Source organism: Oxyura jamaicensis, chromosome 1, assembly GCF_011077185.1.
Source record: "Oxyura jamaicensis isolate SHBP4307 breed ruddy duck chromosome 1, BPBGC_Ojam_1.0, whole genome shotgun sequence".
In the NCBI taxonomy this organism is placed as follows: Eukaryota; Metazoa; Chordata; class Aves; order Anseriformes; family Anatidae; genus Oxyura; species Oxyura jamaicensis.
This window is the reverse complement of record NC_048893.1, coordinates 125578759-125684259: the sequence shown is the minus strand read 5'-3', so window position 1 is coordinate 125684259 and position 105501 is coordinate 125578759. Positions and strand designations below refer to the sequence as shown.

The following is a 105501-nucleotide window of genomic DNA, read 5'->3' as shown; positions in this document are numbered from 1 at the left end:
CCCCCCCTCAAGAAAAGCCTATCTGTTGGTAACTTCCATTTAAGGGATGCCTTCCCCAGATTTAACTGGCAGGACCTGTCTGACAGTGTCTCTGGTGTGGTCTAGGTGAAATCATGCACACTAAACACTGTCCCTCCCAGAGAGACTGAAATGCCATTTAAGTCAAAAGCAGGGGAACAAAAGGAGAAGGGAGGAAAAAAAAAAAAGGGACGAAAAACACCAGAGAGAATACGATGGTGCTTGTTGAGGCTTGTTAAGCCCTTCACAGATTTCTCTCTCATATTCAGATACACACACACACACACACACACACACACTACTTCATACTTTGGCATAATCTGCTGGAGGTGTTTTCAGGCCTGAGCTGATTCTGAAGGCTAATTATTATCATCTTAATCTAATTAATATCCTTCCTTCACCTACGTATGTTTACAAAAGCCACCTAGGTACATTAAAAAAAGACATAAGCTTTACCTCACTTTCATATGTGTTAGTTAACAGGATATTGTGACGAAAATATCAGAAGTTTTTTATGGAGTTTTGATTTGGCAACAGAAGGATCTAATTTTCATTAGGGGCAAACTTCAAAATAATATTACTGTGCATGCAAAACATTGTCACTGGGACACAACTGCTGGAACTAAGTCTCTGAAGTTTCCATGGTAATAATGAATTTACAGTAAATTAATTATTACTGTGGAATTTCTTAGTATGACTACCTTCAAATGTCATTTTCGTCTTAGGAAAGAAAAGGTATGTTTTGTTCAGTATTTAATTTTTTTAAATAGGTCTCAAAAATCACAGTAAATATCAGGAATTGACAGGGACTACTGTAAACTAATGTAATTTGTGTTTTGCTTTTCCAAATATCACATAAGTTTACACTCACTGTCTGTACTATTCAACTTCTAGAGAAAAATCTAATATTTTTGTCTCAAAGACTCTTGACTTGTAAAAATCCACGTTCTCCCCCCAGCTTTAAGTGCAAAAGAGATGTCCATATACTTTTAAGAATCCAAAACTAAATTAAAACATAATCCTAAATTGAGGTAGCACATTTAACCAAGTTTCTTTCAAAGAACTTCAGAAAGAAACTGTAGAATTTGAAAAGTAATGTCTTCAACAGCAAGCTTTAAAACCGTTAGGAACTGATGCATTTTTTCTCTCCATTGGAGCATTCTAAGAGATCGGAGGCTCTTCTTTAATTCTTCCTTTCTTCCCAGAAAAATACTGTTTAGTCCATGCACCTTTAGGACCTGTGGCATCTATTGCAACATCAATAATGGAATCTGGAGTCATCCACCTCAGAAACACCAAGAAGAGGAAGTTCAGAACAGCTAAAAGAGCGAAAATATACCCGGTCACTGGGCCACAGTGAGATATTAGTCTGTCAAGTCGCTCATTCATTGGTAACACCTTTTCACCTGCAACCCTCTCGTATACCTAAAAGGAGAAAAGAGAGTGAAATCTTATGAGTGATGCTGCTTCTACCTCAAAAATCAAGCTTTGTTGTCAGTGTACAAAATACAGTATCTATTCCTAACAACTAGACATGACAGATATTACACCAAAAAACTTTGCAAGTTTAAAATGATTTATGAGGATTCCAGAAATTTAGATTTATGAGTATTCCAGAAATTTAAAGAATTTATGCAATGGCTAAGGAGAAAAATGAAAAGAAATCTTATATTTTATGACAGCCCTTGAGAGTATTTCACAAGATAGAAGGACAGCATAATTTGCCTCTAATCTAATGTTACAGAGAGTTTTTTGAATTAATGGAATGGATTCTAATCTCTTAGACACACCAGTCAAACACTGAGTCTGAACACGCAGTTATGAGATTTTCAACACAAAGATGGATGAACACATCGGTGGGTGGGCAATCTTCCAATATCTGTATTTGAACAGTCTAGCAAATCAGAATAGGATTCTGATTTTTATTTAAAGAAACGCTAGTATGATAAAATTCAATGAATGTGGAAAGCAAATACATGGTATTAGTGACAACATGCACATTAACTACAACCACTGGTCCAGTGTGTCATAGAACAGAAAACTACTATACGCAACTCAAGACTAAAATCGTTCAAAAGAGTTTTGTCCTTGAGAACATTACAGAATTCATCCTACATATACATCAGCAGTAAGCTAACAAACAACTCTCCTTTGTACAACATAAGTTCTATGCATCCTTCTTGCAGTTATGCTAGCATTTCCCTTCACCAAGTTTGGTTTCATTTCTTAGAAAAGGGCTCTAAAAGAAATGGGAACATAAGCTAACTTCTATAACAACTTTGCATCTAAAACATTGTTTGCAGTTTAAAGGATCGTAAGATGACTTGTACTGACAGTACTTAAAAAAGATAAACTGCATATGACACTTCTTCAAGTAGACTAGTAGGAGAGATATGTGTCTGAGTAACAGTACAAGGTAATTAAGATGTATCTGTTTCAACTACTCTCTTGTCTAAAACATAGGGGCTGAAGTCAAAAGTGACCTATCTCCACAGGAGTTAATAAATTATTGCAGTTAATATTCCTCGCTAATGACAGAGTTTTCACACCAAAGCACAGTTCTAATTCTGAAATATGATTTCAAAAGCATGATAATTTATTTTCATTACATCCATAGCTCATGTATATTCAGCTCTGTCTGGTAGCATTACGCTACCTCACATCATTTTAAACCACTCATTAGCATGCCACAGACAAAACTGTGTCATGAACTCTATCTTTTCATACATCTTATATAGCATGCTTTCCAGCTATGCCAGAAGAGCTACTTACTGTGAAGACTCTGGGGAGAAAAAATGTGAGTAGAAATGTAACTAAAGGTCTAGGCTGATCTTCAGAATACTTACCAGTAGTTATGTAATAGAAAAAATACAAATAGGGGAAAAACAACAACAAAAACATGAGAAGTATTTGGGAAAAGGGAAGTATTTTGTGAACCTGTTTAAGCCATGTGTTTGATGGAAAACATTCAGAAGTTAAACTGAAGTTAAAAAGAATGCACACGGTAATGTTTCAAAGAAATCACCTTTCAGAAATGTACTTTAAAATAATTAAAAAAAAAAAAGTGATTATACATACTTTTTCAGTTCTCTCTGCTACATCCCTCCATGTATAGAATGTCTTTACTTTATTATGAACAGCTTCTGGAGACGGTAGTGTTCCCGATCTGAGCTGGGCAATAGCCCTTTCTAGACCATCACACAATGATTTCACAGAGGGTTCACATAAAATAATGAGGTTTTCTGGAAGCACCTCAGGAATTCCACCAACTTTTGTACTCACAACCTTTGAAAGAAAAAAAATAAATACTACATATGCTGCATAGCAATAAAGTCCAGAGATGATACTGCTATTACACTGTTTAGATTGTTTAGATTCAGCACTGAAGATGAAGAGAGGAAAAAAAATCCAATGACTGGTTGCCACGAAGGCAAAGACTGCCATTAAGCTTTGGGAGTTTTGCCTGTGAACAGAAGGTCTAGGCCCTAGAAAGGACCTCACACAGCAGAATATTTAACGATGTTCAGAGTGACTCTTTGGTAGCGTAAGACTGAAGGACTTGCCTAGTGTGTGTTTAATGAGACATCTTTCCTAAAGGTGTTTGTCACAATACACAGCTAGATCCGTGTAACTAGATTTTGGATCTTCTCTCCATAGTTCCTCACGAAAACTGTTACCTATACTTGGAGAGGACAATTTTACCACATCAACTTCAGTTTATGATTTCTAAGATACTGAACATTTACAAGAATTTCTTCAGAAGTTCAGTAATTACTGTTTTTAAAGGGAAACCAAAAACTACTAAGATTCCTATTCTTTAATCATCTCTAAACAGCAGCCAACAGTAGGAAGACCACTGAATTTTCCCAGCACCTAGAGAAGAAAACAAATGACCGGACAATGAATGCCACAGATGCGTAGTAACTACTCTGAAAAAATGCTGGAGGGGAAAAAAGTCCCTCACGTTTTCTATACTTCTTGTTTATAAGTGTCCTGGTTTCACCCCAAATTATCTCCCCTATCCCCATCATTGACCGTATTGTCTTTCAAAAAAAAAAAAAAAAAAAAAAGTTCTTTAGACTTAAATGTGAGAATCTCAGTTCTTTACGGCTGTTGATTTCTTTCTGCTTTTAGCTGTCACTCTGTAAATTGAGCTGGATATTAGCCAGAAAGAGCTTTTAATGTGATTACTCTAGTGTCTTCTTTCTCTCTCTAATCCTCTTCTCCCATCTTGAATTCCTGCATTCAGTGCAAAATATGTAAAATGTACGTCAGATCTTGGTTCGTGAAGAAAATGGGTGTTAAACACTGGTTTAGTCTGGTAATTTAGTATGTCTGACTGACCCATGTCCTCATTAAGCAGCATCAAAGTTAGCCTTCATGAACACCAAGCACTCTTTACTCTGCAGAGGAATACATACAAAATAGCACTTTGGAGAGGCAGTCTGGTTTGTTCAGAGATCTGAGAATTAGCAGATCTACATGTATTCCCGACTCTGTACAAGCTTCTCCTGGGAGCTTAAGCAGGTTTGATAAACCATTCTGTCTCAGCTTCCAGGTTATCTATAAATTCGGGTAATATTTGCTCACCTTTGTAAAGAGGGAGCCTCAGATGAAATGAAATAAAATGTTACAAGCACATATTAAATTTATTTTAAATGGATACATGCATTCTAGAGAGTTAAGATCATCTCTCTTCTTTTTTACCTGTAAGCCACAGCTTGCTGCTTCCACAATTGCCATACAAAAGGCTTCAGTGAGGGAAGTGTTGAGAAAAATGTGTCCCTGGACTAGAACATTTCTAACATCCTGGTGTTCCAAGGCTCCTAGGAGACGCACCCTACATATAAGAAAAATATAAGATAAACACTAGATTTGTACTGTAATAATGCCATATAACGTTAAGCATATACTGAAAAACGAGTTCCAGTAGTACACGCTTATTTATATAGAGAAGCAGCATAGACACCTTTGTTCTGTTTTCTCTAAATTTTGACCAGCAATTGTTTTAATGTGGTACCAACTCCAAAACACCGCTACTGGGCTTGCTATTTCTGGAAGAGAACACAGCTTCATGCAGTTAGTAACTAAGATTTATCACTTTCTCTGCTTAGATGTATTATCTGAATTTTCAGTGTGAGGTGTGATCAATCTCAAAGTCCAAGGGCAAAAAGAAATAATTAGTGTATCAGTGATCAGGACCTATTCTTTTGAAGGGATGGTGGGAAACAAGAAGAAATTGAAGGACGAACACTAAACAAACAAACAAAAAAAAAGATCTTTCATACCAGGGAGGTACAGAAGGAGGAATTACTGACTGCAGTACAGAACAGGCAACAGGAAATGGAAAATTAAAAACCTTTTCTTTCCTGTATAAAACTACCTTCAAGGAACAACAAAAACTCAAAGAAATATACAGATGCATATGCATTATGGAAACATTTAGGTGACACAGTAGCACCGAGGAACACCTCTGTAGCACTACACGGACAGGTACTGGCTAAGTCCTGCCCTGAAGAATATCACATTGAAATAAAGTTAAATGAAGCAAAGCAGAGAGATGTCAACAAGAATGAAACTTCCAAAATTATTAGCAGTTATCCTTAAAAGCAGCAGCGACACAAACTAGCTAACGCCTCATACCATACGGTAATCCAGCAGATGTGATTTGAACATTGCCATTTCAGAGAAACAATAAATCGATGTCTAATCCAGATTTCCTCTGACTCAAGTGAAAGTTCATATGGGGTCAAGTTGCAGGATCACAGTCCAACTCTGCAAGTGCTCAGTTAGTGTTTGGTCTGTCTGCTGTGCCTTCATTCAACAGTTCTCATCTTCTCCAGCCTCAATTTTTTTTGGGGGGAGAAGGAGGGCAGTGAGCAAGGTTGTTGTTGTTGTCTTTCTCACCCTTAAATTACAGTGAAGGATCATAAACATGCATCATAAACAAACCTGTCGTGTAGCTGGTATCTTTCCCGGACTTCTTCCAGTACGATTCGTTTTGGTCCTTCTCCTCCAACTACGAAATGTAACTCCGGATACTTCTGACAGAGCTCAGGAATTATACCACTAAGCAAATCTATACCTAAGAGAACAAAATTTAGGGCAAGCTGTTAGTGTATTTGATTTTAGAAGTAATCATGATGTAGCCTACTGTGTTAGCGCTACTCAAAATGGGAAAAGTCTCTTGAAGAGTTGCACTGCTGAACACAAAACTCTTAAAAAGAAAAAAGCAAACAACAACAACAAAAAACACAATAACGTGATCTATTAGGAGACAAATATGATGAATGGCTTAAATTGATGTTTCTTGATTAAAAAAACAGTTGAAACATTTTTAATAGAATACATAGATCAGGGCCTAAACCATATCCTCCAGATAAGCCAAACATTTCACTTTATAAACTCCAGCACCCGCAATGCTAGAAAAGAAATAGACCTCTACATCCAATGCGTGCAAACGAAAGCGTAGATTCCTTCTTCCTGAATGCAAGGACACAAGAGCCCAACCTTGTCAGCTCACAAAGTAGTGAAGCTCCCACTTCAATCCATGCCATAAATCCCACGCACGTGGTAACTATCCAAGACCTTTCTTACCATAGCCTATAGAAAAGGATGACGAGGATAGACTTGCGTTGTAGCCCCCATTACCTTTTCTGTAAACAAGCCTGCTGACCACGACGATCGTGATGGTCCTGTCGTCCCTTCTGGAGGGGTCTGGGGTGAAGTCGGTGGGATCCACCGCGTTGGGGATGACGGAGACGATCCGCGGGTCCAGGGCCGCTCGCAGCACCGTGTTCTCCTTGCTGGTGTAGGAGACGCAGATGATGTGGTTGGTGTCGCAGAGGGACACGGTCAGCAGCTTGTTGGTGAGCACCGAGCTGACGTCGGCGAAGCCGAAGAGCGAGTGGTCGGTGAACACCGTCCGCAGCCCCATGGTCTTGGCGTGGAAGAGCGCGTCGTGCGCCATGGCCGAGAAGGAGCTGTGCGCGTGCACCACGGTCACCCGCTCCCGCACGAAGATGCAGCGGAGCAGGGGCAGGCTGTGGAAGAGGGTGGTGGCCGTCGACTGGTTGTACATCACCCGCAGGGGCAGGTAGTACACCTTCAGCCCGTTGGTCAGGTACCGCACGCCCCGCCGGCCGCCGTACGCGTGGGTGACCACCAGCACCTTGTGGCCCCGCTCGATCAGGCACTGCGACAGCTGGTAGATGTGGCTCTCCACGCCACCCATGTTGGGGTAGAAGAAGTCCGACACCATGCACACGCTCTGCGCCGGGACACCCCCCGCCGCCCGAACCCCGCCCGCCATTTCGGGCCCGCTGCTGCCGGGGGAGCGCCCAGGCGCCATCACGGACCGGCGGCCGCCGCCGCCCCGTCGGGCCCGCCGGGCCCCGCCATGCCTGACGCGGGCCCTTTAAGAGGGCGGCCCCCTTCAACAAGGGAGGGGAGGGGAGGGGAGGGGGAGCGTGCGTGCGCGCGCCCGTACCAGCCGCCTACCGGGGCTCCCCGGGAGCTCCCCCCTCCCCGCCCTCCCGTTTCCGGGTACGGCCGGTGTCGCCACGGTAACCGCGAGGCCGGCCCGCCCCTCCGGCCAGTCGCGGCCAATCGCCGTCCGGCGCCGCGTCACGCGGGAAAAGGAGCGGCCAATCGGAGGGGCCGCGTGGACGGCGGGAAGGAGGGAGGGAGGGAGGGAGGGGGGGAGGCGGGGCCGGCGCAACGGTAGCTCGGCGGCCGTTGGGCGGCGTTGTGGGGGTTTCCCCTCCTCTCTCGGTCCCAGCCTTCGCTGTCCTTAGCTGTTGGGAAAGGCTGTGTGCGAAACGGCCTGGTCCGAGCTGGCGGGACGAGTATAAATATAAAAAATAAATTTTATATGAATATAAAAAATATATTTTATATAAATATAAAAATAATATGTATTTCATTAAATAATAAAAATAACAAATGAATAAAAGTTAATGTCTCCTGATTTACTTTTGGGTCTTGTCAGCCACTGCGGGAGCTCACAAAACATTCTCAGGCCTCTTGCTGCAAGTTTTGTTTCTCCGTAACTGAACGTAAGCCCCACCATTTTTACAAACAGTCCAGGAGCTTGGAGTTTGTGGAAAGCAGCAGGGTAGCCTACAATGTGCTCTGTCACCAGGAGCTGGCATCGCTCGGCTGTGCCTTTCTGGTCTCAGTGAGTTTCACAATCATCAGTTCCCACCTCCAGCATTGCGTTGTCCACTGCTGGCTGCCAAGAACAGATGTTATCACACCAAGCTTCGGTTGTTCATGTCTTTCCTGTACGCTCCTACAATTATGTTTGGCAGCTGCTTCTCCTCGCCAACATTTCTGATGTGAATTTTGTCAGATTCTGTTCTACCATCACTCCTGTGCAAATATCCTACGCATGAGTGGTGGTATGAGCTGACCAAGGCTACGGTGCTGGTTGGATTCCAGGTTGCCTTAAAGCCTGGACAAAGATCTGAGGTGCCAATCCCAAGAAAGAACGAGGAAGGAATCAGGCACTTTATTCTGGGACTGAAAGAGCAGAAAGATGTTATTGTGCTGAATAAGAAAATTGTTGCTCATTGAGTTTTTCTGCCACGTTGAGAAAGGTGAGACGGGTATTGGTACATCTGACCCTGTCATTAAGTGCTCCTCCTGGGTGGAACGCCTGGTGAGAACCTGAATTTCGTGATACCATGCTGTGAAGGAAGAGCCAGACGACCAGGAGGCCATCAGGATCCTACTTCTCAGCAGAACCTGGAGCCTGAATGTAAAACAATTGCCTTAAATGAAAACTAGAAAAACACAAACTAGTGCCAGGAAAAGGAGAAATGTATGTGGAAGTACTCAGCTGCAGCACCCTGGGAGGTCATCCCTGGTAAATTATGGTAGTAACCTGCTTCAGGGTCAGGCTGACCTGAAGAATCAAGCTGTAGTACTCACTGCAACTCTAGCTGTCTGAAAAACAAAACTTTTTTTTTTTTTTTTTAATCTATTTGAAAAATTACTTTTTTTTTCCTTTTTTCTTTTTAGACTAGCTATTTATCATAACAAACTCCTTAAATGCTCTCTAGAGAAACTGTAATTCTTGGTATGCAAACTTAGAAGACGAATCAGAATCGGTGTACAACACAGCAGCCTCTCATCAAAAAAAGAAGTGAAGTTTGACAGGGCCCATAAACCGACATTGACCACTGTGCAAATCCAAAATACTCTCAGTGACCTACAAAACCTTCCTCAGGATACACCCACTTCATCTCAGAAACCCGCTCTTATGCCATGGGACAGCTATGATTTTTTTGGCCCTTTGCTTATCTGAACTTTGGAGTGGATTCAGTGCTTTCTCAGCAGCTGGCCATAAGCTCTGGAATGTCTTTCTGAAGGAGGTCAGGAAAAGTATTACAGTGAAGCTTTCCTGCCTTTGATCTTTCATGTTAACTTTGATGACTGGACATCCATGATCTACATTAAACATGTCTAGTTATGTTTAGTGTCATGTCTTCAGTCCAATTCTGTCACCCTGTACCAGCAAGTATCTCCCGTTGTCATATTCAAACTAGCCTGAAAATTTTGTCTACCTGTGAGCCTGGAAAAACGTGTAATGGAAAGGAAAGACATCTCTGCTACTGCAAAGTTGACAAAAATACTGCTAAACTTTCTATCCACAACTGTTTCATGATGTTGGGGTACCACATGCTTTTCCCCAGCTGGGTTGCTGTGTTGTATATTCATGAAATTGTTATTAATCTTGGGCATATTCAGAATTTGTCCTGCCCTGATGCGAGGTTGAGCTGCTATAAAGGGACCAGCAGCTGAAGAGGAAATCACGTTTGGTTCTTTCCTAAATGCCTAAACTCGATGCATTCACTCCCTCATTAGAAGTACATGCAAGGTCAGGTAAGACTGTGGAATGTGTAAAGTAGTGAGCAAAGACAATAACAGTAGACAGTAAAAAACAGTGATAGCAGAGTAATTACTGCTTTCAAGCCTGGTCCCTGAATGCTCCCTAAAGCACCCTCACGAGTTGAATTAATAGATGATGGAGGAGGCTTAAAGAGACTCCTGTGGCGTTGTTCTGGTAGCAGATGTCACCTTGCCTCAAGGAGATCACTTCAGTGCTCCTGAAAACACAGGAGAACTTTTCACCAGGTACTGTGCTAAATCATCTCCCTCTCAGTCCCCTCTCACGCTGAGTTTGTCACAGCCCCAGCCTGATGTACGACATTGCATCTATTGAATATCTTGAGCATAAAATATCAGTTTGGTGGAGTGCCTTTGCTGTGTGTAATAAGTTGGTGTGATAAATTAACACATTTGTTCATATGAATATGTCTAAAGCATTCAGGTTATTATTTCAAAATATCAGTAATTGGCAAGAACAATCGGTTATTCACAAAGTAGTTCACAACAGAACTGCGCTGCTCCAGATCTTGATGCCATGGTGAGGGAGCAATTGTGGTCCTGGAAGATAAATCCCACAACAAGAAATGGTGCTCTGCTCATAGCACAGGAAGTTTTCTTTCCATTTTACAGGCATGTCTCCCTTCCAAGAACGATATCTAAGGCAAGTGAGCTTGCTAATAGACATGAGAAGTTGATCACCAGCTCTTTGTCTGTCAGGTCTCACATCCGTTTCTACCCTGTGCTCCTAAGGCACGTCCCAAGGTCTTGATTCCTCAGTCGCCCTCTGTGTACTTCAGCTCTCGCCCAGCCAGGATCCCAGGTCTGCTTATCAGGATGGTGACAAGGGAGAAGAGTGAGAGGGCTTGGGAGCCATCAGGGTGCATATACCAAGGAGTTGCTTCTGGTTCCCTGAGCTCACACACAGGTCACATCTCTGTCCTCACCAGCACAAGACTTGCAGCACAGTGCAGTTGCTGTGGATAATCATCTTCTACATGATCCTTCACCACACCAGTGGTGTTCTCCAGGGGTCGGTGTTGGGGCCCATTCTCTTTAATATCTTTATTGATAATTTGGATGAGGGAATTGAGTGCACCCTCAGTAAGTTTGCAGATGACTCCAAGTTTGGGGGAAGTGTCAATCTGCCATAGGGTAGGAAGGCCCTGCAGAGGGACCTGGACGTGATGGGTCAATGGGTGGAGGCCAATGGGATGAGGTTCAACATGGCTAAGTGCCAGGCCCTGCACTTTGGCCACAACAACCCCATGCAGTGCTGTAGGCTTGGGGCAGAGTGCAGAAGCAAGGTGTGAGGAGCTGGGGCACAGCCTCTTCTCACAGGTAACTGGTGATAGGACTAGAGGGAATGTTCTCAAGTTGTGCCAGGGGAGGTTTAGGTTGGAAATCAGAATACATTTCTTCTCAGAAAGAGCAGTCAGGCATTGAAATGGATTGCCCAGGGAGGTGGTGGCATCACCGTCCCTGGAGGTGTTCAAGGAAAGGTTGGACATGGTGCTTAGGGACATGGTTTAATGAGTGATAGTGGTGGTTGGGTGGTGGTTGGACCAGATGATCTTGAAGGTCTCTTCCAACCTTCATGATTCTATGATTCTATGATTCCATTCAGGGACCATTTTGGTGAGTGCCTGGTCTCAGAGCCCTTCCCTGTGCCCAGCAGGAGCAGTCCCTGGAAGCAGATCTGGGCTGCTGGCTGTCTTCTGCCTATTCAGCAGAGCCAGTGATCCCACTTCGGGGCTCCCCACATGGGACAGAAAAAATTCCTGGGCAATCAATACAGAGTGATGACTGGGCTCTCCCTGACAGCTCAAACCGGTCAGAAATGTGGGTTAGCTTTGTACTGGCAGGCCTAATGGATATCTGTCCTGCAGCCAGCATACAAGCGGCATCAGCTCTCTGACAACTAATCTGACTAACGTGACAGAAATGCAGTCATGTGCCAGTATTGGATCTGGATCACATGTGATACAGTAACAGGCAGATCTGGTATCAATTGTTATGAAGCCACAGTCTGTTGACTGGATTAGACTTGGCTTTACTATTTTTTTTTATTAGTTTTGGTACACTTTACAGTCTATTTAATTGCAGGTCTGAATTTCCATTTCTGCAGCCTCGAGGCCATTTCTGTGCTTTAGCATTTGCACATCATCTGTGGTAGAAGAGAAGGCCTGTCTTACACATCTTCTGCTTGTACCTTTAAGACCGGACTTGACAAACTCGTTAAAAAATGTTGGAAATTTATTGCCAAAGAGTCAATACAAGATGAAGTGCCAGAACTCTCAGATGGTTCAAATATTAAAATGCTAGCAAAATGGGTTTTATTGAAAACTGAACAAGTCTAAGGACTTAGTGGAGGAAAGAAAAAAAAAAAAAAGTGCAGTGACAACAGCAGATGGAGCTATTGGAAACTTAAAATCTTGGTCCTGGTGGGGATGCAAAATAAGCTCTGTACAAAGCTGGAGAACCTTCACCTGGTACCTTTTATATCCTACTACTAATGCTCCCACCATACATAAGCTCCAGAATGTTGTCAGCACTGTTCTTTGTGCTTATGGTACCCGGTATTGTAATACCGGCCTCTGCTTTCTACGCAGTTTGAATTAAAAGAAAAATATGTTTCTTATTTAAAAAATTAAAAAATAATAAATCCAATATTTCAATAGTTTGTATCTGGCCTTAAACTGTAAAGCAAGTGTAATTCATATGCTTTAAAATCCATCAAATGAGACAAGTGTTTCTTTAAGTTGATAGCAGTAGTGTAGCCTTGCATATGTAAAGATAAAGGCAAGGCAAAGTTTCTGGAGGAAGCAGTAATTTTTATTTGACTGTTAGTGTGTGTAAAACTCTAACTTTTGTTTTGTTTTGTTTTTCACAGATGCTTTCAGGCACACAAATTCTTCTTGAACAGGCTTCAGGCTTTCTGCAGGTTAGAAACATTGCTGCGAGTATAATTTAATTACCATGGAGCAGAGCAAGGTGATAGGGTGATAGTCCTCCAGGGGGCAGGTAGAGAGGGTAAGCAAGTATTAGCTATGAAATCTTTAGGGGTGATTTGTGGATGGTTTTAAAATAGTATGCACAGGAAAACGCCAGAGCTGAGAGAGACCAGATGACTTTAAAGGGTTTTTCATAATATGCCTATGTAATTGAGTTACATGAAAACATTGCGGTTTATTACGGAGGCAGTATTGATAAGAAGTGTTACATAGTTCTTGTGAAATGTTGAGCCTTTCCTTGTGTTTTGTGACTTGTTTTGTTTGTTTTATTCTCAACAATGAAGCTGAACAACAGCTATGCAACCACATTTGAGAATTGAAACACAAATCTGAACAGTTAGCCCATTCATAGGGAGTAAGAAAAGCTTTCCCGAGAAAGAAAGAAGAACAAAGGAGGCACATGAATGTGTTTAGACAGCCAGATCAGGGGTCAAGGGAAAGTTCTGGATAAATACTTTACCACTGAGTCACCTGACAGAGTGTGATGGGTTAGTCTGGTTATCTTGCATCAGTTTCGGCTGAACCTGTGAAATTAAGGTACATGCCACCAGTACAGTCCTCACCAGTTAAAAATATCACTCTGCAAAACAAGTGGGGCAGAAAACTAGGGAAATGCTTCCTTCTTTGTTACCTTCTTGTCACTTACTTTGTAATTATACTCAATAAGCTGATATTTTTGATATAATCTTTATGATTTAAAATATATAGCATACACTAATGCAGACTAAAGTCCTTGATTATGCACCCATAAATGTGCCAAAGGTAGCTTTTGATGTTTAAGATATGAAGTAGTTCACACTAAGTCATGAATCCTCAATGCTGTGAACCTGGGAGAACCTTTCAAATTGAATGGTATAGTAAAGTACGATAAAAGTGAAAACCAAGAAGGGTGTTAATGGCATAGGAGTCAAAATATAGACCAAGCCCTGACAGCATCTTTTTATGTACTCATTTTGCTTTATTGGCTAAAGGAGCAGTTTCCTTTTAAGTTAATTTAAAACAGACTTTCTCCCTCCTGGAGTGAAAAATTTTTATTGAAGTTTTGAGTAACTGCTGATGTAGGAGTCTGACAGAAATGAAACAAATGGCAGTACACCATTTATAACCCCTGACTTGTTTGTTTTTTAATGTAGAGTGTAATAAATGAGAACATAGATTCACTTGTCCTGGTAACCACCTCGTACTTCCACAAAGGCTTATTCATTCTATGAGTCCCAAATTAGAAGGTGACAACTCCTTTCATATTTTGAAGTTGCAAAACATTTATCAGTTATTTACAAAATAAAAATGGAAATGGCAGCTGAAGGAGCTTCCACTACTGTCGTTTTATTTTATCTGGATTTCCTTTTCCTTTTTTTTTCCCTACTGTAAATCAAAGTAATTATTGATTTAAATAGCATAACTCCTGGCTTACAGTTGCACATCAAAGCAAAAAACATACTTTTTTTTTTTTTTTTCCTGATAAAATGTGCAGACAGGGAATGTGCTAGAGAGCCCCATGATGAGTAAAGGCACCCATGTGGGGAAGAATGGCTGGAAAACAGGAAAGGTCTTTAAGAGTCAGCTGGACTTGGTTCCCAAAGGATACATATGAATGTATATGCTTGCAATGTATATGAGTACGACAGGATTTATGTATGGTCTGTCACGCTTCCCATGAATAATGCGTGCTATAAGCAGTGTCACAGTACATGACATACGACAGCTTCCGAAGTAAATGGCAGCAGTGCATTCAAGATTCACTTGAGTTTCTTCACTGTCACCTCTGTCCTTCTGGAAGTCAAGTAGAGTCTTTACAAGTAGATAAAGATTTCCTGACTCTTTCAAATGCAATGGGAATATATTGCTCATTCAATCTTTTTCCTGTCCCCTCCCTCCAAAAAACACATGCAAGTTTGAAAGCTAGTTACACATAAAAAATGATGTTTTTAGAAACTTCATGCACATTTTATTCATAATTAGCCGTTATTATTTAAGTAGTGTCATTCCTATTATACACATGGATACGTAGAGGCCATAATCCAAATGTCAGATTAAAGACATCCCTCATTATATAAAAATGGAGACACACCATAACAGGAAATTTTAGCATTATTATTCTGGCTATGAAACCTGTAAATCATGTCCATATGTTTAAAAACCAAGTCATGCTGAACGCAGTAATAAAAGGCATTTCAAACTTCAAACACTACGTTCCTCTGTTCAATAACCTTCCCTCTGAGAAGGTCATTTAGTCATAGGTTAAAAGCTAATGACATCAGTCAAAAGCCAGATCTGCCATGAATTTTACATACCCCATTTAAGTCTCCTGAATTGCTTTATTAAATCTCTGTTATTCAATTCTGATGTATTGATATGAAAGATAACAGAAAGCATTTCTATTCCCAAGTTTATTGAATATTTTGAAGTGGATCGACTCCAGAATTTCTCAAATCAAATAACACTATAAATTCTTACAAGTCCTCATCAAATTCTAATTATCTGTTTTTGTTTCCGTCTCCACCCAGAGCCTCCTTTTAGTCATAGTTTTCCATGCAAAGGATTTGCAGCCTGTGCCATGGTATTAGCAACATCCGGATCTTCTTTGGACTGTGACAATGTTGATCATCACGCAGTACTGGCATTCACAACATTATGCTTAAACTCTCGAGCTTTTCCACGTAGTGGGTAAATGCTATAAATAGCCAGTACGTGCTCTAGCTTTGGTTATTTTCTCATCATACAGGAGAGCAGGACGGAAGAGTGCGGCACACAGCAATGCAGAGACTGGCACATAGTCTTACAGCTGGGGATCTGCCAGGATGGAAATTTATTGTAACAGAAATAAGCTGTAAGATCCCCGTGCTGCCAACACAGTAGTGCACTGGCACAGTCCAAAAAGTACGTGACTGAAGGCTTCAGAAGATGGAAGTGCCTTTCTTAGTCCTTTTTGCAGAAGCCAATGGGAGGGGAAGAATGGCCAATGCTCACACACCAAACCATTAATGTGTAGGGTTAGAGAAAGGTATTTTCATGTTCAAAGCATGGATCTGGCTAATTCAAACCCTTTGGGTGCCTCTGCTTTGCCACCTAGCACTGTGCCCTAGGTTAGGTGAAATGAGAGGGGTGGCATCCATCCTACAGAGCTGCAGGGGAAGGCTGCAGTGCTGTCCTAGTGTGTATGGTTTTATTGGTTTTACTTGGGTGGGTGGCCAAGCTCCACCACAACCGCTCTCTCACTCCCCCTCCTCAAAGAGGAACAGGAAGAAAATACGATGAAAGGAGCTCAGGGGTTGAGATAAGGATGAGGAGATCACACAGTAATTATAATGTCAGGCAAAACAGACTTAGCATAGGGAGACAGTAAGATTTATTGCCTATTACTAACAAGCTAGAGAAGTGAGAAACAAAGGAAAGAAACCAAAAGCACCTTCCCCCCTATCCACCCTCTTCCACCTCCTCCCCCCGAGCGGTGCAGGGGAACAGGGTAATGGGGGTTATGGTCAGTCTATAGCGCTTCCTCACCGCCACTCCTTGGTCACTCTTGTCCCCTGTGCTGTGGGGTCCCTCCCACGGGATGCAGTCCTTGCTGAACTGATCTGGCGTGGGCTGCCCACAGGCAGCAGCTCTTCAAGAACTGCTCCAGATATGGGTCTGTACCACGGGGTCCATCCCTCGGGAGCAAACTGCTCCAACCTGGGTCCCCCACGGGCAGCAGCTCCTGCCAGGTCACTTGCTCCTGCGTGGGCTCCTCTCCACAGCCTACAGCTCTGGCCTGGAATCTGCTCCAGCAGGGGTCTTCCACAGGCCGCAGTCTCCTTCCGTGCAGGTCCACCTGCTCCACCGTGGTCTCCTCCACAGGCTTCAGCGTGGAGATCTGCTCCACCGTGGTACTCCATGGGCTGCAGGGAGACAGCCTGCTTCACCATGGGCCTCACCACAGGCCGCAGGGGACTTCTGCTCCGGTGCCTGGAGCACCTCTCCCCCTCCTTCTTCACTGACCTTGGCGCCTGCAAGGCTGTTCCTCACTCCTCTCACTCTCCCAGCTGCTGTGTAGCACAGCATTTTTTTTTTCCCCTGTCTTAAATCTGCTCTCACAGAGGTGCAAACAACATCACTTATTGTCTCAGCTCTGGTGAGCAGTGGGGCCCTTACCTAACATGGGGCAGCTTCTAGATCCTTCTCACAGAAGCCACCCCTATGGCCCCCTGCTACCAAAACCTTTCCACATAAACCCACTACAGTGGTGTCCTTGGCCATGGGACACCAGCAAGAGGCATCCCCTTGCCCTGCCAGTCCTGACAGTGTGTACCTCGGCCTCCTTTTGTGGCCTGGAGGGCCAGAAGCAGCTGGCTGACAGGGTTAGTGGAAGAGGAAGAGTTGCATGAGGTGCAGTGCTGTGCCAGCAGGGAAAGAGGTGGGGTGTGATTAGGGTGCACGTATGCACATGCACACACACACATTCATCCCCCAATTCTGCTGTCCTGCAGAGGTTTAGGTACAAGTTTTAACTTTGTGTGCCAGAGCTGCCAATCCTATTTGATCAAAGACACACATTTGTAAGCCTTCTGCAAATTATGACCACATATCTTCTCTCATTTGCACAAGTTTCTACCAAAAATATTTACCTGGGCATTTCACAAAGTGATCCAAAACAGTTTATCATAAAATTTTGAAGTTAAGGGTTAAAATCACTGCGTGGCTTAGGCTGAACGAAGCCGGTGGATGTAGCAACGTCTCACTCCTTCCCACTGGGATCTTCAGTCCCAAGGGAGACCTCCAGGAACAGGTCTGTTTTACAGTGGTCTAGGAAGGTGCGAAAACCTCAGAGCAGGGTTTGCAGTGGTGATCAGTGATGGGACCTTTTCAGCCTCAGTATCGAAATGGCTTTTGCACTCTCCTGGGGGTTGGATGGCTCATGTCTAAATCCCTCTCTGCCTCACTAAGAAAAGCTTTCAAACATCGTTTTCAGCTACTTAGTTATTGCTTTATCTAAGAGCCTTCTGGAGTTGGAGCAGACTTATTTGTCTCTCAGGTTGGAGCAGTTCTGTTTAAAAAAATAAAAAATAAAATGAAGTGTTCACCCTGTCAGGGCGGAAAGCTGAGGAAGCCTCTACAGATCAGCATTGACAAGACTGAGACATAATTAATACAGGGCTCCAACTGCTAAATCTCAATGTAAGACAAGCTAGGAAATGCAAAAGCTTAAACTCTACACGTGTCAGTCAAAGTCAGACCTCTGCAAACCCAGAGGGCATCTTCTCATCCTGCCTTTTTATGTCAGTACAGCTCTACTGACTTCAGGAATTATTTATTCATGAGCCTAGCAGGTCTCCAGTCAGATCCAACCTGTGGAAAACCATTCATTTTCCAGTTGTTGCATTGTTAAATGACACTATAAACTACTGCCCATGGGCGATGTGGCTATAGTAAAGGAATATACGTTAACTTTCTTGACGCTGAAGAAGAATTCAGCTGTGCAAACACTGATGTATAGTTTCGGGCAAAGGTCTATTGTTGCTCCATATGCCACTAGTGCCATCAGTTAAGTGTCTGTTTCAGTGTGAGGTGCCTGGGCTTGCAGAGCATCGTGCCTGTGCAGATCCTTTGCTTTCTGGGGAATGTGCTAACAGTGTAGACGACACGTTAATCCCACCACGGGGTCAGGGTACCCCCGACTATGGGTGAGATGATGATGGGGAGGTTAGTCTCTTTAAAGGACCTTTGCATAGCTCAAAGGCTTCATCCACCATGAATATATGTCTGAATTTAGAGCCTCTCAGAGGAGTGAGGGAAGTGTAAGGGTGTGCTGCTTCTACTGCCCATCTGGCTCACCTTATTTTGCACTGGGGTCCTGTTCTGGTCCTTGTTCATGTGGCAGGCCAGTTGCATGTGGCCTATGCTCTGCAAGAAACCCCTCAGCAGGGGAGCCCAGTGCAGATGAGGAGGTGACTTACAGGATCCTTATAGGAATGAGTTCTGATTTTATTAAAACAAACAAACAAACAACTTTTCCCTATAAAAATACAATAAATAAATAAAATAAAATAACCCTCTGAGAGGCACATCAAAAAAACTATTTTCTATTCCACACATTGTGTCGACCTTTCCATCTCCATTGCAGTTGTTTCATTTCCTCTGTTCCCTCCATTCACAATGCAGTATAGAATTGGAGAATTTGGCAAAGTGGAAAAAAATGATTCAGTCATCAAGACCATCACTTCCAGTCCAAGATTGCTGCTTACAATATTTTCTCTAGAATGACTCAGACCAGACTTCAGTGGCTCAGAAAATAATGTTGTCCTTGTACTTGATTTGGTTAAAACACTGTTATTCAGGCCTCACACTGGTGAAAAGAATTTCAGTGCAAAGGACATATTTTCATGGCATGGTAAGCTAAAAGCAAAACTATCGTTTCCCTTAGAAAATCACTGAACAGTTAGTACTAGTGTGGCTGTTATCCCCTTAGGGAGATTAACACACAGGAACAAATAAATAAATCACACATGGCTGTCAAGCAGACGTGGGAAAAATTATTCTTCCATACTGAAATTATTGGACCAAGTGACCTTGTTTCGACCTGGGGTTGGGCAGGAGCCAGTCCCAGTGGGACAAACATAAGGCTGTGCTTGGGGTGGCTTTGGGTTTTTGCTTATTTTCTTTTTGTTTGGCAGAGTTTTAGCATAACAGAGAAAAATCAAAACCACTCGAATAACTGATGTATTTATTTTCTTATATACACTTAAATATGGCACATCTGACAGTAGTTGTACAATAAACTCAGAATGATAATCAAAGCTGGACAGTAGATCAAATAACTCAGTGCTGACTCTATTAGAAGCCAAATCCTGTACACTGAATTTCTGAAGAAAATTTCACCCTAGAGTTGCGTTAGCTAAGGATTCAGAGGCTAAGATTATCTAGTCTCAGTTTTTGAAAGACTGGCTGGTGACTGCAACTCTATTACCAGTACCAGCTTCATCTTCCATAGTATAACATTGAATTGTCTCTTTCTGCTCTTTCTTCCACACAGACAGAAATTCATCAGTTGTTTTTACCTCTTACAGAACAATTGTCAGTGTCCCAGAGGACTGACCTGCAGTTAGTGATAAATAAATAAATGCAGACTGGATTCATTCTTCTGCTGTTAATGTGGAAGATGTTCGTGTTTACTACTGTTTGAAAGTCAGTGACAGCTACGTTGCGAAGCAGTGGATTTTTGTAGAATTGAGGAAGTTCGGTCAAGGATTTTCTTTGCTTTGAGACCCATGAGAACCTCTCTTCTCCTTCGGGCAACGACAATGCCTGGCACACGTTGGTTTTGCAGTGGGGCATGTTCTGGGTTGGGACGGACATTTGTCCTCACAGCTGTTTAATGAAGGAGAAGAGAGCAAAAAAGAGAGGAGCATTTTAATATGATAATTCTTCACTGCCCCTTTCCCCAACTTTTTCATCACCAGACATGTAGGAGATGTTTGAGAAAGTGCTGAAACCCTACAACAGAGGGAGAAGACTTTGCTGCCAGGCAGTTCTTGTCTGCAGCAACGTCTTCTTGTTGTCCATTCATCCACAGTCAGCCTAAGTAATTCTTTCATTTCTTGCGAGCAGTGAAGTCCTGGATAGTGCTGCCCTCAAATTGTATGAAGTACCTTAGCTTACTTGATGCTTCAACTTTGGTCCTCCAAGACTACTGGGCATAAAAGTCTTGCATAGAAGTCCTGTGTCCAGATCACAGTCATTTCTAGAAGCTAAACTCATGTAAACAAATGATTGCATCGATACCCACCCACATCTGCAACACAAATGACGAAGCCTCTGATACTCACTTTTGGCTCTGCTGATTCCTTTAGCTATTTGCATATTTGTTGCCATCTATTTTATACTCATCCATATTTTCAAAGCTGAGTCTAAAGATGCAAATGTTACTTCTTCCACAGCTTCCTCTCTATGAATGAACCTAAGAGCTCTGTGAGAATGAACCCTATAGGTGACCATACAGTGAACTGCAGTTCTGCTAAGGTACCCAGGGAAACTGGATTCTGACTGTTCATACAAGCTTTCAGACTGAGTTCTTGCATGCTCTTGGATCTCTACATGTGACCAGGGTTCTCTGAGAAGGAAATCTTTAAAACTAAGCTAAAAAAAGGAGTATTTTAAAAGCATATTTTCCATTTAAGTTTTGCCAAGGAAACCTCAAAACTAGTTGCACAAAAAGATTTGGAAAATGCATGGAGTCTAACAGCCCCAAAACAATTTTCCTGGTTCTCAGAGGAATCAGACCTGATTGGATGGCTTTCCATGTGTACAAAATTTCATTAGCTCTAGCAAATCATTTGCTCTGAGGACAAACTTAATGTGGAATGTGTGGCATGGTGTGGATGTTAATTTAGGGTACCTCTGTCCCTAGAAGTTCATGAGAAAGCATTTGGCTGTCACACAGAACACAGGCTGGGTTCTGACTCGCTGGAAGTGCAAGACTCGGTGTCTCACAGTAAATCCCCTTGTAACACAGTAATTTCAAGTGTAGCACAATTTTAGCAGCTATTCCCCTAAGAATAGGGAAAAAATAATAAATCTAGGTAGTTGAATAACATCCTTGTCCAGATTTCTCAAAACATGCTAATTAAATAAACCTTAGACTCTTCTATGACGTGAGTATTGTAAATACTATATTATTATTATTATCCCCATAATTGCAGCAAGGTATTTTATCCTGGGTGGCACTCCTGGCTAATTGAGCACTTGCACCTCCAGCATCTATGCAAGCTAATTCAGATCTTGCAGTACAGGCAGTGAATGACAAGGAGCACTTACCTGCAGGTTTCAGCATGAAATATCTTGTGTTTCTGAGCACAGCTTTCCTGGCTCTCCCTACACAAATAGCAGCTGCAGTTCTCTTTACTTTGAAAGAAGTCTGTGGGACACTTCTGTCTACAGATGCATTCACAATTTTCTTCATCAAATTCCATATGTTGTCCACACATAGCCAGTTCAGCAAGAGGAGGGAGTCCTGCAATAGTCAAAAAAAAAAAAAAAACTTTTAGTGTTAGGCTTTACAGGGCAAAATCCGGCTCTTTCATTGCAATCAGTAGGACTCGTGTACACTTTGATTTATTCTAGTCTTTACAATTTCTGTTGCAATTTACAGTGCAGAAAAGGATTTCTAGAGTTTTTCAAGGGAGGAGTGAGCCGACTGTTTCACTAACTCTGATGCTGTTATTCTTGTGGATTGAACCCTGCATAAAAGTACTTTATTTGGGGGCTGTATATCAGAAGTGCCAAATGTGAGGTTTTGGAACACACAAAACTTTACTGCACTGCAGCTTTTTAAGAGAAAAATCTTAGAAAGGATTTAGTGGAAGTCCAAAGTTGCATATGCACACAAACTAGCACCCTCACTGTTCAATGTATCTCACTATCCATACACTCTGGAATTTTTTGCAAAAATAATATTATGTCTAGCATGATGCAAGCCAGTCTAGCACTTCAATGAGCAACATATATACACTTGTCAGTTAAAGAAAGGAGAAAATACTTTGTTTCAGAAACAAAACTCCAGCCAAGGGAACGCTCCAATACCTCATCTATCGTCCCTCAAAATACACATCTGGAGTACAATATGAGGCTAATCCTAGAAAAAAGGGGAACATATTTTCTGAAAGCCACATTAAAACACTGGCAGCATATCCCTGGTTAAAGGTCATGGCATATAATGTGTCACTGGAAAGGTAATTTCCTGTAATTTTACAATTAGCTATTAGATTTAGCCTATGGAATGTAACCTGTATCCATGACCTCTGCAACCTGAGCTCTGCTCTTACTGACCAGAACAGGCCTGTACGTTACTTGAAAGAAACCTTCATTATTTACTTAATGCTGAAAAACCAATATCCAAAAAATAAAAACCAAGTCCTATTTGAAGAGAGGAAAGAATCTGCCCCAGATTCTTGGAAAACAAAGCACTTCCTTGGGGTGATAAAGTTTGGCGTGTATGAGTGTTTCAGTCTCACTGTTTTAACATCAAAGACAGAGTTTAAGTTATTTTGTCCTAGCCACAGCCAAACACAACGTGCTTCAGAGAGTTATATTTTATCTGAGGAAATATTGAGTTTATGTCAACAAAAGCTATAATTCAACAAGCCACAAATTCTAATCTCCAGGCTGACCTCACAAAAGGCCAAGAGTGAAGAGGACTTTGGCTATTCATAGTCCTTTGGACATACTCTGAAATATGGAGTACTAATCCTTTCTTGAGTAAAAAGACTAACATGAGTTTAACTACATAACTTAATGGTCAAATGATCTGATCCAGAATGAGAACAGATCCTACAGAAAAAGCTATGCAACCAATCTATTAACCTTAGGACATTGCAAACAACAGAGTAGCTTAAGAAATTATTTAGTTTTACTTTAACTTGCTTGCTAGCTCGCTTTTATCATTGCCTTGTCTGGTTTGCGCTTTTGCTGGTTGAATGTAGCTTAAACCAGAGAGTCAGGGCTTCTGTGTCCATCTGCTCTACTGCTGTCACAATTTTACTTCAACTGTTACAATTTCCTAAGAAAATCAGTTTTTTTTTTTTTAAAAAAAAGAATGACATAGGTGAAGATTTAACTTTACTCTTAATGTTTACTGCTAGTAGGTGCCTTTATACTTACTCAGTTCCCTCCCAGAATATTTCCTGCAAATTTATTTGACAGGGTAAAGTTTTCCATGAAAAGCAGAGGGAGAAAGGAAGTACTGGACACTTGTACTTACTTTCATAGATTTATAGAATCCTAGGATCACAGAACGGTTTGGATTGGAAGAGACCTTAAAGATCACCCAGTTCCACCCCCCTGCCATGGGCAGGGACACCTCCCAGCAGACCAGGTTGCCCAAAGCCCCATCCAGCCTGGCCTTGAGCACCTCCAGGGATGGGGCATCCACAGCTTCTCTGGGAAACTCCATCCAATGCCTCACCTTCTAAGTGTCTTCTAAGTGAAGAGTTTCCCTCTAACATCTAATTTAAATCTCCCCTCATTTAGTTTAAAGCCATTACATCTTGTCCTGTTCCTGACAAAGAGTCCCTCCCCAGCTTTCCTGCAGGCCCCCTTTAGGAACTGGAAGGCCGCTGTAAGGTCTCCCTGGAGCCTTCTCTTCTTCAGGATGAACAACCCCAACTCTCTCTGCCTGTCTTCATTTTACCCTCTCCCATTTTCTTCTACAGATCCTAAAGGGTGTACTTGCATACTCTTGAGTATATATATCAGTTTGAAAGCCTCCGAAATACCTTATTAGACTATCTAAAAGATAGTCTAATACTTTCAAAGATTATAATCCTTTGCACTGACTACAGCTAATAGGAAGGACTGATTTTACCCATCTTATTTCTTATTCCTGATACATCTGTTCTCAAGAATTTCCCGTAATGAAGATTCAACACCTTCCCCAGAAAATATAATCCAGGGGATATTTTTTTCTACAGTTAAAAGGCTTTCCCTAATGTACATCATGCAATTTAAGGCCAATGTAAAATAAATTAAAAAAATAATAATCAAGGGGGCCTACTTCATTAACTGTTTTTAATACATTCCTGTTTCTTATTCAGCTTGCTAATATAGATGGAGTAAAATGTCTATGGAAAAAAGCATGAGAGGGGGATAAGCATATATGAATGTCTATTTTCAGGTGAGTTTCTACACCATAAGCCAGGCCCATTTAAGGATGTAGAATTAAAACTGTACCTCTCACAACAGGAAATGGTACATAACCAAAATGAAACACAAGCAGCCTGGACATAGTAAATAAATGTATCCATTGGTAATTTTATCTTTACCTTCCCGTCTGTTGGGATGCTGTACATCTACAACACATTCACATTTGTCACTATCCCAGATCCATCCATTATGGCAAAGTTTGTTGGCAAAGGGACAACTAGGAAAAAAAAAAAAAAAGAGATGGAAATTAAAAATAATTTAACAATAATATCAAGAGCTGCATCATAGTCATTTGGCAAAATGAACCTATGCTTAAAGATGTACAATGGACTGTTTTCAGGGTCAGAGAGACCAGCCTGACTTTTAGGTACTTGGATCTGGGAGTGGAGCTCACAAACTGGAAGAAGGCTGAAGTTCTTCAGTGCCTGCATAGGAAGAGGATTCAGAGCAGCCAGCAGGCTGAGTGATGGCTGGAAGTAGCTTTGCTGAAATGTCACCTATACCCCAGCCCACAAGCCTAGCTGAAGGGCACTTGCAGGGTCAAGCCTACATGCAGGGCTAGACAGAGACTTCTGACCTAACTTTAGGTGACCCTTTAGCTGTGTTTCCAGAGTGTTTGTTGAGGTAATGTAGTCGGTTTCCTTCAGGACTACAGCATGTTATGCCATACTTTGGAGTCAGATGTGAGATCACTTTTCTCCGGACACTGAGCCTGACAGATGCAAACCAGGACTGAATAAAAAAATTAAATCCATGGTTTGCATCAATTCTGACCCAAGGTGACATGATGTACAGGAGAGTGCTTTAGGTTGATCTCCGTACTCTCATGTGCCCAGCTAAGTAATGTGTGAGCAGAACTACTCATGTCATGTTGAAAAATAAAATCTGTTGGGATAACAGAAAATGAAGGCACCATTATAATGACCAAATCAGAACAAAATAATTTTGATACATTGGACCCCACAACACAGGTAGTCACTTGTAAATGAGGGAACTTACCCATCTTCTTCCGGGTACTGGACAGATCTTCGTATGATGGTGTACTGGTGACGCTGGGTATTTGATAAACACTTACAGCCAGTGTGATTGGCAATTTTGATTGGCACGGGCTCTGGAACACTTGTCAAGGGAACTGAGATCTCAAAGAGCTAGGGAGGTGAAATAAACATTTATTTTTTTTCAGTTTCCATTATGCAATTACTATATTAAATCAAAGGTTCTTAGCCTTTGCCACCACTTGCCTCACCATTGCTCTTTCCTAGCAATAGTTACCATAGGCTTGAACGAGTAGGTGGGCACTGAGGGTTTTGAAGTGAAAGGCAAACAATGCTTATCACTGTACAAACTTGCCAAAATGGTCATCTCAGAGTCATATAACCAGCTACTAAATACCCAAGGTCACCCCAAAATCTTTGCAAATGCACTCAAATGCCTCTTCTGGATTGCTAGCACAAGATGGAAAAGACACAGACGTTGGGAACTTTGTTCTCAATTATATCATCAGTTGAATCTCAGCCACTCATAAAAACATTTAGCTCTCCTAAGGTACTCACAACTTGCATCTTTAGGTCCCTAACTTAAGCCCCACAGACTTCTCAGAGACAGAGGAAACGGGAGTAAATAAAAGAGTTCAGTGCACTTTAGTTGGGTTCCTGCAGGGAATCATTCTTTGTTGATTTTAGTAGGAACCTAAGGAACCAAGCAGCCTAACTTCAGTCATGTAAATTGTTTAAGGTGACCTCTGGGTAGCCTTGTAGAAGCTCTGGTTCTCTGGGCAGTTCCTTGTGGGAGTCCGTGAAGTGACCCACACCCCCTCTGACCCAACAGGCCAACTTTTTTCAAGTGGAAAGTAAGGCATAAAGTACTTCTCAGCATGCCAGGTTAGTGCTGCATCCAGATTCAGTGGCTGAGAAATAGTCCTAAACCTGACTGTTTAGATATTTAAAGGTAAGTGTCATAGGCTCTAACTTCAGGTGGCAGGAATATCCTTCAGTGGATATTTAATGCAAGGAAAAAGAAATACTCTTATGGGAGTAATTTCGTAGATTTTAGAGAAGTCTGGGCTGCTGGTAGTGTGTCCAGGACTGGAATTTAGCTGGGGGCTTTTGAGGGAATGGTTATTTTGAAGGGCACTAAAGGAATGTTACACTCTGCAGAATTGCAGCTTTTCAACAAACTTATGAACTGCTGCTCCAAAAACACATAAATAAGTAAATACTTTTTAGCGTGACCTAGCTCCCTGAGTTGATCGGATGTCTTTTGTGTATAGCCAACAGCTCATAAGTGCTTTCTCTGTCTAGTGTGGAATGAAAGCAATTAATGAACATTGACGCAAGAAGGACAGGTCCAGTGTGCCCAGACACAAAGGAATTGCATTACAAAAAAACTGAAACAATATGGAAGTAAATCAGGCCTGCTGACCTTCAAATGCTTCCCCATAAGGACTTCAATTTTGTTTTTAAAACAACTGCCCTCAGTCATTGTTCTGTCTTAAAGAAAAAACTATTGGATAATTAGAATTTAATACAAGTGCAAAAGGTTTTATTAGTAGGGGTGCCCAAAATGAAGATTAATCTAGGAGGACCTGTCCCTTGTGTTCATTTTGTAGGTATGGACACAGATAATCAGTTTCAAACGTATTGCTGATTGAAAGTACTGAAGTTGGAGCTGTGCTCGGTTGCCGACTGGAGCAAAATATCTCTGTACATAGACGCTAGAGGGAGTCTACTGAAAGAAGCTCTCTGGATACTCTCTTTATGCTCACTTTTTGGCACCAGTCATCAAAATTAAGATATTTGTTGCTTTTTGCACCTAAGCAATAACTGGCTGCTGGTTTAAGCCTTTCTTTTCCAAAGTAACTTGTGATTTGGGACAATATGAAGCATTCATATTGAGAGCAGTTGGCATCTTCTGATGAAAATGTCTCCTTTTAAGGCTCACAAAACTGTACCTCAATAACTATTAACCATCCTTGTGGCATTAATGGCAATTTTGAGAATGCAGCTGAGCTAGACTCCTAGCCCCACACAACAAATTGTCCCAGATTTTCTCAATCCTTTGGTGGAGGGTATTCCCACGAGCCAATGGTCTCAAGAGGTCCCAGGTCCAAGTAACAATACGTTAAAGAAGCATTAAACCCCATAATGTCACGTGAGCCTACAGTCACTTTCTCAGGACCTGATTTTCCATCTCTATGCATATATAAACATTTGTAATAATACGACATGAGTGTAAAATGTCATTGCACATGCCTGCGTTCACTCCACATAGATAAAAAAATCAATTCTTCTGTTTGTTATGACAGAGCAGACAGATCTTTCATAACAGGATTTCAGAAACCAAACATCCTCTTTCCCCTCCCTTCTTTGAGAGCCAGGGTGAAAAGAAAGCATGTAAATAGGCTCATTTACCGTTTTTGACACGTAAGTTGTACTCGTGTTCATGCAGCTCAGACTCTCCTCATTGCAGCAGCCTCCACATCTGAACACGTTCACACAGGGAGGCTTGAAGAATTTGTTAGTTGTTGTACCCAGCTCTTTGGCAACCTCCACACAGGTTTCCCTTGGCACACACTGAGTCTTTTGCCATTCCTCATCTATGACTGGAGAGAACACCATTTTTATGAGCAATCACAGCAAAGTAAACCTCTGATTAGTGAGGCAAAAACATTGCATAAATAAAAATGGAGTGCTGGCAGGCCATCTGCACTTATTTGGACCAATTTAAGGACCAGAGAGAGGCGGAGTACAAAATTATCCCAGTAATTTACACCAGCTGCCCTGGCAAAGAGGTTACTACATTTATCTGCCTTTGGTTTTCAACACGGATGACCAAAATCTCCGTTCACGTCCATGGGTTAAGTAGGGCCACATCGATCTCTGCTGACAGAGGATCAGTTCCCCAGGGCCCGTCTGGTCAGGCTTGCCCCAGCCCTTTATTCTCTCCTGCAGGGTCATCGTCATGCTACCACCCTAGCCTCTCGCCACATGTACCCCACTGTGGGCACACAGAGCCTGGGCCTGACTGGAAAAGCACATCAATGATTAACAGATTCTGGTCAGAGGGTATTAGTACTCCCACTGGATGTCAGCCAGCGAGCTGTTTCCAAGCTGCTGAATGAAATCCAAGACAAACACTCTCACACCTAAATACCCTCTGGGGCTTTAAGTTGGAATAACAAGAATATGAATTCAAGTGTGTTTTATCTATTCAAAACAACGTGGCATCTTTCAAATACTCAATTGGTGTAGACTAGTAATTTATTTCAGACCTATCTGTCAAACTCTGACTGTGAGAAGGAATAATGCATTCACTGGCGAAAGCACAGAGAGAAAATAGTAGCATTTACATAATACGATCTCAGGTCTTCTTAGAAGTGGCCCTGCTTTTTTTTTCTGCTTTTGCTTATCTGATTCATGTTATGGAATTACTCGAGAGTCATCAGTGCTTGTGCTTTAAGTCCTTAAAATTCTGAAAACATTTTTCCTGTCTGCCCCCCTCCAGCAGCTTTATGAAAGATGAAAAGCAACTTCTTGCTCTGCCAGTGCTGTCCATGTCCCTGCTATTGTGCCAGCAGTATGCACATTTATAGGGAAGTTCTAAATATATATATATATATATTACTGGAAGACTTTTAATCTTTCGCTTTTATCTTCAGATAAGCCTTTATTTCACTCTTTCCTACCTGACTTTCCTTTTATTTATTGATTTTTCTTCAACTGACTGTGTATATTTAAATCAGTTTGTTTATTTCTGCAGAGTTCTTCCTCAGGGCTGATTCACTCTACCTTCCAGTCATTCAAAAATTGTGAAAAATAACAGTTTAGGGTCTGGATTCTGATTTTACTTCCTGTAGCATAAATGAAAGGAATAATCACAAAAATCAACAGAATTTTCTAGAGTAGTTGAGTGTACTAAAGCAGCAATCTAATCCTAAGCCTTAAAATAGAAAATAAAGTGTTTGCCAAACTTATTAAAGTACATGCATGTAATCACTTCAGATGTCACTTCAGTGAGGGTGAGCAGTGATGACCTTTCCATCTGCACATACCTTCCCTTTATTAATCACATTATCTATTTATTTATTTATTTATTTTAAATAGAAGGGCTGCTGTAGGAAGGGCTGGTCAAAGAAGTGGGTGTCATGCTTTGCTGTGAAGCAGTGTGGTTGCTGTGATCTCCCTGAGCAAGCACAGGGCATTTGCTGCAAAATCTGGCTCTGATGATACACGCTCAAGCTTGAAAGTGCTGCTGCTGTAGGTGGACTGAGCTGCTCTGAAGAGGCTGTGGTGGGACAGGGTGAGGGGGGCTTTCAGTGAGCTCGTTGTTAAAGCTCTACAAAAGGAGGAACAAAGTCTCTAAATCTCCTAGTTGGAGTTTGGGGTACAGTTGAAGATTGTCTAGCAGTGAAGCTGTGAATAGGCTTGACCCAGCCTTCTCGTCATAGCACTTTACTAAACCAAAACAGATGCTCTTGGCAAAAGGGACAGTGCTTACTGACTGGAAAGGGTGTGGGAAAGAAATACATGTTTATAGTCTCCATTTTTAAAAAAGGAGCTTTAATACCTTGCACATATTAAGATACTAGAACAAAGTCATTTCTGTTCTGGGATAATTCCACTTCAGATGGAAGAATGAAGATGACCCAACTGGCTTTTTTTAACTTAAATTTCAGTGACTGGACTTTGATTGAGAAAGCCAACATACCTGTGTCCAAAGTTAGATATTTAAAGAGAAAGAACGAAGTAAACTAACAGCTGTGACAAAATGGTTATGAGAATATTACATCTATACAACTATAGGTATCTGACTATATTACCTGAAGAGTTACATTGTTCTGCCATTAAAAACGCCTGTTGCAAAAAGCCTACATTGTCTCAGTACCATTTGACAACATCCTCTGTTGTTTCAGTGTATTGACAAAAGGAACATTTTTTTTTCATAAATACAGAGGCTCACTCAATGAGCAACAGTGAACAGAGAAATACAGCATCTGACTCTGGGTACTACTAATAACAGCTACATGAACTCCTAATGATTCTGTATAGGCTTGTAAAGGTGTTCAAACAAAATGTGTAACATTAATTAAAGTCCCCTTAGTTGTTCTTCCAATCTGTATTGGATGCTGGATTTTGTTTTGTTTAGTTTGTGCATTTTTGTTGTTGTCTGTTTGCTTTTGCTTTGTTGTCTCTACAACATTTTTATGAGATGCTTAAAGCCATGCCTGTCACATAAAAACACTTTTCAGACTGGCATTCATCTCTGCATTTCTGTTCCATGGCTCAGAGAACTAAATTGAGGCCTTTGCTCAGTCATAATTCAGTTGAAATGTAGAAGCAATAGATATTAAAGCGACATCAATTACGTACAAATGTGGCTGTGGTTATTGTAAAAGCAGTGCTGGAACAGGATCAGCAGTATCCGATTTCCCCAAAGGAAAGTGATATGGTCATGTCACTTCAGGGTAAAGACTGAACAAAAAAGAATAGCTTGATCTGTACTTGGTTAGCCTATAGAACAGCTTTGCTGTAGGAAATCCATCTCCGTGACTGAAGCGTAGTACTTGATCTTTTATTCTACATCAATGCACATATAATGGCCCTTGAGTCTCTCACCTACAGGGAACAGTATTCATTTTTGCTCCACGTGGGGAACCGATTGTGATTCCCTTCACTCAGGTGCTGGCTGGCAGTTTCAAAGCCTACTTCTCTCTAGAGAGATTTCCTCAAATAGAGAGAGAAGATTAGGGCAATACCTCCTTCCTGCAGTTCCCACTCAGACACTGCTGATGACGTGCAGTGCCTTATATCAAAACACACCTAATAAAGAAAGGGATTTTGATGCCTGTTGTAAAGCTCGTTTGTTTTTGCCTGCAAGCAAATTCCAGGATCTGGCAAGATGCTGCTGGCAGGCCCCTCAGCCCATCATTCCAGCCCACTCTATGCATGTTTACTTCCCCTCTTTTTGTGGAGTGATGAATTCATACATAATATATCTTTCCCTCGAAAGGTACACAGTACAGTAAGCCTGATTTTCCCATAAAAGAGGCAGACATATTCAGGCTGTTGCCTTACATTTTTTCATACGGAATCATTTTCCATGAACGCCCTGCTCTTTCCAGTCCAGGTGTATTCTAGGAAACCCCTGGCACTTAACCCATTACTGCATAAGAAACAATGGTCCTGAAGCTGCAACCAGACTCCAAACCTGCACCCACCTTTCAGTGTGTCGATGTCATAGAAAGCAGCAGCAAATCTGGTAGAACGATGTGATGCAGAGCGGGAATCTAAATTGGCCAGACTTTTGAGTTTTAGCCTGCATTTCCACAGCTTCCAATCCTCAGAATGAGTGATTCGAAGCAGCTCTTCCAGGCTAGATGCTCTCCTGATCTGCTGCTCTGACCGCTCCAGTGCTGACAGAGATGTCCTCTGGAAAGAAAGGGGGAAGTCAGAAAGCCAGCACATTTACAGCCTGTCCCAAATGCAGCACACCGAGCATTTGCATGGAGGCAGCACATTGCTGAGAACAGCTGAGAATGCCTGGGAAAACAGGAGCACACAGGAATGTCCCTGTTTCTAATGGTGCCTGTTGTCAGACCAATCTGCAGGATTTGTGCCCTTATAAATTGGGAGGGTGAGATACCCCCTTCCTCACCCTTCCCATCACAGCCATCAGACCTGATCGACCTATGCAGGCTGCACTCCCCATGTCCCTGCTCCCCAGGGAACCTGGCATGTCACCTCTGTGTCACCTCCACAGACAACCTGAATGAGTTCAGCTGGCAAGGACAACCCAGGCACCTTTTCAGTGAGCCACCTTGGGTGCCAAAATTCTGGTGTCAATCAGGAGATATCAGTGTAAGAGTAGGGCCAACCCACACAGCGTGCAAACACGACATTCAAGGTGCTGCAAAGTGCAGGGTGCATCTGCCAGTTCCCACCATGATTACCATCTGGGACATGCCCAAGTCAGCCAAGGTGGCCTCAAGTCAAGCCCCCACGCTGTGGCTGTGCAGCAGCATTAGTGCAGTCATTGCATTTTCCCCCTTCTTGAGGTACATGACCGTTCTCCACTTCCATGGGAGAACGCTCCCTACAAAGGCCTACACCATCAGTTTACAGTCATTATTCACTTAAAATATACCTTTTTAATAGAAACTTAATATTGCACGGCACACCACAACAATGCTGGTTTCTTTGGCTGCTGTTTTCTGACATCTGTGTGCCTCTACCAAGACACTGCATATTTATTTCCACTGACTCACCAGGTCTGCTAAAAACTACTGCCTCCAACCCAAGCAAAAGGTTATCTTTGTAAATGGCTGTGCTCTGCTGGGCTGGTGCTCAGCTGTGTTCTCTGGTAATGCAGTCGGCTGTGCTTTCTGACTGGCAGATAAAGGGCTGCACTGCCAGCTCTCATAAATAATACACCACATCCTAAAGGCAAGGCTGAAAGATGGGAGCTGGTGATTAGGCAGCCAGCAGCCTGCAGTCCCAGCCAGCAGCCAGCTAGTGTTCTGCATAAGCCTAGAGAAAGAGTGAGGGGAAGAGTCACCTATGAAAGAAAGATTTTTAGATGAGATCTGAAACCTAGGCATTGACCACATCTGTTGTTCATTATTAAAACATCTGTGGCATTTATTTTGCAATGATACAGATGTTAGCTTGTACACACTGGCCAAGTTCATTTTTGCATAATTACCTTCCACTGACCTAAAATTCCCTAAGTAGTTAATCAGAATAAGTTATTTACTCTTCTTTTATGCCCATATGGAACATTGTATCATGCTCTAGCAAGCTGCCATGTTTTATTATGATGAAAGAGATGGCTGCTTTTCATAGGTGTATCATTTCTCATATATTTCATCTGTGGTAAAAACTGGAAAGCCCATCTCAATACTTATGGACAAATAGGTCAAAAGGAATGTGAAAAATTAGCACCAGTAACTTAACTGCAAGAGAGTTTTACAAACAAGCTACCCAGAATTTTGCTGATCTAGGAAAGCTCAGATTCAGCTTGAGGTCAATATGTCAAGAGTTATTTTTTCAAAGAACCGCAGCTTATATTCACTCTCATACACATACTGTCTCCTTGACCCTGCAAAACATATGAGTATGGGACCAGGGGTGGTGTGTTAATGGGACCAAAGAAGTTTAAAATGAAATGTATTAAGCATTAACATTTTTTTTGTCTTTACAGTAATATATATATAAAATAATAAAAAAACACACACCAAAAAAAAAAAAAAAGATGTTCAAGCTAGATCAGTATCCAAGACTTTAAACTAGAATGAAATTACAGAGAACCAGTAAAATTATATGATGCTATTCCGTAAATGAAAAGACACGTCTCTGCATTTCTTGTAGAAGTCAATAGTTAGGACTTGCTTTTCCATTTCTTTCACTTAAATATCAAATGTTATTATAGGAGAAAACTAATTTTAATCTTAAGGTCAAAAAATACACAAAAAGTATGCATGCCTCATGGTAAAAAGATCTCTGTGCTTTTCTAAAGCAAAAATTTGTACTGCTTAAAGTATCTTTGTATTTTTAAAGCTATACAGATTCATTGATGTGGAAATGACTGACTTTATGCCTGCAAAATTAATGTTGTATAGAAAGGGGGAAAAAAATTATTAATAGAATTCAATTTTGTACAAAAAAAATGCATATCAAATGGTTTGTGAATTGTGGTAATTACAAAAGTGTACCTCTGATATTGATGCACTATAGTGGTATTGACAAAGCCTGCCTATGTATGCAGGTTTTTCCTTCTCTTCTGTTACTCTTTCTCTTATATTGGAAATTGGAGAAGTGCAGTCAAAGGAAACGGGAAGCGCAGTGCACTTTACAGAATTCCCTTTAGAGTCATTAGAAGTTAAACCTAATTAACTACACCATGATTATCCAAAACTCACACAGAGCCCTTGGAACTGAGTTATCACTTCTCTCTGCCAGGGCTATTCAACCCTGAAGTGAATCATCTGCCTTTACTGTCTTCATATTTCCTAACAGATACACAAGCTCTTCATTTAATGGGATAACCAGTTGCCTCCCAGCACAATGTCAGGATAATTATGTTCCTTCTTCTTTTATTTGACTTCTTCCTGGAGGGAATAGATTTTGCAGCTGATTTTTTAACTTCTTCCCAGGAATCCAATACAAAAATTCCTGATGCCATTTCCCATATCAACAACAGCATTGAGATAAAGTGCTGTCTCTCCTTCTGAGCACTACTGACACTAGGCATGATAGTAAGCAGAAGGCACTGATAGATGTTTGGAGAGGGCTGAATCCCAAGTAATTGTAGATTTTTATACTGTGGAGATCTATTTTGTCTGTGACCTAGTCACTCTCAGCTCCCTCTACAGCTGAGGTAGAGAAATAGACACTTGTAGGGCATGAGGCATTTGAAATCATGTTGAAAGTCTGCTAGCTGCCCAGAAAGTCAAGGCTCACCAGATCACAAAAGTCATCTGTGTTGTGGATCTTTGGTTAAATGAATCCCACTGCAGCTTTCTGGGATATAAAACATTTGAAGTGAAACATCTCATTTTCTTCTGACCTGACTAGATGCTGAAACAGGAACAATGAGTACTGCCTTACACATTTGTTTTGTCTTCATTGAGACTTTTACAATACACTCAGTAAGATGTTATTTTAAACACTTGCTAAAGCATGGACAGACTGTTCATAATCTAGAAAGGAGTCTCTCATCTTTATACAGTTTGACCATAGAGGTGGATAGCCACAACTTAAAAGCATTCAAAACTATAAGCTTATAGAAAAATAAATAAATAAATAAATGGAAACACATGGAAGATGCAGCATCCCCACCAGCAGGATTATGGCCTCAGCTGGGGCACTCCCTTGTTATGGCACAGCAGCACTGAATAGCGTGTGGTCACAAAATCTTTCTCAAGCATACATTTGTATCTAGTGTGTTTTGAAAAGGACAGCATTATCTGAAAACATAAAACCTTTTATGGTCTCAGGCAATATCACAGATGACATACCATATGACTGCTAATACCACACAGATGTGGACACTTCTTTCATGTACAACAGTCTGAATTCAAGCCCTGTTTAATTACAGACAACATACTCTGGCCGACTGAAAAGCTACGCTTGGAAGAGTGCAGCTAGCACAGAAAGATGAATAAATGTTTCAAAATGTGAAATTGGTGTTAGATTTGATGACATTCCAAACCTACCCTTCATGTGATGATCAAATGATTTTTTTTTTATTTTTTTTTTCCTTCTCACAGTGATAGTGAGTGGACAGCATGCAAAGAGGTCAAATCTCCACTGATATTTTTGGGAGGTCCAGATCCCCTGAACAAGCAGGAGGAACAGAGACACTTTCTATCTGCTTCTCCTAACTGCAGTCACCTGCATGTGCAATTTCAGACTTTTCAGAGACCCCTTCCTCCCTTTCTCAGGCTTTCTCTGATAATGAGAGCCCTTCCTTCCAGGTTCCTCCCCCCTGTTATGGTGTCATGTGCACCACCTGTGTCCTCCTCAGTTCTTGTCTACCTGCAACATTTGCCATTCTGCTTTCATCATCTTGTACTGCTTGGAACACGCTGTACTTTTATGTTTATTTTTCCTTTTTTCTCCACAGGTTTAAGCGATGGGTCAGGTGAGAGTCTAATGAGATCTAACTCAGGCTGAGTTGTTCAATTTCTTGATGTAGAGACATCCATTTTTTCTGCCTGCCATGCCCTCACTCCCCTTCTCTTAGGTCACCAAAGATTTTAGTGGTCAGCTGGGATGAGCTTTCACCACTGTGGTAGTTGGTTGTGATGGTTGCAATCTAGCTGTGGAACAGGACTTCACTGCACTTAGCATTGCTCACATAGTTGGCAAAATGAATATATCTGGTCCCCAAAAGCTTAACATTTCCATTAACGTTTGAGAGAGAAAGAAAACAGAGGAGCTATTGAAAAAGGGCCAGGACAACGTTCTTTACACGATCCCAAAAAGAAATATATATATATATCTTTGGAACCATATCACTGGAAATCTCAAAATGTCACAAAATTTTACTAACCATAAATGTATACCCCATAGTAAACCAAGTACATAATGCTATTGCCTACAATAAATGTTTGCTTAGAACTCATCAATACCAAATAACAAAACAAAGCAGTATAGTAGGTTTAAGTAGTTCATTCTTATCTCTTCATCTTGTTGCTACATTTAATATCATTTTTCAAAGCATCACAATGAATTCCATGCCCAAAGATAAAAATCTGATTTGTACTCAAATCTTTTTTTTCTGTTTTTCATGAGAGGAACCTGCCATATGTTCCAAAACTTTCTTCAGTTCAAAGAGGAATATCTATTTTCCTGCATTTGGAATACAAGCAATATCATTGACATCAGGAAATGATAACGTGGGTTAGCATTGTGATTTTTGGATAATTACAACTTCTGTCCTTCCAAAAGAAACCATAATGGACTATCTATCTTCTTCCTAGCAATCTCAGACGCCAGAGAACTCTAAAAGTAGTTAGCATTGGAAAGAAACAAGAGAAAGAGCAGTGGTATATTCAGTGGCCTTTCCCACCTTGGAAGATGGTTTAAATCAGACAGAGTCCATTACCTTGTTGACTTATAATAGTCAAACATTTGTCTTGCGTGTCATGTTGTACAGATGCAGAATTTCACAATTAGTCTGCACTGCTCAAACTGTACCCCTTCTTGACAATTAGTATTGTCAAGCTCCTATCAGCTGTTGCCACTCAACAGTTTGCACCTTTTCTCCATGCTTGACAAGCTCCTAGGTTTCTTGCTTAAGGAAAAAGTACCCTACACATTTCAAACTGATGTCTGAGTGAGCCAGCAGAACACAATTCATTTTTACATTTCACTCCTTCTAGCACGTCACAGATGATCTTTTCATTAATGCTGTATTTGGCCCATTCACGATCTCCTGGAGGTATTTTGAACGACAGAGAAAAGATGTGTAGAATGCAATAGTGATAGGAAGGCCTACTGAAGTCCTAAATTTACTCAAAAATTTACACAAACACATGCCTAGGACCCCAGATTAATTATTTTCAAGTTCAGTAACTATAAGTATTTTTATTTAAGAAAACAGAATAATAATAATAATAATAGTGAATAATATTTTGCATGTATGACAAGGCAAAAATAAAGGTTTATTAAATCCATATATTGCATGCTCTGAGGAAAGTTCTACTTGCATTTCACTTTGTACTCAGGCACACTCACAGACTCAAGAAAGACATTCCTAAAGCTTACACAGATGTCTAAAACACTTTATTTTAGCCTCAGCCCCAGCAGTCCTTATCCACGGTCGGACATAAACCTCTGCTCAAAGCTATACATGTGTAACAGCTCTTCTGAAAGAGAACATATTTTTTTTTCTGATTTAGGGTCACAGATAATATTGTGACAAGTGCTGCACAAATACCAATGGACAGCTTCAACATTATCACTATGTCTGGAGCCAGGACAAATGATTAAGGAACCTCTCAATAACCTTGCACTGTTTTATGATCCATCTTCTCAGCAGTTAAACAATAAAAAGAAGGTAAGAACTTTATCTTGCCAACCAAAGCAGCTTTTAGGTGCATAACAAAGAATTATGATTCTCTTAATGCCATTGTATTACAAACATTGCCAAGCAGGTTTAAGCTAAGTTCAAACTAAATCTTTCAAAATTAACAAATTTAGTGGGGGATGTTTCATCACAAAGTGAGGGCACTTGGACATCGACAAAGAGTGCTGGCAGCAAATGAGAACATTTTGAAGCTTTATGCGAGTGCCATGTGCTTGATGCAGCAGTAGCAGCCACATGTAGTTCAAAAGCAGTCACAAAGACTTCATGCAACCAGATGATGCAACTGCACCAAGGCCTAAAGGAGCTGGGACTGGCTAAAGACAAGGACTGCCAGTTTCCTGGATGGAGGACTGCACCTCATGCCCTGCCTCAAAGCCATGCTGTGGTTCATAGTGTAGTTTGTTAGCTGATCTGACCAAGGAATCTCTACGCTCAAAGCGAGTTCTTGTGAAAAAATCTTACTCTCTCTTGGCAAGAACACAGCCCAGTTCCTTCTATTTCAGAGTCAACACAAAGATGGTGCCCGAAGTCATCGTTTGAGCATTTCCCTGATGAAGCTGACAAGCTTCCATGTAATCTCTGAAGTAAGAGGAACTCCTTTTGATGATTTGCATCATTTTTAGTAACTATTTCTAGCATTATTGTGGTTTCCAGCAGTATGGGGCTTGGGTATAAACACAAAATAAAGAGACAATCCCTAACATGGTGACTACAACCAAAGGAGAAGAAAAGAGAAAACAGAGGAAGGCATTTATCCAAAGGGGTTACCAAGAAAACACAGAAAATAATGCTTAGAGTCATAGGCCATGATTTTGAGATAGCAGGGGTCCAACCAGTGTCAAATTTATCATAACAGATATTGTCAATTTTACAGCATCTTGTATTATTTGGTGTTGCATAACAGACAATAAAATTGTGAAACTCTTCTGCAGCTTGAATGCATCAGATTTGCACGAGTAACTTACAGCCTTATCAAGAAGCAACTGCCTCAGCTTTTAAACATCTAGCATGGGGAGTTTAACTTTACCATGTCTGACATATAATAGCTTGCACTAATTTTATCATCACTGTTGTATTTCATTTCTGAGAAGAAAAAAAATAAAATGTTTTCAACAGCTCCTCTAAAATCAGAACTTTGATTCTCTGTCAGCTATGAACTTTTGATATATGTAATACCATCCCTGACAGTATCCCCTCTGGGCTCATGATTATCTATGCATTATTACTGCACAAATAAGCTATTTTTAATTATAATGAATATGACCTCATAAAGACAAAACAATGAGATATTTTGACTTCCTACTAATATTCTTCCCTAAAACAAATAGGATTCTCATGGGATTTCTCACTGACATTTACAGGCTCTTCCATCTTTATCAGAAACATGGATGAAGCTTCAGGGGCTTTCAGTACTTCATTCCACCTTCAGATGGAGACTATTTAAACAAAAACTTAAATCTGTTCTAATACTCAGGAAAAAAAAAAAAAAAAAAAATCAAGCTCTCTCAGACTGGACACTCACCTGGGTTGTCATTCCAGTTACAGCATCAATAATCTGGAGGGACATGTAGCTTATGGTAAAGTCAAGTGTTGGTCCAGTGAGGCTGACTTCTAGCTTCCACTTTTTAAAAAGTTCTTTCTTTAGAGGAAATTGTGTTGAAAGACTCCAACTATATTGTCTGAGTAGATTGCGAAAAAAACGCAACTTTTTAAGAGGTTGGAAATGACCAAGTCTTTCCCCAAATACAAAATTACTAGGGACTGCATTACAGTTGAGAAACTAGTATTGCATTAGACATAGTTATATGATAGTCAGAAAAGTTGTCTGGTCGGGGCTTGAGGACTGGGGCAACTTTTTTTTCTGCACAAAAGCCCTCTCAGCAAATTGAGGCCTTGATGTGACTGCTAATACTCTCAGCTATTCAGATGTGTCCACTGCTATAGTATTTTCTGCAACTGCATCAGAGAGTACTCCACATAACTCACACAAGCAAAAATATTCATGTGTCAAAAATGCATCTTCTAGCTGCAATGCCCAGACAGCTACTCCTGCTTTGCTCGAGGAGCAGAAAATGGTCCTCTGGGTGGAAAGCCTGCAGGTCACCTCTCTACCCTCACCAGTGCCTGCTTGCCCAGCTGGAGCTCAAAGTTTGGAAAGCAGGCAGAAAAACAAGTTTTGCTTCCCCCATTCAAAGCCTAGGAGACACCTCTCTGCTGTCTGAGTTAGAGAGTATTTGTCTTGACCATACTTCCTCTCAGAAAAGGGTGACCATGTGATCAATCCAGTCATCCCACAAGGTCTAGTGTGTCAGTGCTGCTGAAAGAGAAACAGTATAGCTCCCTGTCCTGTAAAGAAGAGCAGCAGCAAATGGCCAGAGCACAGAAAGAAGGACTGACAGTTACATTATATGTGGTTTGGGGGGAAACATAAAGTGGTAAAACTGATAGTTTTATCTGGTGTTTTATGAGGGAGCAGGGGACCGATGGAAACAATCATCTGAGAGAGTCATATTTCTCACTGATAACGAAATGATATTTGAGGGTCTCTTCTGATAACACTTTGTCAGCACATCATTTGGCCAAGACCCAAAACTGGAGAAGCAACTTCTAGACTGCTCCAACGTTGCTGTTTAGCACGTTAAAAAGTTCCCTCCAGACTCTTCTCCAGGCTCTCGCCTCACTCTCTGTGAAAACAGGAGACTTGATTACCCATTTCCTAAGATTAGCAGTCAAGGTGGTGATAAACAGCTTATAATTTAGCAGAGAATGATATGCTTTCACAAGTAAATCATATTATCTACCCTGTGTCTTCAGGAGAACAGCTGTTTTATATTTTGAATGGCCTTTTCAATTAGAATATATCTTTTCTGATGCTACAGCAAACAAATCAGACTTCTTGCACTTTAGTAGTGTGATTACATTATCAAAATCCTCAGACATGAGACATTTTGGTTGTTTTACTCTGAACATTTGGTTTGAGTGAAACTAAATACTCAAAGCAAAGAAGTGAAAACAGCAGCATGTTACAAGACTTGGAAGTGAAACCATGAATCTCAGATTATTTAATTTCTTTTATATGTCTAAACAATCAGAAACTGATAACGTATCAGAATATTTCTCACAACTATATACTTTTGGCCATATAGATCTTTTTTATTAAAATGGGTGTTGTGGTGTTTGTTTGTTTGTTTGTTTTTCAGCCAGCAAATATTTTTAGAATCAGCTCCAAGTCTCATCAAAAAAATCTTCCTTCCCACAGCCAGGTCTTTTGGCTCTCATGGGAAACTCCCTCACAGCAGCTAAAGTATGCTTTTGAAGATAACAGCATTCACTATGCCTCATCTTGTTGGCAGTGATGGAAAAACAAGATGGATAGATGAAAAAAATAAATAGGTCTACCGTGGTGTGGAGTTTCTTCCTTTTCAAGCCTGGTTATCTATGTTGAGACTTTGCCTTTGGGCCCCTCCTGTGTTAATCATGCAAAGTATATTTGCTTGGTCAGTGAAAGGACAGATAGGGATTGTCATAAATGCCCAGGCTGGTAACTGCCTGGTATATCCCAAATGCTACTGATAGCTATGGGAATCCTGCAGTATGTTTTCTCAAGCTCTACTTCTGTGCTTGATTGTATCCTCTGGCATAGCCGCAATGTGTTCAGGCAGACACGATGCTCAACACAGAGCACAGCTAGAGACATTACATAAGCTCTTACTTCATCATATACAATGCTTGTCTAAAACAGTGACACAGTACACATGTCAAAAATAGCATATTGCAGGTGTTTACAAAGAGCGTGTCCAGGCTGTAGTCACTTTCTTTTAATATTTGTCATTGGAAATCACTAGGGCTTGGACAGTGATTTTGGAATGTCTCAGTAATAGAGAATTGGATGAAATCAGATGACTATATATCCTTTTAATATTTGAAAATATTTTTAATGTGTTGAAGGTTCTTTCAGTTAGTGCTTTCATTGGTTTCTGGTTTTGCCCCAAGACACTTCAACAAATGTTTTGGAAGTATGACTAGCCAATTGTACGGCCGGATTTCCAAATGTCACTTCACAAAGCAGAGCCATTGCCAGTACTGAGTGAACTTATGTTACCCCAATCACATGCACACATTTTCCTGGAATTGTAATTTTTCTTAAGTAATATTTCCCTAGCAGTTGAGGAAAGTATCCTAACATGGTTTCTGAGTCACATTGCTAATTAAAGTGAAAAGTTTTGCCTGTTTGTATGGCACATTCACTGTGTGCAATGTGACATATGATACAGCAACATGATGCAACTTTCTTGTAATTTAACACGACTCAGATATGATTCCTTTCCCAACAGCATGCAAATAGTGACTGCACAGTAGTGACAATGAGTTCTCAAAACTAACTCAGCATGCTTCTGGTCTAAAAAACGTGGTTCTGGCAAAGCCATCCTGACCTGATAATAAGCAGAATAATCACCCCTTTCCAAACCCATGCGGTGCCCACACTGGGTCACCAAATCCTATGTGTTCAAACATGTGCCCCAGTTTTTCTAAATGCCATTCTGCCAAAACAGTAAGAAGCCTAGGTGGCATTCTGCCACTGGCTGAATGGTCATACCCTTTAGGTCAGATCTGGGGTATAAATAAAACAAATATGCAGATATCCTTCAGAATGTTATTTTTTGTTAATGTAGGTAAACTAAAATACCATGCTGAATAGTTCTACTATTCACTGATACAGAAGCCCAAATATAGATGTTTCACAGAGATATTCAAGAAAACAACGAATTCTGCTTGGTCTTCCCATGGGCAAATGGGGTCTCTGCAGCTGTCATGGGGGCAGACAGAGTTTTGTCCCCATTCCCCAGGTCTCAACAAGAATTATGAAGATTTGTACAATGTACTGGGGAAGCAGGGAGCAGGTGGAAAGTTTTCTAAGTGACCGGCACATAGTGAGACTTATAAGGTTTTCATTAGGAAATGTATCATATCAGGTTTACCTCCTTGCAGCATAATAACTCTGGTCACTTCTTACCCCAGCTGTGCAGTCAGTTTGGGACTACATCTCAAAGTCAAGCCCAGGAAACTGTAATGGTCAGTTTTGTAACTGGACTTACTTGCCCTGTGAGAAAGGTCTAAAAGAAACACCGACCCTAATCATTTTTATCAGTGATAATGATAAAAAGTACTGTACAAATTCTTAATGAATAAGAATAAAAAGAGTTATCATCTACAACAACAGTACCTTAGTTATTTTTCCCAGGCAGGAAGACAGAAGATAAGACACCACCAAACCTTACTCAGATCTGAGTAGGGACATTAGTGACCAGAACAAAACTTGCAGCCACACCAGTAGAGATTTTTATAAGCCAGATTTTGAACCTTTTCCAAGCAGGTTATTCTTCTCCTATCCCTGTTTGCCTGCTGTGGGAGCTGCATCAATACCACCACATCAGTGAAACAAGGCAAATCCCTGTGGGGGAGAAAGCACAAGCAAGCCAAAGCAAACTGCCCTCAGACAAGCAACACTTGCTGAACCTGAGCTGATTGCTTGCCCTGATTGCTCTGTGATCGTGAGTTAACAGAAGGTCCTCCACAGCCCTCTGAACCTGCCTTCCTGCTTCCCCTGGACTTTACAGAGCTCCAGATGTGAGCCATGACTGATGTCAAAGTTTAATTAGTGCTGTCTTCATTTCAAACTGCTGAATAATGGACTGAATTTCTCAAATGCTGAATCTGATTAATCTAAACAGCCTGGTGCATTTTTCAGCACTGTGCTCTATACACAGACATTACAATCCCATCTGAGATGGACTGGACTGGAACAGCAGCTGGGAGGGATTTTTCTCATGAGTGTGAGCTGGATAAAGCAGCAGTGTGCTTGTAATTTCCTTTCCCAGCTGATAAGAGCCAAGGATGGATGCCGCGTGGCATGGCAATACACAGGGTTGTTGTCTTATCCCTCACTATAGCTTCTTCAGTCAGTAGCAGATAAGTCAGAACAAATTGGCTATCCCCACAACCTCCCTGATAGTTTCCCAGTCCTGAAGGAAAAGCACAGGCAAACATTTCTGCAGGAATGCTGCAAGTACATTTTCACATGTTTTTGGCTCATCATGCCTATCAGAGGTTGTAATCACAGAGAATCAAGAGCAGCAGAGACAATAAGAAAACACTTATGAAAACCACAATTTCATAATCATTATTTCAAAGTTTGTTAACTTTGAAAGGAAGCTGGATGTAAGGATGAAAAGTCTAATTTAAAGAGAGAAATTGTTTCCAACAATCTTCATTGAGTTTTTTCTAGCTGCTGAGCAGCTGACTGTACTTCCAGGAGCTGCCTTTGAGGAAGAGAATCTATGAGATAAAAGAACTGTTAGAATATAACTTTTCTAGAAGCTGAGCAGCATTTGCAAGCTGTTACTAGAGAGCTGCATAGATCTGACTATCTGAGAAACAGAGTCAGTGATAATCAGAGACAAAAGCTTACTCCCTGCTCTGCTAAGACTTGCTCAGGTTTCTTTGCAGAGCTGTTGTGGTTGCACAGACTGCAGCTGGCTTCAGGAAGGAAGAGATGCAGAGCTTCCTGATTCCTTCAGCTCATGGTGTGATGGCCCTCCAGTACCTCCATGCCTGCCCGAGGGCAAGGCATCTCCACTAAGGTGCTCCAGGGAACAACAATTGTGGGCAAGTGCTGTTTTGTTCTCGCCTTCAGCAGAGCAGGGCAGTAGCCAAGGACTGTGCAGCAGCAAAGGGCTTCTGCCTCTGTCCAGCTCCCAGTGGCAATATGAGACTGTTGAATCTAAGACCCATCAGAACAAAAATGTTTTTTTAAGCCTGTATCAATATTTGGTGCGGAGATAAAAAACGTTATTAGCTGTGGAAAAGGTGTGCATGTAGCAGAGAGCAGCTGGCTCCAGGGCTGAGCTTATCTACCCCCTCTGTCTTTTGAGTTCAGTGATACTCCCCAGGCCTATCGGCTGTGGGATTCTGTCTAATGAACCAAAGGAGACTTTGTTACAGGGAGAAGACCTCTGCAAAAAGAGAAAGCTCTGAGTTTGTTATAACTTGGGCATTATTTTCTTTTGCCTTCCCCATAATAAATAACATAAGGGCTAGAACAGGGCAGGGGGCATTGAAACTCACACACTCAGTGGGCAGGACTCTGTGTCCTCATTAGAGAGACAGCTTTAGTGCTGGAAGACAGAAGTAGGTCTGACAGACCATTGGGGCTTTTCCTGGCAAAAGTCACCTCGGCTCTGATGAATATAGGACATACGTCTTTGTATCTAATTTTAAAATTCTGGAAAAAAAAAAAAAAAAAAAAAAAAGTAGCCTATGTCTGTCATTGCTACAAGGGAGAGGAAAAAGGTGTTTGGGGGGGCGGAGAGGGGGGGGAACAGGAACAGCGACAGTTAAGTTTGTGGTTCTTTAGCTGTGGGATTTAATAATGTAAGAGACTGGCAGGACAACACTTCAACAAGGCATTTTTAAGCATTTCATGATGAAAAAAAAAAATGTTTAGACGTCAGAAAACCCATGTGGAAATGTAATTGTTCACTAAGGATTTAGTATGTCAGACTGGCAACCTGAATCAAATAACTGGAGTGTGACATAGAGGGATTACTGCCAATGTTGACGTGAGTTCAGCTGAGGAGTTGTGTCTGATACCTGCACGATTGCCCTGCCCCAGGCTGAGCTGCCTACTGCTTCCCATCATGAGACTGCTTCCAGTTGGTTATAACATCGCCAGACATTCAGTGTTCAAGCTGAAACTTTCCGTGCCAGATGTCTGCTTCTAAATGATTTTAATAACTTTTTGACTTAGTGGAACATGTCCCTGCCCATGGCAGGAGGGTTGGAATTAGATGATCTGTATGGTCCCTTCCAACCCAAACCACTCTGTGATTACTCTGTGATCCTATGATTTTCTGTCCGGTCAGAATGGTTTGCTCACAGTTAAGGATGAAGCTCCTTCTATAACTGTGCAAAAGCCTTTTCTGGCAATTTTGTCTTTGCAAATGTCCAGCATATCCTTGTGGTGGATAACAAATGTGAAGTTTTGACACCCAAGGAAGCTTTGTTGGCACAGATGTGCCTCCTGCACTCTCTATAAATATCCACCCAAATGTAATAGCAACAGCTCACGGATGCTCAGCAGAGACTTGCCAGAGGTTAGTAGCTAAACTCTGCAGATGGGGCTTGTGCTGACCAAACTCCAGCCTGGAGCTAAGCAGGACAAGGATGCAGACCAGCACAGGAGCAGCCCACAGAGCTGAGAGCTGGGACAACACCATTGCTCTCCCTCAGGCTCCTCCAGGGGCCAGGCAACATGGGGTAGGAAGATGTCAGATTTAAAGTGGAGAGGGAAGAGGAACATTGGCAGAAGAGTGCAAGACCTACCCAAGGAGCTTGAGAGCATCTGGGGTGATACAAACTAGAAACTGGGGTCAGGAAAAGGGAAAGGCAAGAAGTCCTGACCACGAAAACAAAGCTAGAAGCTAGGGATGGAAGAGGGGAACCATGATCAGTCAAGATGGGTTCAGCAGGGCACTGAGACTGTCACTGAGAAATTGAGACTGACCTCCTGAGGGTCTGAGGGAGGAGGAGGCTATCCCAGCCCAGGGGTAGGTGAGTGGGAAGGAAGGTGGCACAAGGAGAGGGCAAAGGGGATCCTGGTAGGGAAACTGACCTTAATCCAGGGAGGTCCAGGAATATGTGCTGGGAGCCACTGATGCTGGTACTGGAACAGGACAAAAATGAAGACAGGAGGGAAGAACTGGGGTCTGGTAAGCAGGGAATGACTGGGTTTGGTGTACACGTGGGGAACAAAAGAAAGTCCTGTACCCAGAAGAGTATGGTGTTCCTGAAGGGTTAGGAAAAGTCAAGCACACCAGAGATACTCTCTGAATTACAGCAGCTTGTAAATAAGCTTTTTAACCTTCACAGCATTATTGAGGATCACTGTGGCAGGGGTAAAGACAGTATTTAAATGCTTACCCCTCCCCCCCCCCCACCCCCCCCCGGAAACTCTATCATGTGATACCACTCTGACACCACCTGATAGTTTAGTCCATCAGCAGGTTTAAAACTTCAAGTATCCTGGGTTGAGCTTAGTTACCTGGTCTGCTCTAACAACGATAGAGGGGGGAGGCTTTCTATGCCTCATTAATTGTGATTAATACCTACATCCTGACCTTGTGGTTTATATACTGGCAATATTACTGTTGATCTTAAAGAACTTTTAAAAGATAAGATATGATAGGTTACTACGATACATTACTTCTGTGTTCTGCAAGTAAAATCTGAAACGCAGTTGGTGAGAATACAGATAACCCTGTGTACCATGAAGCACTGTAACATGAAGGACTTTCTGTGGGGTGTACTCACATACACACATGCACAAAAGCCCACATGACATAAATGCTAAAACAACCCAGAAATCTAATGCACTATGTTAAACATTAAAATAAAAATAATCACCAGCTTAGCCAAAGATCTTTCAGAAAGAGCCAGAACAAGCAGGAAGAAAAACAAACAAACAAACAATCAGTCTTTTCCTTTTGGTAATCACAAATTACAATGAAAACAATTATAAATACGCATATGTTGGCTAGGCAATGTCATCACAGTCAATAAACTATAAACCAGTTTAAATTAGCAAGAAGAGCTCTTGTATGTATGCAGGGCAAAATGGATATGGTTTCAAAATTTAATTAAAAGGCTCTTAACTAACTAGCGATTTGCTAACAAGCTGAATAAACTTATGTTCCACATGAGGGCAGAATTATCATCATTGCCAATTATACAGTGGTTAGTATTCTATATTAGAAAGTGCTTTCTGATTTAAGTAAAGAGATTCCTACATGTGAGTAAACAGTGACTTGTCATGCAGTGCAATGTATACAAGAATGAAGGCAATGTATATGAGAATTATTGCACTGGTCTTCATGCCTTCCAAGTCTTGATAGCAAAGGTTGTAAATTAAAAGCTTGTGAATGGTGAGCAGGCAAAGGCTTTAGCCATTAGTCATCCTGAAAACACATTGCTCACCACTGCTAACTTCTTGTGCTGGCAACAGAAATCTGCAATTAAGTACATAATTTAGCCTTTCTTTTCTAAACCTCAGGTCAACATGCAGTGCAGTTCACGGAATAGTGTGTGGTCATCTCTTGCAAGCAGGTTTTTTGAAGTGAAAACAAAACTATTAGCTTGTTTTGCTCTGTCAGTGAGAAACAAATAATTTGTTCTGGACCACACACTGAATTAATCATTTTTGGACACACTACACATGCAGAATCTTGTTCCAGCTTTTGTACTGATTTTTCTAAATGATTGTCCTGGCTGTTCTCACATTTTCTCAGAAAATTAGACATAAAAAAATCATACTCTCAAGGTGAAACTTCAGCTTAAATTTTCTTGCATGTATTGCATTCAGAATAAAGGTTGAATGTGCTCTATTATTACTAGTTGCTGCTTATTTTAAAGTCTTGGACAACATTTCCTAGTAAGACAAAAGAAAAACTTTTCTCAGATTTCTTGTAAACAAGTAAGCAACTGACGAACAAGTGTTTTTAGAGGAAAATTTTCAACAGCAGTGTTCTTACTTCTGAAATCATAAATACATGAAATTAAAAAGTGCATTTAAAAAGTATCCCAAGTGCTCTGACTTGTGCTTTTTTTTTTTTTTTGTATTTTCCTTTTGCCTTGCATGACTGATACTCAAAGTTTAATAAAAGAACAAAGTATATTAAAGTAATTAATAACAGCTAGTAAAAATAATAAAGTAATAAACAATTAATACATATTTAACTTCTATATAGTTTCTCTTTCCTCTATGGCTGCTAAATATCCATGCAACTGAACAATCACACAAACACACATACAAAAGCACACACAACAAAACAAAACAGACAAAATAAAACAAAAACAAAAAAAAAAAAAAAAAAAAAAAAAAACAAAAACAAACACCAAAATAGCAAGAAGCTCACCAGCTTGCACAAGAAATTTATATAATTCTGGCAATGCCAATAAAGAGATCACCTACCTTCACAGATCCATTCTCATACTCAGATCCTTGTAGCAAATGCAGAAAAGAAACTATGAAAATATTCACAGTTGCCCACGGTTTGTACATTCTGATGTTTAAAATCCACAGGTTACTACGCAGTCGTTGTCATACAGCTAGAGGCGTCTCTTTTGAAATGCATTTCTCTATCACCAATGCAGACAAGGAAAGATTCCAGTTTTTCTGTCATAAACTTGCAGAAGATTCCAAAATACAAGAGCAAGTATCTAGCTCTTTACTCTTCTAAACAATTATTTTGAACAATTCACCTAGACAATGCAATTTCTTAGAGTAGATTGTAGATGCACTTGAAAGAAAATCATGATAAGGGTTTAAATAGATTTCTATCTGTGTGTGTATACACATACACTCTCACAAGTGATCAGGTTTGGATTCCAGTTAATGAAGTTAATATATCTTCCATCAAGGCACAAAGAGGTATTCAAAATCCATCTGTGGTCCAGAAAACTGCAGAAATCTGCTCTATTCTGTGCTCCGTGTTACAGCAGCCTTTTCAGATGGCAGTGTAATGGCCAATGTTTTGAGCTAGAGAGCTGTAATCCAACTCTGTATTAAAACTTTTTTCACAACCTTCATGGAAGCTTGCAGAAGCATGTGTCTTAAATCTGATACAGACTTTGGCAGTAACACAGTCAAATTTTGGCTCTAATCCCATTTTGTCCCTACCAATAGCACAGCAGTTTTTAAACTAACTGATGCAATCTAGACTCCCATTATTTTAAAGAAGATTACCTGAAACATGAAACTTCAGCACACTTTTCTTATCCAGCACACAGATTTTAAGTTTTTTCTTTTAAAAAAAAGAGAGGGAGAGAAAGGAAAAGAGAAAGAAAGACCTTTTTTTTTTTTTTTTTATGTGGCATAGGGTTTTCTGGATAGATTTTTAAGAGGAAAGTTTAAAATTATCTTTAAAAACACACAGAATTTTGAATTTTTTAATGAAAGTTCAGGAAGCTACAGATATAAAAGGAATATATATTTAAAAAAAAAAAAAATTTCAGCAGAATAGAATCTCTCTTTCTGCCCCAAAATAAAAAGATCTGCTTGAATTTTCTCTGCACTTTTCCACAGTTTAAAACCAAAATAGATAACAAGCATTTAAATTTATAACATAGACAAAGGCTCTGATAATTACACATGTTAAATCTTTATTGCTGTACTCATGTAATATTTTATATTCAGGAGACTAGCTCCACTCCCACGCAGCTTAGGGTTTGCAGAGCTACAGTTGTTACCATAAAACAGTCTGGTAGCTAATATTTCACAGCGCTGCTTTCCTACCTTTGACTTCCAAGCAGTAGCTCTCTTAGATATAAGCCACATTTCTGTTTCTATCAGTAAGGTTGCATAATTTCTTCCTAAGTTTTCATGGACAAGTGGATGTCTGAGAGAAAATTATTTGAATCCGTTTTCTCCAGTTGTTGTCAGTTACCTGTGCCATTATGTTTTTAAAACATATATGCGGCTGTATAATTTTTAGTGTTGTCTTTCACCATTTGTTTTGTGAAAGCAATTTATTCTCCCTTTTTTCTAGCTGGTGGCTTCTTAGCCCACCTACCCTGCACTGGTTCGTGTAAGTACAGCAGGAGTTTCACTCTCAGAGCTACGTGAGAAAGTTTCTCTGCTTCTCCCCCTCTCACCTTGCCCCCCACCACACTTCCAGCTGTGTTCATGAAGTTTCACCAGCCCCACGCCACCAGGGATATTCTGTGTCAATGCCGTAGTCTGCCATTGAAAGACATCAACTATTTCATTCATCATTTCAAAGAAGCATGTTATCTCTTATGTATGGTCACTCTGACCTCATCCAATTTCCCCATTTCCCTTCTGATGCCGATAGCCATCTGCTTGCAGGAACTGAAACCCTGTGGAACAAAATGAATGCTCCTTAGCCTTGAGCACACTGCTTCAGCTCAAGGGACTAAACCCAAAACAGTCACTACAAGGTCAGGACTGCATGATAATAACTCTCTATTGACCTGTAGTTATCTGTAGGGGGTATCTGCCTCCAAGCTTCTCTCATTTATGGGGATCATTAATTGAACACAGATCCAGATTCACAACACAGTCAAGAAGCAATACATCCTTTGTGCCCTTAAGCCTGGTCACCGGGGTATTACTTACACACCCTGTCTCCAGCATGGTTCACGGATGAGCTTCTCTGTTCCCCTGGAAGGGCTGGTGCAAAGTTTCACCTTTTCTTCAGCCAGACCAGGTACCTAGAGCAAGCTTTCCTTCCAGCTGCTAGTCAGGCTGCTTCTGGATGGTGCCCTCGCACAGCATCACTACTCTGCTTCGTAAGGTGGCAGAAGCAAGGGACAACCCAGCAGCAGCACGGAGGGTCTTGAACACCAGCTGTGAAATTCCTCCTGCATCCCAGTGGGTGTTTAACTGCTTATAGGAGGTGAAAGGGCTTGGAGGGATGGCGAGTGAAAAGGCCTTGTGGTGGTATGTTCTGCAAAACAGTAAGGAAAGCACGTCTGAGAATGAGAGCACAGCTCAGCTCTCTGCTTTAAATCAAAACAGGAAGCGATAAAAACCCAAGGGCTCTCACAGCCTCAGCCTCACGGTGAGAATGGCAATGGCCTTTCCACCCTTGTGGGACCCACAAAACCTACTTCAGGGACTGTTAACAAACTAGCACTAGAAAATCAAGGCTGTTTGTTTTGGAAACACTGTAGGGAAACACCTCAATAATGTTTTGTTTGTGTTTTACTTCATCACTGCTATTTACCAAATTTAATTCTGAATCACAAAAACATTTGGAAAGACCAAAATTACATCTTTCTGGAAGCAAAATGTTCATCACAAAAGTCTGCCCAGCTCTGGCTTCAGTGGGCTTTTTGGCAGGAATACTGAACTGAACCTCTGGCACTGAACCAAATCCATTTAAAAGAGCAAGTTAGATGCTGCAGGCAGAAGATACACAATACTTAATCTCTCCCTTAGGGCTCAGACACAAAGACACCTTTTGCTAACCACCTGGACTTCAAACCTAGCTCAAGGATGTTAGTGAAAGCACAGGCAAAGCAAGAGAAAACAGTTGTTAGGACAGCAGAGCAACTCTGATGATGGACTTTTGGGAACAGCTTCCGTTTACCATCTGCCCTGCAGCCCCTATTCCTCCTGTCTCTCCTCTCCAATTTGGGATGTGAATAAGGGCTCTCTCCAGCACCATCTGAAGTCTACTCTTCACACACTTTTCTAACAATTTTTCATGCCTGCTGCTGCACTGATAACAACGTAAATAGTTCTCTAATGCTAACTCAGAAGTATTTTGAGATTACACTGCAGGTTGCCTGCAAGAGCAGTGAACAAACTTGCTGTCCGACCAGATGCCTCTTAGGACTATGACCTATGTTTTCTTTTACTATCTAAACACAAACGAACACTACTAGCACTACTAACTTTTGTTTTTATCTCCATTTGCTATTGTAAAACCACATGCTTAGTTCTGTGCATGGCTCTGCTCTGCATTTTTTTTAAAGCTAGCACTGTAGAATGAAGTACTTCAATAAATTTTACATGACTATTTGCATTACTGCACTTTGGTAGCTGAATATACAGCTCCATTGACACCAACAAAGCTAAATTCTGTTAAATGAAATGAGACTTCATAGTTTATCACTTGTGGCTTAGCAGTTGTTTCATACTATGGCAACCAGTAAGCTCTTTGCAGGAAAAACTTAAAATATTTGGTTTAGTCTATTTCAAATATTGATCAGTGCTGAAGTCTCAAATGAATGAACAATACTTATGAACACAAGTTTAAATCTCTATCTATAAACACTATATATTATTTATTCAATATTATTGTAAGCAAGCATATGAGTCTTAATTACAAAGTAACAGTTTCACATACATGCCACAGAAACCCCGATTCACTGATTGTCATATTTTATTTTTTTTGATGGAAGAGAACATAAATAAATAAAAAATAAGGTACATATACTTGTAAACAGACTGATCATATTTTACTGATACTTTCCTCTAATTTGTAAGATAGAATATGCAGACCAAATACAGCTTACTTATCAGAACTGCTTATTGAGTTGCATAGCAGGTTCTGTATTTAGGCTTTAGACAAAACAAACAAACAAACAAAAAACAAGCAAACAAACATATTTAGCTTATTTATTGCATGCTTGCATACCCAAAGAACAGAAGAATTTATTGTCAATACTGAACAACCCATATTCTTTAAGCTGAAATTCTTTCATCTGATAAAATAAATTCCTTTTGTTATCTCAAAATAGCATACCTGCAGATAGGTCCAGACCTGTGTCACTATTTGCCAGACAAAACAACTAGGGAAACACCCCAAAAATATCTTCACTGGGAGAAATGCAGCAAAACACACACAAAAAAGGTACTTTAGATCTTTTAACACAAGAGTAAACCACAAATCAATAGGAATACTCAGATAACATAACATTTGTGAGGATATGTCCTAAATAACTCCAATTTAATCGATCAATCTCAGATAGCAAAATTTAAATTGGAGATCAATAAAGGCAATTCATTGCCTTTACTTCAAATACCGTTTTATTCCACTACTTTGCACTTGAGAACTCTGCAAAGCTTCAAGTCTCAGCATGGAGTAATGTTCGTGGAACTAATATAATTCCCAGTGAAGGTCATTAAGTAAGTATTTGTAAGATGATTCTATGAGCAGATCTGTACGTTTCCTCTAAATAATCCTTACACAGAGGAACTTTTGTTTTCTTGAAAATTACACAGAAAAAGAAAAAATGGATCAATTATCCCAAATACTGCAAAAAAGAATCTAACTTATATTTAATATAACACTCATGATGCAGAAATTTGAGGCCACTGACTTAGTGCAAATTACTAAATTAATTATAAAGTGTTAAGTAGTTATTAACAATATGCTTAAATAAAGCAAAGTTTAATATAATAGCTACTGGAATTTCTGCCAAATACCAGTGTTCAGGACATCACACTAAAAGCTAAGCTGGGCTGATAGAAAAACACACAAAATCTAATAGCCAAATTCATGGCTAGGTGTTGCTGAAGCTGTGCTAGTGTGGTGGTGGGACAGTGCCCATCGGGCAGCCCCAGGACCAGCCCCACACACCAGTGTGGCACCTCGTGAGGTTACTCTTTAGCTATCCCTCAGTTAGACAGCTTCGTCAGCTCCTTGCTGCTGTGAACCTGGAGCTCGGTGCAGGCTGAAAAACCTGCCTGAAAAGTGGGCCGCGTAACTGGGCGTTGGGCATCCACTGTGCTCCAGGCTAAGGTGGCTAAACCACTATCAATAGCCAATCTAGCTAGATTAAAGGTCGCTAGGGAATGCCTACACAAGCTGCAAACACACCCGTGGCTGAAGGGCAGACACGCTCTCAGATTTAACTAACGCACACCACAATAACCATGGGTTCGGTTCTCCAACACGTCACGCCGAGGCCTAGCTTGGAGGAGGGACTCTGCTGTTAACTGCATGCAGCAGCAGGAGAGATGTCAACACCAGGCAGATGAAAACCACAGACATTTGGGCCTGAGCTTCTGTGTGACCTTTAAACTGCTCTGTCTTTGAAAGTCTCTACCCCAGCCTCGCATAGGGCATGGCTGCCTTGTCACCCTTTTCTAGTTCACATTTATAACTTCATAGTGGGCATGGTTGCTATGATGGCTGACAGCTTTACCTAGCCAAAGTATGAAGAAATCGATGTTTCCTTGGTGTCTGTTTGTGTAACTCCAACTTCTAAGGAACCTAAACTACATTGTCCCTAACCCAGAGAGCCTAATTTATCTCTGAATTCCTGCAACCCAGTATCTACAACAACAGGAGTTTGGCTTGTCTCCACGTCCTTCTGTATTTACATAACTGTTAATGAGGGCACAACTGGAACAATAATCAGACTTTAATTACAGAGGCATGTAATAGCATTCACAACCCCTGATTTATCTTGTGACTTACTCTAAGTCCTCACTATTTTTTCTGTAAAAGAGTGAGGCAAGCTAAAAAGGAAGGTAAAAGAGTTCTGAAGGTTAAGGAGAAGAAAGGAAAAGAAAATAAAGAGGAAGGAGTGAGGGGAGAAGGGAAAAAGAGGTAGAGCTCTAACCAGGGAGCAAATGCCATCCTTTAAACCTATCGTAACAAGGGTTGTGACTCCAAATTGACTGAGAAATGTTCACTGACAGGGGGGTTTGAGTACATCAAAGGATCCCTAACTTTACAAGTAAGGTGCCTAAAAATGCTCACAAAGCCAAGAAAGGAGGCAGATACCAAGAGGATGAATTCAAAGTCAATAGTTCAATATCTATCTATCTTTAATCTGAAGCAATAGACAAGTGAGGTATAACTGCAAAACACAATGAGTATCTAGACGGATGAATCCTGGCTGGATTGTGAGCAAAAATAGATGAACTCTTGTGTACTTATATAGAAGAAAATGGTAACAGTCATTATCTCCAGTATGAACATCACTGTTGCTAAATCATCCTTGGTCTTAAGGGTATGCACAGCTTGCACCAACTTGTATAACTGAATAGACATTTGTTGTATTATGCATATCTAGCCTAGAGTTTCTCAAGAGAAAGATGTGACTACAGGTGACATCAACATCTTTAAACTTTCAAACTCTGGGAAATGTCTTGAGTAAGTGAAAGAACCTTATCTGCTCCTCCTGCACACCAGGAAAAAGTCTCTAGTGCAGTTGAGTACAAGGTAGCATCAGCTGACTCTTCAGTCAGAACAAAATGTTAAATATTTCCACATGGAATAGAAACAACGCAGCCTGTACTTTAAAACTTTCCATTTGCTCATCCAGCACAGTAGAGTCCTATGGCAATAAAACTGAAGTGGCTGCAAGCTAGATGGTGGCAGCAGAGCATCTTCAAGACATCGTGAAGACTGACACATCCTTCTTATGACCACATTTGCATCACAATGCATCAATTAGATGAGAAAATGTCTCATTTAATCTAGTGACTGTTACATTCTCAGAGACTGAAGCAGAAATACATGTTACAGACCTTGTCAGTTGAAGCCAAATTCATACAAGGTTATTTTCTGAAGTGGCCTTACCACAAAATAACCTTCAAGTGCTCCTGGAGAGCTCCACCCAACTCATCATGACAATTCTTTGAGGTAAGCAGCCTTTGTGAGAAAAGTAGGAAATGCAAGATTAATTTCATCTTTGCATTTCAGACAACAGGCTAGACTTTGCCAACATAAGCAGTCAGTGAAACTGAAGCCATGGCTTAATCTAATATATGGATATATATATATGGTTTCCCAACTGATCATATTGACCTAAAGCATAAATTAGCCATTGTCCTTTTTTTCTGGACATTTTAATTTTATCCAGTCAAAAAGAAACGTTCTTAGTCAAAAGTAATATAAAATACCTCAAATTGAAACACCTGCCTAATTCTGTTGTCCAGTCAAGGAGGTGATGCCTTGGAATAAGCAGAAACAACCCCTTGGGAACATTTTCTGTGCACAAGTCCCAAACTCTTGACCCACTAGATATGTCGAGAGTGACAACATCCCTGCCTCTCTAGGCCAGCAAGAAACTCAAAGAAGTCTTAAAAGATGCCAAGCCATAAAAACAAATAGCTTAATGCTGCCTAATACCCCCTCTCTGCCTCTTCCTGTCTTCATCAAAAACAAAGCAGTTTTTTCCAGGATCTTTTAGCAGTAAAAATACAGCAGAACAACTATTTTCACCCAGCATTTCTCACAAATTAAGACCCCACTGCTAATACAGACATTTTCACAAATAAGAGCAAATAATAGATGAGAGAGAACATACAGAGGAGTAGAAGCATGGAGGTTCAGAAGGAGCAAATTTTGCTACAAGTCCTAGACAAAATGAAGTTAGTTTTTGGGAGGTATGACAGCAAGAAGGTGCCAATAGAAGGGTTTATAGATTTATTTTCTACAAGTGATTTCCCTGCTTACTTTGTGACACCCTGAAGCAACATCCTTGAAGTAATATAAACATATATAATAGATGGTCTGAAAACAAGTACAGGGATCATCGTAACTGACCTTGCACCCTGAGAACATGCACATAGTGGTTTACAATGACAGCAGAGCCCCCACAAGTTAATCTCAGGATTTGTATCAAGTTGAGGGCACATTTACAGTCACACTCGGTAACCTGAAAATAAAATCCATCTGGTGCAACTTAAAGTTTGGGGATGAAATGTTTATTATTTACTTCTGGTTTAACTCCCTTAATATTCACAAACACTAGGCCAATAAAAGGATAAATCAGCTCCCTGACGTCAGCAGTGAAGAATTAATGATCTCTCTCTTGAGGATGTTTAGAGAAGTAAATGTATACTTTGAGGTGTATATATTACAAAGTTCATCTTTGGCTCTAACAGGATGATTTTTTTCACACTTAAAACACAAAAGTACTTCTACTCTTTTTTTTTTTTAAAAAAAAAAAAAAAAGCTTCCTGTCTTTATTACTTCCTATTGCTGTCGATAATGTATACTGACATAAAAATAGTTTTTTAATCTCACCTTCCATTTCCTATTGAAAATGCAATAAAAGATGGCCTGCCAAGTGGCTTTTGTGTAGATTTTTATACCCAAATTGATAGTTCTACTCCAGCTCAATCTGCCTGTTGAACCATGGTCAAATTAACACTTCATATCCATCATCATCTGGTCAGTGACCTACAGAAATTATCTATTTATCTCTAATTTCCCATTATCGAGACCTGGATTCAGAAAACCAGGTACCATCAAGACTTCTCAAAGGACAGGAAGAATCCTGAAGAGGCACAGAGAGTGCCCCAACTTTCTTTCACCTTTTTGTCTACTGTTTTCAGACCTACTTTAACATAAACACACATTTTTATTTTTATTTTTTATTTTTTTGAGCATCAAACCCCTGACTACTGTTACCCTGCTCTGCTACCAGCTGTACAAGTGTAAGATTCTGCAGATAACACAAAAAGCCTGAAGTATCACCTACCAGTCATGGCGTTCTGCAGTAGATGAGTTTACTTGGCCATGCAAAACATGAGATTTTACAAAGAGTATTTTACAATGTCACAACAGCTCTGAGTTAAATTCAGACCTCCTCATCCGTTTAAGAAATACTTTGTTGATGGCATTTGATGAATACACTATGAACTTAAGCCTCTAGCCCAGTCTTTTGGCAAGGCAGTTAATAAAAAAAAAATGTCTAGGCTTAGGAGGGTTGGAAAGCAATTTTATGTTCTTTAAAAGAAAATTAAAAAAAAATAAATAGGAAAAGACAAGAGACAAGTAAAATGATGAAATATTGTTAAATTTATATAAACTGCTAGGTTAATCTTTAAATGCAGTGAAGAAATTTGATAGGCAAATTTATAACATAAAAATTTAACACAATTTAGAATTTGAAATAATGCTTACTTACTAAAAGTACAAAAATGGGGAGAAAAAAAAAAAAAAAAAAAGACATAAGTCCAAAAGAAATTAAACCTAAAGAATCTAAAATCTTCTAGGAATCCATCACTCCTGTAGCAGGCTAGATAAAGGTAGCTGAAAATATAAAATTTTTGACAAGATTTAAAACACTGAAAAAAAAAATTACGTGATCTTCTTTCTGTACCTAAATCTTCAAGTCTTGTTCTTGTGATGGTTTATGTTTGACAGAATATTCTTCAGGAATAAGATCATTAAATATAAAAGAGAGGTAGTAAAGAGACTCTGAGTGTGGAACCTCTGCTCCTCTTCCCTGGTTCATGATTGCTCTGCTCCCTGGCCCTGTGTTAGATCACTCCAGTTAGCTCACTTCAAGACAACACACAGGCGTGGTTCTGGCAATAGTTCACTTCAGAGATCTCTTCATCAGTGAACAAGACCGTAGCAAGAGGATTCTCTGGTTCCCCTCACCCAGAGCTTTATGGAATCTCCAAGAAGGCTTTGCTTCCTCAAACATGCACAAGTGTCTTCCTGCCATGTCCCAAGTTATGCCATACACATAATTATGATCTAATAAATAAGTCATTAAGGTTAATGATGTTAAAAAAAGTCATAAAAATCATGGTTAATTATGATTTAAAAGCACAAGAACATCACGTGGAGGTCAGACAAGATGCCTGGCCAACTACTATATAGCTTGGTTTCAACCAACTGCTCAAAAATATTAGCCTGATGTGTTGGCCTGAAGCAATTTGGGCATGAGTTTCTTGGACTCAGGGAGAGGTCGTGTCAGCATTACACAGATAGTCCAAGCAACTACCAGAAACAGAAAATGTAAGCAATTAAGAATGTTTTGTGCAGACTGTCATTTTCTATGACCTATGATGCAATCAACAGTGACTATGGATTTTAGTTGTCTTCTGACATTGAGGGACCAGAGCAAATATAGTAGATGCATTTCAACAGATTACTTACAAATCTTTCTTCCAAGCTGGACTCCATGTTGAGAATATTTATTTGGCATGCATACCACCCCACCCACCATTGTTTTGAATACAATAAAGGGCACTCGAGAAAGCAGGACACAGCAAAAGAGCAGATGATACAGAAAGGGAATGAGAGGATACCAACATGATGTAGACTGATCAAGACTCAAAGTGAGTTAGGGTCACTACTTAGCTTCTCCTAAGAGAGACTATCGTCTCACCAGATGATCCCCAAAACTGGAAAAACAGGCAATACACAAGGCAAACTCTTCTGGAGATCAGTTAGCTTGTTAAGTGTAACTGCAGGCCTATTATTGTTCTCCTATTATTCTGTTTGGGGAACAAGAATAACTTTATTCTGGCTACTTAAATTTTCAGATTTTCAAAAGAGATTCTAAAGGAATGATCAGACTGAGTTAATCTGTTCCTGCTGATGTAAAGGGAAATGGAAAGGCCTTTCTTTCCAGTGTCGACTTCAAAATTAATAAAGAGATTGAGAGATTGATATGTATCATGAAAACCAATACAACAATGAGCAATTAGTACAAGCACAACAATTCAGGAATATTTAGGAAATTTTTGTTCCAAAACTTCAGAGAGCACGTTTACAAATGTATATATTAAAGGTTGCAAGAAGATACATGGAAGGTGATGAGCCCACGGTTACAGCTTATGGCAACAATGTCTACAACTCTCATCATGCAATTAAATAGGGCAGAGCTACCTTGTTCTCCGAGTGAACAGTTACCATCAGTCAATACACTACGTGATGACGTTCTGTTTTTTGTTTAGCATCATCAGTACCTTTGAAGAAAACAGACATTTAAATATGAAAATAAATTATAGGAACTGAGTTGTATATTATGAAAATATTTTTTTCAAAAATCTTCTGAAAATGATTTTGCTCAGAAATATTATTTATTACAATCAGTTTAAGATCTTAACAAGATTTTTTCTCAAACTTGTTCAAATTCATGCTTTCCCAAAGTCAACCCAGAATGTTTCAATAATGAAAGAAGGCCTTTTTGCCTCTGCTTGCAAGCTAGTTCTCTGCAGCCAACCTTTTTGTCCAACACTGGAAATGACCCCAAATCTTTTGCTGTTTAATGAACTATGGGTAAAAAAATGACTGAAATACTCTAATAAATACTTAAAAAGGCACGAGAAGATGATACAAATCAGAGGAGTTTGCAAGAAGTGTATAGTCTTACTCAAATAAAGCCTTATGTTCTTAGGGCATACATTGTCAGCACAGAACTGTACACAAGGTCCTTATTGTTACTCTGGATTCATTTCATATCATTTGAATATCTTTTTCCAAAGTGACACATATGATTTTATGTGAAGTAATCTGCAATTTGGGTATATAAGCAGTTCCCTCTTAATAAAGAACATATATGCTTCCTGGATGTTTCATTTTCTCAGATCCTTCCAGAGAAATCTGATTTATACATCACTAGAACCAGTTTGCCAAAGGAAATAAAATAAAATAAAATAACATAAAAGAGCTTCTGACTTTCTATGGGATTTTTCCTTTCCTTGTTCTTCTAAGGGTTGGATGGAGACACTAATGTTGTGATATGAAAGATCATTTCAAGTTACATACGAATCTAGCTCCTATGGCCTGTTGCCGGTCTGTCAATTTCTGGCTTCATGGTTGAATGGCAGAGCTTTGAGTATATCCTGAGACATTTAAGTCTGTTTACTGAAAACAAACAAACAGAAAAAAACACTAGCTATATAAGCCCAGATAATACATGTAAAATATGTTACTATTCACACATAAAGTACTTAAAAAAGACCCGCAAAGTAGCATCAAAGACAATTACATAAATGTTCACAGGCAATTTTTTCTGATACTTTATGAATTTGATTATTTTTTGTAAATCAAAAATGTTTTGAAAGACATTTTACATGTCTTTCATTTATAGATACAGCCAAATCAGATAAGAAATATTTTCCATTGCTTAACCTGTGCCAAGAATGCTAACACTACAGTTCATAAGGGTCTCAACTGAAAATAGCTATTCTAAGCATGTGGTTAAATTACAACATCTAAACATCAGCAAAAGCATGCAGATAGCTACCTGGGAAGGCTGGCTTTCATTTATAAGTGTAATATTTTCATAGAGTATGACAATTATTGGCTAGTTCCTATTGCGTCTGCTTCCCTCCAAGGCTGAGGATTAAGCAGTAATTCCCAACATTTTGAGGCATACAGACCAGACCAATTAAACAACAGCATATGTATTAAAAATCTGATGACTGCTTCTTGGTTGGAAGTACTGACCAGACTTATAGATTGTCTTACATCTCTTAGCAAGGGATTTAGGATTAAATACACTAATAGGGAAAAATAGAAATAAAAATTAAAATGTCCCTATGTTTGAATCACCCTGGTTATTCACCTAGTGCATAGATAACCAAAGTTTTCCTGAAGATGTTGTTTCATGCATTTGTAGGTATGAAACAGGACCTCAAATATCCTTGCCATGGCCACATGCTGCCCCCCTGTATGCTGGTGGGTATATCCCCAGAAAGAAACTGCAGCACCAAAATAGGCAGAAGACCATCCCAGTTCTCAAACAAGCAGCAGTCAGAAATGAGATAGGAATTCTCCACCCTGATCTGATTTCCACCTTCTGGGACATCAGAAAGCTTACAGCACGGCAATCTACATCAGTGACACTCTCCACAGCAGGCTGTGAAAACCACATAGTCACAATTTACAGCAGAAATCACCACCTGCAAGAGACTGATTTTTGTCAAACAGCAAAACAGTGGGATGCTACAACACAGTGCTGAGGCCATTCGGTTGGAAAGCTGCTTGCTAGGTCACGGCTTTTCTCCATCAGGTTGCTCACCAGGGGTGGTCCTGCAACAGTATGAAGGCAGGGGCACCCGCGGAGATGAAAGGGTGTAGAGCGGTGGGTCCAAAAACAGCTCCAGCATGTGGTAAAACAGATCTGATAGATGACTTGGAGCATGTAAATAATAATCTCTTGATATAAGCCTGTTCTGTGCACATTTTGTTTAAAACTCAGCAGTATCAACAATGTTCAGAGGCTGAGGAGGAAATGAAAGCAGTGAGCTGTCAATCGACTGACACATTTTTCTGCTCAGCCACAGACTGTTGTTATTTTTATTAAGAGCAGCATCTTACATATTTGCAAATCTTGTCATCTCATCTTTTGCCAGAAAATCATATTTGGAGAGCTGAACAGAAGCTCTGCGGAGAGTTCAATACAGACAGCTACCAACATACTCACCATCAGATTTAGTATGAATAGAGGGAGTCAGCACTGAAATACAGTGAGATGACAAAATCAAGGTTAGTGTACAGAGTTTTAAAAAAACTTACCGAGAGGTCAGCACTGGAGTGGGTTGGCTTGTTTCACAGGCTAGGACAGTGAGCTGCCCAGGCACAGGTGGCCTCTTTGGTTACTGTCTGCAAGCTTTTGGGTACTGCTGCCATCTGAGTGATGGGTAGTAAGAGGACATTTGCAGAGATGTATTTTTTCCTAATTCCCAAAACCACAGACACAAATGAGGCTATGTGACAAACTGAGGGAATTTTTAATGCTACCTTACGACTTGCTTTCACTGAGCAAGATATTTTTTGACAATGACCAGCTTCCCCAGGGGGAGTCCAGCACCTCCCTCAAAGGCAGTGCTAAGGGTACTTTTGTGTGTGCATGTAGGCCCTATCAGACAGCTCTGTATATGCTATTTCTTCTTATCTTTGTGCATATTTGTGTTTCTGCACCTATGAAGTCTAGCCTAACCTCTGAAATTCATTGCACTGAGCCCAATCACACAGTGTCAAAGGGAATTATTGGTAGCTATGGCTGGGTTCATTTCATCTAACTTTAGACTTCTACAAACAAGTATGTAGATTTATACCCAATTTTGTCTCTCTGAACTCCCTTTCTAATGGAGAGAAACAGAAAGTTTCAGGATGCTATTTACCTGACCAAGTACCTGCACATCCTTTAAAATGAGGACTGTGACCTCCACTTATTTCCCTCCATTGACTCTAAAGTGACTTTAGTAGGACCAGCTCAAGTGCTGTAAGCATCTCCTTCAGAGGTAAAGTCATGTAGTAGAATCAGGGTGTTTTCCAGAAGCATTTTTTCTTCTCCCCTTATACTGTCTGGAAAATGTCAGTTTCATGGAAACATTTTAAATTATTTTGCCACATAACCCAAAAGATCACTTATCACTTCTTACAGAATTCACAAAGTATCCCGTCTGGGTTTGTTGCTTCGTCTGAATAAAAATATTTCAGCCTCATGTCCTTCTTTCCTCAAAGGTGAAACAAGGTCTTCCAAAATTTTCTGCAGGTCCCTTAGGATTTTAGACATGTTGTCTGTTTCTTAAATAACTTTCAGTAACCCTGCTATTATTTTTATTGTTATTTAAAAAAAAAAAAAAAATACAAAAATTCCATGTAACTCTCCTTGGGGTAAAAATGCTTAAATCTGCCCTGTTTCTCCTCATAGTAGATATTTATCAGTTTCCTTTCCTGGCTGTAAAATATAATCACCACAATTCTATGCACTTTATCACTTCCCTCACAGAGATTCTATTGTATTAGTGCCAGAGCTTGCTTGGTTTCCTCTGTTAGGAGCACATTTTTTCCCACCTATGGTGATACCTTCTATTGTGAAATGCTTTACAACAACATGAGGCAGGTCTCCTGTTGATATAGTTTCAATATAGGTAACTTAATGCACCCTTGTTTTCCAAGAATTTCCACCCATGTCTGTCTCTTCTGAGATCTATCATGTAGCATTAACCTCTAGCAAAGGATTTCCCTGTAGATCATTTTACTCCCTGATTTGATCTCTTTCTTTTGGCAAAACATATTGCTTTCGTCTTTAGAAGCTTAACTTCCATCGTTATTTCCCCTTGTTTCCCAGTCACAATTTAACCATGCAGGCTGTGGTGGGGATTACTTTAAACTGAGAAAACAATTTTGTTCTGTATTGAACTATGCTGCTGTACTGCTGGGAGATGTGATTACATTTAATAGAAGCTGTGGCTTGCTATTTGAGATGTGTAGTAGTCTCACTGGAGATATTATACTGGATCTTACACACATATCTGTTATATGCCAAAACTCCACAACTGCTATGATTTCTAATACTAAAAGGTGTTAGAAGGAACTTCTTTTTAATTATTAATCAAATTCTGAAATGTGGTGTGCCCTTTGCACATTGAACTATGCTTTACTCTTTAATGCAGCCAAGTTAATATTGCTATCAAAATTCTAACTTTGCACTAAAGGGATTTCTGGTGTGTCAATTTTTCAATAAGTACAAGAGTGAGAAACATTCATATGTCTATAATATGTAAACATTCACTAACTACTAACGAGCTAACAAACACCACCTTTTCTTTTTCAGGGCTACTACTGTATCAGAAGTAAATCTGCATTAAATCACCTGATAGAAATCCCCCTAAATTATACTGACCACACTTCCTGCATTCCCTCCATGCGCTGTGTACAAGGAATCATTTCAATCCCTGGTGAACAGCTCTGACAGTGGGATATGGAGGCAAAGAACACAAGCTCTGAAGTTCTTAAAAATGTCATCTCTTCTTTAAAATGTCATCTCTTGTATTCTATGCCTTCCAAGTCCCCATTTTCCTCTTCTTTCTACTTTTTTATGTTTCTATTATTATTATTATTATTTTAACGAAGGGCATACCTTGGTAATTTTCTTTCACCTTTTTCTCCATCTCCCATACTTTTAATTCTAGAAATACATACTTTTGGAAAATCCCTATGACGCTTTGAAAATAACTTATTTCCACCCACCTTTAGCTCCCAAATCATGGTCTGATTCCTAAGTAACACTAGACTCCAAATCCCTCTCCCAACCCTTCCTTTATGAACATCTGTTTACACCAGTTCTAACCCACTTCTTCTGTTCTTACCTTGCAAATTGATTTTGGATGCCAGACAATCTGCTCCTCAAGCCAAATTACAGACTTGGTTTTGGCTCAGTACTGTTGGCTGATACAGTTCTCCAGAATGACTGAAAAGTGTGAAGTCAGTTCAGATCTCCAGAAATGGTATTACCACAGAGAACAATGCGACATCCTCCTGAAGGATTTGTTCTTAGAAAGGCACTCCAGGTTAAAGAAACATCTTCCAACTTCCCTGTCAGATGGACAGCCCTGTTGATTATGAAAACTGAAAGGATTTCACATATTTATCTTGCAAGGGACTGGTTAATTGTTTTGCATTTCTCTCACCTTAAGCAATAAAAATAACTCAGCCTTATTTGGTTTTGCTTATATCTGTTTTTGTCATTTGCAATTTTACATCATCACCATTTAACTAAACACTATGATATTTTGTCTGCGAAGATGTAGAAAAGTCTTCTCAGCATATATATATGTATATTTTAATATGAGAGCATTTTCAGCTCTCTTAGGTTTTAAAAATATTTTTTAAAACTCTCAAATGCTGGAACTAGATTTACAGGACATTGTTCACTGAAGTGTGCTCATGGAAAATAGAAAGCTAGGTGCTTCTCTCCTTCAATACACCAAGTCCACCATCAAAGCAACAAACATGCAGAAAGTACTGCAAGAGAGATAATACACCGAGGGAAAACTTAGACAAAATGAAACAAACAAACACTGTGATGTGAATACAAACACAAAGAACAGTTAGGATTCAATTTCTTTTTTAAGACATTTACAAGTAAAATAACAATAGTTTTAGCTGCAAAATAGCAAAAAGAAACTATCATTTAAATTAAACCTTACTCTACTTTTAGGTCTCCCTAAGGATATCTCATTGCATTGTTTCTCCTTCACCTTTTTTTAAGCAATTTTTTTTTGTGAATATAGTGATGGACAGAGAAAAAAGCAACACAGGGTGGTTATTTTAAAAAATGGGGACTATCCACATAGTATTAAGTTCACAGTCGTATTGATATTGAATTTATCTCAAAAGCAACAGGTCAAAAGTAACTCATTTTATAGCAACTAGAGTACTGCTCCATAACCTCCACTTATTGCATCTGTACATTCACAGAGAGCTGTGTTAGAAACTCCAGATCTGTGTAAAAATGTCCATGGGAGCTTCATTATGGAAGAAGCAGAAAAGTGAGTATATTTGTGATCAAAGGGATCTGCCAAATCAGAACCACCAACTCCCAACTCATCCATAACCAGGAGGTCATTCAAGAATAGCCAGTTTACTCTGGCCCTTTGCTAAATTTAACATATTTGCTCACTAGGTTCCTGTTACTTCATGTGCTCTTACCACCTCCACTCATTCGGCTAGCAATTCAAAGCCAAGATCTTGTAAGCTGATTACAGCAATTGAATATAGTCATGACCACTCAAATACAAGTCTATCCATACCCACCTGTATGATGCATATAATGTATAATTTGGAGTGATTCACTTCCCAACTTTATTATTGTTCTAATATGTCATTTGTGATCTGTGCCCATAAAGGCAAAACAGTTCACTGGTGTTGTTACACGCTTGTAATACTTGATATAATCTTGTTCCTCATCTGTTCTTTTTATATGAAAGTAGCTAACAACTGTATCTCATATGGTAAATAAGATCAATTTTTTATGCAAATCAAAACCACGGTAGTGGATAATAAAGATTTCACTTTTATATAGCTAGCAGGGAAAAATGTGTTACATATGTCAAAGAATTATGTGGTGCTGAGATTCTGCTAATCCTGAGGGCAATCTTTGACTGACATAACTAGTACATGGTCTGTGGAGACCTGTTCCCAAGAGGGGAGCTATCAGGCACATGAAGGCTGCAGGATGTGGCCCCGGCTTCTTTCCAAGCCATGTGGAATGCGCTGCTTCCAAACCCACAGCCTTGCTTCAGCTGCTTTGTACCGTGCAAAAACATCTGTTTTCTGTGACAGTGCAGGCAATGACCAGCTGCTTAACTCTTATATGTGCCTGTTTTAAATGAATTGCTCATGCAATTAAAGCAACTAGATCCCTGAAAAGTCGTCTCTAATGGGTCTGTGGTGATCTTTTTTTTTTCTTTCCATTCACTCCTGTGTGAATTCTCTGATGATAATTGTGCATGAAATTTTCCTTCTGAATTTAAGCCACCTGCAGCACCCTCTCTCATAGGATAGTAAGAGTGGAGTTCATACAGCATTCTTCCTTAGTAGAGGGCTCTGATAAAATCTCCATGCCTATTTGCAGGAAATTTGCATTTCCACTTGTGTAATTGTGAGCAACCTCAGCGTGGAGATCTGCTCCGTGTGGGACCCATGGGCTGCAGGGGGACAGCCTGCTCCACCAGGGGCCTCTCCACAAGCTGCAGGGGAACTGCTGCTGCCTGCCTGGAGCACCTCCTGCCCTCCTGCTGCACTGACCTGGGGGCTGCAGGGCTGCTTCTCTCAACATTTTCTCACTCCTCCCTCTCAGAGTTGTCCAACCGTTCTTTCCCTTCCTTCAGTCTGCTCTCTCAGAGGCCCACCCAGCGTCACTCCCTGGCTCGGCTCTGGCCAGCAGCAGGTCCCTTTTGGAGCCGACTGGAGCTGGCTCTGATGGGACACAGGGCATCTGCTGGGCTCTGCTCACAGAGGCCACCCCTGCACCACCCCAGCTACCAAAACCTTGCCACATAAGCCCAATACACAAATCGAGATATTCGGTTCCCATCTACAGGAATCCAGCTCTCAACAAGCACTGTGCTACTCTGTACCTGAAGCAGAATTTGGCACAAGTAACTGTCTTTTTTGATTTGTTTCCAAACAATGGGGATGAAGAACATTGCAAAAATAAGGTTTCTCACCCCGTAAAGTTGAAATTCTTCACCCTGCTATGACTCACACCCAGGTCAGTACTTTCCTCTTCTTCTCTCACTTTCCTACTCCCAAAAACGTACTAAGCTTCTTACCTTTTGGACATCTGCACAACCTTAGCTCTTTTTTTCATCCATCCTGAATCTCAGTTACACATTTTGTGTTTGCATGTGGCTAAGGAAGAAGTAGGGAAGAAAAATATTGTTTACATACATGGAAGCTATTTTTAACATGGTATACTGATCAGGTAAGACACTAAATTAATTTTAAAAATACACCATTAAATTGAAGAATAATATATATATACACACACTAGTTACATTCTACAAATTATCATTCCTCAATGACAGTTTGAGTGAATTTTCATATGTAGTGTATTTTAAAGAGCTTTCCAGACATAAATTGTTCCATTCCAGAATTAAATGAGAAATATATTAGTGAGAAAAGAGAGAGATCAGAAGGTACAAATAGAGTTCTATTTACATCAGACATGAAACATCTGTAGAGGTACAGGTTAGTTACTCCACCACATGCAGTATGCACAAAGGACTGTCTTTTTGCAGAGGGAAGGGTCAGTTAAGAAGAATGTAGAAGAGCTTGAAGGCACACTCTATTAACTGTCAGGTGCCTACTAAAATACACGTACCAATGATTATTACTGTGATAAAAAGTGACTGGCTTCCAAGAGAAGGTGTAGGACCACTGTTCAAAAACATTTTGCTTTCCATTGTTCCTCATAAGAATGCTCCAATATCCTAGATAAGCAGAATAATAGTTGAAGAAGATTTTCACATTTACAGCTGTGGTAATAATAACTACAATGACAGCTGCATAAACATAATGTGGAAATGGAGAAAGAAAAATTCCTAGTAAAACCGGAAGCCAAGACATCAAACAAACAAACAAGCAAACAAATAAAACAGATGGGAAATTTGGCTGACGTAGAAAACTTTTAGGTTAATATTTAGAACATTTCCTCACTCTGCATGTTTCAGAGGTGTCGCTTTTCCTTCAGATGGGTACACTGAGCAGAACTATGTAATGTCCCTCACAAAAGGAAAAGGTCATGGACAGCAGTTGCATTTCCTTTCTGCTCAACAGCTCCAGCACATCGTTTTTCTCTGTATTCTTGACCTATTTATGTATCTATGAACTCTTCAGTAAAGCAACAGGGAATTTGAAACAGGAGAGAAATTGATAGCATTTCAATTGATAGCTGTCACCATTCACATAGTGAAGTAAATTAAGGGAAACTTAGCGGAAATATAATTTTAAGCACCATTACTTTTCATGGGATATTCCACACTGGACTTCATAGATTACAGGCAAACTAGAGGAGTGACCACCCTTGGCCTGATACTCGTTGGCAAATGCTGGTGGTCAATGGGTTACCTCACATTGGTTGTCCTTTTAGAAATCAATAGTAACTATGAAACCTCATCCATGAAAGTGATGTGACCAGAACTTGAATAAATAAAACCAATGAAAATATCCACTAGGAATAGCAAAGCAGTAAAATAGTTTTTCCAATGGGTGTTTACTTGGCTTACTCTTATTTGGAAATATTTCTAGTTAAGAGGCAGTTCCAAATGTACATAAGAAAATCCTTTCATTTCCTCCTCCCCACTCCCCCCACCCAGTTAAATAAAAAGAGAGTGTAAGTCCATTTAAGTTAGATGCTTATGTTTTCCAAAATATACATCAGTCCTCCCAAAAAGAAAAGCAATGAAGGTTCTTTGGAACTGCCTAAAGTATTGTATAACAGCCCTGAGGTGCTCCTAAATTCATCTCTCTACAACAGAATAAAAGAAGCCCAGCTCATTCCTGTGAGGGACTGTCACATTATTAAGCCATTCATCTGCAATGAAGAGGGTTAAGAGGTCAACAGAAGACTGCCCAGGTTTAAATGCTGACAGACATTTTCTACCACGTCAGTGGAATTCTGCTGTTGAATTTGATCACCTTGCAATTTTGGTAGAACTTCTTCTTTTCAAAATGAACAATGTAGGGATTATTCCTGGAAAAATTGCTGCTGAGCTCATGTCCTTTTTTGCAGGCCAACTGAATTTAACAGACAAAGCAAAAGAAAAAAATAAATAAATACTTGTGACAGGTTTAACTGATTTTCATACAGAACCACATTTCTTCTTCAAGAATCCTAAAAAGGTCTAAAAGCTATTCAAAACTTATGCAGCTCTTCAGGTGAAGTCATTGTGGCTAAGTCATTATTAAATGTATTTTACTCATTGAACTCCTTAAAGACCACAGGAAGCTTCACAGTATTGCATGATGTTCACATACAGAACTGACCATAAACTGGCACTGAACTGGCTACAGAAGTCTGGACAGCAGTAAGAAGAAACACTTTCTTCCTTTTCCTCCGTGCTATCAGAGCCTATTCAAATACAACACATGATCATAGATATGATCTTTCCTGGTCTCTGAGGACTGATTTCAGCTACTTATGTTTGACAAATTGAGTATCCAGAAAAAGACCAAATGTATCTCAATGTGTAATGAACTGCGTAGTGGTCATTGGACATTTACAAGAGACTATCAACAAAGACTCTGTGTTCTGCCTGGACAGAACATGGACTCTCTGGCTAAGTGGTGACAAATTTCAGGAGTAAGATCCGCACTTGAAATTACCAAACCAAACCAACAAAACACGTCTTATAGATAACTTCTTGTAGGCCTTTGCAGCAGTACATTTTTTTATTCATACACATTGAATAAGAATTAAGGAAATTGAGTCCAGTCAGGTTTTGGTTTTCTCCAAGAATGGAGACTCCATCACCTCTAATACCAGGTTTGAAAATATGTCAGGAGAAGTAGTATGACATGTTTTCTTTTTTTTTTTTTTATTTTTTTTTCTTTTTTTCTCCTTACAGAGAATTACTAGATTTTGTGATATTATTAATTTCTGTTTTCCATTACATGTGGCAACCATAAAATCAATATACTTTAATCATTCATATTTAAAATAGAAATAGCTTATTTGGGGTATTATTTAATGCACATGCAGCCTGCTTAGTCAGATCTAAACTGCAGGCTGGTTAACATATTTTAGTATATACCCTAAGATTTAATTCTAAAATGTATCAAAGAAAGGCAGATGTGTTTTTTTTAAGAGTGAAAACTTCTATAGCAAAACCACCAAAAGTCTAAGCTGTAGTTTCATAGGTTCCTTACATGCAAAGGGTCATGTTTCCTTCTCCTGTGGCTCACATAGACTTCCCAGATCTTTTATTCTGGAAAGGGGATGGTGGACAGGATTTTCACTACTAATAAAGCCCCTGGTCAGCCTTGTTCTTGAGTCACTGATCCAACATGGTGAATCTGCCAGGGAACAGAGGAGTCCACAGAGCACCCTGGGCCCATGTGGGTAATGAATGAGCTAACTCCTAAGTAAGCATTAAATGAGATTAAAAATTGAAGCTCTTTAATATTCCTTCTTTCTGTTCTTGGAATTTTACTCATACAATTGCTATCACCTCCAGTAGATAGTTCCCTAACTAAGGACTGACCCAGTTCAGGAAAGGGCCCTTAGCAAGCAGTCTCACATAGAAACCAAAAGCACACTCTCAATACAGAAAATGCACATATCGGAACTGGACTAAACATAAAAAAAACCCTTTCTGAAATGAAGAATTACCTATATTGTATGCCCTTCAAAGAGTTTCCTTTCAGAAGTCTTTAATTTTATCACCCCTAACATTCTTTCCTTCCTTTCCTGGGTTTTATTTGTAAAGGTGTTCTTAATTATAAGAAGAAAGACATTGCCACACGTAAGCTCTGCAGCCTATTGAAATCACAGCTGCTCCAACAGGGAAACACTGGAGTTCCTAGCACAAGTATGAGCACACTAAATTCCCCTACTGGATATCAGAACTGATTTACTAACCTTTTTCAATATGTCCATTTTATTGCCAAACTGAACCAAAATAAAATTTAGAAAGTGAAGTAAAAAAGATGATAAAATATAGTAGGGTCTGCATACCAGAGCACACATAAATTTTTCAACATGTGGCTTCAAATGTACCCATAAGTATTTTACAATCATATTTTAAAGACATTTTTATTTAATGTTTTTTCTTCAAGCTTGTTCAATTTTTAACTTATATAGCATATTGTGTTTAATTTCCTGACCTAATTATAATTTGCAACACCATATCTTATGACATTATAAAAAAAAATGAATGTCTTCCTCTCAATTCTTTTTCTTCTAGTAATACTTCCTGACAGACTCAATAAACTAAGTCATTTGCATCCAGATACCATATTAGATTTAGTTATCAATAATTCCACAAATACACAGACTGTGTATTCAAAGAGAAATTCAGGTGGAAATCAGCCAAAATCTTCTCTACTCTCACTTCTGTACATGCAGTGTATTGGGCAGATCCATTCTTCTAACAGCTGCTTCTATAGGCTTTATTGGGATCTAGTCATCAAACCTTCTAGAATAATTATTTTTTTAAGTAAACAATGTGTTGATAATCACCTGTGCTTTTGTTTTGATCCACATATTGGAGTGCTAACCTCTTTCTTCACATACATTTATTTTTCTGTTCTACATCTCCTCCTTCCAGTTTTTCCCCTTCTCCCCCTTCCCCTCCCCTCAGTGCCAATGAATCATAACACAAAGATGGCATTCCACAACAATTCTCTCTTTTTAATTCATCTTTGCTCTCTCCCTAAATATTTGAAGTCTCAGACCCAACTTCACTCAAGCAGCTTTGCAGTAACGAAACACCTGGTTCCTCGCATATCAACCACGTGCAATTTTGCCATGTCCTGTACAAGTGCAAACACTTGTACAAGTGCAAATTCAAATGAACTACAACAATAACAGCAAACACGTCTTTATGGGTCCTAGAGAGGCTACAGTATGGCTTCATCTTACTTTAGGGCAAAGATCAGCACAGACAAATGGGGGAGTAAAGGAGCCAGCAAGGCAGTCCTGTTATGCTAAACAGTGGGCTCACCACAACATCAAGTTATTATTGGAGAAAAACAGCAAGGCAAGCTCTTGTAGAGAGGTTTGGAAATACAAGTTTCCCTCCATGTCTCTTATAATAAACAAGGATGAATTTTAAAATGTTGCACTCTTATGTATTTAAACATATAGCAGAAAAAGAAAGAAATGTGGGGAGAAGACAAAGATAGCCAAGACAATTCATAGTTTTATTCATATTAAATTTTACTTCACCTAACACAGGAAGTAATTTTAACCATTATTTCCCTGTCATTCTTCTATTGCTGACTGCTTCATGCTTTTCCACAGATATAATTTCTGTCGCACTCAGAGTCTATCAGTTGTATGTGGAAGACCAAAACTTCTCTTTGTATGTAAAACTCCTTTCAGTTAAACAGAATTTCATGAGTTCAAGATTCTTCCTATGTAGATACAAATGCAAAATTGTAACCTTAGATTATTGACTTTCAGGTAGGGATCCTACTTGTCTGATTCTATGAAGTGCAGAAAATATTTCAGACAGCTAAGAACTTCACAATAAAAAAAAATGCTCATGGGAGACAGCATTTAAGGACTGCAAGCCAGTGGTGTGATGGTGCAGAGACTGAGAAGGAAAAAATCTTTTTTTTTTTTTTTTTAAAGAGTCCTAATGACCTCCAAGTCAATCATTTCCTGACAGTTAACGACCAGATGGATTAAGACCTCCTCCAGATGGCCATTAACTGACAGGAAATAGCCGACTCATTGACTATTAGTACTTTAAACACCATTAGGATACTGCTCTTCATTAGTCCCATTCACATGATGTGGCTATGCACTGAGTATATGAATGTAGTAGAAAACCTTACTTTCAAAAGACACCAGAACACAGTGCAGGTATGAAAACAGCATAAACAGACGTGTTTCACTTACGCAGAGCTGTATTGCTTGTATTGCTGCTAGAAGCATAAGAATGTGACACTCATGGAAATCACTGAAGAGAGAGAGCTGTCATTGCAAACTTCCACACACGAATCCACTTACATGCCTGCTCTTATGTCCTGACAGGACCACCCCAAGGGGTGAAAGGTTAGTCTCCATGCCAAATCAACTCATGGTTTCCCTGCTAAGATGTCCAAAAAAGTATGTGACTATTGAGATTAGGTTACACGATCAGTATTAACTGGACTAAGAAAAAAATTCTGAAGCGCAAAAAGCATAAACATTTAGTTTTAGGGTACACACACACATTAACATATTCAAAGAGAGACTAAAATATCTCTTCCAAGCAATCTCTAGAAACAGAGAACTATATATTTTTTTAATCTTGTGTGGTATATACATATAACTACTTCTAGCTATTGACACAAAAAATTGCATATTAAAACTAACTGGACAATTCCTAATTAATCTGAGCCTGATTTATCATAAAATCTCCAAAATGAAAGATAGGTCATTAATCTGTCTTTGAAAATATATTTTTTTCTGATTATATATATATAAATATACATATTAATACGTATGAAGTGCAATTGATCTATTTGTGAAATTATAGGTAAAACAGTTTTGGAAAAATATTCTACTAATGTTCTTATGCAATGTAAGGTAACTAAAAAGCAGGGGAGCTAAGAAGGACTACCTTCAAAAGAACAGTGAGTACACCTAAAGCTATGTTAGTTCTATTATTTTTAACAAAAGCTACAAATACTCCCTCTCAAAATCATCAGCCAATCCTTTGCGGAAAGAAAGATAATCTCACTATATGTTTGCCACATTTAGATATCATTTTTGCAACACATTTTACACAAAGAGCATGTTAACCCTCAGCTTGGCTAGATAAAGCTAGTGAAGAAATTGCTTTTTTTTTTTTTTTTTTTTCTGCAAAATTAAACATCAATGATTTTGGACTTGGTGCCAGTGCTTCAAGGCTGTACCATTACAATTTGCAGGTCTGAAGATACACCCAAACGTTTTTGAGAAATATGCTATGTAACACTGTATGAACTAAAATTATTACAACACTTGGGTCCCCTGGAGGTCCTTGGTGCCAGCAAGGCCTTCTTAGCAAGCTCCCACATGCTGCATATTTCATTTTCCTGAGATTTGTGTCCCAATTATGCCAAAATTAGTTTCCATCACATGCTGCACATGTGCTAAATTATTGGACAGGTCTTGGTTGCACTGGGGCAAAGCTGTTATCTTGGAAAAGAGAAGACAACTTTATTATTACTTTCTTACTTTCTCCCCCCCCCCTTTTTTTTCTGCATTGTTTTACTACAGTAGAATATATTTTTGATATGTTTGCTGAAGTCTTCATAGCATGGAGATATAATTAAAAATAAAGTAATACTTTTAAAATAAATAAATAAATAAGGTAATTAAATGAATATCCCAAGAACTGCCAGAGGTTCTGTGGTGCTTTCTGAAATACAGAAAAACACAGAGAGAAATCCTACACTCCCAAAAGAAATCATTCTAATTGTGTCTGAAAACAGATTATTTATAGAGGAGAGGAGAAGGAATCTTTAGCAATGTCAACATGTATACATTACTAATTCCAGATATGACTATTGTGAGCTATTAAGCTAATCCGTCAGTGAATGGGGAGGTCTATTCAAAGAGTACGGGAACAACTGGGGCTCGCAAGCAGGCTGGGTAGTCATGAAGCATAATCCTAACACTTTAATATCACTTCTGCCATACAGCCTATCTTCCCAGGCCTCATAGCACAGTCAAAGTGCATGATTTTAGACCAGAGCTCTACTAACACAGCACTGCCTCTGACTGGCACTTACCAGTCCGTGGTGAATGATGGAGTCTGGGTTGCCTCTTCCACACATAGAGAGATGCTCCTTAGCACATGGGAGAAAACCCTGGATGATATGCTAAAGGCAAAATGGCACAGTTGGAAGAAGTAGGATTCCTTTTAGTCCATGCACTCATGCACTGGTATCAGAACAATTTCAGATAGCTGAAGCTCAGAACAGGCTTCCTATATAACAATGACTTATCTATCCCAGATGTACTATACAATTTTTCATATAGTTACTTGTTCTAGAGACTTACAAGCTTTTCTTCTTTACTTTCCCTCCTAGGCCTGTTCTGATGAGCAATCAACTGGTTTACTCAGTACTTGATTACCTCATCCCTTTTTTAGCAAACAAGAGTCCCTGCCAATTACAGGGTGCAGATGTCTTACAGTTTAATGCCAAAGAAGTAGAAAATGCTCCTCTGTGTACAGCCAAGAGAATTGTCAGAAACTTATTTATAATGAGGATCCATGACTTTAGTTCCAAATTTGAACAAGTTAGACATAACACAATCAAGTTATATCTGAATTTCACCTGCTTCTGGCAGACAGCATACACAGAATATTTTCTTACTTCACCTGGTGATGACAAAATAACTACTGACTTTAGTATGAACATAATTTCACTCATGTTTTTCAGATAAAGTAATCTATACCCTTAGGAATGCTAATATGGGGAAAACCTGACAATTACATTTTCCAGTTAATGTTATTGACAATAACATGAGCACAGATTTGTGTATACTGTAGCTGTGTGACTGAATATTCTTTCAGAATCAGTGGGGATATTTTACAAAACAGCAATCTGCAATGATAGTGCAATAAAAAGGTAGTTTTGAAGAGAGCATTGTGCACAACAAAATGGGAGACTGGGCTCTATGTCCAGCCCTTCCAATAAGTATCTGGGTTGGTAGACACTTCCTTATCTATAAACAGACCTAGTAATTGCTGGAGTGTCCCTTATTTTCCCCATTTTCTGATGTTTTCCAAGCATCTTTCCCCATTACTGGCTGAAGATATGTGAAAGACAAACAAATGGTAACAGGAAAAAAAAAAAAAAAAGTAATTCTTTTTTGTTAGGGAGGAAAAAAAATCAAGCCTACCACATGGACCTACTACGTTCCTGCCAGAGGGCAGTAAATGTCAACGCTGTCATATACTTCCTGCTTCTAAAATGAACTGCTTTTAATTCAGAACCATTAAACTTCACAGCAGTGGTAACCCCTTCCTGTGTGTTGTCTTTGCTTTGGGCCAGTCTCTTAAATCATTCAACTCTGCTGCATGCTAGAGACTGAATCCTCAACAAACGAACTATCCCTGCAGTCAGATTTCTGCAATAAGGCATTGCTTTGATCAGAGCCTTCCTTCTTTCCCCAAGGATGAGTTAACCCAATAAAAATGCATATCCTGCCCAAATGTTCATTTGCTCTCATTTATTCGTTCCTTAATACTAATAGCAAGATCACTGAATAAACTAACAACTGAGCCTGGGTATAAATATCCACCCCTCAATGGCCATTTGTCAAAGATGATCAAGGCCATACCACAATTCATGCTCTACTTGTAGGCTGGGCAGCTGCTGTTTTTCTTGCATTGGTTCAAAGGCACCCATTAAGAACAAGCATCTGGTCTTAGAGAGGGAGCAAGGGCATGAAATCTGAGCAGGATGAGTAGATACAAGTCTGAGTTTTTTTTATCTAGCTACAGATTCTCTTGTGCTCTGTCCCAGTATAGATTGTAAAATCCTCATTGGAAATGTAGCTATGTTTGTAGCTACAACTGCCAACCACTAAAGCCTTTGTTCAACAACCACTTGAATTAAGATCCAGTAGTGCAGGTTCTGACTTTCTTTTGTACCCCACTCATCAACATCCTTGGGACTGTGGAATAAAATAGTGAAAGGTCATCCATAAATGAGCTTGGTACAAAATAATGATCTTATTCTCTATTTTATTATATAAAGCAATAGTTGAAATCAGATGCTGTCTAGAGAGGTAGGCAGCCACAGTGTTCTTCCTCAAAGTCAAAACAAGCAACCTAGGAGAGGGTACAGAAGACAGCCACTAAGTGTTCAACATACTGTAGCTGCACACAAGTACTTTCACCTGATGAAAGACAAAGAGAAAATGTACCTGACCACTATCTTAGGAAAAAAAGGAAAAAATAAAAATAAAGGAGGGTTGTGGCTGTAAAAGCAAAGATATAAGGCAAATATAAGGCAAACAATTCATGCTATCTTTGCATCCTAGCTTCTGGATTTTCTTCTACCCTTATAGTATCTCTAACAAAGAGCTTGTATTTTCTTTCATAATTAGTGGTTTAGATTTACACTGGCTTAATCAGTGATGCTAGGGTTTATTTTTGTCTGTTTTGCTTGCATTTGATAACATATTTTAAAAATATATTAAATAATAAAACCCAGAAATTTAAAATATTTTAAAAAGAATTATTTAGATAAATATTTAAAGAGCAAGGAACTTTCTTATTTTTTATATAATACCTCTCACACATTAACACCAAAATCTGTCTGAAGTTTCTATGCAGAAATCCGGCTAAAATAATACCAAAAACTACTACTGTTCTATCACCTTGGTCATAAAATGTTCATTAAAAAATAGAACATTTTGGGTAATTAGGAGTCTCAGTCACAGCAGATAAGATCCCTGTCACAGCTTTGAATGTGCTGCCAGTTTGACAAAGATGATTAAGAGGCTTGAGCTGTTCCCATACCCTATATGTTTTTCCCATAGATAAGGGAAGCATCACAGCTGCAGAGCAATGAGAAGCTTGTGTTTAAATTTCTTATGTAAGAGAACCCATGGAAAACTGAAAGGCATCTACTGCAACGTTAGTGGTAGACTTATTTCAGTATGCATTCATATTTTTTTTCCCCTATAAAGGTTATTCGTAATAAAGACAATGAAGCCACAGAGCTGTATATCTCTGCAAAGCAGATAAACAGGGATGAAAATGAAGGAGCTGTCTATGACTGCCTTTTGTCATGCAGCAAGGGTGCCAGGAATGAGCTTATGTCAGAGGTAATGCGATGTTCAATTTTAGGGAGTTATTAACTAGTGATGACTAGTTAATAAACATCAATTCAGTCCTTCCATTGAGTTGACAGTTTAAATTGCAATGGCCTTACTAAGTATGAAAAATGCAAAAAGCCACGTGCGCTTGTGTAAAGAATCAAAGCAGCAATTATTGTCTGGCAAAGAAAGTCTCCCATGACACTTGTACTGAAAAAGATGACTACATTATTTTGGAAACAAATAGTTGACTCTTATCTCCATTTGATCAAGTATTTATAACCTTCAGAACATTTTTCTGTGACCCAAAAAAAGCTGGCACAGCAGTCAGAAATCATTGAGATTTTGTTTTGGATGGACAAAACAGCATCATAAGTTTGGCTTTAAAAGAAAAATCAAGTACTCTTCACCCCCAAGTTAAACCTACAGGGCATGAAGTGAAGTGGCAACACTGTCTTCAGAAGGGAAGGGGCTGGAGAAGGCAATGGCATTCTCCTTGTTGATGATGCTGTCTTCAAACTCCTTTTAGTCCTGTCCAACATATCAAAGAGGAATAGGAGTTCCCAAGCTTATGTGAATATGCCATCTTCATGAGATATATATTTTATTATGTTCATAGTAGGGGCAACTGCTGCTCCATTTCTGTGTCAGGGCCTGCAAAAGGGTGTGGGAAGACAGGTTTCCTGCCTTATCTGACACTGACTGAAGAAGGAGATGGCAGCAGCAGCCCCTCCAGGCCATGCGTCATTCATGAGCACAGGAAGAGGCATTTGACTGTAGTTCATCTCTCATGTGAAACGTGACAGGATGAATTGGTTTGGGTAGCACTTTGAAGCAACTTCTGTAATGTCACCAACAGAAATACCTGATGTGGAAAGTGACATGTGGAAAGTTACACCTTGGCCCTAAGAGCTGAGAGCCTGCCTGTCCTCTCTGCTGTTCTGGCACAGGACAGGGTAAAAAAGGTTACTAAAGCTCCTCCTCTCTAATAACATCAGAAAGCAGCTTCATTTGATCAAAAGCAGACATCTGCATCTAAGCTACTTCCTAAGGTCAACAGGCCTGATTCAGCTTGAAAGGAAGCGGAAATCTAAACACACACAAAAAAAAATCTTGTCCAGTGGCAGCTGAGACCTTTAAAGTCAGGTGAAATAATTTCACTTTCCACCTTTCCAAAAACCTGACATACAGCATCAAGTCCGGATTTATCCTAGTCGACACCCATCTGTGATCTTTGAAAATTCAATTACATCATTTTCTTCCCCTTTCTGTAAACATATTCTTGCTCCATCTGGCAACGGGAACCATAAATCACCCCAGACTCTACTGGCTATTCTGGCATATTTGCAGTAGTTCACACTGACAGAGAGTATTTATACAAATGGCAAAAGGAAAACACTTCTGGATGCATTAAGTGGAAGCATCAGCTACGAACAGTGTTTCTACTGTATTACTCTGAGTTCCTGATTCTGCACATCCTGAACTCAGCTGCACCTTCTGTCCTCCAGCACTACGTTCATCATTTCTCCATGACTGCTTTCTGTCAGAAACACAAGATTAGTGGATCAAGAGAATGCAGCAAATGCCAGCCTTGTGCTACAGCAAACCCTTCATTCTCCATCTTACAGTCTCGCTTGCAAAATTAATGTGAACCAGCTAGCATGAAAACAGTCATGGAGGCTGAAAAACTCCATGGACGTGAACAGAGGGCAATGATAAATAGCTAAGTACAGAGGTTAGGGGAGAAAGCTAATAGAGGATTTAGGGATCAGAGTAAATCTGGTTTTATTTAAAGTATGCATTTAGGATCAGGAAAAGTACCTGGGATACGACATTCATGCAATTTTTAGATGTTCCTAAACTGGGAGGAACAATTAACACCTGCCAAAAGGGAGGAATAATGCAAAAAGCCTTTGATCAAAAGAAAATTAAAATAGCTTGGTGAAACCAAGTCACGGAGGATTATACATCTGGAGGAAAGGAAGTACGCTGAAACACTGATGCGTATGGTAAGAAGGAAACAGGGTAACCATGGTGCTGAATGGCACAAATGTGTAATAGGAACAGCAAAGTAGAGAGCCCTTGACAATACAATGTGGTACCCAAGATAACCAATTCAATTAAGAGCTCCATAAGCAGAAAAGTTACTTAGCAAGGACACCTGCCCTCACCTTGATGACTGGAGTACTGCTGAGGGCCCCAAGGGCAAGGAGGGGGAGGCAGGTGAAGGAGACTCTAGTTCCTGCAGCTTCCTTTCCCTCCACATCCATCAGCACCAGCACTATCATGCACATCCTTTCTCTGGATGGGACAACAACCACAAGGCTTTGTGGCCCATGCTCATGCACGTGGCTTCCTTTGCTGCAGGCTGTCCTCAGTTCTGGGCCTCAGATTTCCTGAGGTACAGGTCAGAGTGTCCAGCAGGAAAAAGAATTGGGTGCAGAAAGTGGACTGCGCTTGGAGAAAAAGCATGGTGCAAAAACTGTTGAGTCTTTGTGTACAAAACACAGGAAGAAATATTAGTATTTGCTAGTAAGAGATGCACCATGCTTTTTAATGCTCTGGGTGCTGAAATCATAGTTATACAGCAATCTATCTTTGTTGTTGTTGTTTTTTTGTTTTCACTTTAGGTAACTTTCAACGCAATAACACAATTTAGGAGAAACATTGGTATGCAAACTGTAACTTTTTTGGGGGGGGGTGGGGGTTAGGGTTTTGTTTGTTTAAAGAATCTGCCTGAAGGCCAGGTTCCAAATTTCTGTTGGCAATACTGTTATTTAAGTTCTTAAAACAGCTGTAGATGCTGGGACTAAGAGAACAAGATCAGAAAAGAAATTGTAATGGTATTTGGAAGGTGAGAGTGTCTGCTTCATGAAGCTTATCTGATCAAGGATGTTGTCAGTACAAAAGGCGATAATACATATAGGGGAAAGCGGGGAACAAGAACACATAGAGAAATAAGCCCAGTAAACAAGGAATAACAGAGACAATGCCAAAGACCAGAAGTCTCTTGTCAGTAATTGGCTACTAAGGATGGGCTACTAAGAAACTGGAGGTACAGATTTGGAAAAGGCCAACACAGACTTTGCAACCACCAAGAAGATAGAAACAAGAGGAACATACAGATTTGGGATATTCAGACAGGATCAGTGGGGCAATACCAGACATAAGGAATATTTAGGAAGGAGTCTGGGGAGGAACAAAGAGGGACTGGACAGAAAGGTGTGTAGAAGGGGCCAGCCAGGGAGGAGAATCAGTATGGCCAGATACCAGACCAGCATCTCAGGTCACACTGGGACTTTGCTGTTGTGCATGTCCTGGAAGTGTTATATGGGGTTATATGCCTGCTTTATCTCATTATTTCTTAACAGATATCCCGTGAAAATATGCAAATTATACAACATTAGAAATCCCTTGGCACAGAAGACATGCAAACAAGAAGCAGTATATCCCACACTTCCTGCTCCCGCCTAATAGACAGGAAATAATTTTGTATTTTTAATAATCCAGGACTGATGAAGTCTAAGCTTAATTTGAAAAATGGGCTGCAAAGGATGCTAACTACCCCACTGATACAGCTGATATGGAGGTACAAATGTATTATTAGAGTCCACAAAAGTTAAGCCTGCTTCAAATACATGAACTTAAGCACTGCTATTCATAGGATTTTAAAGCCATGAAAATGTTGAGAACAATTTGAAGGGTAAGCTTGCACCTGAGTCTTCAGTCAGAAATCTCCAGTTTTAGAAATCAAATCAATTATTAAAGCCTTTTATGCTCTTGGTCAAATTGTTCTCATCACTATTTTAATTACTGAGAAACTGCTTCAAATAACAGTTGGGGATCTACAAGATAACTGAATGCATACAATCAATTATCTCTCAGGAATATGGTAGAAGTGGAGACAAAAAAAAAAAAGAGACGCTGAAGAAATTCAGGCAGACATCTGGGTTTTGCACTGCTGTATGCTTTGTATTTGAGATGAGCTCTGCTTTTTGTTTTCCTGTGTCAGTGGTCTGGCAAAGAACAGTATGCTAACAGGAACACCACATGCTAGGCATTACATACTCATGTATAAATCCCCACAAAAGAAGGACTTCTGCCTTGAACTGTTTTGGAGACCATTTTAAATAGATGTATGTGGGAATTATACAATGCGTAGAGACATAGGGAAAAAGAATTCTTAAATCAATCAGTGCAACATCTATCCAATTGGACATTTTTTTCAAGCAGCAACAAGCTTTATGTACTTCAGAGGGAAAGTAAGAAATCCCACATCAGACAGAGGAAGTGTCTTTTTGTTTTATAATAGAGACTGTCTCAAATGCAGAAGGATTCAGTTTAATAGCATTCTCACTTTTGCAATATATTTTTCTAATCCAATATCATCTACAACCTTAAATGTTTTTATTTGCCCTCTAATTCTGTTAAATGGTTTATGAATCTTGTTGTATTCTGACATAGAAGGTTGGTTTTGTTCAATGAGTTCCAAAGACTAAAGAAATTTTTGGTAGAAAAAGTATTAGCTTTCATCAATCTTTAATTAGCAAACTTTACATAGGCATTTGAGTGTCCCCTTCTTGTCTGTTAACATCAGAAAAGCAATTGTTCCTGAATCTGCTTAGGTGTTATACTTTATTTTTAAAAACAAAAGTTTGCTTACTTCTAATAGCTCTTTATATGGTTTGTTAACCCTCCATATAATTCTTTTAATCTTTCACTTACTTTTGTCTGCTGAAGTTAAATGAGACATTTAGTGTGACATCTGGTAGATGCCAGCGGTACTAAACAACAACCAAAAGGTATACCTGAACAATCCTCTTTAAACAACAACAGGCTAAAATTCATCATAAATGAATTAGATTATAATTTAAACACAGTGGCTTGTCAGTTCCCAGGCTTCTGCCCTCACTCAGGGACACTTGCAGAAGTTGGAACTTCCCTTCTGTCAAAAAAAAAAAAAAAAAAAAAAAAAAAAAAAAAAAAGTTTTGGCAAGCACTCCTGTATCTTGCCTTTTTAGCTACCATTTCTCTCTTGCCTTCACTAATGAGGTGATCTTTACATGTTCCCTACATCTTTGCTAGAAGACATTTAACTGCTTAGGATTTTAAGTCTGGATAGTTGGTTTTGCCCCTTTAAGGAGAGAAGATGTAATTAGGGAAAAAAAAAAATATTTTGGTTATATCATTGAAAACTGTAATTGATTCCTGGTGCCTCTGAGCTTTAATACTGTGAGCCCTCTGATTTACAACCTTCTGGCAATACCAGACTCCTGGACTTATTGATTGGCACCATAATTACACAGGTAAAACAGTTAAGGCCCCAAGGTCTTCCAAAACATTCTTCCACTTCTACAATTTTCCTTTCCTTATTCAGTTCAACCTTTCTTTCCTAATGCATAAGAAGGAATCAAAATGTTTAGATCCTCTTTTGTGGCAATTACAATGCTCTTTTTAGCTTTTCTTATCTATCTTTAGAACTTAAAGACACTTTCACAGATTATGTCAGTTAAAAATGTTTTAACTGACTTGTTTAATTGACTTGTTTTGGTTATAACCATCTCCCTGTATCACGTATGTTGTCCAGTCTATTCAATGCCTCTTCTGCTGAAATTGTTGTTCCAGAAAGAGTGTCATTAAATGTGGTTTTGTAAGCACAAAGCCAGCAACAGCAAAAGTTGTCTTGCAGAAGAAGTATAGGCCTGGATTGGCAGCAATTCTTAGGGCAGCAGTTCTCTTCCTAAAATCCTGGTCCTTTCTAAATGTTTTAGTTTCTCTGTGGTCAAGTCTTATGTTGTTAAAAGCATCCACACTGATTACCTACCCATAGAACAGAAGACATCAAATACTTCCTCTAGCTAGCTAGAGTATTTCTAAAGGCATCATTTTTGCAAAGAAACATTCAATCACAGCTCTTCATATGACCTGCATATGTGCAGGTCACAGACTTGTTAAGTATCCAGCTGAGGTTTTAAAATGATAAGCCTTGTAACTTCAACCAGAGAACTCTAAATCTAGGCAAAAAAGAAATACTTCTCAGTGTGATCAAGGTTGTGCTGCGTCTTGGAGGTGCCTATTTCTCTTAATTGAGAAAGGCTGTGATGAGTACAGCCTGGAATGAATCCAAGCTTATCTTTTATTATGTTAAGATAAACTTTCAAATTCTTTCAATTAGAAGTAACTCAACATCCACTCCACCATCTCTCAAACATCTGTTCTGGCTCCTGCTGTTTTGATGGCTTGACCTTACTACAAATTCATATTTGTTGTAGCACCAGATACAAATGTGTCCACATTTGCAGAGATAATACTATTTTCATTATCCCTAATATTTCTGAATATGCTGCAGTCAACTAAATAATCTATTTGGGACTGAGGAAGAAAAAAGTCAGGATATTTCTCAGACAAAATTGAAGTACATCTGTATCTAGCAATTCTTCTGCACATGAAGAGATTTCTAGCTGCGTTGTTTTATAGTTGCAGATTGATGCTCTTTGGTGTTTTCTTAGGTAAGGCCAGCCTCACTACAGGTGGAGATCATTGGACAGCACAAGCTCTGTGCTCTGAAGCAGTGTTCTATAATTTTGAGTTTCTGTTTTTAATGATTGCACTAACATGTTGTTGAATTGGTATGAAACAACTGGACTTCAGGATACAGTTGTCTTGTTGAGACAGCATCCACTAGCAGATAGAAAGAGGTCTACAGAAAGAATAATAATAATGAAAAAAAGTAATACCTTGTAAAAGAGACTGGGAGACATCTCATTCATAAGATGAATGTTCCTGATGGGATTCCTAGCACTTTCTTTAAAGTTGTTCCAAAAATCTCTTCCATCACCCATAATACTCTTCACGTCCAATGGAAAAAGCCTGGGTTTTGTTGTTGTTGGTGTTGTCTGTCTGTTTTACTTTTTTTGTTTGTTTGTTTTTTCCTCTTTGTTCACATTCTTACTACGCCTCACAGACTGCTTGGAGAGGAAAAGATTTCCTGTGCCAAACTATAGTTTGCAGCAGAAAAATTGAATCCCTTTTGATCCTCAGTCCCCAGCATACTAGTTCATATCTGCCTATCAGAAAAATTAGAACAGCCAAAAAAAGCGAAACATTCCTGAAACTGTTGATGCTTTTTCTTCTCTTCATTTATCTGTCCTCAGCTCCAGATGGAACCCATTATCCCCTACTTCCGCAGTTAGGAAATGGCTCCTCTGTACATGCTGTACTGCTGCTCCGTTGCTCTGGGTGCATTCATGCAGCCAGCAATGAATGAATGCTGTCCCTGCTGCAAGTGAGTCAATTGTAAGCCAGTAAGGGACCAGATGCCTTATGGACAAAGAAAAGGATCCTGGTAAATAAGCCCAGTGAAAAAAAGCTTACCTGAGCCTAAGCATAGCACCATGCTGCACAGAGAGGCTATCCCGTTCCTGACCTGATTTAACTCCCATGGACAAAGAAACCTACACCAGTCTGGGTCTGCAACCACTGTGTAGACCTGGCCCTCTATATCAATCACTTGTGAGTAGAGACTTTCTAGAAGACATGGTTAGTTTACCCTCTTACTTGTATGTCCACAGTTTTCTTCCTTCCTATTGTTTACAGTGAGATCCAACCAGCTTGCCTTGAGTGTCCTAAAAACTACACATCAGGCATGTGCTTTGTGTAAAAGTTTTGCTGCTTAACTTTCTGTAAATGCAGTGAAGAAAAAGAAACACCTGGACAGTTAGTTTATCCTCTCTGAAAAACATGCACAAAGCAGAGGGAAATGCTTCTTTTTTTCATCAATTGCCCTCAATCCCCAGATGTTCGGCTGATTTCTATAGAATCCTACATGTTTTACAGGAAAAGTAGGAAACTGCAAGTACCAAAAGCACAAGTTTTCTGACTAAAAATGTTACATCCTAGAGAGAGACATTGTTTATCCATCTAGTGTCTCTTATTCATCCTCACTGAACTGGAAGCAGAACAGTAAAATCTGGGCAGTAGTTTAGGGCACCAAAAGTTATCATAGGAAGTTTCAACTTGCTGTAGTGCAAAAGAGGAAAGCGAAGAGATTTACGAGAGTGAGTATTCATTATGCACATTGTCTGTTTTGCCCAGACAATCTTTCTAACCCTGCAGGCTTTTCTCCTCTAAAGCCATTCCTTGACTGGGCACATGGGCTGAACTCTCCTTGGACCACCAAATAGGCATGCACTTCTGACAGAGGTGTTTGCATGCTCTCGATTTGCTACAGAGCTGTCTGGCATGTTGAAAGAAGGAAATGGATGCTGAGGCTGAGGTGGGGCTGAAGCTGAGAGCAGGAGGGTGTGCTTCCCAGATCCCTTCGTGAACTCCCCAGACCCCTGTGTGGGCACCAGGAACCTGCCTTGCATGCTTTGCTGCTTGTTTGTCCCTTCTAACCTTCTCTGATGAAAACCTCCTGCTGGTTCACAGCACAGACAAAAGCTCGGTCTTATTTGACAAGCCACATTCCTGTAGATGACAAAGGCATTCTTATCTAAACCTTGTATCTGAGAAAACAGACTCTTTTTTTCCACCTACTTCTAGAGCTGTTTGCAATCAAACCCTAATAAAAATTTACATTGTAATTCCAATATTATGAGTGAAAATAAGCAGCTTGCCTCATGCATGGTCGAAACATTTCACTTGCCACAAAGACAGGAAATATTGAATTATTTCTCTATTTAAATTGTTCTGAGAGAGAAGGTAAAGGCAAAACATGAAACAAAACAGTTTCGTTGAGTTTTCATTCTTACAAAGCAAGGCACACTTTGTCACAATTTAAATAAAATAAGTAAATAAATAAAATGCAATTACTAGGATTGAAAATTACATGTGGGAGAACTTAAAAATTACTGTTTTAAAATATTTTTATATTTAAATTTTACCATTTCATACTACACTAAAACTCCATAAAAAATTGTTCAAAACCAAGTTATTTGATCAGATATTTGGAAAAAAAAAAAAAAAAAAAAAAAGTGGTTTATGCTTTTTTTTTTTCCTCTTTTTAACACTAATATGAATATTAACACTGTCTATAGAACAACTTTATACTTTCTAAAGAAACATGAGAGGAGTATTTGACACCAGAGGGTGGTGCTGCTGTCCAGAGGGACCTGGACAGGCTGGAGAAATGGGCTGGCTAGAACCTCATGCAGTTCAACAGCAGAAGTGCACAGTCCTATATCTGGGGAGAAACAACCCCAGGCACCAACACATTCTGAGGACTGCCCAGAGGGAAAGCAGCTTTGCACAGAAAGATGTGGGGATCCTGGAGGACACCAGGTTGAATGTGAACCAGCAATGTGCCCTTTTGGCAAAGATACCCCATGGTATCTGTGGGCTGCATTAAAAAAAAAAAAAAAAAAAAAAAAAAAAAAAAATTGCCTGCAGTCCCCTCTGCTCAGCACCAGTGAGATATGTCTGAGTGCTGGGTCTACTTCTGGGCTCTCTGGTACAAAAGACAGAGACACATACTGGAGAGAGGCCAGAAAAAGGTGACAAAGGTGATTAAGGGATTGGAGCATCTGACACAGAAGAGGCTGAGAGAGCTAGAATCATTTAGCTAGAGAAGCAAAGGTTCAGAATCACATCAACATGTACAAATACCTGACAAGAGCATGCAGAGACAAGCCAAAATCTTTTCAGTGTTACATAGTGACAGGACAAGAAGCAATGGGCACAAACTGAAATGCAAGAAATACTGTTTAAACATAACAAAAAAATGTTTTACTGTCAGTGATAGAACGCTGGAGAAGGTTTTGCAGGGCTGTTTGCAGTCTCTGACATTGGAGCTATTCAACCCCCCCCCCACAGGACACAACCCTAGCAGCTTGCTGTAGATGACTGTGGTTTGAGCATCAGGTTGGTCTCAGTCTCCAGTAGGGCCTCCAACCTGAACCGTTCTCTGACTCTGTAAGTGGCAATGTGCCACCCTGCTATTTATGCTAAAATATCAAATATAAAGTCACACATGTCTGGATTTCCAGTAGTGTAAAAACTGTGGTGATCAGTTCTATCTTTACAAGTTGCAGAACAGCTTGCTTGCCAAAGGCAAAAAATACATGGGTCAGGTTGAAGGTATTAAGGGCAGCATGCCTTAAAGTAGATCGATCGCAATGCTTCTCTTCATACATCTATGCCAGCAGGCCAATCCTTTGGTGTTACAGTACCAACAAGAGGTCACCTCCCTCTGGGCTTCCTAATGGCCTGTGCCATCAGCTCTCACACATGGAGCAGGACTGAAAGGCTGTCATTCTGCCCTCTCTTGCTTAGATTTAAGTGCCAGAGGAACACAGTCACTCGAGGGCCAGGGATGGGCAAATGCCCAGCTTTGCTGTTCTGGCACTCAGTTCCTACAGCACAAACATTCCAGGATCAATGCTACAGGGTGGAAAGAATTTTTCTGGGAAGAAGGGCAGCACAAACCCCTTTTCAACCCACATGTCTTGGCTTGGTAGTTCCTACCATTCTTTCCACAAACTATGAAGCCCATCCTAAAAAAGCTATATCAAAGGACCCTTTGCCAACAAGACTGGACACACTCCCCCAGCAGGATGGGTTGCTGTTTCAAAGAAACAATGATAACCTTTTTAAAATACTACTTTTAAGGATTTATAATCTGAAAACAGCTAGTCCTCAGATAGGCATCTACAGTGGATTTCAAATATTCTTGCAAGTCAGAGTTGTACAGACAAGCCCTGTAAAATGAAACATTGATGATTTTCTTCCCCTATGAACACATATACATAATACTTTTTTCCTTCTGAGTGGAGAACTGTGCCACAAACATGATTTATAGTGTATCATGTGAATGAATGATTGCAATAAAATGAGGCATTACAAGAAATATATCTTGCTAATTAGAAATGACAAGATGGAACATTTACTGCAACCCTCAAAATTTATTTATAAAATCCAGAGAATCTTGACTTTTAAAATATAAGGAAGATGAGAAAAGAGTTATGTTTGAACTTGTCTACAGATGTATGATAAATAAAGCTCCACAGCACACAATTCACTTGCATACACTTACCAACTGTCCAAGTGTTCTGAAGAATTTACCTTTGCCCCCAGCATCTCTCCTGAAATGATGGATGGGATTGCACCATTCTTGCAGGGTTTTGGCATTGCTTTGTTTTCATTTCATGGCAATGAGTCCTCACCGTTTTCTCTGAACTTCTCACATTGATTCAGATTTGCAGGCCATGCTCTGGTTTCTCTGAGTAAGACATCTCTGCGTGAAGACCTGTCCATCTCGTTCACTAAAGAAAAAGAAAAGGCTAACAGATTACATGAAAAAAAAAAAAAAAACGGAAGTCAGACACTGAATTTTAGAATCCAGGACCACAGAGGCAGAGCAAAACATTTCCCAGTGTAAGAAAGACCCAAAGCAAAAGACTAGAAGACAAAGTAAAAGGTGACACAGATGGAAAACATACAGCATGAAGGGCATCCTAAATATCCTATGCTCCTTCAACAGGAGAAACCACGTTAGAGGAAGCATGGGTGGAGAAAAATAAATAATAGAATTACATGTTATGGGATGAACCGATATAGCTGAAGCTTTCATCTGATTTGAAGATAAGTTAGAAAAAAAAAAAAATCATATCTATTTTATCTGTTGATTTTCCTGTGTTGAAGTGTTGCATGGAAAAAATGCCGCTAAAATGTTAATCAGCTTTAGCAGATCAAGAAAGCATGACCATTCACTCTTGGTGGAGATTCAAGCAGCTCCAATCTAAAGATTCTCAGTAAAGCATGGCATGTTGGGAATTCATCTGGAATGTGAATATGTTACATTTATGAAGGCAGAGTACAGTACTGTGGCCAACTTCAACAGCTGGTTGCAAAAGAACCAAGAGATGCAGTAATAAAGAAGTAGTAATTCTGGGCTGGAGAGTCTTCCTCACTGCGTATAAGAAGGTAGAAGGAGCTCTTAAAGTACAAGTACTCCTTTTTTGAAGGTTGTCTTAGCTGTAAATGGCTTGGCTTCAGTTTACTTTCATGTCTACAGGAACATTCACAAACTATAAAATCTCTATCTACTGGATAAATTACCTTGAATAACAAGGGATACAGACTAATTCAACAAGTGCTAGCTACATTTAAAATAAACACAAACCCCAAAACTCTACAGTAAAAGTAAAAATACACACTCTAATAAAATAGGCAGTTGAATAAGAAAAATACTTCATTCCACTACAGAAAACAGCTGTGTGGTTTTTATACTTGATGTGAAAATTACACTTTTTGTTGTTGTTTTCTTCATTCCTCTCCTTTCCTCACTTCTATTTTTATTGAGTCTTTCCACCATTTCTGCCATATGCATTATTGTTTTCGTTTGTTCCTAGGACAGGAAGAAGAGCAGAAGAAATAAGCTAAGACTTTAAACCTTCACACCACAGGTTTTGCTATGATGGTAACACAAATAAACACATTTCACTAATGTGATCATCAATGAGGAAACGCAGTAGCACAAGCCATGGTCAGTTTTTCCTGCAATAACATATGGAGGAAAGCACTGCCAAGACATCTGCAGATGTCTTGTGCAGGTTTGGCCACTTCTACCAGGCCGTAATACTTGCTTTGAGGCTTTCAAAGAACTGCAAATTAAACCTGGGTGAACCAGCTGCTGAACTCCCCGGCTATCTGCTCAGCAAATGCTGAGACCAGAAGGAATAACTTCCACTGGCTGAACACCTCTGTGTCTCAATTACTTTCAGCTGCCTGCAGGGCATAGGCTAGAGCATTCCTCCACCTGCTTTTGCTCACCTCAGGTGAGCCCCCAGATCTGAGACTACAAAATGGTGCTGTGCTATCTTCTCCGTGGCTCAGCATTGCCAAAAGGGACTGTAGTTCCAAGCCAGTTACAAGTCTGGGACAATAAAGCCAAGAATCCAGAAGGGATAGAGTCTAATCACATGAGAGACGGCTTGAAGTCAAATATAAAGCAGTGTATGTGGGTATCTAAAATAAAAAATAATTAAAAATAAATAAATCAAATATGATGTTCCACACAGAGACAGTTATTACCAAAAAGCCTCTGCCCCTTACTCCAAGTTAAAGCCTCAGTACAGCCTAAGCATTTATAAATCAGTAGTCAGCACTCCAGAAATCATGCTGCTTTATAAATATATGTTAATTTTTAAAGATTGCCTACTGTGTCTGTGTTTTATTTTTGTTCCCCTACCTCCACCCAAGGAAGCTTCCTAAATTCAGGATGTGACAAAGCTATTCAACTTTAACAGTTATTATGAAAGATTCAACTTTAAGAGTTACCATGAAAGGGAGGCAGCAAATAGCAGCCTCCTTCCCTCTGCATGAAGGAGGCTCCATCTGTAGCATCAAAGCCCCCTGCACCAGGCAGGTGAGTGTTTTAACCACTCCTTTCTGTCACCTCTAGTTTCTTATGTACTACCTATCTCTTGGGCCTCTTCCCAGGCCATCTCCTTTGTCTATGCACCCAGATTACCTACCCATCCAGGCCCATTATATATATACAAAACAGATTTGATGTATTTATTTATTTAAGAAAACAGGTTGCACTTGTCTTTAAATGAGTAATTGAGATGGAATTCATTTTCCTCCCTTTTGACTCCACTGAAAGTGATGGGAAACTGCAGCTGTGGTAGTTAGGGGCTCACCTCAGTATCACAAGAATAAATGCAGAGCCATGTGAATTTATGAAGCTATTTCAAAATATTAAAAACCCCATTTTTTTCTTTCTTTTTTTTTTTTTTTCCCAGAATGTCTGAACAAAGTATCAGCACCTCAACAAAAATATCTATATTGATTTGCTAACAAGGGTTTCCTAACATGCTACAGTGAGGCAAGATCTTATAAAGTTATGTCTTTATTTCAACATTTGCATAAAAATATTGCTGAAAAACAAATTTTAAGGACAGCTAATCCATCTCCAGAATTATACATGCATTAATATTCTAACTCAATTCATGTATGAAGTAAAACCAGCTCCCCTTTTCATCAAAAAGCTTCAAACTGAGTTATTTCTAACATTTATTCTAGATATATAACAAGTTACTTCAATGTATAACTCAATTACAGGGCCTTTGCTAACATTTTTAGCTTTTTATAGTTATTTTTTTTGTGGTTTATGATGTTTGTACAGCACTATGCATCAAGTGAAATGCAATTGCTGGAGGATATTTGTTATTTTACATAGAATCTGGTGATTTCTATCCAATCCTTCCACTATTTTCAATACAACACAATTATTCACCTTAAACTTCTGGAACTGCATAGTAAGACCTAACAATATTTCAAAACAAAAATCTGTGGTTATAATTTTCCAGTTAAAAATTTCAATAACAATGCCTTCTGATAGGAATTATAATCCACAATATTGCATCATTATTCAATGCCACCCTAGTAATCCAAATGCAGCATTTCCCCACTGATTTTCCACCTCTTCATTCAGTAAACTTCGGGTGTCTTGTCTGCTCCTCTCTGTAAAAAAACTTGTTTCCCTTAAATTTTCTGGCACTATAAGTTAATATATTCTTCCTCTGATGTTGGATGGCTTAATCATCAGTAGTTAACTAAAGTCTACACTTCATTATTTCCCTTAATGTACAAGAAGAGCTGTTCTTTTAAAAAGGAGGTTTAGACAAATACTGCCACACTTAGTTTTATGCCTCTTAAACTTCAAAGTGAGAAAAAGTCAGCAGTGTTACATTGCTACAAAACTGATGTTGTATCAAGCCCAGAGATCTACAAAAGAAAAGTTGTATGGATAAATACATGCTGAGTGGTTTTGTACAGATTACTTTTCACCCTTTCATTCTGTTATATTGTGAAAAGGTCCAAAAAAGTAAAAACTGCCTTAGACTGTGTTACAACACCTCTATACAGCCTTTCCTCTAAAATACCTAGCTTGGATTTTGCTAAACCTAACTATCAATCCACAAATAATGTACATAAATTCAAGAGAAAGCAACCACCAGATATTTGAGCTTTGGGAAGCTTGGATCATCTGGTTAAGGTGAGTTTCAAAGAGCTGCCGATGGCAGAGAGACCTTTCATCTGAGTATGAAAGCTACCAAAAGTACAGAAAAGAGGAAAGTATCATGCCTACTATATCTAGGTGACTCTGGATCTCTTGCTGAAATGAAATGCTGCTGAGATAAAACACCGGTGAAGACAACCAACAGTTAGAAGCAAGCACTACCTCTAATTTATCAGAGACCCTCAAAATTTATTTTTCTGAGGAGAAAGACATCAAGGACCCATTACTTCTTCACTATTATTAACTCCACAGCAGCATTGATACTGGCTGTTCTTAGGTAATTTAAAATGCAATGTACAAATAGAACAATTTACAGGTATATTAATCATCACTTAGTCATGTTAGTGAAGTATGTGTGGAGAATCTTCCATCTTTAAAGCAAGTGTCATATAAAGTTCATCACAAAGAGCCAATTCTTTATCCAGAAACAGTACTTGTTTTTCATTTTAGCATTAACTGCAGTGAATGAAAGGTTCATCTCAAAAGAGAGCTTACCACTCAAGAAATAGCTGAAGAAAGTTTTACATACAAAATGTGTTTCACAATAGCCAAATCTGACACAAATAAGATAACAGTCTCTCCAGCAACTTGGATTCTGAGTGGTCTGCCCACATCAATATTTGTAGATTTAACTGGGTCATCATTTCCAGTCTAGGAGATTCTGCCAGATTGAAAAAGGGGGAGAAGAGGGAACAAAAAACACTTTAACAGTAACTGAAGAATGAAGAAATGAGGAGTGTTTTTGCCAATGGAACATATTTGTTTGGGGCAATGTTAGGGAAAAAAGAAAAAAGAAAAAAGAAAAAAAAAAAAAAACTAAGTCTTTTAATATAATTTGATACCAGATTCTCCTCAGAGGAATGGAAAGAAAAAAAGCTGTTGTCCTGAGGATAAGGATGAAGGCACACTGGGACATTTCTAGCTAAAGGTCGCTGCCCCCAGAGCCACCCTCTTACAGACACACATACTGCTACGCTGAAACAGCACAGGTCTCAGGCTACCAATGAAATTAGACTACTTTGTTATGTTTATTTTTGCATAGCGGAATCCAGTAAATGTGTCTAACACTAATGTTCCTTTGAAATTATAAAAAAAAAATATTTTTTTTTCAAAATTAATCAAAACTTTCACTAAGTTAAATCAGCAATTGAACCTGGGCAATGGAGTTGGCCAGCACCTGGCAGAAGTGGCTTTCTATCAGCCCAGCACCTCAGTTCCCAGTTTGTCCACTCTATGCTTCCTGTAAGAAATGGGGGAAAGGAAGACAGGCAGGCAGCAACTAGCTACAAAGGTCTATTTCAGTTCCCTCCAAAATATTTCTATCTCTAAATCTTTGGTGGGTGTAGTTGCATTATTTGTTTTCTTTAGTGGCAATCCTGGCATTTGAAGATCCCATCTCATCCCATTTGAAGATCCCTTATTCCTGACCATGCATCCCAATTCCCTGTCCGCATAATGAAAATGCTCATTCTTTTTAGCACATATCAATGAGTTTATATCACAGACCACAAACAATTATGCTAGCACAACTGAGAGGGTTGCAGGAATAGGAAAGAGCAGCCAGGAGAATGGAAAGGGCAAGAACTTCTTGTCTCCAAAGAAAACAAGCTGCAGAACAGCCTCCCAAGAGCTCAGTTGGCTCCAGCCAGGCTTCTGACTATCCAGAACTACTCCCCAGGCCTTGGCCCAGCACATCTGCTCCCTCTCAGTATCTCCTGCATTTGCCACAGTAATGAGAATTTCACAATACTAGCACTTCGCTGGTAGCACTTCTGCTCTGGAATCAAGAACATGTTAATTACATTAAAACAAACAAACAAAAAAGCACTTTTTATTTGAAAGATAAATATGCTAATGTGCACCCCGATGACTCAACACATCTAGAAGGAAAAGAGCTGCGTGAAATTAGTAATTTGCTGATGCCTTGATTTCATGACTTCCTGATCTGCCTCATGAGTGTAAGGCTCAACACCTGCAACAGAGCATTCCCATATGCATTTGACAAAGTAGGACACAGGGTTGCTTTCCCTCAGTTTGTCCATGTTTCCTACAAAATCAACTTCCCAATGCCTGTATAATATGAATGCAACTAAAATCAGAAGTTATTTTCTCTATACATAAACATAAATGCCCACAATATAGCAAAAGATTACAAAATTCAGAGAGAATCCATTGGCTTTATCTATGTCCAGATGGAACAAACAAACTGTGGAAGGCAGGAAGGCAGGAAGGCAGGCAGGCAGGCAGGCAGGCAGGCAGGAAGGAAGGAAGGAAGGAAGGAAGGAAGGAAGTCCTAAATCATATTTTGAAGTTTAAGCTTTTTTTGTGGATAAACCACTAACCAACTGCCTCAGCCAAGGAGAAAGCATTGAGTGACCTTGATCATTTACTCCTTTACCTCAGCTTGCTTCCTGTAAAAGAGAGACATGAAGAAAAAGACATGCAGAAAAGGCATGCAGAAGAAGGAAATGGTGTTCATCTCCACAATGATCATGAACTTCATCCAATTGTTTTGGCCAGACTTGTTTCTCTTTTCTGAGATTTTGAGTTATCCTGTAGCTAACCAGGAGCTAGTTATGTGGAGGATAGTTAATCGGAGGATAAATAAACACAAAAATGTGTTTATCAGTCTCTTTCTAGCTGTGCATCCACTGTTCACAACTAGTAGTAAGCTACTCCAGTATTCAGGGCTCTAGCTAGTATCACATAGCCATGTGCTCTGGAGGCATTTCAGCCTCAGCATAGCTAGCTTCAGTCCTTCCAAGACAGAGCTATGTCTCTGCTGTGGAAACACAAAAAGGTTTGGGCACAGCATTTCTTCAGGAGGTAGGAAGCTGACAACCAGCTTGGCATCCTTCAGTAGTTCATATTCAAGACCTTGACCTAGATTTTGAATGTAAATAAATTAATTTTGCTTTTAAGCTGCTGTGTAAACTGTTGTGTTGCCTACAGAACTGACACTGTTACAAAGATCTAAACTAGCATTCAGATCTTTGGTGATGGGATAGTAGTAGGAGAGGAATCCAGCTTCTGGCCTGGCATTCTGCACCTTCCTTAGGGTCCCCTTGCTTAAACTGAAAGCCTGATACACTGGGAAAATCCTGATTTGAAACAGCCACTTCCTAAAAAATATAAAACCTTTCAGATTCTGGGAATTATTATCAAAATCCTTGGTAGCTACAAACAAGGCTATTGCGTCCCTCCAGTATTTCTGTATATGTTCCCAGGAGGCATTGGCATCAGAAATTGTTTAGATACATATACAATGAAGGCTTCTGTCTCCACATACTCTTGATTTCATCTCTAAAGTGGAAAAAAATCCTTTTACGTGAAATCTCTAAATTTTAGATACAAAGGTATCAAGAAACTACAATTTTTGTTCTGTAAGAAGTGCAGTTGAAAACTTACTAATAAGCTGGTCTTGTGAAGAGATCACAAAAGTCCAATACAGTTTCTGCTAGTTAAAAATAAACCCAAGCAACCCTTTCCAGATTTTTTCTTGCTCTTATCTCTGAATCTTGACATTTAACATTTAGCCTCACGGCAGCCCTTCTCATAAAGCAGACCTACTGGATAACAAAAGCTCTCTCAAATACAAAGAATGCAAGGCCTGAAACATTAGTGGTTGGCCCCTTGCTCAGTATATCTGCTCACAGTTTCACTGTTCTGTGTCCTCAAGGTTCAGATTTATGGCACACAATATGCCATAAAGTTCCTTATTATCTTAAGCACTAACTCTGTGCATTTAAGCATTTTGATTGGAATATCTGCAACACGGAATATGCCAGGAGTCCTTTCAGAGGATGATTTTACAAATGCAAACATAAGTTTGAGACAAAGCCATTATGTAACACAGTCTCAATTCACAAACACAATTCAAGTTCAGCTAGAGGGATGTTGCACTTTCTTTTAAACCTCATGAACAACAATGTGCAGCACTCCGTAATTTTAATTTGCATGAGATTCACCACAAGTTTTTGGTCTCAGTTTTATATGGGTTTGTACCTAACGAGCTTCATTTGGAGTTTGAGCCAAATGGCAGAATTACCTCCTACATCAGCTGCACAGGCCACAGTATTGAACCCCATGTAATATACAAACACATAGTGAGGATCTGGGTGTAAGGCAGACTCATGAAACCATCAACAACAACAAATGTCTACAAATAAACAAGAAAGCAGAAGTAAATCTTGTTCTTTTAAAACATTTATAAACCTCTGCTAAATATTTGGCACCGTGATAGAGAAAGGACGTTGACATAATCCAGAGAAGTAAACAAGAATGATAAAATTTGATTGCTAACATGCACAGAAAGTCTGGAAAAACATGAATACAGTAAAATGAAATCTAAGCTTTTAAACTCTTGAAATGGTGTTTCATAAAGGAGTAGAGCAAAACCAGCAGAATCACCCAAGTAACAAGACAGTGCATTTTATAGAGCAATAACAGAGTTCGTTAAATAGTATAAAACTGGCTGTAGTTTTAGGAGTAAGAGCTATGTTAGCCTGCCTCTGTGCTTATACAATGTTTAGCACTTAAGGACCTCCAACGCAACTCTGAGTTCCTTGGATATTTTTACTTAGAAAAAGTCAGTGTTCCACCATTTATTGCATATTATTATACAAATAATAATTGCAGTTATTATACAGATAATAGCAATATTCTGACTTCTCTAAGTCCAGATGCAAAGATCCTGTTCAGTAAACAGGGAGAATATCCAGGCTTGTCAACTAATTTGTTATTTCACACATTTTAAAGATCAAAAAACATAGGTAAGTGAAAGAACAGATGACAATTTTAGTTCTTCTTCGAGAAAGTGTGGCTGCTGTGCACATGCATTTACATCTTTACACAAGGGTGAAAGGATAGACACTTATACCACAGGAAAAGTGGGGACTGTTAGTGTTAGGTTAGAGGTTGGACTCGATGATCTTGAGGTCTCTTCCAACCTAGAAATTCTGTGATTCTGTGTGATTCTGTGAAAAGATTGTATATCTACAGTGAGTGTGTTTTCTGTGTATTGCATCACATTTCTGAGGACGTATACTATTTCCCCTCCTATTTTTCTGTCCTCATGCTGGGAGTTATTTGATGGCACTATTTTTATATGAAAGGGAATTAGTCTGAAAATAACCATATGTTATTCTGCATGACTGGGTGCTGGTGTCAGAGTGCTCACGTTATCAGACTGAGGACAGACATACATCCTGAAATTCCAACACTCCTGGGGCAAAGAGCTCCATAGCTCAGCATATGCTTGTGAGTGACCTGACAGACCCCAACTGCCTGATGAAGCTTTGCTGAAATGTTCTGTCTGTCTCTTTCTGGCCTTCTTTTCTGGCTGCTGCACCACCTCCACGGCTGTAGATTTCCACCAATACATTTGACTGACCCCATTTTGAAACCCCACCTTGTCTGCCTACTTCAGAATGTGCTCAACATTGAGAGGAAAGAGAGTAGTTTTTTTTTGTTGTTGTTTATTTGTTTTTTCCAAAGTGAAAGCATGAGTGACACCTAAGGAAGAGATTAAGATGACTGAAGGCACCATAACACTGTACAGTGGATTATGGCACAAAGATCCCCAAACTGTCCTGCAAAAAATGAGATACAGAACAAGCAGCAACTTAATTATACCAGCACTGCTCCATGAGCTATTTAATCTTGCTGAGAAGCACCCTACAAATGTTGGTTTCCAAGACTCAAGATTTGAGTCAAGGTTTTGTGGCTAAATTGAAATAAAATCTCATTTGTTCTAATCCAAAGATGAAAAACAGTGATTTTAGAAAAAAAAAAAATAACATTCAAAAGAAAACATTCTGTTTAAGCAGCCATTGTGGGCATTTTTATAACACGCAAGACTGAACTCGTAAATGCAGAGAAACAGCACCAAAATCCTTCTCCTGTCTTCCACAGCACAATCTTAGCACACTTGCAGAGAATGCAGCTCTTTTTTTTTCATCTCTGCTTCACTGTAAGCCAAAGTTTGATCTAAAGGTTTTGTTCCCTGGTCTAAGCAAGAATGGAGACACACTACCTCTGTCCTCTTCTACCAGTTCCAGTACCCAAAAATATGTAGATAGCTACTGACTGCAGAGAAAGAGATTGACACTGTGATGGTGGTTAAGGAGTTCCTTGGGGAGGTTTTGGTTTCATCTCTTAATCCAGTAAATATTTCAGAAGAGCATTTTCAAAGACCAGAGCAAACCACCCCAAATCCCCTGCAGCCCACAGCAAAACAAATTCCCTTGGAAGCAAAGGGCTATGGTTCAAATTCCTCTCCCAAATCTGGCAAAGAAAATACTTGAGGAAAGGTGTTCTCTCTCCTTCTCCACTTCAGAATGGATACTCTGACCTCTCTGCTATAAGGAAGGCTTCTGGGACTAGATCTAAGTCCTGTGAATGTTGTTTCCAAGTTTATTTTAAACAAGTTTCATCAAATTCACCCCCTATCACCCTTAGACAGTCAAATGCCCCTTTCTATCAACTCAGTTTGTCCCTCCAAACATTTATAAAAATATATTTCTCATAAACCATGTTGACCATCTTCAAACTATTCAGTTTGGATCTACATGTTTCTCCTGTAATTAGGAGAGAAATAGAGTTTCAATGCTAAGAAGTCCAATACTAAAAAGATAAGTAGGCTTTTACTCCAAGCACTCAGTTAAAATTTCTAAACTGACCGTAATCACAAAGCTTTCAGGTACAGGTAGCCATCAGCTTATAAAAACTGTTTATATTACGTAGCCTCTCATTTCCATGTGCACCTCCCTACAATTAAGGTAATGCACACGTACGAGGAAAACCTTTCAGCTGCACATTCACTTGTGCCAGATATACCTGAGCATAGTACAATTACTGACTTTCTCATCCATATATGTTTACCAATGCAAATATTACCTAACGAGAAGTCTTTTACATCAACAGGAATAGTTTATTTTATATCTCTTTCGATATATTCATGGCTTGTGTCAGAGTACAGTATCACCAACACCATAATAAATCAACAGTGGAATTAGACAGAGCTTAATCACCTCTAACAACCACTTCTGTTCACACAAATGTGGTCACAAACACAGTGCAAACTGCTCCCTTCTACTGTGTTCCCCAAGGACTCAGATGCTCACCAGCAATGGTATACAGACTAAAATGGTAAACAGCTAAACATGGCCTTGCTGCTGACTGGCAATGCATCTTCTGGGGGCTGAACTCTAGTATCTCAGCTGTGTTGGAAAGTCCATGTCTGCCATTCATCCAACAAGTTTGTACATGAACATGAGGTCACGAGACTGCCTACCCACAAAGCACCTGTAAGATGCTCCTTTGCAGGTCAATGTTTTTTCCAGACAGAAGGGGATAGCCAGGGGACACCATCATTAATCTATGAGAATGACTTTACTCCAGGAAGGCATATTGGAACAGGTTAGTGGGTTAGTGTTACCTGGTTTGGAAACTACACGTTTAATACAAAAGCAAACACAAAATAAACTTTGATATCATTATTATTTACTATGTTGAAGACCTCTGCCTGAAGTAGCAGTGGTTCTTATTAAACCCTTTTTTCTAAATTGTCATGAAATTCGTCATGAATTTATCCCTGGAAGAAACACATTTCATTTTACTGTTTTTTTTTTTTTTTTTTTTTTTTTTTTTTTTTTTTTTTTTTTTTTTCCCCCGCTGTTGAACCATGCCATCTACTGGCTATCCGGACAAAGACAGACTAACGAGAGCTCAAAATACAGGCTGCTTCAGAAATTGAAAGGGACAGCCAGAGATTATTCTGTCCAATGTCCTGAGGGAAAGGGTAGCCTCAGATTAGGTAACCCAAAGCCCTATGTATGTCAGATTGAGTATCAATTATTTCCAGCAAAACAGACTCCACCGTGTCTCCAGATGACTTATTTCAATATATAACTGTTTTCTCAGTGAAGCATTTCTCCCTTCTATTCAGACAGAATTCCCCAGGTGATTTGTCTGCTGCCTTTTGCCCTCTCATTGTGCGTGCCTCCATCTGCTCTAGAAATACCTTGTAAGTATTTGAAGAATGTGACTAGTTCCCACCAAGCCTTTTCTTCCCTAGGCTCCGCAAACCTAACACTTTAGTCTTTTTGTACATTAAGTTCTTCCACACTCTAACCATCCTGGTGGTCCTCTCCCAGTTCTCAATGTCTCTCACTGCCAGGGTCTGCTGCTGGTTCGTGTTCATCACTGCCCGCCAGGACTTCCAGGGCCCTGGTCACAGAGCTGCTTCCCAGCCAGCCCACCCCCAGGCTGTTCTGCTGCCTGGGCTCGTTCCATCCCACACACAGCACTTCATGTCTGTCTGTGTTGAACATCATGCAATTCTTGTTGGCCCTGAGGTATGCTGACATCTCACTGTGTTGTGATTCTTCCAACCTGGCTATTTATTTACCTCTCCTCCTTGTTTAGCTTCATACACCACCTTGCTGAGGGCACATTCAATCTCTTCACCTGGACTGTTACATTAATATAAAAAACATACTATCAGACTCTGTATCAAACCCTGTGGACCAGCTCAATAAGTTCAACTTTGAACCCTCTGAGCTCTATTGAACCAATTTCCTACCAAATTTGTGGCCCATCTGCCCTGTCCATATCTTACCAGTTCATCAGCAATGCTGTTGGGGAGCACTGTGTCAAACACCTTGCTCTGCATCAGGTTTTGGCACCTAAATTTCTCCCTGCATCTACCAAGAGCCCCTTGCTTCCACTAAAACCCTGTCCTAGGAGGCAGTAAGGTTAGTTATTCACATGTAAGCAAATAGTTTCCGTGAGGGTGCGACATTTTTTACAGGTCTGCTGACTGGTCTACCGCTTCCTGTTTCTTTCTTTTTATAGACACAGGTAACACTTGTCTTTTTTCCTGGTTGTCTGGGACCTTCCTCTGATCTCTGTGACCTCTCAAAGTTGATAGAGTAGCTTTGCAATGTCACGGCAAGCACTTTAACACCCTCAAATACATCACAGAAATCCCACAGACTTATTAAAAAATATATCTCTTATTTGTACAGATTGTCCCTTCTTGACTTGATAGTATTCTTGGTAGGGCACTGTTTCATTCTTTGATTTTGGTGCAGAACCAGTGCTAGTGGCTGCACGTGTATGTGGGTCTATCATAAACACCTTATTTAAAAAGTATATAGAACAATGCCAGGTTATTTGCTTAAGTCTTCAACTACTGAAATCAAGCATATATGTAAAAATAATCACTTCTGACTGAAGATAAAAATAGCTTCCAAGCTTGTAGTAAAAAAAGTGAGGAAGAAGTGAACCACCACCAGTGCCTAAAAAAGACTTACAAACATACCTTTTTAAAATCTCACAGTCATTTTGGAACCTGACTGACACTTTTTTTGATTGCTTGGCAAAAATAAACTATATATTATTTTATACTTGATACATATATTACAAATGTCTATAATTTACATTTTTAGTGTCATTTGTCTAGGTAAGTGATCACTGCTAATAAAACACTGCAAAGCCTCAGCTATCTACAGACATGTTGTTGGGCTAACAAACCATCCTCTTTACATATACTAACTCCATACATGCTTTCAGAGCAAGCTCACCTAAACAATAAAGTAGCACTCATACGAGTCTACTAGAAGACTTCCTTTAAGGGACACGATGCTAGTAAAGGTTCTGTAAGCCACGTCTTGCCCTCAGCTCCAGCTTTATGCTAACCGTGCTCTGAAATCCGCAAAACACAAGTGCACAACACGCTGGTGTGTGTGACCAGCACACAGGGTTTATGAGAACTTTGCACCTATTCCTGCGAGACATACTGTTTGCATAATATTAGCAACAATCAAAACCAGAAATGGAATACTCCAGTTTGAAAGGGACCTTCAGGGAGTCATTTAATTCAGTCTCCTACTCAAAGTATACTTCAAGTATGACATCTGCATCATAACACAAACAATTAAAAACACTATTTCTCACTGTATGGAATGATACTAGGTGAAGAAGGTGTACCCTTGATGCGCAGGAATTACTGAAGCAAACTGATCATACGAGAATCCATGGGTCCTGATGGGCTCCACCCATGAGTGCTGAGGGAGCTGGCAGATGTCTTTGTGAGGCCACTCAAAAATTTTTGATCAATGCTGGTGACTGGGAGAAGCGCCCAAAGACTGAAGGAAAGCCAATGTCACTCCTGTCTTCAAGAGGGGCAGGAAGAAGGACCCAGGGAACTACAAGCCAAACAACCTTGCCTTGATACCTGGGAAAGAAGATCGAGCAGCTGATTCTAAAAACCATTTCCAAATATATGAAGGACATGAAAATCACCAGGACTAGTCAGCAAATAGCTGACTGCAGCTTCACAGAAAAGAACCTGGGAGGTCCTGGTAGACACCAAGTTGAACAATGAGGCAGCAGTGGGCCCTTGCCACAAAGAAGACTGATGGTATTCTTGGATGCATTAAGCAAAGTATCACCAGCAAGACAAGGGAGATGATCCTTCTCCCCTACTCAGTGTTGGTGAGGCCGCATCTGGAGTACTGGATCCAGTATATGAGAGACATGGACATACTGGAGAGTCCAGCTAAGGTCTGTGAAAATGACAAAGGGTTTGGAGTGCCTTTCCTGTGAAAAGATGCTGAGAGAGCTGGGACTGTTCAACCTGGAGAAGAGGATTCTTGAGGGGATCTCATCAATGTCTATAGCTACCTGAAGGGAGGGTGCAGGATGAAGGCAGGCTGTCCTGGTTTCAGCTGGGATAGAGTTAATTTTCTTCCTAGTAACTGGTATGGTGCTGTGTTTTGGATTTAGGATGAGAATAATGCTGATAACACCCTGACATTTATTTGTTTCAGAGAAGCACTTATACAGAGCCAAGGACTTTTCAGCTCCTCACGCAGCCCTGCCAGTGAGGAGGCTGGGGGTGCCCCAGGAGCTGGGGGGGACACAACCATGACAGCTGCCCCAGATTGATCAAAGAGGTATCCCGCACCACATGGTGTCATGCTGAACAATAAAACTGGGGGGGAAGTTGGCCTGGGGGGTGGCAGCTCCTCAGGGTCTGGCTGTGCATCAGTCAGTGGGTGCTGAGCAGTTGCATTGTGCGTCACTTGTTTTGTATATTCCATTATCATAATTATTATCATTATTTTCCATTCCTTTTCTGTCCTACTAAGCTGTCTTTTTCTCAACCCATGAGTTTTACTTTTTTTTTTTTTTTTTTTTTTTTTTTTTTTTTTTTTTTTT

At 39.8% G+C, this 105501-nt stretch overlaps 2 protein-coding genes across 4 annotated transcripts; both read right to left on the bottom strand.

The window, feature by feature from the left end:
- Positions 1 to 3: 3 nt before the first annotated feature.
- PIGA (phosphatidylinositol glycan anchor biosynthesis class A) lies at positions 4 to 7531 on the bottom strand. The gene is made up of 5 exons (XM_035327617.1): positions 6670 to 7531; positions 5971 to 6103; positions 4726 to 4858; positions 3097 to 3303; positions 4 to 1443 (listed from the first exon to the last, which is right to left on the bottom strand). Exons 1-5 carry the CDS (start codon positions 7367 to 7369, stop codon positions 1180 to 1182), a joined length of 1437 nt encoding a protein of 478 aa, XP_035183508.1. The 5' UTR covers positions 7370 to 7531; the 3' UTR covers positions 4 to 1179.
- Positions 7532 to 19609: 12078 nt separating this feature from the next.
- On the bottom strand, positions 19610 to 76479 carry VEGFD (vascular endothelial growth factor D). 3 transcript variants are annotated; one of them, XM_035327498.1, is made up of 8 exons: positions 76462 to 76479; positions 76208 to 76297; positions 31816 to 32026; positions 28010 to 28200; positions 25599 to 25747; positions 24719 to 24816; positions 21717 to 21912; positions 19610 to 20270 (listed from the first exon to the last, which is right to left on the bottom strand). In XM_035327498.1, the coding sequence occupies exons 2-8, from the start codon at positions 76250 to 76252 to the stop codon at positions 20144 to 20146; spliced, it is 1017 nt and encodes a 338-aa protein (XP_035183389.1). In that variant the 5' UTR covers positions 76253 to 76297; positions 76462 to 76479; the 3' UTR covers positions 19610 to 20143. The 3 variants fall into 3 exon arrangements, with proteins under 3 accessions (XP_035183389.1, XP_035183306.1, XP_035183218.1); XM_035327415.1 differs by lacking the exons at positions 76208 to 76297; positions 76462 to 76479 and adding an exon at positions 62095 to 62157; XM_035327327.1 differs by lacking the exons at positions 76208 to 76297; positions 76462 to 76479 and adding an exon at positions 49216 to 49877.
- Between the last annotated feature and the right edge of the window lie 29022 nt (positions 76480 to 105501).

Bases quoted from the DNA above. Each gene is read 5' to 3' on its own strand.
- PIGA (XM_035327617.1), bottom strand. From the start codon at position 7,369: ATGGCGCCTGGGCGCTCCCCCGGCAGCAGCGGGCCCGAAATGGCGGGC. The intron at 4,859-5,970 runs GTTTGTTTATGA...TCTTATATGTAG, and splicing joins AGATACCAGCTACACGACAG to GGTGCGTCTCCTAGGAGCCT. The intron at 1,444-3,096 runs GTATGTATAATC...TTCTCCTTTTAG, and splicing joins TAGCAGAGAGAACTGAAAAA to GTATACGAGAGGGTTGCAGG.
- VEGFD (XM_035327327.1), bottom strand. From the start codon at position 49,305: ATGTACAAACCGTGGGCAACTGTGAATATTTTCATAGTTTCTTTTCTG. The intron at 25,748-28,009 runs GTAAATGAGCCT...TCACCTCCCTAG, and splicing joins CAACTTACGTGTCAAAAACG to CTCTTTGAGATCTCAGTTCC. The intron at 20,271-21,716 runs GTAAGTGCTCCT...TTCATTAAACAG, and splicing joins TTTCATGCTGAAACCTGCAG to CTGTGAGGACAAATGTCCGT.